Source organism: Centruroides sculpturatus, unplaced genomic scaffold, assembly GCF_000671375.1.
Source record: "Centruroides sculpturatus isolate CEXI.00-Female unplaced genomic scaffold, Cexi_2.0 scaffold874, whole genome shotgun sequence".
Lineage (NCBI taxonomy): Eukaryota > Metazoa > Arthropoda > Arachnida > Scorpiones > Buthidae > Centruroides > Centruroides sculpturatus.
In genome coordinates, this window is record NW_019385253.1 from 179,665 (window position 1) to 309,730 (window position 130,066).

The 130,066-nt window shown below is 30.8% G+C and overlaps 11 protein-coding genes, 2 long non-coding RNA genes and 2 pseudogenes across 22 annotated transcripts in view; 10 read left to right on the top strand and 5 right to left on the bottom strand.

Moving 5' to 3' along the window:
* Positions 1-20,114: 20,114 nt before the first annotated feature.
* Positions 20,115-25,485, bottom strand: LOC111636744 (glutamate receptor ionotropic, delta-1-like). Its single transcript, XM_023382064.1, has 8 exons — positions 25,456-25,485; positions 25,292-25,389; positions 22,552-22,624; positions 21,873-22,031; positions 21,652-21,799; positions 20,980-21,209; positions 20,245-20,491; positions 20,115-20,164 (listed from the first exon to the last, which is right to left on the bottom strand). The coding sequence occupies exons 1-8, from the start codon at positions 25,483-25,485 to the stop codon at positions 20,115-20,117; spliced, it is 1,035 nt and encodes a 344-aa protein (XP_023237832.1).
* A 3,933-nt stretch (positions 25,486-29,418) lies between these two features.
* LOC111636755 (cytochrome P450 3A8-like) lies at positions 29,419-35,695 on the bottom strand. Of its 2 annotated transcripts, none has more exons than XM_023382079.1 (14): positions 35,614-35,695; positions 33,623-33,769; positions 32,879-32,975; positions 32,753-32,802; positions 32,511-32,607; positions 32,303-32,431; positions 32,002-32,233; positions 31,792-31,931; positions 31,601-31,719; positions 31,409-31,517; positions 30,194-30,282; positions 29,974-30,114; positions 29,742-29,901; positions 29,419-29,560 (listed from the first exon to the last, which is right to left on the bottom strand). In XM_023382079.1, exons 2-14 carry the CDS (start codon positions 33,682-33,684, stop codon positions 29,480-29,482), a joined length of 1,506 nt encoding a protein of 501 aa, XP_023237847.1. In that variant the 5' UTR covers positions 33,685-33,769; positions 35,614-35,695; the 3' UTR covers positions 29,419-29,479. The 2 variants fall into 2 exon arrangements, with proteins under 2 accessions (XP_023237847.1, XP_023237846.1); XM_023382078.1 differs by lacking the exon at positions 35,614-35,695 and adding an exon at positions 34,919-35,227.
* A 5,195-nt stretch (positions 35,696-40,890) lies between these two features.
* LOC111636745 (cytochrome P450 3A21-like) lies at positions 40,891-47,063 on the top strand. The gene is made up of 10 exons (XM_023382066.1): positions 40,891-40,946; positions 41,650-41,746; positions 42,724-42,955; positions 43,029-43,168; positions 43,239-43,357; positions 43,435-43,543; positions 45,624-45,712; positions 45,777-45,917; positions 45,999-46,158; positions 46,977-47,063. The coding sequence occupies exons 1-10, from the start codon at positions 40,891-40,893 to the stop codon at positions 47,061-47,063; spliced, it is 1,230 nt and encodes a 409-aa protein (XP_023237834.1).
* A 5,484-nt stretch (positions 47,064-52,547) lies between these two features.
* LOC111636764 (cytochrome P450 3A8-like) lies at positions 52,548-57,300 on the top strand. Of its 6 annotated transcripts, none has more exons than XR_002758583.1 (16): positions 52,548-52,652; positions 53,917-54,076; positions 54,263-54,359; positions 54,438-54,487; positions 54,602-54,698; positions 54,775-54,903; positions 54,970-55,201; positions 55,291-55,430; positions 55,494-55,612; positions 55,679-55,787; positions 55,973-56,061; positions 56,128-56,268; positions 56,360-56,519; positions 56,608-56,838; positions 56,978-57,008; positions 57,167-57,300. XR_002758583.1 is itself a non-coding variant. In XM_023382094.1 (14 exons), exons 2-14 carry the CDS (start codon positions 54,015-54,017, stop codon positions 56,683-56,685), a joined length of 1,503 nt encoding a protein of 500 aa, XP_023237862.1. In that variant the 5' UTR covers positions 52,548-52,652; positions 53,917-54,014; the 3' UTR covers positions 56,686-56,848. The 6 variants fall into 6 exon arrangements, 1 of the variants encoding a protein (XP_023237862.1); XR_002758582.1 differs by having other exon boundaries at positions 56,978-57,085; positions 57,167-57,289; XR_002758581.1 differs by having other exon boundaries at positions 56,978-57,204.
* Positions 56,993-59,669, bottom strand: LOC111636765. Its single transcript, XR_002758586.1, has 3 exons — positions 59,255-59,669; positions 57,194-57,402; positions 56,993-57,069 (listed from the first exon to the last, which is right to left on the bottom strand). It is a non-coding gene; the product is annotated as an uncharacterized LOC111636765 (long non-coding RNA).
* Positions 59,670-59,779: 110 nt separating this feature from the next.
* LOC111636759 lies at positions 59,780-61,249 on the top strand. Its single transcript, XR_002758580.1, has 3 exons — positions 59,780-60,119; positions 60,307-60,338; positions 60,886-61,249. It is a non-coding gene; the product is annotated as an uncharacterized LOC111636759 (long non-coding RNA).
* Positions 61,250-61,279: 30 nt separating this feature from the next.
* LOC111636757 (cytochrome P450 3A18-like) lies at positions 61,280-67,562 on the bottom strand. 3 transcript variants are annotated; one of them, XM_023382082.1, is made up of 14 exons: positions 67,397-67,562; positions 65,965-66,067; positions 64,762-64,858; positions 64,638-64,687; positions 64,108-64,204; positions 63,915-64,043; positions 63,618-63,846; positions 63,404-63,543; positions 63,215-63,333; positions 63,027-63,135; positions 62,694-62,782; positions 62,489-62,644; positions 62,268-62,427; positions 61,280-61,720 (listed from the first exon to the last, which is right to left on the bottom strand). In XM_023382082.1, exons 2-14 carry the CDS (start codon positions 66,024-66,026, stop codon positions 61,640-61,642), a joined length of 1,518 nt encoding a protein of 505 aa, XP_023237850.1. In that variant the 5' UTR covers positions 66,027-66,067; positions 67,397-67,562; the 3' UTR covers positions 61,280-61,639. The 3 variants fall into 3 exon arrangements, with proteins under 3 accessions (XP_023237850.1, XP_023237851.1, XP_023237852.1); XM_023382083.1 differs by having other exon boundaries at positions 61,281-61,720; positions 62,489-62,629; XM_023382084.1 differs by lacking the exons at positions 64,638-64,687; positions 64,762-64,858; positions 65,965-66,067; positions 67,397-67,562 and having other exon boundaries at positions 61,281-61,720; positions 64,108-64,591.
* Positions 66,485-77,291, top strand: LOC111636746. The gene is made up of 6 exons (XM_023382067.1): positions 66,485-67,300; positions 75,517-75,644; positions 75,917-76,040; positions 76,626-76,771; positions 76,846-76,975; positions 77,045-77,291. Exons 2-6 carry the CDS (start codon positions 75,608-75,610, stop codon positions 77,289-77,291), a joined length of 684 nt encoding a protein of 227 aa, XP_023237835.1. The 5' UTR covers positions 66,485-67,300; positions 75,517-75,607.
* A 737-nt stretch (positions 77,292-78,028) lies between these two features.
* Positions 78,029-79,346, top strand: LOC111636758. Its single transcript, XM_023382086.1, has 5 exons — positions 78,029-78,118; positions 78,391-78,514; positions 78,582-78,727; positions 78,805-78,934; positions 79,006-79,346. The coding sequence occupies exons 1-5, from the start codon at positions 78,082-78,084 to the stop codon at positions 79,259-79,261; spliced, it is 693 nt and encodes a 230-aa protein (XP_023237854.1). The 5' UTR covers positions 78,029-78,081; the 3' UTR covers positions 79,262-79,346.
* A 2,289-nt stretch (positions 79,347-81,635) lies between these two features.
* Positions 81,636-82,714, top strand: LOC111636747. The gene is made up of 5 exons (XM_023382068.1): positions 81,636-81,672; positions 81,838-81,964; positions 82,047-82,192; positions 82,267-82,396; positions 82,468-82,714. The coding sequence occupies exons 1-5, from the start codon at positions 81,636-81,638 to the stop codon at positions 82,712-82,714; spliced, it is 687 nt and encodes a 228-aa protein (XP_023237836.1).
* A 2,388-nt stretch (positions 82,715-85,102) lies between these two features.
* LOC111636767 lies at positions 85,103-87,101 on the top strand. The gene is made up of 6 exons (XM_023382095.1): positions 85,103-85,119; positions 85,601-85,672; positions 86,207-86,333; positions 86,416-86,561; positions 86,636-86,765; positions 86,835-87,101. The coding sequence occupies exons 2-6, from the start codon at positions 85,636-85,638 to the stop codon at positions 87,079-87,081; spliced, it is 687 nt and encodes a 228-aa protein (XP_023237863.1). The 5' UTR covers positions 85,103-85,119; positions 85,601-85,635; the 3' UTR covers positions 87,082-87,101.
* Positions 87,102-90,061: 2,960 nt separating this feature from the next.
* Positions 90,062-91,205, top strand: LOC111636748 (annotated as a pseudogene).
* A 7,144-nt stretch (positions 91,206-98,349) lies between these two features.
* On the top strand, positions 98,350-101,770 carry LOC111636749 (annotated as a pseudogene).
* An 884-nt stretch (positions 101,771-102,654) lies between these two features.
* LOC111636750 lies at positions 102,655-103,895 on the top strand. Its single transcript, XM_023382069.1, has 5 exons — positions 102,655-102,730; positions 102,849-102,975; positions 103,068-103,213; positions 103,305-103,434; positions 103,509-103,895. Exons 1-5 carry the CDS (start codon positions 102,655-102,657, stop codon positions 103,753-103,755), a joined length of 726 nt encoding a protein of 241 aa, XP_023237837.1. The 3' UTR covers positions 103,756-103,895.
* A 13,320-nt stretch (positions 103,896-117,215) lies between these two features.
* LOC111636761 (disintegrin and metalloproteinase domain-containing protein 10-like) overlaps positions 117,216-130,066 on the bottom strand; it is a 27,414-nt gene continuing 14,563 nt past the window's right edge. Inside the window, exons 1-5 of one of the 2 annotated variants that reach the window (XM_023382088.1) lie at positions 123,135-123,759; positions 122,683-123,035; positions 120,028-120,345; positions 117,579-118,134; positions 117,216-117,512 (exon numbers count right to left, since the gene is read on the bottom strand). In XM_023382088.1, coding sequence (XP_023237856.1) covers positions 117,362-117,512; positions 117,579-118,134; positions 120,028-120,345; positions 122,683-123,035; positions 123,135-123,757 — 2,001 coding nt within the window. In that variant the 5' untranslated portion in view covers positions 123,758-123,759 and the 3' untranslated portion in view covers positions 117,216-117,361. Of the gene's footprint in view, positions 117,513-117,578; positions 118,135-120,027; positions 120,346-122,682; positions 123,036-123,134; positions 123,760-130,066 lie in introns of those variants that run through there. The other variant, XM_023382089.1, reaches the window with a different exon arrangement.

Below are 130,066 nucleotides of genomic sequence, written 5' to 3' on the forward strand. Positions count from 1 at the left end.
TTAAGTAATTATAAATGAAATCGCTGCGTTTAATCGCGTTACGACTTTGTTGTCGCGCAATACGCAACGCGCGACAGAAAAAAACAAAAATAAATTATGACAATACAAATTGTGAAAATTACAAAATTTTTGATAATTGCATTTTTATAACATTCAGGTATTGACATGGATGTATTTTTTAAGTATTATTTTGTAAAGATTTTATATTATGAAGAAAACAAATTACAGAATCGAGAACATGTCGTAAATTGCCGAATTTTTGATGGTCCACCCATTACTTTTTCGATCGCTTCATTTAATGCAAAGAAAACGTTTATAACTAAACTATCAACAAATAATTTTGATGGATTCTATAATATTTTGAACGATGTCAATTTTTGAATATAGGTGATCGAGTTAAGCCTAACCCACGACTATATCAGATAAAAAATTAAAAATAAAATTTATGTCTAAAAATCATACGAAACTATCTATTAAATCATAAAGACAATATTCTTATGAGTAATCTTATGAAGTAAAATCTTTGTCAATTAGTCGATTTACAACTCAGAAGAGAAGTGTTGAAAATAGAGTCATAAAACAATTAACGTTTATTGACATTCGCGGTAGGAGGTAAGGTGGGGTCTGTTCACAAATTTTCTCACAGTAGTGCAAAAGTTCTACTCACTTCGCTTGAAAGTGTCATATTTCTTCCCCACTTACAAACAAACCAGATGGCAATCCCTGTTTGTTTGTAAGTACAGGACATAAATTACAGCGAGTTGAAATTTGATATGTTTATTTTTTGCGTTTTTCGTATCGAATTACATAAAAATAAATATTAAAAAATTAGTATTGTCAATACACAAGTAATTTATATCACTAGATAGAAAACAAAGCGCAGAATCTAACAAAGAAATTGTAGTTTGTTTACGCGATAGATAAAATTGAATTATTTTATATTAAAAATACTGGGTCTAAAAGACCCATGCGACTCAAGTAAGGGCACCATTCCTAGCGACTCGCTCAGGGTTAAAAATGGAACTGGTTTTTCGTAGAAAGTCTCTCTTGATAGCAACAAATAGGTAATGTGCCAAGGGTGTACAGATTGTCTAGGTGTTACGTCGCGTTACTAAACAACCAAATCTATCATAAAAGTTATTTAAAGAACAACACATTACTTATAACAATTATGACAGTATATTATTCACAGTCAAACATTTATATTTATTGCTTTCATTTAAAAAAATATTTTTTAGGGTATCAATTTTAGACTATTTTATTTCAAATTCATATTATTACTGTAATGATAAGCATTAAATGATTAAAATCAATGCTAAGATAATTATATTTCTGATTGTCTGATTAATCTCTGACAGTCCTCTATTATTATTTTTTGTATCACTTTAAAAGTAATCACCCAAAAAAGTTTCTAAATTAGGTTATTCTCTATCGAATAACCTAATGAGGAACTTCCAATAAAATATGAGGAATACGTACGACTGAAAACAACGTGTTGTATGAGAGTGAGCCGAAAATATAGGCTTGTAGACATTGTATCTCACCTAGAGAAAAGCAACCCAAAAACTTTCCAAGGGTGACGGTTCTAAATATGTCATCATACTTATACACTACTCCGTTGTTCCCGTAGCTGGCCTGATCAAAGCCATTTTGGACATGATTATAAAGGTCCTCTTAGGGCTCTAGAAACGAAGAGATAAATTTTACACATTTATCTCCGATATAAGATTAATATAAATATGATTTATATACATATCACTCTGTTATGATAACATAAATACAGTAGAGCGTCGTTTATCCGAAAGTCGGTTATCCGAAACGTCAGTTATCCGAAAGAATTCCAGTTCGCAAATTTAAATTTTCGCTAGTGCTGTAGCGCTGCAATCTTTCGCCATGTCTCGGGCTACTCAAATATTTTACGTTTTTGATACTAAATTAACTTCTGAGGTATAATTTTTTATTGTTTTTATATTTTTCAATATACAGTGGTGCATGGTATAACTTATGCCTCGAATAACGCAGCAAATAACGGACTTTCTGTTTGGCCGTTAGGTGACTCGAGCGAAGGACTGGCTGAAAACAATGGACTTTCCATTCGGCAGTTATGCGAGGCGAACAACAGACTTTCTGCGAACAAGTGCAAATGATGTTTCCACTCTTTTGTTCTTGCCAATGACAATCTGCTATTTCTATAATACATTAGTATTATTAGAATATATTATTAGTATATCTGAAATACAGAGCTCACGTTTGGATTCGACTTGCTCCATTGTTTATTACATACATCACTTCAGTGCAGAGTATTTACATTTATTCAAGTGTTGTGCAAATCATGGCTTCTAAAAAAACAGAAAGGCGATTTCAATTGAAACAAAACAAGAAATCATTAGAAAAAGTGAAAGTTGACAAAAACTTCCTTGTCAAATAGGGAAAGGTTCAGGAGTTTACCAACATTCATTATTCAAACAGAGCTGAGGCCAACAGGATCAATGATCTCTAAAATTACACCCTTGCCTGTCATTTCTGACAGGTGTTGAAGAAGAGAGAGAAACAGACCATCTTGGACATGTTTTTTAGGAAGCCAGCTGCCAAAAAAACAAAGGATGGAAAAAGAGGAGTTTACCCTGCAAGTTCTGATACTTCTCCTGACTCTGACTCCGATTAAAAAAACGATAAAAAGAGACCTGATGCAAATGTAAAAAGTCTGTATCTCTATGAATGAGTAAATAAAGTGTTTCTGCACCTTCTCCTCACAACATCTGACTACCCGGCATAATTGGTGGCTGCTCCATTTTCATTTTTTAATGGTACAGTACGATTATTTTATGCCGTGGAACGAATTATATGTTTTAACATGTATTTCTATGGGAAAATGCGTTTCGTATAACGGACTTTTCACTTAACGGACGTAAAATGGCTTCGATCAGGCCAGCTACGGACGGATTAAGCACGTTATACGAGGCACCACTGTATTTATTTTGTTTGTACAAGATGAAGAAAAAATTTTTAACAATACAATAGTCACGATTATTATTTTAAAAAGTTTACGTTAGGCTCAACATCGATGAAAATTCAACGGAAAGCGACACGCAACGAATAAAAATTTCAGGATGAAATAGATTAATATATTTTTTCGTACATAATCGGTTATCCGAAAAATAAGTTAACCGAACAACCCCAGTCCCCAATTGATTCGGATAAACGACGCTCTACTGTATTAATAATTTTTTCAGGTAATGTTGTAAATGTGAACCGAACTGTTATAAAAATATCTGCGCTTCCGGTAATATTTTTATTGTATTTTAAATACGTACCATACTTTCAACAATTTATTAATCGTATTTATACAATACTTCTATACAGGTTCCTCTATACGTTATAGGAAATGAAGAAAACGATAAAATTATTGGTGGAGTCGACTTCAATTTTTTAAAATTGGTGCTTGAAAAATTAAAAATCAAGTAAGTTGAAAGTTTTTCAGCTTATCTTACACTTGTAGTTTTATATATTTTTAATACTTTTATATACTAGTTATGAAATTGTGCTACCTTTTCAAACAATGATTGGAGAAAAACTACAAAATGGATCGTGCAATAGATTGAATGGAAAACTACAGAGAGAAGTAAAGTATTTTAGTAATAATGTAGGGTGGGCTAACATAGCTTGGGTTAATACTAAAAATATATTTACTTTAAGGAAATAGATTTTGGATTAATCTCCGCTTTCATAAACTTTCAAAGTTTTCAAGTTCTGGATTATACAGTTCCTTTTGATTCGGATGAAATTATCTTCGTTGTTTCTGCTCCTAAACAAGTTTCCAAAATAACTACCATAATTAGACCATTTGCAAAAGAGGTAAGGTATAATAAAAATTACTAAATTATAGTTACAATATTTTTGTTGTTGCTCAAGTTTATGTATAAAGAAACTAATGCCATTTCATATTCTTTAATTTAATGAATTATAATACCTTGAATACAACTTATAATAGAGTTTGTTGTGTTTTGAAAATAACAATTACAGTGAACCAATGTTATTTTAACATTAATCACGATAAAAATATAAAAGAATGTATGATTAACTCATAACTGTAAACACAGTTTATTTTGTAAATTTGCAATTTCATTCGATTGAAAAATAATACACGATATTTTCCTATTAGCGTATTAGAATTCTTTAAATAATCTTCCGAACAGCTTGAACCACATAAACGTTTCTGTGCTTATTTAACAGTTGTACAGCTAAACACAATTGTAAAAAGACCCATCAGTAGCGGAGTGAATAAAAATCACTAAACACTACTAATTTGTGGTATTTTCGCTCTTAACGAGCATCCTGAAGATGTGGAGGTTTCTACGCTTTTCTTCATACCTAACAGTTAAATAAAGCATTGTTTCTCATAACTCCAGCCAACACCCTATGGAAAGGACAATGTGATTCTTTTTATTATCAAATAAACCCTATCAACTTCATATGTATAATTTCAGATAGCATTTATCTATTGTATAATTAATTCGCTTAAGATTGCATAATTATAAGTAGTAATACAATTTATGGTTAATGGAAATAAATACGATAATTATACAAATAAATTGTACGTTAACAATTTTCATGATTACAGGTTTGGTTAATGATATCATTTATAACAATAGTGACTGGTGTGTTACTTTATCTAATAATACAGAAAAGAAATAAGATTGTTCAAGGTAATCAGAAAGTATGGTCCATAAAAGAAACTTTTTTGTTTCTATTACAAACTTTGATATCACAAGGTGAGCATTTGTATAGTTATTTATATAACGTTAGCAATAAAATTTGTACAAATTTTGATAATATAATTTAAGTATTAAAACATGCAATTACTTATTGTGACATCTTCACAATGCTGGCCTGAAATTTTTACTCATATTTTTAGAATTTATTTCATTTAAATCATGCGCTCTCCAATTCAAATTAGTAGTGGATATTTCCTGTACATCAATCCCGGTACACCATTAACAATAGAGTGGTTCGTGCACTTATATAACACTTTCTGGTGAAAATTTTGTAATCAATGGACTTTCAACTTACTTAAACAGGGCCTCCTGCCTGATTTCTAAATCTAATCTGGACTTTCATCTTCCTAACTCAGTTTTCGAGATGCATGTAACACAGGCGGAAAACAGTAGGTCTACAATTTTTTTTAAGTTGCAGCCCAATAAACAGAGTATCGGTAATAACTTATTTTAATTTATACCATTTACTTTNTAGTTTGAAATGTTTTGTGATGTCCTATATATTTATATTCCTTTTAAATCTATAAAATGAAATTAGCTTCAAAAATGCATTACGTAGATTAATGTGCGTGATTTAAGGTAAACTTCTAAAAATCAATGATTGAAAATGTACGAGACGGATAAGCTGTTTAACTAGCTGAAGGTTCAACGAACAAATCTCAATGAAGTCGTTTTAGGGGATGATTGTGTTAGAATCCGTCTCTCATCCCCAATTTTTCCCATTGTAATACTAAAGAGGATATTCGGAAGACGTGTCTTAAGTACGTTGCTGTAAATAATTACCATCGATGTAATCTTCCAAAAAAATCTATGGAAGTAGTATGATACATTTTATGCTAGAACTCTCAAAGCAACTTACCAAAAATTGACAACCAAAATTGTAATTTAATAATTTGTAGTCAATAATGATAAAACATGGTTACGCAACTTCTTCTCAATTGGCAAATAGGTGAGTACATTTTGGAAATCAACATTATTTTTCTGTACAAAAAACATTCTTTGTCAGTTGAAAAGCTGAAAATAATAGGGGCCTCAGCTATGATTGTAAAGTTCATCAAGATGTACTGTCAACGCAGCAACCTATTAGAATCCTTGATTCATTACTTAAGAGATATCTGAATGTTAATGCCAATGGATTGCAGCTAAATTCTGTTTTAATATGACTAATTGGAGCATTCCGTACAGTCTTATATTTTTATTCGGCAATATTTGGCATGCTGCAGTATATAAATTTGGTTTATTGATCTTCTAATTCAAACTAAAAATATGATAATCAATTGTTCTATTAGTGAAAGTAAATGAATATTTAATACGTGAGTAATTATTTGCACTTAACAATAAAAACACAATGAGTTGATTTAATGTGCAGAGAATGTATCCATAAAAAATCCGGATTCACAAAAGAGTACTATTACTTTTTTATCACTTTTCGCAGTTATGACACCACTGTTGTCCGAATGAGTAAAACCACTGAACACTGGTTTATTGTTTTCTTTTTTCGAATAGTTTGATAACGTGGAGTTTATCGGATATATTTTACCAATATATCAGCTTGTTCTTTATAGAAAGTCCTCCTGGAAGCACTCCTTCTTTGGTGGAATACACTTGTAGTTGGTTTAATTCATTAAACCATACGCAAAACGATATATATCAATTCATTATCGATTATGATTTATAGAAAAATCATTAATTATTTCATTGATCAGAAGTGTTCTTTCAGGGTAACTTCTACTGTAAATTTATATTTTGTCTATCAAGAATAAATCAAATTTTCAGTTATTCTTAATGCACTAAGGAACCAAATTCGAATACCGGAAAGAAACTACGGATGAGTTATCCAAGAACAAAATGTTTTAGATATGCCAAAGCTTTTTCATTCACCGCTGGTATATTGATGCCACATTAAAAACATAACGAGGCCTTAAAATGGCCTTTTAAGTCCTACAATACAAAATAACTAAAAATATAAAAAGCAATTATTATAATTACTTGGAATAAAAGCTGACTAACGTATAATGGATTTTTTATTATATCTCTACTCAGCAAATAAAAGTGAAATTTAACAATTTTAAAAATAAATAAATAATGCTACGCTGAATATTAAAAAGTTGATTTTCTGAATGTCACGATATATTCCGATTAGTTTCCTGTTTAATTTAGCAAACGTTTTGAGATTGAATTCATCTTGAATATGCTCTGAAGGTGCTCAAGTACGTTTCACTTGTCTTAGAAATAACATTGTGAATAGATTAAGTGTAGAAATACACAATGTATGCCTGGATATATCATACTAAATACATTTTATCTGTATTATTTTTTAGTACAAATGGAGAAGGTAAGGCTATTGTTAACTTAATTTTACTCTGTTTACTGTACTAATTAATAGATATGAGTAGTAGCGGTTTGGGCCATACTGATCACAAAATAAAATTTACATTAACATTTTAAAAATTGCAAATGAAGATTTGTCGAATAGAATTATTTCAAATCACAAAATTAATTTTATTTTTACAATAAGACAAAGTTTAATATATTCTTTCTAATTATTATAAAATTAATTTGCAATAATAATTTTTGCAATTTGTTCTAATATCCAAGTAAATGAAAACACGACAACTTAAAGTAAAATAGGGAAATAGTTCAATATAATAATTATTTAAATTATATTTGTTACTTATTTATTAAATATCGTAAACAGAACAATGCTTTTTAAAATATTTGTAATAATAATAGATTTTTTATTATTATTCAATCTTATACACTAAAACAAGTTCGATGTCTAAATAATGGTAGTTCTAATTTTTAAAAATATTTTTTTTTCTATTTGTCCACCTTTAAATAAAAATAATTCATTATACATTATGAAATAATTTAATAACTTTTGTAAATTACTATGTTCAATCCAACCGGTTATATTGAATGTTTTTCATCTATAAAATTTAATCCATGAATTTAGTTTTGGTAGTAAAATCGACTTANTTTCATCTTCCTAACTCAGTTTTCGAGATGCATGTAACACAGGCGGAAAACAGTAGGTCTACAATTTTTTTTAAGTTGCAGCCCAATAAACAGAGTATCGGTAATAACTTATTTTAATTTATACCATTTACTTTATTTTTTATATTTAGTAACTTTAACCTCTTAACGCCCACCTGTTTTTAATTATAATGTAATTAAGCATAAAAAAAATACTTAAAACTGAAAAAAAAAACGAAAGAAATGCGTTACTTTTTAAGAAAAAGCTTCAAATTTTATTTTCCTTTGTCTCGCCTTTCTGTGAAATTTAACAATGATGAGTCATTGTTTACACAGCTGGATGACCTTGAACACAGCTGGAGTCGATTTCCGGGGACATTCTCATAGACATCTCGGGAGGCGATGGGTTTATAGTAGGATGACTACAATTTGGCTGTATATTTTTTAATATTTTTAAAAAATTAAAAATTTTATTGAGATTCTCGAACCCCCTAATTAATTAATTTTATATAAAATAAAATATATTAATTTTAAAAAATTAAAAACTATTGGAGGTCGTTTTTGGCATCAGAAAGCAGCTTTAAATAACTTTACCGAAGTCAAATCCGTGCACTACAACTTTAGAACGATTAATTAATTTTGATAAAAAAATCCCATTAAAAACAATTAAGGACCGCATTTTTGTAACGCTATGTCACATGCCCGAGTTAACTCGGGACTGGACGTTAAGTTGTGGTCTGTTTTTAAGATAATATCATTACATGATTAAAAAGATTTGATAAAACGATTGACTTTACAATTTTTCACAATTAATTTTATCATTATCATATATGTAATATTTCATATATATATAATTCATGTCTCAAATATGTAATTTAACAGGAGGTATGATAAGCAGTGTTGCCACAATAAAATTTCAAAACCTACTGAAGCGCCTTCAAAAAATGTACTATTTTCCTTCAAAATGTACTAGTTCTATGAATACTTTGTTTACGTGCCTATATATATATGTATATATATATATATACAGGCACGTAATTTATATATATATATAGCCTATATATATAGTTTATTGTCAAATAATTTAATTTTAAATCTTATTTTTGGAATTTTTTGAAAGCTATTTAAAATTAAAAATATATCTACACATCTATTACTTATTATAAAATGAGCATTACATTGACAACATTTATTAATAATACTATTGAATTTCATCTTAATTTTATAACCAATCGTGCTTTAAAAAAATAATTATAAATTTGTTATATTATATTATTTTATTCTTTATTATACTTTAAATTTTTTTGATGTTATTGCATCACTTTACGAAGTGGTATATACGTAATTGCATCAGTTTTAGTACCTATTTAATTAATTTCAATCATGACAGCAAAAGATAAGGATGCTTGTTTCTTTTAAACTATTTGATGAAAACGTTACATAAAATTGGGGTTGCATAATCATCCGAAATTATTATTATATTTTTGACTGGAAATTACAGGATTTATGCAATTTTAGTTTAATTAATGTCATATAAAACTGACTGCTCGTACAAGTTTGCTTAAAACATGCAACTCAAAAAACCCCAAAATGGCAGCTCAAGAAGTAGATCACGCGTGTCCTGACCTTCTTATATAGACCTTGGAACAGTCGGAAGCGCGGCCATTTTGGAACCATACGTAACATTAACCCTTATTTCTTTTACTACGATTACTAAAATTGAAGTTCATAATTTAAGAATTAAATTATAGTGGTAGAAAATAATATAAAAGTATTTATATTATTTATACTCGTACAATTTCAAAACTATTTTCTGTAATAATTTGTTTCTGACTTAACGGATATTTTGATATTATTGACGACAAAAGTTTAAAATCATTGATTTCCTTACCTGTCCATTATTTTTGTTTGACGGAGTTGAATTGTTTGGACCACGTGGCATGAAAAATTTTGTCAAGGTCCTGATGAGAATGTGCAGACAACTGAACGTGCGAAAGAAGACCACTGAGTCAAGACCGTTTACACCTGCAACTATCTATGTTGCTGATGTCAACAGACACACATCATTTGTATGTTGTGATTGGATAATTTAAATTAGCAAGCAGTGACACTAGTGAGACTTTATTAAACTAATTTTTTTTCAATTTTTTATTAAGGCGTGAAATATTTTTTTGTACCGTAAATGGTACTTGAAATATTATAATGTACTGAAAATGTACTAAAAATCTAAATGTACTTTCAATTTACTGGAAAAGGCAAAATGTACCAGAAAAGTACAAATGTACTAGGAACGGCAACACTGATGATAAGCCATATTCGAGATACTACCACAAGAATTATTATTGGAATTTGGCTATTGGCAACAGTAGTGATTACTTCAGGTTATTGCGGTGTATTATTTTCTTATTTGAATCACCCAGTCTATGAAAAAGTACCAAATACTATAGCAGAATTAATAAATGAGGTAATGACAAAAGAGTATTCTTGTGGAAGCATGTGTTTGTCAACAGAGGAAAACTTTTTAATGGTAAAATTATTACTGACATCAATCAGTTTGTTTACAATTTTTACTTTTTAGAAAAGTTACAAATTACTAACAGCATTATAAATAATCTTTCGTATAGATACTACGAAGCAATTTTAAAAATATATTTCTCTTCCCATCTATATTTCCAGAAGGTTGAAAATGGTCCATTTAAAATTTTAGGAGATCACATAAAAAATCATCCAGAAAATTGTTTTCTTACTTATGAAGAAGGAATAAAACATGCTTTAAATAAGAAATTTTCATTTTTTGGATCAAGAAGTGTAAAAGACGCAGTTACAAAACAGATAGGAGAGAATTTGTTTGTACATTCAAAAGATTCCATTATTAATTACAATATTGCATTTTCTGTCAAAAAGAATTTTGTTTTGAAAGCAGAATTTGATAAAATGTAAGTTTACTTTCTCTGGATGATTTAAACTGATAACTACTTTAAGTATTTTTATACTAATTCAACTGTATGGAATTTTGGTATGCTAGTAAATATACACGAAAAAGACGTCTTATTTCAAATGATACAGTATGTTTCATAGGTCGGGAACAGTCGGAGTAATGTTGATATTTGATTATCCTGATAAAGTACAAAACTAAGTAATAAATAAAAACAACTCTATTGGTTCTAGACCTGTGGCACCAAAAAATTGTACGTGTAAAGTTCTTCAAACATATGAAACTGTTAATATTCTCACTCAAAATTAATGTAGGATAAAGAAATGAAATTTCCATGTTTATCTGTTAATGTTTTATGCCATCAAACTTCTATATTTGCTTCGAATTTGAAGATTTTTATACCTTTTAATAAGTTTTCAATTAGAAACCAAAAAAAACATTCTGGTTTTTCTACTATATTAAATATGCAGTTTGGACAGTTATGTTCTTTTGCAGTTTTAATTAAAAGCGTTATAAGTTCTTATATAATTACATTACATATGTTTTTATTGATTCCTTCTATCAGACTTTTTCTAAATACGTCTTCAATAGTCTGAAAGAAAGAGCTCTCATTTTAGAAGTTTGATAACATATATTACAACACTAGATAATTATATAATGAATGTAACTGAAAGTTGTTTAAAATAAAGAATTGAATAACTTTTAAATACATTTTACATAGGTAAATGTCCGTTTAAGTTATGTAAAATCTAAATAAATAATACATAATAAGTAAATAATTCTATTTATTTAATTATAGAATTGGAAACTTACGAGATTCTGGAATTTACAACAAATTAACCGATGATCTGATGCCACCAACAAAAACTGTTGAAGAATCGTCATTTAATCCTTTATAATTAAAAGATGTAATGAGTACTTTTATTCTTCTCTTCGTCGGTTATGCCATTTCCATTCTTTGTTTTATCTGCGAATATTTAAAAAACTGTAATTTTCAACACTGAAGATTTAAGATATTTTTCTGTAAACTGTATAAATACACTTGAAATTTAGGTTACTGTATAAATAAACAGAGTTAAAACACTAATCATAAAATAAGGAAGAAAAGTTTAGTACCCAGTGAACACTGAAAGCGTGATAAATTAGTACATTTGGCTTGAGCCTTATTTTATGCGAATAATGAATTACATACCTCGCATATTCACATCACATATATGGCATGCTGCAATTTTAATATCAACCTGCCAAAAGGTCTACACGTCTACTCGAACTTACGAATAATTCCACAATAGCAGTAACCAAATAATGATAATAAAAAAAACATTTGAAGTACGGGTTACTCTTTTAACCACGAAAATTATACAATATCTATTCCTCAAATACACAAATCACCCAACAAAGTTTCAGAAAGTTCGACAAAAGACACAGTAGTTATTTATCTTCAAATTGGGTGGACAAATCACATCTCTACGTAAAAAACACTCTTCGAATTGATTCCGCATTTTTCGAATTATGAAGTACCACACTTCAAAATATAAAATTATAAACATAATATGGTTAACTTACTTATGAACTATCTTGTACATTATTTATAAAGTTAACGTGCCAAGCTTTGAAGTCGAAATAACTAAGATAAACCTTTACGACTTCATTGCTAAGTAGAAAGTTTGATAGCAATTATAGTACATTATTGCGTCGGCTCTCTTAAATATAAATTCAGTTTATCGATCTTCTAATTCAAACTAAAAATATAATAATCAATTGTTCCATTAGTGAAAGTAACTGAATATTTAATATACGCGAGTAATTATTTGCACTTAACAATAAAAAAAAATAGTTGATTTAATTAATGTGCAGAAAACGTATCCATAAAAAATCGGTTTCACAGAAGAGTATTATTACTTTTTTATCAATTTACGCAGTTACTACACCACTATTGCCCGAATGAGTAAAACCACTAAACACTAGTTTATTGTTTTTTTTTCCAATGGTTTGATAACGTGGAGTTTATCGGGTATATTTTACCAATATATCAGCTTGTTCTTTATAGAAAGTCCTTCTGGAAGCACTCCTACTTTGGTAGAATACACTTGTAGTTGGTTTAATTCATTAAACCATACGCAAAACGATATATATCAATTCATTATCGATTATGATTTATAGAGAAATCATTAATTATTTCATAAATCAGAAGTGTTCTTTCAGGGTAATTTCTACTGTAAATTTATATTTTGTCTGCACTAAGGAACTGGATTGGAATTCCGGAAAGAAACTACTGATGAAACTACTGATGATTTAAGAACAAAATGTTTTAGATATGCCAAGGATTGTTCCTTCATCGCTGGTATATTGATGCCACATTAAAAACATAAGGCCTTGAAAGGCCATTTTTAAGGCCTTTACAATACAAAATAACTAAAAATATAAAAGCAATTATTATAATTACTTGGAATAAAAGCTGACTAATATATAATCGATTTTTTATTACATCTCTACTCAGCAAATGAAAGTCAAATATAAAAATTTTAAAAATAAATAAATAATGCTATTCTGAATATTACAAAATTTGATTTTCTAAACGTTACGTTATATTCCAATTAGTTTCGTGTTTAATTCAGCAAACGTTTTAAGATTAAATTTTTTTTGAAAATGCTCTGAACTACATTAAATGTACTCAAGTACGTTTCACTTATCTTAGAAATAACACTGTGGATAGATTATGCGCATAATTACACAATGTATGCCTTGATATATCATACTACATACCTTCTATCTGTATTATTTTTTAGTATAAATGGAAAAGGCAAGGCTATTGTTAACTTAATTTTACTGTGTTTACGGTACTAATTAATAGATATGAGAACAAATGATGTACGAAATAAGAATGCAATTTCTAGAAAATTTGTATTAATAATATATAAATAAAATATAATTATTGAAATATCGATAGGTAATATAACAAATGCAGAAATGCCAGTTTGGAAAATTGCTGGAATTCAGGTAATATCGATTTTATAAGAAAATAAATTTGACTATAACATTTAATGATTAGTTGCTATTTTATAAAACAAATACATCATGTAATTTGATAAAAACGAAGAAATAATTCTGTCTGGTGTTTACTTTAAGTCTTTTAATATTATTCAAGAACAATTGAAAGTTAAATAAGCATCTTAACTAAAATCATTTATTTTATGTATTGTCAGTTGCATTAGTAGTTTCATATAAATAATATAGATTTTATTTTATATAGTTATACAATAATATAAATTTTCTATGGGAATTTCTTATAGAACAAATTATGTTACTGATAAGTCTTAGAAATTTTGATATGACTCGCTATAAAGAACACAATGTGTTTATGCCAAGATTCTTGTTATAAATGAATGAAAACGTTTAGATTTGATTATATTTACGTAAAAGCAGTATCTTCTCTTTCTCCTTCATTTTTCTCTTCTTATCTCTATTCGTTTTCTTCATTTCTATTTCCATTTTTACCATATCAACAAAAGTTCGTCTCTGTTCTCTGTCTTCTCAACCTGCTTTCTTCAGTTAGCCAGGCCCGAGATTTTGAAAATAAACAGTAAATTCCTAGGAAATATGCTTTGATATCAACTCATATACAGTTTATTTTCAAAAAATAGTTTTTCAAGACACTACCTTTGTCGATTGTCACACTAGTAATCAAGGAAAGGATGAAATAATCGGAGATCAGATGTCTGGAATAATTTACATACCGTGGACACACTCTGTCTGCACTCCGTCCGATCGTCCGATCTCAGTTCTAACCTGTACCTTGAGGAGTATACCTTCTCTTCCTATTGTCAGCGGGATTGCCGAATTTTCAGATCCAAGTGCAGTCAGCTCTGAGCCTTATGCTCCACGCGTAAACAAGTAAACAGTTCTGACAAAACTGATTGTTAAATATCTAGAACAACATTCTGCTTAATACAATTGAACAGTAACTTTGACATCTGACTCACTTCTGACAGGAAAGGGAGTTTTTGTTTACAGAGTAATACCACACTACGCGCGTTGTTGTCATTAACAGCGGGGAGTGGGTGCAGCTCACTTGAGACCCTGTTGTGAAAGCAATAAACTTTAACTAACCTTGACAGAAGTGTCTAGTTAGTAAGAATAACAAGGGGAGCAGTTGTTTAAACGGTAATAAAACACTTGGCGGTTTATTAAGTAAGTTCCCCTGCTCTACTCACATTACGGCAAAAACAATAAACACAATCTATTCCTCTCCAATTACAAAGGAACCGATGACAATGGGTGAAAGTTGAGATAATCTAGTGGCAAGTCAGACCTGATCTGTTTATTTTACAGCTGTATCGTCTTTAATTACAGAGAAATAAACGTAAATAAAACGAAATAAAGAAAGAAAAGTATGACAATAACAAATTCAATCATAATTCCTTATCAGTTTCAAGCACATTTACGATTTTAAAATAAAAACAGTCGATGCTAAGCAATTAGTATTATCGGCATACAATGCTATAATGCGTCTCTCTGATCGATTTCCGCGCCCCTATTGCGCGAAATCGGAGCGTCATTGATGACATGTAGCACGCTATGACGTCAAAGATGAGCAATTTCCTGGACAGCGCAATCGTTTCACGCATACTCAATCTATTTGTACTGAGCTGTACATTAAAATTGCGATAGAATTTTTTCGCGCAAAATTTTTTTTTTTTAAATTTGGAGACTTAAAAAACATCCGAAAAAAAATTTATCAAAAAGATCTAAAAAACTCGATTTTTCTGTAACGCTATGTATCCTGCCCGAGTTAACTTGGGTTAAGAACGAAGAATAAAAAATGTGATTATAAAAAATGATTGTTTTTATCGAACATTTAAAAAGTGATGATCTTATTTGAAATACTTATGCTCAAAGAACTACAGTCGACCCCCCTATAAGACGGTAGATACGTTCCGTCCTTTATGAATCGATTTCTTACGAGTCCTTGCCAATCACAGCCCGACACATATGCACATTACGGACTACGGCTGTTTGAAAAGTTTTCTTCCATAAAATTAATCGATTTTAGATTAATCCGACTCAACATTTCCAAAATACGTATATTTTTTTGGAAATAATCTGTATAAACTACGCTATAAAGAAAAATTGTAGGATTACTTACCGAGTGTGCACCATTCGACATCGCCGTTGCTCAAGCTTGTTTTCATCGCGGAACAGCTCAGCAAACCACGACCGCGATTTCAGATGTTATTTTTCTGCGAAAACTTTGTTGAACTTTGGAGACATCATTAATATAAATAATTTTAATCGCCATTGAATAAGGAATGTTTCTTTCACACAAAATGTATATAATTACAGTACTGTATTAGACTTACGGTACCTAATTTACATACTGTACAGACGATAGTTCGCCTAAACTCTCCATAGCGTAGCGCTAGACGGCGGAAAGCATATATATATAATTATAATAAAGTTACAATAAATTAAATTAATATATAATTATATATACAGTACCTAATTTATATATAATTTATATATAATTATATGTACAGACGAAACTAAACTCAATTTACCCGCTTAAACTGTCCGTAGCGTGGCGCTGGCCAGCGGGAAAGTAGTTCGGCTGCCCGATGACGTTTTACGTAATTTTAGGAGTTTTTTACCGTTGTGTACGGATACCGCCATAATTTTTTCGCCGTCTTATAGGAATCGTAATTATAGGAACCCGTCTTATAGGGGGTCTACTGTAATGAAAATAAAATGCAAAGTGGCTCTCCTTTTTTCTAGAAAATATTTGTTCATAAAACTGCTGCTTTCATCATCAGCAAGTTATTCCACTTATGTCAGACAAATTTACTATGAAATTTTGTGTTTTTCCTGACATCAAGTGAAAAAAACATGGTTAATGCTTGTCCTTGCACATCATACTTTTCTTATAACATCGAAATGTTGACGGTTATCTATGTAACACCTAACAGAGTGTATATTTTGAATTAAAATAACGTGACTTCTCTTTTTTATCGGAAATTTCTGAGTTGTTAATCGTGACTTTCATTTACGTAACTCCTTCCTTGAGATTAAAAAGAAACAGATAGAATTTTTTTTCAAATTCCAGCCAAATTATTAATTATCATGATAAACTGAAAATAACAATTTATGGGTACTTTTTAGTAATATTTTATTACAGGGATTAAACTGTTAATTTAATATTTAGTTGTAAAAATAAATAAAAATTAACGTATTTAGCATCTGTGCTCGTATTTTACATATTAAATTGACGCGTCAAAATCGAACTGTATGGCGGTTCAAGTAGTGAAAAAAATCTTGAAGGTTCTAGTGTGAATGAGGCTAGCTGTTTCTTTGTCAATGTAGACTGGAATTGATTTCATTCCATATCGCGTCACACTTGCATTAATAAAGATCCACAATGCATTATGCCATTTTCACATTCGCAGATCGCGTCTTAGTTGATTAATAAAGAAATCTCGACAGGAATTTCGCTTATTCAATATGCCAGAACGCATTATGCCGTATGTCCAGGCAATTTTTGGAAAGTGCCACTACAAGAAATACGTGTTGTGGATTGATCTGAGACGTCAGAATGTGTTGGGGTCAACTTTTTCTACAATGAGAGTTTTCAGTCTTTTAGTGTAATGAATACATAAATCACAATATACATCTGTTTTACTTTCAAGAAGCCAATTATCGTGTCATCTTACCATTCCAAGAAACCCTGAATCCTATATGGTAGTCAAACAATCTCTCAATTTTCTTTATGTATGTGTTTTATCGAAGATCTGGCGTACCCTGTGAATTGCTACAATGTCGTCCACTGTGGACTGGCCGAATTCTCGATAAAATAGGAAAATGCCTCTTAGATTGAGAAAGACATTGGATTAAGAGCGAAAATTGAAGATACCTATTTTATCCATTAAAAATGTTAAATATAGAATAACATGCCACTTCGTCAGGTACACCTCTGCTTTCACACAAATTGGATGTTTCATGGAGCTGCAAATAACATAAGCACATCTTTGATATAAATGCAGCAGAATATCAGCTGTGTGCTTGCCTAGTTTTAGAAACATTCTTCAAGCAAACAACTTTGTGAAGAATGGGAAAAAAAAGATCCTAAAAACTTTGAATATCACATGATATGAGCGAAAATCGATAGATATAGCATTTCTAAAACGTTAGCATTGTTGAATTTTAGATGCAACACAGTGTATCGAAAACAGCACAACACAGAAAAACATTCAGCCATCGCACTTCTGTGGAAGAATATTGCTTGTTGATGAGAATAGTCAGTGGAGAATGACTGAAATCATGGACGCAAACAGACATGCACCTTAACGCCCATTGACGAGATAACTCGTCAAGGTTACATAGCGTTACGAAAAAAATGGTCCTTAAGGGTAGTTTTGAAAAAAATTTTTTTTTTTTCGAATTTTTGGAATGTTTTTTAGGTCCCGAAATTTTTTCAAAATTTTTTTCCCGCGCAAAAAAATTTTATCGCGATTTTAATGAGCCTATGTGAAGGCTCGATTAAGGCTTAATTGTTTTTTAATGGGAGTTTTTTATCAAAATTATTTCATGGTTTTTAAGTTGTAGCGCACGGATTTTCATTCAGTAAAGTTATTTAAAGTTAGTTTCTGATGTCAAAAACGACCTCCGATGGTTTTTTAATTTTTTTAATTAATATATTTTTATAAATATATAATTAATTAATTAGGGGGGGTCGGAAATCGCAATAAAATTTTGAATTTTTTAAAAATATTTAAAAATTTCTGTGTCGCTTATAGTCACCCTACTTTAAACCCTTGTCCTCCCGAGACGTCTATGAGAATGTCCCGGGAAATCGGACTCCAGCTGTGTTCAAGGTCACCCAGCTGTGTAAACAATGACTCATCGGTGTTACATTTCACAGACAGGCGAAACAAAGGAAAATAAAATTTAAAGCTTTTTCTTCAAAATAAACGCATTTCTTTCGTTTTTTTTCTGNTTATCAACTAATAATAATAGACAATGCTATCTGTTGACACATCAACACCAGCATTGTATCATCAATTATCTTCCTGCGCTATACTGATTTGCTCAGAATTTGGTAAAAATTTTATAAATTCATAATAAAAATTTCCTGTGTGATGTGCAGACTCTGCAGGTGGAGTAATGTTATAGAAAATGTTTTCCTGACAGAGGTTGAATTCCTTCATACTAACAGATTTATATCCGTATGATACGTCATACCTAAACATCGTTGCGGGCCAAATCCATGCTTTCATACTGGCAATTTATTATGTCAGATTGCTACATTTAGCTAGTTAACCAGCACACAAAGCCTAAATGACAACGGAATGGTTACAAGTATCTGACAATGTCAGTGTCTTGCTAGAGTTGCCTGCTGAATCCTCATACCTAAATCTTCTTGAATGTCTTTGGAAAGATGAGTTGGAAAGAACTGTTCAGTTCAAGCCTCTACCTCTATCAAGTTTTCTATAATTGCATGATATACTTATGATTGCATAGTACTCTATTCCTGTATATTTCCGGAACCATGCTGAATCCACGCCTACATGAATTCGTGCAGTTTTGAAGGCTACAGAATGCTCAACAATACAAAATACATGTATCTGAAAAATTAGATATACCTAAAATAAAAATAAATTTATATAATATATCTAGTTTAACTAAATTTGAACAAACTGCTATTTATTTATTATTTTATTATTTTAATTTATATATTTTTACAGACTTCCAATTATTCAAGTGTAAAAATTTTGGGTAGTTTTGAATACTTTTAACTATTGAAAGTCACACTTGAAGCTATAATATCTAGGTCTTGCCTTGATCAACAATTTCTTTTTCGTGTTTAACTCTTGCTGTTTTACAATACCAACAACATTTTTTGAAAATATATGCTATGCAAATCCTTCACATTTTTTTAAACTCGATTTAATCCAGCAAGCCTCAAGATTGGATAAAAGAGTGTTGGAGTCAACATGTGCATCCACTTTATCTGAAATGATCACTTAAATAATAATTAGCATAATTTACTGCAGAAATGGAGAAGACTTCTGATCATGCTGTTGATTATGTGGTAACAAGGTGTTTTCTTTCCATCAGGACCCGGGTTGAATGTCGTGTCCTCATCAAAAATGGATGCTTCGGTTTTTGCTTTTTAATGCAAACTCGAGTAGGAAGTTGAAACTTTAATAAACTTATTCCCAGTTTAGACCCCAATTGTGGACTTAATTTTTCTGTTAAATTTATCTTTTTCAACTTAAATCTGCGGTAATTGAGAATAAACGATGTTTTTCCGATTATGCACTCAGCAAACAGACAAGAAATAGAAAGGACATAACCAAGAAGGAGTAAGTAAAATGGACCAAGCAAATTTTCTATACTTAATGGGTAAAATTCAGATTTCATTCTGATATTGCTATTTAAATCATCGACAGTTGTAGTAATTCCTGCTTCCAGTAATCGTAACATGCTAGAATTTAAAAAAATAACTTCTGTTATAATAGAATATATTATTTAAAATGATAATTATTCAATAAGATTACATTTTACTTATATTTTCTCTGTATTGATAGTCTTTCTTCATTAGATAAGCTGTAGGTAAAGTAACAAAGGAATCTTTCGAAATTAAGAAGTTTTCAGGACCATGTTCATCTACGAACTTAGAAAGAATGTAGTCCTTAGTAATTAAAGCAAAATCTTCCTTTACAACTTTGTTGAATGCTCTCCCAAGAGTGTTTACGTTATTATTTTCCTTAACGTTATCTGCCAAAATTTTAGCATCACCTGACTGTGAACCCTATGAAAAGAAATAAATAAACGATTTAAACAAAATAATAATGTACGTGAACAAGGAGAGTTGTCACGTAAAGTTGTCTTAGTTTCCTTCACTCGTCAGACACCTAAACAAATATACATTAGGAACAATACAAATTCCTTTGACATTTCGCCCATGCTTTGCATTGACATGTCTTATGAAACCATTTCATGCTAGTTTATTTATTTCATTTTGTTTTCATTGTTAACCTATTTATTCATACAGAATTTTTTTAAATAATTAAACGAAATGAAATGTGCTCATATATAAAATAAGTCTATCTGTTTTACTTACGGGTAAACTAATAAATGGCTTTACACTATAGGAATTGTAAATGGTAGACATGGTAGTATCTCTTGTCAACAATACTTCCTTTTAGTTTTGAGCATAAGACTAAATTGTGAGTAACTAAAGACACTACTGCAATCTTCTGCTTCGATTTTCTAATTAATATCTTATTCTTAACTTACCAAAACAAGTTTTGTTACCGCACTCCCAAATTCTGTACCACACGTATATTCCCCATTACTAACTTCAGACGCCAATTCGTGAATCGTTCTTGGTACATATTGTGGTATTTGGGTAGTCAAAAATGATATGAGAGTTCCACCATAGCTGGTTGCAATTGTCAGAACGGCGAGTAACCAAATTGACATCAATAATCTGGATCGACTTCCACTGATATAATGAAGATTCCCACCTAAAATAAATACAATAGAAAAGTTCATAAATACAATAAAAATATGAAATTCACTGCAGTTCTGTAAACGTTTCTGCCAGTTAGTAAAGACATGGAATGTAAAATAAACGAATTTACCGGTAACATTATGTATTGAAATTGAAATTGAAGATTTAGGAAAATGTATATATAACGTATCATTAGAAGAAAATTATCCAAGATAATTACTATTTAAGAATACAGTAGACCCTCCCTATAACACTGTAGATAATTCCGTGTTATATGAATTCCATGTTGTACGAGTCACTTAGATTTTAGATACGTGTGCCAGTCTGTGAACGGCTCATGTATTTGTAAAATCTAAGTGACTTGTACAACATGGAATTCATATAACACGGAATTATCTACAGTGTTATAGGGGGGTCTACTGTAGAATTAATATTTTCACTATTAAATAATTTACCTTGATCTGTAAAACTACCGAACATGAACCAAAATATTTTATTCTTTGTCCAAGTGTAAGTCATTCTGCTCAATTGACATTCTTCTCGAATCACTTTGTCAAGAGTAAATCCGAAGAGGACAAAAGTAATAAATATCATAAACCAGACCTAACAACAATAACATAAAATTGCTTGTTTTTTAAAAATATTTTATAAAGATTTCTTTTAAAAATAACCTTACTTGAATTGAAAACGGTTTAGTAAGTGTATTCCAACTATTCTTGTCTGGTGGTGCACGAATTACAAATTTGATCTCAGACACGGTTGTACTTGTTGAATACGAAAGAATTTCGGAGCGATCTTTTCTAACAAGTAGAGGAAAAAAGGCAATATCCGCTTCCTGTAATTATAAAATGATACTGACTTACAATTTGTTACAATTTTGGCAAGAGAAGGCCAAGAAAGTATTGTTTGATACAAGTGGGTGAGTATATAAAACAAGCAAAGTTTTATGTTAGAGAGAGAATGAGAGGAATTGTGCTAGGAAAGGATTGAGTGTGTTTAAAAATCAGCAAGAAAATGTGAGAAAGTGTGCTCTAAGACTGTAGCCGAAGCAAAAAAAATGTGTCTGCACAGGACAGTGTGTAGAAGGATGCCGAATGAATATTTGCAATCTATTTTGCCTTCTGCCTACTCGTTTCAATCACAAACACGAGATATATGTATTGATATGTTTGTGCTATTTCATTGCACAACTGGCATTGTACAGTACAATGCGATATTATAATACCATTCTATTATTTTCATATAGTTTGTATTGAAACACAGTTTCATTAATATGACAAGATAAACAGATGCACAAAAAGTATGGATTATAAATAAATAAAATTCAAAATAAATTACAGGTAAATTTGCCTTACATTATTAAGAAGTTGGCCAATTATTCCACTTTTTCCTGAAATTTTTCTTGCAATTGGTTTAACAATTCTGTAGCTAAAAGAAAATAATTATGTCAATATTTTTATTTTTCCTTAAATAAGAGGTAAATAAATTAATATCTGAAATTATTTATTTAAAATTTAGAATTGATGTGCAATATTTTAGTAAATTTAGGAATTTCCATATATTAATTTTTTGTTGTAAACGATTATCCTGACTTCAAAATTTTACAAAAATTTTTCTATTATAGTTACAAGAGAACAAGCATACAAGAAAATATTAATTTAAAAACTGTAAATTAAGATTTAGTGTAAAAATCAATAAAATCACAATCACGATCATTTCTTAAAACATATATCGATTATTTTGCATAAGTTAATTATTATAAAAATGATTTGTTTTATACGTAAATCGGAGCAAACACTACTCGATCAATCTAACATGACGTTATAGACGATTTTCACATCATGAAATGTGTTGCTTCGGAAGAAAGTTGGTCCTTATTGCTTTTCAACTTATTTTCTTTATAAACTCAACTTATTTTCCCTATCAGCAAATTAGTAAACGACTCGTAATATATAGCGCTTATCTTAGTAGAAAGAGACTTTTTTGGTTTATTTTGTTGATTATTTACAATACCGCACAAGAGGACGATCTGCCGACTTGGGGTAGATATCTTTTTATAAACTTGGTCCTATTTCAGTAAAAATATGAAGGAAGCCTATAAATTCCACATGGTTAACCTGTTGGCAGGATGCAAATCCACTGCTAGTGTTTAATAGTTTTAGTCACTCGGCCAGCGGTAGGCTATTTTGGTATTATTGTGCATCTCTTCCATTTATAGTTAGTAAAATTAAACAGCACGCTTTTCTTTTAATACTTTGAAAAACTCGTACAGGGTGGAAAAGAAGTCACTTAACCCTCTTGTTACAGATTATAGAATGTACCCAAAGAATGTACTTTACATTGAGCATAGCATGTAATGTGCATCACTCTGTAATTGTTGGAGGGAGGCCAATAAAATCTTTTAGCAATTAATTTCTTGTGAAACTCTGATCCTGAATGATGTTACACACGACTTAGTGTTTCGGTGTTGCATTCAATATAGCCGTCATAACATGGAGGTCGTGCGTGTAAAACACATCAATCTTTTTCACCCTTGGTCTAATGTATTCCTGACATGATACGATTAACTTTGGCACATTCTATATTCTATAGCAGAGGTGTTAAATGACTTTCTTTTTGAGAAAACGGCGTGGAGCGCAAGGCTCAGAGCTTACAGCACTAGGATCTGAGAATTTGGCAAGCCGCTGACAATAGGAAGAGAGATTATACTTCTCAAGGTACAGGTGAAAACTGAGATCAGACGAGTGCAGACAGAGTCCGTCCATAGTATGTAAATTAATCCAAACATCCGGTCTCCGATTATTTCATCCTTTCCTTGATTACTAGTGTGTGGATTGACAAAGGTGGTATCGTCAAAAACTTTTTTTTGTAAATAAACTGTATATAACGAATGACTTGATATGGAAGTATATTTACTACAAATTTAGCGTTCATTTGCAACATCTCGGCCCTTCCTAACTGAAGAAAACTGGTTGAGAAGACAGAGAACAGATACGAACTTTTACTAATATGGTAAAAAAAATTAATTGGAAATAAAACGAAATGTGATAAGAAGAGGAAAATGAAGGAGAAATAGAAGATACTACCTTTACTTAAATATAATCAAATCTAAACGTATTCATTCATTTATAACAAGAATCTTGGCATAAGCACATTGTGTTCTTTATTGCCAGTCAAATCAAACTTTGTAAAATTTATCAGTAACATAAATTGATCTATAAGAAATTCACATAGAAAATTTATACAGTAGAACTTCGATTATCTAGACTAATTGGGGATGAAGGTAGTCCAAATAAGGAAAAATCCGGATAATCGAAACAAAGACTTTAATTTGTCTTTTAATGATAATACAACACGTTTTCTTTTCGATGACATATCGGTAATATTAAAAGTAAATACTGTAATTAAATCGTGATCAAATTTTCAAGAAACAAACGTTCGTATTGAATTTGGACTACTACTGACCAACGCTAACAGAATACCTATTGTTTAAAAGGCCCTCTGGTGGCGCGAGAAGACGGATTTTATAAAATAAAAAGCAATTGAAACTGCATTTTTATGAATAAAAATTTGACAAACTATTTATCGTTTTATGACAAGTAAAATTTTTTCGTCGCGTTCGCGGTTTTTAAGTAATGCATAAACCTTCGAGGCGCGAGGCCCTTCGGACCTCGAGGCATAGGCGGTGGCCCACGTCGTCCATGCCTTACGCCGCCCTTGGTCATAGAAATGATGTAATTTGAATATAAATTATAAATACTTATGTCAAGTTATATTTTTATTACTACGTAAAATATATTTAAGAGTTTACGACTACTGTGCTGGGTGAGACGTTGTTGAAACAAAAAAAGTTATGCATTCCATCACGTACATAAACAGTGTCGTAATTCGCCAAGTGCAAATCAGCAAATTCGTAAAATTTTTGTTTATTTTGAGCAATCCGGATAATCGAAAATCCGGATAATAGAGGTCCGGATAATGGAGGTTCTACTGTATTATGGTATAACTATATAAAATAAAATCTATATTATTTATATGAAACTACTAATGCAACTGACAATACATAAAATAAATGATTTAAGTTGAGATGCTTACTTAACTTTCAATTGTTCTTGAATAATTTTAAAAGACTTAAAGTGAACACCAGACAGAATTATTTCTTCGTTTTTATCAAATTCCATGATGTACTTGTTCTATAAAATAGCAACTACTCATTAAAAGTTATAGTCAAATTTATTTTCTTATAAAATCGATATTACCTGAATTCCAGCAATTCTCCAAACTGGCATTTCTGTATTTGTTATATTACCTATCGATATTTCAATAATTATATTATATTTATTTATTATTAATACAAATTTTCTAGAAATTGCATTCTTATTTCGTACATCATTTGATCGCATATCTATTAATTAGTACAGTAAACACAGTAAAATCAAGTTAACAATAGCCTTACCTTCTCCATTTATACTAAAAAATAATACAGGTAAAAGGTATGTAGTATGATATATCAAGGCATACATTGGTTATTTTTTCGCTTAATGTATCCGCAGTGTTATTTATAAGACAAATGAAACGTACTCGAGTACGTTTGATTTAGCTCAGAACATTTTCAAAACAAAATTTAATCTGAAAACGTTTTGCTGAATTAAACACGAAACTAATCGGAATATAACGTGACATCTAGAAAATCAACTTTTGTAATATTCAGCGTAGCAATATTTATTTATTTCTTTTGAACATTTTTATATTTCACTTTTATTTGCTGAGTAGAGATATAATAAAAAAATCGATTATACATTAGTCAGCTTTTATTCTAAGTAATTATAATAATTGCTTTTTATATTTTTAGTTATTTTGTATTGTAAAGGCCTTACAAACCCATTTTAAGGCCTTGTTATGTTTTTAATATTGCACCAATATACCAGCAGTGAAGGAACAAGCCTTGGCATTTTGTTCTTGAATAACTCATCAGTAGTTTCTTTCCGGAAATCCAATCCAGTTCCTTAGTGCAGACAAAATATAAATTTACAGTAGAAATTACCCTGAAAGAACACTTTAATACTTCTGATTTATGAAGTAGTTAATGATTTCTCTATAAATCATAATCGATAATGAGTTGATGTATATCGTTTCGCGTATGGTTTAATGAATTAAACCAACTACGTGTGTATTCTACCAAAGAAGTGCTTCCAGGAGGACTTTCTATAAAGAACAAGGTGATATATTGGTAAAATATACCCGATAAACTCCACGATATCAAACCACTGGAAAAAAAACAACAAACCAGTGTTCAGTGGTTTTACTCATTCGGGCAATAGTGGTGTCATAACTGCATAAAGTGATAAAAAATAATAATATACTTCTGTGAAACCGGATTTTTTATATTCTCTGCATATTAAATCAACTAATTTTTTTTTATTGTTAATTGCAAACAATTACTGACGTATTAAATATTCAGTTACTTTCACTAATGGAACAATTGATTATCATACTTTTAGTTTGAATTATAAGATCAATAAAACAAATTTATTTATAAAAGAGCCAACACGATACTGTACTATAATTTCTATCAAACTTTCTACTTAGCAATTAAATCGTAAAGGTTTATCTTAGTTATTTATCGACTTCAAAACTTGGTATGTCAACTTTATAAATAATGTAGAAGATAGTTCATAAGTAAGTTAACCATATGTTTATAATTTTATATTTTGAACTTTGTTCCTTCATAATTCGGGAACAATTCGGGGAATTTTTTCCTACGTAGGGATGTGATTTGTCTACCCAATTTGAAGATAAATAACTACTGTGTCTTTTGTCGAACTTTCTGAAATTTTGTTGGGTGGTTTGTATATTTGAAGAATAGATATTGTATAATTTTCGTGGTTAAAAGAGTAACCCGTACTTCAAATGTTTATTATTATTATTATTTGGTTACTGATATTGTGGAGTTACTCGTAAGTTCGAGTAGGCGTGTAGACCTTTTGGCACATTGATATTAAAGCTGCAGCATTCCAAATATTGGCCGAATAAAAATATGAGACTTTACGGAATGCTCCAATTAGTCATAATAAAACATAATGTAACAGCTATTCATTGGCATTAACGTTCAGATAGATCTTAAAGTTATGATCAAACGGTTCTGAGAAGTTCAGAGATTGCTGCGTTGACAAAACATCTTGATGTACTTTACAATCAAAGATGAAGCGCCTTCATCTTTCAGCTATTCAACTAACAAGGAAACTTTTTTCTGCCGAAAGATAATGTTGATTTCCAAAATGTACTCACGTATTTGCCAATTGAAGAGAAGATGTAACCATGTTTTATCATCATTGACCACCAATTATTAAATTATAATCAGTCGTCAATTTTTGGTAAGTTGCTTTGAGAGTTCTAGCATTAAATGCATCATCCTACTTTCGTAGATTTTTTTGGAAGGTTGCATCAATGGTAATTATTTACAGCAACGTACTTAAGAAATGTCTTCCGAACCCACTCTTTATTATTACAATGGGTAAAATTGGAGATTAGAGACAGAGCCTAACACAATTTTCCCCTAAAACGACCCCATTGAGATTTGTTCGTTAATCTTTCAGCTAGTTAAACAGCTTATCTGTTTCGTATATCCAGCCTTCAAAATAACTACTGCATACAGGCCTATATAATATTTTAAATTTAAATGAATAAGCATACATTAGCAATACGTACAATAATATATTTTTCTCACAATTTAGATCGACATGCATTTTAATAAGTAGAAAATAAAACACGCAATAAATATACATTTTTAATCATTGATTTTTAAAAGTTTACCTTAAATCACGCACATTAATCTACATAATGCATTTTTGATGCTAATTTAAGTTTATAGATTCAAAAGGAATATTAAAATATAGGACATCACGGAACATTTCAAACAATTTAATTTAAAATGTTATTTATAAACAATTTTAAATTCTTAAAAAAAAAACAAAGTGGATTACTTTAATATAACACGAGACTTTTCTTAGAATTAATTTAGTGTTATGGAAAGTAATTTATTGTTTACTGTTATTAATTTAAAAAAAAAAAATGTTGTATAAAATTAATATTAGATGATATAATATCGAACATTAGTCGAAACGTTATGAAGAAGTAAATTAATGAATTTTTTTTCAATGGTAGAATTTTTCAATGGTTAGTGATGTGGAACGTAATTTATGTGCAATCTGTTAAGGTGAGATGCTTCCAGATAAGACATTCTGTGGCAAATTATCCTTATTTGGGTGTTAACCATGTGAAGAAAGACAGCAAAACTATTGGTGAGGAGCGAACAAGGGTTTAACGATAAATTCCATTCTTTACTAATTGACATTATTCACACATTAGCTGTGCAACTGTATGGCAACAGATTACATTTTATTCCCAAAATACATGTCGACCATTAGCTTTCGTAAGGTTTCTTTGGTTACTAAGATTTGCTGGCATGCTTTATCTGATAAGGCACTCAAGAAATTATACGTATGATCAAACATTAAAAAGAAATTGAGATTGTTTCATAGTTTAAGTTAACGCTATTCAACTATAAAATGGTTTATGAAACTGTAGCTGAGAGTAGAGAACATTATATTTAACTAATAATAGAACTAAAGTTATGGAGTTTTTAATACAATATTTGTTATGAATAAAGATTACCTTTTATTCACCATACTACACTAGAATTATCACTCTTCTAACTCTTTATCTATTTGATTTGTAGAAGGTTCACTTGAACTGAATCGAAATGTTAGATTAAAATACAGGTAAACAAATAAGACATTTATACCTTTAATTCAACAAAAGATAATAAATTATTCATAAAAATTGCAGACATACTTATGGGTTAATTTTGTGTATCAAGAGTGGAATTTGACAGTGGAACTGGAAAAATTCTTCATGGAAAGCACGTCACTGAGCTACGACTGTTCTCAGGGTGGGACAGGACAAAACCTTAATGATCAAAGTAAAACTGATTTCTAAATGTTCAAAAAACCGAAAAATTTAATTAAATATGTTTGTCAGAGTTGAAAAAACATACTTTAACGATTCGATATTTCTTGCAAGTGGAAAGGTGAAGATTCGTTGAATTCGAACGTTAAAATATTCAAATGAAGTAGATATTTTTATGTTAACATTTTTAAAAATTGTAATATTATAAAAAGAAATACATATATAGTTTCATTACAATCACTCAGAGATGTAAAGAGATTTTGCAAAATTTATTATTATTCATTATTCGAGTAAATTCGTAAACAATAGCAATCATCAAGTAGTTAATGGGGTTGCTTTCACTGTAACTCCATTCTTCGGATATATTACAAACAACGAATAGACCTTTTCCACGTCCTGTAAAACGTAACACCTTACTATAATGAATAAAACTTATCGTGAATTGCAGAGTATCACAACTGAATTTTTCGAAAACATTTATTACTTTTATGAATAATTGAAAAAATTCGAAAAGTTCACTCGTTATACCAGCATTATAGTTACAAAAAAAAAGAAAAAAACACTAATCAAATCTTACATCATCTCCGTAATTTTCTAATTTGAATGATCGAAGAAGATTTGCCAGAACAAGTCTTGTTATAGTTTTTGCTAACCTCTGTCCTATACATATTCTGTGTCCTACTCCGAACGGTTGGTAAATTATGGAATCGATCTTTTGCTGTTCCCCAGAAGAAAATCTGAAAAAAAATGTAAAATTTCGAATATTATTTCCAGGTGTATACATGTTTTAAACGCAATTAACTTAATACCTGTAAGGATTAAACTTGTCAGGTTCACTCCAATAAGCTGGATCATTTTGTAGCTCATGTAGTGGAACAATTATAATACTACCTTTAGGAATGATTATGTTCTTATAACGATAATCTACTGAACAGACTCTATTTACAGTACTGTATAAATAAATTGTATGAATAATAACAAATAATACGTAATGCAATAAAATTGTATAAAAGAAATAAGACAACTTACAATGCAGTTAATGGATGAAGGCGATGTGTTTCTGAGATAACTTGATCTAACAGTTGAAAATTGCTTAAATCTGAATATTGAATATCCACCTAAAAAATTAAGAAATATACTCTAAATTTGGTATTTTTAGTACTTATTATAACTTATGGCATGTAAAAACATTCACTGTGTTATAGTGGTGTGATTTGACACTTGTATGTGAAGTATGCTTCGTATAGTGTATGCACTAATGTCAGTGTATATAATATTTAGACGGAGTAACATTACCCGTATTTACGGCTGTGTATAGATGTATTTAGCACTGCAAAGGTAATTAAATTTGAGTTGACATTTCTGTAAAACTTAATAATGTTTTTAATTACAACTTTTACCATTTAACTATTTGAGTGATGTAATATTATACATGGAATGTTTAATTGTAAAATATTTAAATACTATAATTTGTTTTGGAAAAGTGTCAAATTTGGCCCTTGTAACATTATATTTCAACGATAAATTACATTTGATTGAAGGTACTGTTTAAAGTCATCAGCTTTAACACCTGCAGAATGAGTGCCATATTTGGCAGTATCTTTTGCATCTTTTTATAGCACAAGATGACTTAGAAAATACAGTGTTTGTTGCTTTTAGAGCTTAAAGTTCCGTAGTAGTGAGTCTCTGTAGTGTTTTTTGATCTGTCTTAAAATGACACCATACGAAAATTTAGTTACATTTCAATGACTAAATATTTCTGTAGGAAATGTTTAAAACAGTTTATTTTTTTTACCTTCACTCATTACTTTTTATTAATTCAGTTGTAATATACATTTCTCAATGAATACACTTTCGCTTATTTAAATTGCCTTAATGTCCTTTTTTTCTTATTAATATGTAAATTTTCGACTATAAATTCGTATCTTCTATTATCAGGACTTATTATACTGGTTTTACAGATAATATTACAAAATTAACAGAAAACAATTTTTATTTTACCTGTACAGGTTTTGTATACCTGTACAGGTATACGAAATAAAATAAAAATTGTTTTCTGTTAATTTTGTAATATTATCTGTAAAACCAGTATAATAAGTCCTAATAATAGAAGATACGAATTTATAATCAAAAATTTACACTTTCGCTTAGTTCGTAGGTGTGTTTCACGATGATATCAGTACACTTCTATTGTACTTTCCTTATTAATTAAATTCAAATGTTAAAGTAAAACAAATACTTTACATCATCAGAGACGTTATTTTTAATTTCTTCACGGACTTTTTCTTGTATTTCAGGATTACGAGCAAGATGATAAATACACCATTGTATAAGAACACTCGTCGTGTCGTATCTGAAAAAATAATTAAAATACTTTACATACAACTTAAATTAATGTTTGTATTATTAATAAAATTTATAAACGTAATTAATTACCCGGCTGCCATAAATAACAGAGTATTTGAAATCACAAACTCGTCGGAAAGTCTCTTCATTTCTGAAAGGGAATCATCTTCGGCATCAATTAGTGTCTGTAGCAAATCTCGTGGACGTTCCTGCAACAAAAAATACAATCATGTTATACGAGATTTTTCGATTTGTTCAACGTTTTCTATCAACGTTCACACCTCTAATTTCTTTCTACAGGTGATAATTTTCTTACACGTTTCATAAATCATCGTTAAAGATGGCAGATTCATCATATACTTTAAACTGTCGATTTTATGTCGAAGGAATCTACAAATTGGCTCTACTTCCGGAAAGCAAACTAATATATAAAATTTAAGTTTTATAACGATACATTTTACTTTATTTGTACAATGTTTTACATAATATACCTGATATTCCAGCTAAAATATCTGTATGATCAGATGAAAGTGTGACATGAGCCGACTCTATAAACGTATTACTTTCGTTGTTTTGGACATTTGTGTTTACACCAAATGATGATAAACAATGTATTTCGAACACTAAGTTTTTACACATTTTGCCAATGTTAAATGGTTGATCACCGTGATTTTTGATGTTATTTAGAAAGATTTTTATCGGACGAGGCATTAGAGTACTCATCTGAAATAGAAAAAAAAACATTACAGTGTTATGTGACGAATCTTGCATAAATGCGTAAAAACTGCATACCGTTTTAAGCTTCGCTGTACTGAAACAAGTATTTAGAATACTTCTTATGTTTTTCCACTTTTGATCGGTTAAAACGCCAAGTACATTTCTGTACGAATGATGAGGAATTCCTCCATCAGCTAGCACCCACTTGAAACATAAATAGAAAAATAAATTTCAATTGAAAAAATCGACAAGTTAATAAATACGGATTTCTGCGGCTACATACATCTTTGTTGTAAAAGTAGTAATTATCCTTTATTTGACACAGTTTTAAGAACTCAATATCAGCGCATACTAAGTAAGGTTTTGCACCTAGATAAAAGCTAAAGATATGTTGAATAAATTGACATTTATATAAATTTTATATTAAATTTCATAGTTTATTTCTTATCTTTTATATAAACGTATGCAACTCTAACAATTAATGAACTTTAAGTATACTTTTTAAACGAATAAATTGAAACTTACCCGAATATTTTTCCATATTGTTGTAACCATTCTTGCATACACCTGTCTCTCTGTAAGAATGGCTCTAAATTTAATTTTGTTCTAACTTTGTATGAATTTCAAGTTTTTGTTTAAAAAATTACTCACGTTTCGATTAAATTCGGTAAAATTTCCGATGAAGAAATTCGGTTTTGGTCCTGGTATTAAATACCGTTGAAAGAGACTCATTTTTCGTTTCCTCCATCTGTAAAAATTGCGTAAAAAGTAAGAAAGTTGCTGAATTTTTATGGAATTTTATGCTTAATGATTAAAGAAGTACATGTTTAAAAGTCACCTACAATTAATTTTTATCTGTAGAATCAATATGGAAAAAGCACACAAAAAATATTCTGAATCATGAATACTCATACAGTTTTTCATGTTCACAATAAATGCAAGTTTACTGGCTAGCAGAGAAGACTAACAGGTTATATTAATGATATATATAAATGATAGTGACATGATGAATTCACTATTAAATTTTTGTCGATTATTTGCCATCAGTAAGCAGAGGATATCAATCATTGAAGAATAGTAGTTAGTGGCAGATTTGCACCCCATAAAGTCGAGATTTTCGAATTGTCATTACGTGTCTAACACATTTTCTCATAGTAAATTCCCCTCACAGAGACCCAGTATAGTCAGTTTCCCCTTGTTGTCACCATGCTTTACTGCTTTAAACAAAGCCAATTAAAAACGTGTGAATTCATTCACACAGGAAAATAACAGTGAAAAACATAAATTTAACATGTAGACAATTTTTGGGCTTTAAACAAAACATTCTTATGTCAATTATCTAATTATCAAACATCTAATTATAGTATAATTATAAATAATAATGATGTCACTTACCTTATCCACAATAAAATGACACAAACGATAAGAGAATAAAGTATTGTTGTAACTATATTCATCCTAATTAAACGTATTTCTGATATGATATACCTTATCTTATTATCTCAGTCTGGATCCTTTGTTAAACATTACAGGTTTGAACTCCTTATGGAAAACAATATGATAAATATTAGATATGTAAATATAGTTTAAAATATATCATTAAATACATAAGATATTTATAGGACAATATGTGGCTTGCCGCACCTTCACTATACCCTACCAACTATACAGATCAATTGCCGATTTCTACATTAGTAGAGTGTAGAGTATTGTGCGCTCGCTCCTAAAAGGACAAACCATAGGCCATTTTTTTGCCAATGGCGAATTTATAACTATTTTTTAACGCCTTGTTAATTTCCACCCTCCCTGTTTATAAATGTCAAAATATGTATGTTTGTATGAAACACTACCAAAATTAATATGGATAATCTTTCATATCTTAGTAAAAGTACAATGGGGTTCATCACCATAGTACTTTTTGTAGATAACTTAAGTCGCATAAATTTTTTAGCACATTTTACAAACTAAGACCACTGTTTATATCTTCCAATTCGAATCCAATTTCACCATTTTATACTTGTTAAAAATTCGTGCAACACCGGAAACACGCATATACTTGGGCTATAATTGTGAAACTATAAATTCTCATTGTCATCCTTATTATACCCTTCCTGTACTGTAAACAAAAAGGGTATAATTCATAGGAGCAATTCTCTACCGATTTGAGGTAGGAAGTACATATTTTAAATTAAATAAATTGAAAAAGTATGATTAAGAACTGCAGCCTGGCATCATGACCATGTCACAATAAATAGTTATTCATTCAAACTGAATTATTTTTTCGGATTTATAATGGCAAATTATATTCTGTGTGTTTGAAAACAACAACTGTATTGTAGCGTATAATTTTATTGTTTAGGTAATTGGGCATGGGTTCTTCCCAGATCAAAAGAATGGCCGTTGTATTCTGAGTTTTCTTCGCGTGTCTAACTGGTAAATAGGGCATAGCAGTCTTCCTATAGTTCACGGTTGTGTTGAGTTGCTTTATTTTATGAACCTTTCGTATATTTTTATTCATTTATTTAAATCTTACGAAATTAATGCCAAACACAAGTTTAAATACATAATTTCTGTATATATAAACACTATGAAATTTCCTTCTGCGAACTAATTTATAAAATAAAATAAATCTAGTCAATAATATTTTTAATAAATATTAAAATTACCGTATAATATGGAAAATATACTTACTTTGTGTTGACATCAGATTTGCACGTTTAAAAGTGGTTTAAATAATGAAATTAATCCAAAATTAGCTTGAATGTTATTCCTGTTATTACTGGTGACTCGAAGGGAAAAAAACGAAATAATATTGTGTAAGACTTTTCAAGATAAGCTTATCTTTCAGTCTGTAGGTCAAATTGTTATATTTTTTATCGCTATTTCTGCTTAAACGTAAGACTTGTTTTTCTGTTTTGTATTACTTCCCTGGATGTTTATATATAGTGAAACCTGCTAATGTGATCGCATGTGTGAGGTGACCACTCTGAGCTGCTCCCTTCAGTAGTCAAATTACCTGGTTTCACTGTGTAACAAGAAAAATACAATCGGATAAAAAATCACACTCCAAAATTTTCATATTTTTAGACTCATTCGTTCAGATATACAAAGTAATTTGGAGAGTTTACCTGTATGTACGGATGTTAGTGTGTGGGGTTAGGGCCCTGTTCAACGAATTTAAAGCTTAATAATTCTAATACCTATTGTCAAAATTTTCTGAAATTGAAGTTCTTCTGTCGTCATATCAGTTTCAGTGTTTTTGAGAGAAACACTACTTACTCGTAGTGTTTTTCCTAGGAACAGTTAGTTTTCAAAAAATTCAGTTTACCCTAAACACCATGCACAGATATAAGAAACTATTAATTGGGAAACTTAAAATCACTCACCTGTAATTAAATTTGATTACTCTTCAACCCAATATTAAGACAAGTACAAACTATTCCTTTCAGGGCAATAAGAAAGTAGTGCAATATAACTAAATGTTTTATAATTTAGACTTGCGTAATGTTACATTTACTTGTGCAGCTTGTGATAAAAATTAACTTCTATAATGTTCATCGATAGCAACCAGTTCAAAATACCTACGATAATTTAAATGTGTTTGACCTGAAATGAATGACGAATTACAAACATTGATATCCGTTTTTAAAAAAAATTAGTACAGAAGATAGCAAAAGTCCAAATTCTGCTAAAAATTTCCTTTAATTTACAGAGAATTCTCTGCTCTTATTTTACTATGTACATAGTACAATGCACGAAAATACGTTTTTATGTATTTATAATGAAAACAAAAAAGTGTTACATTTTAGGAATTTTTAGGAAAAAAATTTTCAACTTTATAAGCGTTTTTTACGAACTGTAAACAAGTCTGTTGCTATGTAAGCACTGATTCGCTTTGTCGTATGTGCTTTTTAACTGTCCCTACCATCAAATTCTTTCTCTCAAACACCGGGCCAAAAGTATTTTAGTATGTCCAAAAATACAATCTGTAATATTCTACAGCAACTAGAGGTAAAAATGCAGATTATTGGCAGATAACTTCGATAGTAAACAATTTTTAAACCGTAGTTGGTCAATTTCTTTGTCTGTTATTAGATCCACCGGTAAAAACAATTGCCGGAAAAATTCCCGCGAAATGCACGCCCCCTCAGACTGCCACTTTGAATTATGTAAACAATCGCAATAAAATCGCGTGTTTTCATCGTTTTCTCACTTTTAATTTGCCAATGAAAAGTTGTTTGACAGTCTTCAGACGAATAAACATGGTTTAAAAAACCGTTTATCAAAAAATATTCCCGGGAAAATCCACCTTTCAAACTTTCAATGCTAAGTCTATGGGAGACCTTTTTGCCGTTAATAAACTTTGAAAATTCTGTTTTTATGCCTTTTATGCTTTAATTAGTCATTTCTATCATGACTGACCCGATATCAAGCAATGAGCGTTCTTGCAGAATCCTAACTCGGTTCCACCCCGTCGCTTTGTCGCGCTAATTAAACTCACTGCAGTATTGTAATTGTAGAGATCCCCAACCCCATTAACCTTATTCTAATTTGGATGCCACTTGGATGACCGTTGTTCTGACATTCTTCCACTTTAAAAGATCTTTAGTAGCAGACATTGGACCACCTGGTATCCTACCACCCCGTATCCAAGTTGATCTCTAGCCCGATAGAAAACGGTGATCGATTACCGCTACAAGTCAACGATTGTTACGTTGTTTGGACTTATTTTATAGACTTAGTCAAAACAGTCAAGTATTAATGAGGAGAAAGTGTCAATTCAATAAAATTATGTTGTAAGGAGAGTCGTAACAGCGAGAGAAAATATCAACAATCCGACCAAATTGCTCAGTTCGCGACGTCCCGTATCAGCTGAACCCGGATACAGCTCGAACAACGAACTTTTAAATCTAGCATCACTTGATAATTTTCCCACGATAAAAACGTATAAAAAGAGGTCACACCTTGTCATCGAGAGACATAAGCGGAAGACATATTACCAATCGACCAATGATGGTGTCGTGTGTCATATTACCAATGGATTACGGAACGGACTGATTGACTGGCCGTACAGGAGTTGATTTAAGAGACATGAGCGAAGGGACATAGAAAGAAGACGAAAAAGAAAAAAGGAGAGAAAGTGAGGAAAAAAAAGTAAACAACTCTTTTCCTGGTATGTTGTGAGTCGTGCCCTCTTTAAGTACTCTCTTGATTTATAGATAGTAATCAGCCAATTTCCTATCTCGGATTTTATAATTTTGTTTAGAACTCTGTTTTTTGATAAAAACTTTTGTTTTGACTCTTGTACTTGACTCTGCATTCATCCTCCTGAGAAGCTCATTCCTGGACTTCAAAGTGACTCTTACACTCACGCCTTAACAATTTGTTCTCTTTTTATTTTATTTTTCATTTTTTGGTCTAAATCAGAGATGTGTCCAAAAAAACACGACTGGTTGTGGGACCTCACCCTAAGCTTGAGTAATCTAATTTTTGACGCCCCGACCCCGAAAGTAAGAAGAGTAGACTGTGAAGAACCGTGTCACATTTCGGCTATTATCTCCTTTTCCTAACGTAGATTTGACGGAAGTGGACTTTCCTGGCAAATATGTCATTTTAACATGTCCAGTTCGTTCTTGATGGGGATGAGATCTGGGCTTTGCTGTGGTCAGGTTGGGTGTCAAAAGTCGTTTTCATGCTCACTGAACCACTGTTCAACAATTCTTACGCGATAAACAGTAGCATTGTCACCAAAAAAAGCCGTAATCAAAGAAAGGCAAAAAATGCAACATTGCAGGATGAACTTAATCCACAACATTATTTAGGTACTTGTTGGAGTCACCCGATTTTCCAGTTATATTAGGTGATCAGTTCTGTCTAAACAGAACACGCCCCATATCATAACACCCCCACTATAACCTTGAGTCGTGTTAATGAGGTTTGGAAAGAGGTCTGGAAAGAGGTTTGGAGAGAGCCCCATTTGTTTATGGGGCTCTCTCCAAACCTCTTTCCAGACTCTCGGTACAGAATAAGGTGTACCGTGGTTCGTCCGACCACATTACTTTTTTCTATCCTCAGATGTCTAATCATGGCGCTCTTTGCGCCACTGTAGACGAAATATCTGGCTTTTCGCAGATAACATTATTGTCTCGTATTGTCTCTCATAGAAAATAGAAGTTTCCTCGTAAATTTTTATTTGTATAAAAGCTAATTTCGTTATCACAATACACAAGTGCGAAAATGAGATGATAAGCTATTTATAAAAAAAAATGAAGGTTATTTATATTGTATGAAAATATCTTGTTTATATCAATATATAAATATAATAAATTGTATAAAATGGACTTATTTTGTTAAAATATGAAGTAGAAGGTATAAAAATTTAATAAAATACAGCTAAACTTCTAAGAAAGGCAATTTTTTAGGAACCCTTTTTTCTGAAATAATTAAAAAGTACACTTAAAAAATACGATTTCCTGCATAAAACAACCGTATTTTATATTCTCTTGTCACTGTCCGTTGTGCACAGGTTTGACCGTATTCTTAAATTTATGCTAATTATTCTGTAAATAAAATCTACATTAAGTACATACGTGTTGCTTTCAAGGTTTAATTGTTACACATGCTTTAATGACAAAACATTATAAAATTTCATTACTTTTACGCTTGAAAGGAATGGTAATTTGTTTAGAAATTTCTATTTTTTCGAACAATATTTCTATAACATGTAAATTAGAAAGACAACTGAATGACCTAATTAGGTGTTAGTAAATGATATAAACGTGGAAAACTCCACTTGTCTATTTTGTTAGTGAGGTTCGAACCCGCAACCAAGGGGTTTCTGTTAAACTACAATGATTACGTTGAAATTGCTGATTAATTTTACTGTATATAAAGATTAGTTTTATTTATTTATTCTATATAACAGTTTCTACGTAATTTTAATTACATATAATTACATAGAAGCATATTCGTTCTGTATTTAAAGGATTTTAGTTTATAATGATAATCTCCAAGTTATATTGGAATGTGACTTAAAAACATTTTAAAGAAATAAATAAATATTTATTCATATAGCGTGACAGACAGACCACATTTTAATTATATTAAATATCTTATGGGAAACGCAATGACTATCGCTCCAGAGAGGGCATTCGTATTTATGTGTTTGCATGTAAAAAAACCAGAGAAACTACATGACAATTTATTGTTAGGCTCAAACCCACGACCACGGCATCAGTACTAAACATTAAACGGGCAAAAACACAATGACAAAACACGTTCCTTCTGTTTATTAAAAAATAAAACAAATCAATCAATAAGTTATAACTCGAAGAAAGTAAACACGTAAATCTTAATATTTGGTTTTGAAATTAAAGGTGAATGTAACAGTTCCACGTGTTGACAAATTAAGATTTCTTTTATTAGATAAGTTAAGAATAGTAATTTATGATACAACAAGTAAGTTGCGATTGAAAATTAGAAAGCATCCAGTTTTTAGGTGTATTATAACCATATGGCAAGTATTAGTTAAGTTTCCTAAACTTTGACGTCATTTCTCCATGAGAGGAAAAACCCTTTTAGAGAAATGAAACCAAAGTTCTAAAACTGACCTATGAGAGATACGTCACACGAAGATTAATTTAATTACAGATTAAAAAATAAGCCAGGAGTCTGAGTCTGGAAATTATAATAGCCGTAGGATTATGCCTAGAAATTCAACAATGTTCACAATGAAACTAAATTAACACGTTATTCCATTAAGACATTACGCCTTAAATTACCTGTATTTTTATATATGTTAATTGAATTAAAATAACTCATTTATATTTGCATTCTCAATTCGAAAAGTCAAAAGATTTGTTCAGAAGACACAATAAACTAAAGAAAAACTCTCTTCACAATTTGTTTTATTTCCTATTATAGGATTCGATACGAAGTCTGGGGAGCGTTAATACAAGGTCAATACATCAAATCAATTTACTGTAAACTCAGATGTATATAAGTACAGCTGTACTTCTGTCTGTGTTCCTGTGTATTGTTTCATTATGGATAAGGTGAGTGACTCTATTGTTGTTTATAATTACTACTTCTTATAGTTTATATTGTATTACACAACGTTATAAATGCAACTAAAGTAAATCAAGTCTGGGTTTCACGCTGGTTTCGGTCGTTAAAGTGATATTTTTGTATAAGTGCTAACAAAAATCGTTCAATAATATAAATCTAATTGTATGGTTACATGATGGTCTAACTAATTAGAAACGGACGATAATTTCCCTATAAGATCTTATTTTAGATAAACTTTTTTTAGTTTATTAATATTGAGGTGATAGGATTAATTTCTGTGCTACGTAATACCTTTCTAACAATGAACCTTCTCTCTACCCCCTCAGCGAGATGGTAGAGGAACGTTCATTGGTTCTTTAAATCAACCTCTTGAGTGATATCAATTGCCACGAGACAGTCGACAAATAGTAGAATAAAATGTAGAACTCTCGAATTATGTCAAGTGCATACATTATAGCTTATTATTAAAATAAATAAAGTTCGCCGAGCATCACACGTTAGGAGTCCTTTTCTTACCTCATTTTATACAATGTCTCTCAATTTTCTTTGCCGATTCTTCGAGAACTTAGCAAAATCAAATCCAGAAATTATTAGAGATGGTTGCAGAGAGAAAAGAACATCGTATACCTTACAAAACTTTTTACTACGTGAGGTATCGTACCTAGATTAACTTGGGAAGAGTTCCTGAAAGTAATACAGATGCGCCTTGTTTATCCTGCTAAACTTTTTTTGAAACTCAGAGTTTACGACCATATAATTAACATAATTAGTCCCTTCTTCCTTAAACGTATTCTACAATTGTTTCGCTTTTTATCCTTTCTTCTTCTCCAATCTACCGTTCAATTCGATTTTCATTGCAACAATTTTTTACGATAAAACTCAGGTTGTCACAATACGCACCGCGTAAGATTTTCCCTTAACGTAACGCGTATTTTGTAGAAAGAATTAAATCCCTTAGCGTAAATAGAACCGATATTGAGAAACCCCCAAATTTTAATGTGAAAATCTACATTCATGCGTGTGCCACTGTCGATGTACCCACATGCACTGCGGATGAAGAGTAAACTCTTAGGTATTTCATACACATGCATTTGTAAAAATTAATGTTTATTTCCTGTACGTATTTAATTTATTAATTTTCAAAATTATGTGCACTCTGTCTCCTGAGTGACCCTGCCTATATATTCCGACTTATTGTAAATCGATGAAATGATGCCAATAATAGGTAAAATAACGATTAAAATAAGGCAACGAACACATGGGTCATATGCAAAAAAGTATTATTTTCACAAAAAAATAAACTTTCTATAATGGAAAATAAGCATTTATTTAAAGCTATTGTGTAATTTTTACAGATGGAGGAAACGAAGGATGACTTTGTTTCAACGTTACGGGATTCCGGGTCCTAAACCGAATTTTCTCTTCGGAAATATAAAAGAATTTAACAAAGGAGTAAGTGGTTGTAAATAAAAAATTCTAAAGAAGTTTTTCTACGTAAAAGATTAAGTTTATTCCATTTTTGTAGAGAGACAAATGTATTGAAAACTGGTTGGAAGAGTATGGAAAAATATTTGGGTAATATTTAATTTTTTGTTGAAAAAATTCACATTTCGTGTACAATATTGTCTATACAGATTTCCTATAAGTCTAGAACTACACAAATTACATTCATGTTTCTTTATTCTTTTAGAAGTAAAGTGTGGTACTCAGTAAGGAGGAACGAGTTCAAGTTAATTTAATAGTGCAGACTCACAGTTAGTGTGAACTTGCTGAAGAATTAAACATGGTTCATCCAGACTACGATGTGTCATTGATGGAAAATTTGATTGCAGAATAAAAAGGTTTTCAGCAACGTCTCACTGGCTGGTGGCCTCATCATTAAAATAACTTAAATCCATTCCTTCTTACTCGTTCCTCCTTACTCATCCCTCTGGTGAACTTGTAAAACTATGCTTATGAAATACCCTAAATAAAATTATCATATTAACTTAATTAAGGATATGTCGAAAATCTTGTGTAAATAATTATTTTTTTCACATATATTTAGATTTTTTTTAGGTGCAAAACCTTATTTTGTATGCACTGATGTTGACGTTTTAAAACTTTGTCAGATAAAAGAAAATTACAAGTTTTACAAGAAAGACGTAAGTATTTTGCAATGTTCATAAAAATTTCTAATTTTTCATTATATTAAGTGTTTCGTTTCATCTTTCTTATTCCAAGTGGGTGTTACCTGATGCTGGGTTTCCTCATCATGTTTGTAGAAATATGATTGGCCTACTCTCTGAGGTAGAATGGAAAAAAATACGAACTATTCTTACTAATTGTTTCACTTCAGGAAAAATCAAAATGGTATGCAATGTGGTATATATTTCTTACATAAACTATTGCGAAATGTTCGTCCTTTTCATGACATTGCTATCTTTTAGATGAGTTCGTTAATGTCTCGCCCAATAAAAATCTTTCTAAGTAACGTAGACAAGCAAGGAAATCATCCGTTCAATACTGTCAGCCTTTGTAAAAAGTTGGTATTTGATATAATCTGTACAACAGCATTTGGTATAACCACAAATGTTCAAAATGACGAGACTAATAAATTTATTGAGTCGGTTCATGCTGCATTCTCAGTCGATTCTACTGACATTTTAGCTGGAATAACAAGTGATTTGTTAATTAATTTTTATTATTTATGTTATTATACGTTTACTAATTTGTAGTCATATACTTCATTTAGTTTGCTTTCCGGAAGTGGAGCCTGTCTGTAGCTTTATTCGCTACAAAATAGATACATTAAAATACGTGTTAAATCTTCCGTGTTTTACGGTGATTTATGAAACCTGTAAAGAAATGGTCATCTCCAGAAAAAAATCAGACGTAAGGTTACTTACATGTGATTATTTAAATTGAAATATACAGATTATATTTATAATATTTTGTATTTCAGCAACATCCGCATGATCTGCTGCAGGCGATCATAGATGCTGAAGATGAAAATGGTGGAGGAATGAAAAAACTTCCAGACAATTTAGTAATTGGAATCGCGATAATGTTTATGGCAGTCGGGTAATTGCATTCAAGTGCTGAATATAGTACTAAACTCATAGGGTTTTCATAAACAATTGTTTTAACACGCTTTGCAGATACGACACGACAAGCACCACGTTGGAGTGGAGTATTTATCATTTAGCTCGTAATCCTGATCTACAACAAAAAGTCCGTGAAGAGATTAAAATGAACGTTTCTGACGATGTAAATTGTTATTTTTAATTTAATATAGAAATATGTTTTACTAAAATACATGTTGTGAAATAAATAAAATTTCTTTATTTTTATGAAAGTTCTATTAGTTAACATATAGTATTTTCTGTACCTCTACAGAAAATATTATATGGTAAGTAATTAAAAGAGTTTGCTATAAATTCTTTTAATATAGAACAAACTACTTCAAAATTTGTGTTCAAACAAAATTTTTTTGTTCTCTGTTCAACCTAAAAATTTCCATTTTATGTTCACTCTGAAGATGAATATAGAAATTATCAAAAAACATATCATTAAAATATTCAAATTGGCCTCTAAAATGGTAATATAACAAGGTTTTCAACTATATTAGCTAATGCAAGAGAAGAAACTAAATGGTATTTTATTGAAGGAGAAGCTATGTTTGATGAAAAACATTTATTTTTGTGTTATCTTTGACACATTACAAAATAGAAGGTTTATGTTTACAATGTTCTAATATAATGTCAAATCCTCAAGAAATTGTAATGGACTTGTTAAAATACTATGTTCTTTTATTAATATTAAAAGAATAGCATTTTCAAGCATGAAAATATGTTCCAAAGTGAAAAATTGATTTGAACGAAAAGAAAGCCTTTGTAAAACCCTTGGTAAAAGATTAAAAGAACATGATACCGCTATACATACTATACATCTTAAACATAACCAATCACTATGGTATCATCACACAGAACAGACAGGTTGCACAATACACAAAAATCAGATTAAAATTTTACATCTTGAAAAGGACATACACAAAAGGAAATTTAATTTGATAGCAGAAAACATCCATAATCTAATGTACTGTATGTATTAGATAAATATGTTCCAAGTCATGTTTGTGTCTTTTCATTTTTAAGAAGATGGTTGCTTCAATACAAAGTAAGACACTATTATATTCACTTTTATTGTCATTATTATGTTTAATTAATTTTGTACTTATACCTAGCTCTTAATTTAAGTTACAGATGAGGGGCTGTAAAATGTAAGTTGGCCCAAAATGCATATAGTTATGTACGTAATCAAACAAAATAAACATAATTAAACTGTAGTTTTGGATCAGTGAATTACTGTTGGCATTCCTATACAACTGCAGATGCAGGATTATGGAATTCCCAAGAATTTTTTAATTGGAATATAGCTGGTATCCCAACAAGAAAGCAGTGTTTATTTTTAAAATGTTTAAATTTTTTAGTTTAACATTTAAAGTTTAAATTTATATTATAAATGGCTAAAGACAAAAAAACAAACCAAGTTATGAGATTAAACAACCTATTATTTATCTTTATGAAATACTTTTTGAAATAATCATAGAGACAATTAGCACAAATGGTGGGGTTACACAATATTTGGTTCAAATCAAGTACCACGCCTGGACTTAATGGGAAGCAAAATACAATGATCCAAAATAACACTTATATAAGTAAAAATTCACAATAATGTTTATTAGATTGAACAGTATTGTATATATAAACAACATTGATTATAACANGCCAGTTTTAAACGATGTATAATACAAGCTTACATCTTTCATATTTAAAAATATATATTTGTATGGGGAAATCACCTCGAAATGAGACTTAAGAAGACTATTAAAATGGGGTCTGAGAGATGGAAAATGATCTGTCTCGTAACCATTGCCTAATTGAAATCTAGTTCTCTATACGACGAAAAATTTTTAGGGTGCAGCAGCGTGAAATCTCTTGTTAAAGTCGCAGAGATGTCCAGAACTTGAAGAATTTCCTGGATTTCCCAGAGCAGAAGTCAAAGCTTAGCCTACGTGATGTAGATACACGTGTAAAAAAATTTCTTAACTAGCAGTTGACTTAAGAAAGGAAAAGCTCGTTTATCCTGTTGATGAGGATAGAACACGCAACCGTCACTCAGAGGATTTTCTTCTTAGCTCATTCGTCGACATTTAATGAAAATAAACGGCAATTCTGCTACATACACATTTTTCTACTTAATTAATGTGTGAATTAAACAATTGATATAACGTGCCGAATAAATTTATTGAGTGGAAGCTTAAATTCTATTATTTAAATCATTTTAGATGGAAATCCAATATTCCGACTTATGCAAATTTCAATTGCTAAATCAAGTTATTGCAGAAACTCTTCGATTCTGGCCATTTTCTTTCTTGTAAGTACTCTTATCTTTTTTATTTAATTTCATTAATAATACGTTAAAAACTTTTTATACGTAGAGTATTGAACAGAGTATGTGCCGACGATTACCATTGTAAAGATTTCACAATTCCTAAAGGTGCTATTTTAGCAGTGCCAGTACAAGTTTTGCAAAAAGATCCAGCTTATTGGAGTGAACCTGATAAGTTCAATCCCTACAGGTACACTATTAATTACATTTAAAATTGGTTCATTAATTAGTTCTTATAAAGATTTTATTTAACAATAAATTACACTTTCAGATTTTCATCTGAAGAACGAAAGCCAATTGACTCCATCGTTTACCAACCATTCGGAGCGGGGCAAAGAATATGTATGGGACAGAGATTAGCAAAAACTATTTTAATTTTAACATTGTCGAATCTCCTGCGATCGTTTAAATTAGAATTCCGTGGAGACGACGTAAGCTATAGTTTATTCTCTTTGTTAAATTGATACAGAATATGGCAACTGAAATTCTAATCATCGCACGAACAATCGGATTTACTTGCTCAGGTATTAAGGCTAAAATATTACCAAGACTTTAGCAAAAGACTAACAGCCAGGACGTAATATATTGTTAAATATAATAACTTAACAATATATTACGATTATAAAAGACTGGAATAACTTAAAGAAAGACTGGAGATATTTGACAACGAGGATACAGGCTACCCCATTAACCAGGCGTTGTTAAATAGTTTCATCTACTTTATTAGTAAGAAAAGCCCCCACCAGTGGGCGAGTGGTCTCCGTTGCCGCTCATCGTAGTGGTGACTAGACCCTAAAGACTGGGAGGTTCGTCGTGGGTTTGCGCCACGGTCGGACAGGCTGGCTGCTTGGAGTTTTCCGGGTTTTCTCCTTGCCTATAACGACTGAATAGGAGGCCAGTTCCCCATAAAAGTCCTCCCGGAAGGCATTTATTTCCCGCGCGTACGTATGGCTGTTCGATAGGAGGCCAGTTCCCCATAAAAGTCCTCCCGGAAGGCATTTATTTCCCGCGCGTACGTATGGCTGTTCGATACAGCCGGCTAATCGGTCGGCTAGCGATCATACATATACACAAGTCTACTCGGAGAAAGAGCCTACATTGCGCTAAAATCTCCATATAAACACCATCGAAGAAGAAGAATTAGTAAGAAAAACATTAAATTTAATATTATTGAGTATTCAGTCGCTATATTCTGTAACTGTATACTGTATTTTTACCATGGCATTATAATACAGAGTATTTTTTACAGAAGATGGAAATATTGCATACACTCTTCTTCACCTATCCTAAGAATGGAATTATTATCAAGGCAATCACGTTAAACTCGAGTAATTAATAATAATAACAAATAAACAATAATACAATTTAAAATAATTGTATGACATTTATAAATGTAAGCAATAACTGATAAAATCCGACTGTAAAACCAACCATTTAATGTCTGGCATGTTTTTTTTAAAGTAAACAAACATTAATTAATTATTAATTAATTGTCCAACAGATCGAAAATCTGTAGCTTGTTCGGCAATCGAGTATTTGTTCGAAATTCAGTTCGTAAACTGAGTTGTTCGAAAACCGAGACTGTACTGTACTTTATTTATAACACAGCAAAATAGTGAATAGAAAGGTTAAAACATTATTTCAATTTCCATGTCGTTTTTATTTGTATTTTAGTTAAACAATAAAGCAATATACAACATAATTTCGTTGTATTAATTGTCTTTATGATGTATTAATGATTTATCATAAGTTTACGAAGGGAATATCTCTTAAGAATAATTTCTAAACTTTATTATATTTAGACGTTAAAAACGTAAATCATTTGTTGGGCGCGAACCCATAATTATTATATAGTGGCAGCAGTTTTATCGTACATTTAAGATGTCAGCCAGTTCTGGTAGATCTGGAATGAAAGAAAACAGGCCGAAAAATCAGGCAGATTTTCTGAAGTGGCCTATTCAAGAAATATTCCGAAGTGTTCTTCACCATTCGGCTACTCCATTGTAAGCCGAATTAATAACGGGTTTATTAAGAAAAAAGTTGTTAGTGACAGAGTGTAAAGCGTTTCAAAAACACTAAAAATTCTGAAGCAGGAATATTACGAGATTCCATTCTTCATTTTTGTTTAGATCGATCTCCACAATACAAAATATATCGCGTCATGTTAATTCGATTATAACAAAGTTGTATATTTTGTTCCAGAGGACGGTGAAGTAATTTGTAAAATGTATGATTGGTCCTCTCCTTTCTTGTCAATGAAGAGCGCTGTGTGCCCATAGCATACAGTTGGTCATATAACACCATCGAAAATGGGGGAAACGATGGACATCTCCTCCTCTTTTCTTTCGCATGTTGTAAGACGGTTAATTGAAATTTTTTTTATTCTAATTTGTTTCTCTCAATTATTTTAAATTAATATTATTGAAAATTTGGAAATAGAGAGTCAGTAAAATCGGAAAAATAGGCGAAATTCTTTTACAACATTGGCTGATAGATAAACAATATCGGTGTAAAGTTTACATACGCATCTTCGAGATGTGGGTCTAAAGGGCGTCCTATCTGATAGCTAACAGTTGTTCTTTACATAACCAGACAAAACAAAAAAAAAGATATAAAATAAACACATAGTTTGAAATACTGTACAAAAAAAAATTCGAATTGATTAATTAAAGCGAATACATTATTAGCAAAAAGATGAAAATAAAGAGATTAAAACTAAAACATGCGTACAGATTATGTAAATAACAATTAACAAATCTATATATATAATCTAGACCGGTTGATAATAATAATAAGCGCAGAGCCCAAACGGTTAAAAGTTAAAAGTTGAAATTTGGTACACAATAAGTCACGAGAATGCACACCAAGAAGGGATTTTTCTAAATTCCCCCGGAAGAGAAGGGACAAAATTAAGTCTTTAACAATGTAAGTGTTAAGTAAGAATGAAAGTGACAATAATGGAAGTGTTAACAATGGAAGTGTTAAGAATGGAAGTGATAGTAATAGAAGTGTTAACAATGGAAGTGACAATAATGGAAGTGTTAAGTAACAATGAAAACGACAATAATGAAAGTGTTAAGAGAAAGCGACGTGCGAGATTTATAGGTGCAGATGCGGTTTTTTGGCGTTTTAGAGGATAATCAAACATATTTTTAGACCCATCTGAAAATTCTGTAATTAGTCTAAAAACAGGGAGATTTAATTCTTGCATTCTGTGAAAATGGGTAAGATTGGCTGTAATGTAATAATCTTAATCTTCGCTATCGTTACTTTTTGCGCAAGCAACGGCTTATCTGCTAATACATATATAGGGGAAGGTGGGACAAGATGAAAACGTTAAGGTTTGAAAAGTCATAACATGACAACCACTTTAATGAGAACAATAATTTTTTTATTCTCGGCAACTACAACATTTGATAATATATAATACAAAATTTAATTTTTGAAAAACGTGTTTAAAAAACAAGAAAATTTAATATTTTAAAATTATATTTAAATGCACAATCTTGCCCCACCCATAGGGTAAGATAGGGATATTATTTTTATATACAAGAAGGACAAATTAAAATAGTTAAACTGTCGTTTTTTTCAATATTGGCACAAGAACAGTGTGCCCATTTATCACAACGGCAACATTTAGCCCACTCTCTGTAGTCCACTCACACTGACTGCAAACACGGGTTAACTTTATTTCAAAACTAAACAATTACAGTCTTAAAGGGTACTTCGAATACCATAATATCTTCATCTAAAAGGTAATGTAAAAGTTCACAATGGTACTTACTTTGAAGAAACTTTGTAGCGGGCGTAAGATTAAATGAATTATTGCTGAATCATAGAAAACTGTCTTACTTCCGAACAAAGAGAGCGATCGGACGTTCTCTCGTCCCGTGATCCCTTTTGAGGTTGACATTTAGTTCCCCAAATAACAGCTAGATGAAAGCGCGTTAACCACGAATAAACAGACATCCCCGTCTTACCCCATGGCTTCATCTTGCACCACTTTCCGCTATATGTATTCGTGAATTGTTATTGTATCTGTATATATAGATAGATAAAATATAAAAAACTTTTTGGGAGAGGGGGAGGAAATGGTGAAATTCACACAATAGTCTATGATCACTGCGGTCCTTTATGTATCTGAATAAGAAAGTTCTGAAAGTTATCCAATGATAAACCTGAGTCATTTTAACATTTCCTTGTCATTTAGTTTTATATAAATTTTCATTTTACTTCATTTGAAACCGTATCGGTGATTATTTTTGTCGTTTTTGAACACTATATACTTCATACACACAACACAAGGCAATCTTTATTGTAAATTTATTCAATTTTTAGTTGAAATAAAAATTGTCAACTAGTCAACTACTATTAGTATATCTACTATTAGTTTGGCTTTTGAGTACGAGAGACACATATAAAAGTAATAAAAACAGGCATATCAACGCTATAAAGTGTTTCGAGTGCTTGTAATAATAACGTATAACAGTAGTCTGCATCACGCAAAAGTAGTAGGAAGTTATAACATGTTATTATATATTTATTCTGTTAATTTTTCAAATTTTATTACTTTTCGTACTTTTTTTATTCGTGGCATCAGTGTAACACCTGCAGTGCCATCTCCGTTTACACTGCAAATCTGGAAGTAATTTTTAGTGTTTCAGAAAGTCATACTGTAAATGGTATTTTTTATGTTTATGACATATACTAGTTTTAAATAGAATAGCAAAGAAGTTGTGATATTTCTTGCAGGTTAACGTAATGTGGGAACCAGGAGCCGTCAAAAGTTAGTTTACGTTAGATTAGGGTAGGGTCCTGCAACCAGGTGTGTTTTGTCGGACACACCGCCGATTTAGTCAAAACCCGATAGTTAAGGCACGAGGGTAAGAGTCACTCTGAAGTCCGGAAATGAGTCTCTCAGGAAGATGAATGCAAAGTCAAATACAAATAACATGAGTTTATTATCAAAAATTAAGTTCATAACATTCTTAAAATCTGATTTAAGAAATCTGCCTATTTCTATCTATAAAACGAGGGGGCTGCCTAACAGGGAGGTATCCGAACTACAACATACCAAGAAAAAGAGAGCCGTCTTCTCTTGTAAGTCCAGTCAGTCTTTTGATCTAGTTCTGTCTTCCCTTTTGCTTGGTCCTTCACTGATGTCTGCAGGTAAATAGTGTTCGCTTCTAGACGAAATTTCCTTGCGATTATGGCAGGATGAGTCCACTCAAGTCTACTGTTGATATCCGCCGTTGATGCCTTCCTAATATAGGATGGTTCGTTGAGAATCTAGAGAGGCCGGTATTTTCTACCGTTGTCTACCGAGGAGCTGTGTCTGTGTCTGGATTTGTGCATCTTTTATACGCTTTTCAGCGCAGGAGTGTTTGGATATGGCTTACTATCTTATTGGTTTCACTTTTGAGCTGAGTCATTACATAAGCAAAACTGTTTTCACTGACAAATCTCATCATTATTCATCGATTGTTTTGGTTACTATTGTGCCTTGAAACGATGTTCGATCTCTGCTATGATCAGGGGGAGGCGTTAAGTGGTGTTTTTCCACTTTCTTTAAGTTTTATTTTCTTACAAATTTATTTAATTATTTAATTGTCCTCTTATCCTTTTCCTCGCATGTTGTGAGATTTACTGCCGTTAATTAATATTCTAAATTGTTTCTATAAATCATTAGGGAAGTCCCTAGTATCGGAAAAATAAGCAAATTTCTCTTACACTTTGATCCATGTATAAACAATCTCGGTATCTTTAAGATGTGGGTCCAAAAGAAAAAGGATATAAAATAAATACAATATTTAAATACAATAAAATCCCTAACTAATTAATTAAAGTGACAACAAAGTGGCTAAACTAAGATTATCTATACTAATATTATAAAGAGGTAATGTTTGTATGTATGTATGTTAGTTTGTATGCAGCAGGTAATCTCCGAAACTACTCATCCGATTTCAAAAATTCTTTCACAAATATTTAGAATAGAACTTCAGGGTGGACATAGGCTATATATTATTCCGTTAAACATGGGGGATGGACAGTTCTTTACGGTAAGCCTTACGGAAAAGGTTACCGTAAAGAACTCTGCTTCTATTTATACCATTTTAGATGCAGTTTTTTCCGTTTTTGATTGCGTTTTAATAGAGTACGTCAACAGAATGTACACTAAGAAGGGATTTTTCGAAAAGTTTTCCCCCACTGGGGAAGTTTTATATATTTATAATAGATACATTTTGAGCCACAACAAGGTGTGGCGGAATCTGCTAGTTACAGATAATGTAAATATGTAAATAACAAGTTCACAAATACATACACATATATATATATAGTAACAACAATTTGATGGGGGGAAATGGTGGTCACAGTAACATTAACAGACTGTCTCTGGTTTATTGTAATTGAGAAATCCGTTACAATAATTTCAGAAAATTATGGAGAAAAAAAACCATGACAGTCAAATTAATTTAAACATTTAAATTAATAACATTTTATATAATCATGTCGAAATATACATTTTTTTTCATGTATTACTTTGACCAGTAATTTATACACTGGCTTAAAGTAAATAAATCGTTTTGGTTGGTACAATACGTAATAAGTAAATATTTAAATTGTTTATAATTAATTAACGTCGATTAGTTTTTTATGGTAAATTTAAAAGAAAACCGGAAAATAAATCAAAATTTCTATGAAAGTAAATATATAAATCGAACGACTAATCGTTCAAAAATGAAAGACAAACACTTGAATTAACATTAGTCTACAGTATACCAGATAAGTAATATGTTTATAATTCATTTATTTCTTACAGATAAATTCTAATTAATGACGTAAAATCGTTTATATAAATTGATTTTCTACTCATTTTTTTTCCGAAAATTTGTTATCGAACAGAGTAAAACGACTTCAAAGTGTGGTAAGTGTACATTTTTGTAATACTGTATTAGTACAACTGTAAAAGAATGAACAAAACTGTCATTAATGCCATTAACACTTATATTAAGTTACTTACGTATTAAAAATCTTTGATATCAGATGATTTTTAGTTTTGTAGATTATTTTGTATATTACGAAATTAATTGCATACGATGTTTGTATACAGCAGAAGTGTATAAGGCGCGAGTAACTCTAAATACTCGTACGATCGTAGAGGCATAATTGATAAGAATGATTTTTTAAACTACAGTCGTCCATTGTGTACTTTGTACAGTGATAACAGGTACTAGACTGATTACAGAGCTTGTCACAAAACGTTAGCGGATCGAGCTGTATACGAAGTTGGAAGCGATGAATTTTAAGTTCAAATCACAAATTATAACGAATTTTGTGATAATCGGCATTAGTGTATTCTCTTAACATAATTTTTACATTAGATTTATCTGAAAAAAAATGAAAAATATAATTATTTATGTGTTCTAATCAATTGTATATGCATTTGATAAGTTATAGTGACCTTTTGAACGTTTAAAGCAACGGTTAATCTGTTGTTTATTCGTTACACCACAATATAGAGTCAGTAATCTTCAATCACCATTTTGCTGCATTCCTACGTATCTACACTATACTTTGACCAGCTTTCACAATATTACTCGTGACAATTTTGTACTTTTCTGGCTGTTAAGAAAAATATGGCGATCTTTTAAAAGATTACTCAAGAGATATTTACATTTTTAAAAATTTATTGACATTCAAACGTCAAGAAATGCAGAAAAACTTAACTATGAAAACTATAATAATGTCTGAAAAACAACCTGTACTTATGAATCAATAGAAAAAGCGAAATTATAACTCGATATTTCGTTTCTGTTTGTTTTATTCAATGCGTTTTCTCTAATACTACAATGATACAATAGCGACAATGTGGCATTTATTTATGACATTTCATTAAAAGAATAGCAACAGTTTATATAATTTGAATAACAAATAGAAAGATTATATCAATATAAGGTTCAGAGAAACGTTGTAAAAGAAGGTGCAGAAAAAATCTGAGGAGCGTTCTGACACAGAATTTCTCCATAAGGTGTTCTATTGTATATTAATATAATTATATATAATATTGTTTGCAAAGTTTTATGATTGAGATGATGTATCGCTGTATATTCTTAAGAAAATATTGGATTATTCATTATAAAATCTTACAATTTACTTTATAATAATGATTTCTAATATATATTTTTCAGTAATAGGATTCGCCTTATATTGCTTTTATTAAGATGTCAGGTTTCTTTGTTTGACAGAAAACTGGAATAGAATATGAAATAAACAATAGAAAACGACAATGAATCTAATTTTAACAATACTTTTATCTGTTTTAATCTGCATCATTTTGTTATGGATAAGGTGAGTGACGTTAGTTTTATTTGTACTCAGTTATTTAAATTAACATTAACTTAATACATATAAATATTTTTGTAAGTGAATTAGCATATATTAAATTATATTATATCGTATTATTTTCCAATAATCAACAATGAAAAACAAATTAAAAATAAGCTTCTAGTATACAATTACTTGTAATTTCTATAGATGGAGAATACAAAGGATGTCATTGTTTCAACGATACGGAATTCCAGGCCCGAAACCAAACTTCATTTTTGGAAATTTAATTGAATTCGTTAAAGAGGTAAATATTTTAACTATTGAAATAAAGTTAAAAAGCAGAATTTCAAATGTAAAACATGATTTTTAACTATTCACGTAGGGAGACACATGCGTAGATAAGTGGCGAAAACAATACGGAAAAATGTTTGGGTAATCAGTTTATTTTCATTTACAAATGATTACATTCAATAAATGGTACTTTACATTTAAAAAATCTATATTTTAAATTTAATACAATTTATAATTAATTTAATATACGTTTAGGTTTTATCTAGGAGCGAAGCCATTTATAATATGCACTGACGTTGAATTTTTCAAACTGATTCAAATAAAGGACAGTTATAATTTTTTGAATAAAGATGTACGTATTGCTGTCATTTTCAGTTATCAAATATCTTAAAAAGCTTAAAATATATTTGTTATTTTTTCGGCAAAAGCCGCTGCTGCCAGGTGGTATATTTCCACACGATGAGTCTAAAAACATGCTTTTAGTGTTAACCGATCAGAAATGGAAAAACCTAAGAAGTATTATCAATACTTGTTTCATTACAGGAAAAATTAAAATGGTATACTGATATTTATTAATTTAAAAAAATATTCCTCTTAAAATAACATAACAATTTATATTTTAGATGAGTGCTCTAATGTCTTCACCAATAAAAGCCTTTCTAGCAAACGTCGAGAAGCAAAGAGATCAACCTCTTGATATCACAAACCTGTGTAAAAAATTGGTGTTCGATATCATTTGTACATCAGCATTTGGCATAACAACAAATGTTCAAAATAATCAAAGTAGTAAATTTATTGAATCGACTCACGCTATATTTTCAGCAGATTCTACTGTTATTTTAGTTGGAATAACAAGTAACAATTGAACAATTCTTTATTATATATATTATTATTAGATAATAAAAATTTTAAGATAGTTGCGTTTAATTTTTTAAAACATTTAGTTATCTTCCCGGAAGTAGAGCCAATATGTACGTTTCTTCGACATAAAATAGAGATTTTAAGGTATATTTTGAATCTACCGTCTTTCACCTTCGTTTATGAAACCTGTCGGAAAATAGTCACTTCCCGGAAGAAATTAGAAGTGAGTCCATTGTCAATAGTTTAACATAAAATGTTTCAATATTTATATAATTTTGTATTTTAGTCTCCTCCACTTGATCTACTGCAGACGATGATAGATGCGGAAGATGAGACTATTGTAGAAATGAAGAAACTTCCAGATAATTTCGTTATTGCAAATGCCATGTTGTTCATGGCAGCTGGGTAATATAACATATAAATAACCTGTATATTATAAAAATTTAATGTGGAATTTTTACACATTTCTAGATACGAAACAACAAGTTTGGCATTAAGAATGTGTATTAAACATCTCGCTAGTAATCCTGAAATACAAGAGAAACTCCGTGAAGAAATAAAGAACTACGTTTCGGAAGACGTAAAATATTATTTTTTTCAATTAGAATGTGCATAAATCTTAGAAAGATAAAATACTAATTTATCTGTTACTGTTTTATGTATAAAAATTTAAATAGGAATTTCAAATTTTTTTAAAATAATAAATTAGTAATCTCAATGATAATATGACGAATTATAATTAGAGAATTTTTAATTAATTTTTAGGTAGATATTCAGTATTCTGACTTGACCAATTTCCAGCTGTTAGATCAAGTTATCTGTGAAACTCTTCGCTTTTTTCCATTTCCCTCAATGTAAAATTCATAATAAATTCAATAAATTAAATATATAATATAATAAATATTTTTTTATATACGTAGATCTGTAAATCGCGTATGTAAAGAAGATTATCGTTATAAAGACATCACCATTCCTAAAGGTAGTATTATATCGATTCCAATAAACTTTTTGCAAAATGATCCAGCTTATTGGAGTGAACCGGATAAGTTTAATCCCTACAGGTAAAATGATATTCATCACTTAAATATCTGAATGATTGCTTTATTGACATGTTTTAAGAGAGTAATTATTAAAAATTTTGCATGGTTTTAGATTTTCTTCTGATGAACGGCAGAAAATTGATTCCATCATTTACCAATCATTCGGAGCAGGGCAAAGAATATGTATAGGAAAAAAGTTAGCTTTAACTATCATGAAGCTAGTACTAGCAAATCTTATACGATCATTTAAATTAGAATACTGTATTGACGATGTAAGTAATACTAACTTTTCTATTGTATATATATTGTGTGAATTACATTACATTTGAGTATAACGTTTTAATTTTTCATTAAATACAGGAAAACCGAAGAGCATACTTTTTATTTTTGAATTATCCTAACAAAGGAAAGGTGAAAGCAACTCTATTAGCTTCGTGATTTGTGACATTGGTTTATGTTTTGAATTTTAAACATAAATAACCATTAACGTATTATACGAATTCGATTGTATTCATGCAAATTTCGCGTTTGTTTCGTTCCGTCTTTACGGTGTAGAAATTGTAATGGCCAGCAGCATATATTGCTTAAAAGGTTATTTGTATTTAGTGATGCTTTAATTTGAATAATAAAAATTAATGTTATGATGAATTGAACGATTCATTGTGTTCAATTGTAAATTATGATTTCAAAATTATTTTTAATTTACAAATTTACAATTTATAATTTACAGAAAAATACACTTAAGAAAAGACAAAAGAACGGTATGGCCTCAACTGAAACGTGCTAACCTGGCATCATGTCCATGGCGTGGCACTCTGCTTCCTATTAAATATATAAAGTTCGATAAGTGATTGCGATATGTTTAGTTTCTAGTCATATGCTTGTAATAATTAAATTTTGTTTTCTGATTACTATTTAGAAATAAATACAGGAGATCGCTACTTACGAACATTTACAATTACGAACGATTAGACGGTTCTGGTGAGAATCCGCAACCAGTGAAAGGTACCTGAAAACGTTTTTATTCTGAAATCAAACTTACACATCGTGGTCTCTATGAAGCATGTTAAATTCTTCAGCAAATTCACACTGACTGTAGGACTGAACTATTAAATTAACTTGAATTCGTTCCACCTTACTGAGTTCCGTGCTTTACTTGTAAAAGGAATAAAGAAATAAGAATGTAATTCGTATACTTATAGACTTATAGGAGACATTTATGTTTATATAGGAATATACAATATAGGTTTTATACAATATAAACAATATTGTACACGGAACGTGAATTTTTAAACATAAAATTAAATGTTACCCAAATACATTTTCAAACTGTTCCAATCATTTCTCAATACATTTGTCTCTGTACAAAAATGAGATAGACTTAAATAAATGCTTATTTTCTATTAATGAAAGTTTATTTTTTATTCAAAAAAATGGAATCTTCGAAAATAATAGTTTATACTACTGTAGTGAACAATATCACTGGACACTGGTCGGGGGTTGTCACTTCACCAATGGTTAGTCAACTGGGGTGTTCTGGATAATTTTCTGCATCTCACGCTTATACAGGTGTGAGTATAGCACGGAAAGTTCTCGTGACAGGCCCCTACTCTTTGGCATATGACCCATGTGTTGTGTTGGCTTATTCCAGGCTATACTTATTAATCTCATCATTTCATCCATTTACAAGAAGTACGAATATATTGACCGATCCACTCATACATACAATAAAGACATCGGCCGTACACGAGGTGTTTAGCCGGCGAAAAAGAGGGTAAGAAAAAGGGGAGGGAGAGGAGATAGACAGTAGAGAAAGGTAGAATCCTTCTGAATGGCGTACATATGGCCACAGTAACCTCTATGATTGATGCTGGCGTGCAGTTTTCATGCTGCAAAGCTGTAGTCTCCCCAAAGGGTCTAAAAATAAACCTGAGTGTAGCGAACACTGATATTTGAGTGCCGCCACGAATAGGGAGGTGTGAAAGTTAGTGCCAAGTGAATGTTTGTAGAAAGACTTCTTATAGGAAAAAAGCATCAATAATTAACTTTATCTTAGTGGAATGCGATGCAATTAGCCATGCAATGACTTTTCTCACATTCATCACGTGGCCGTCTAGATCCATAATGGGCTAAACTAAGAAGAGCAAGATCGTCATCCTTTACTATTTAGGTAGTTTATTATATTTTTTTTTCTTAATCGTCAAGTAAATTAAATCAATAATAACGACAAGTAACGTGTTTTTCATTGTGTTTCTGTGTTTAATGTTTAGTACCCATAAGTTAATAAATATAAATAAAATTATATCTGTCTGTCACGGTATATGAATAAATATTTATTTATTTCGTTAAAATGTTTTTAAGTGACATTCCGACACAACTTGGAGATTAACATCTATATCTATATCTATATATATATATATATAAATGGACGTGTGAGTCCCTATATTTCACTTTTCCGCCAAAACTACACATCGCACGTGAATGGTGTTTGTATGTGTTGGTAGCCCCAAGTCTCCATTCGTGCATAGTGGTGATTGCGTCTCGATAGCTATAAGGGTGCGTGAGATATGAGGCTGAAAGTGGTTGAAAGGGACTTTCTATTTCGAATGTTTTGTTCGAATTCAATTCGAACATAAAATTCGAATATTGGTTCGATTATAGAACGATTGTAAACGTTCCAGAAACGTTGAAAATAGTTCGTTTGACAGGACGTAAAAATTCTCTAATTAGTCTGGAAATGGGGGACTTAATTCTTTCGTTATGTGAAAACGAGTAAGATTGGCTATAATGTAATTATCTTAATATTCACTATCGTTACTTTTTGCCCACAAATAAAAACACAGCGAATCGGGTCCTTGCAGCTAGTTATAAACTAAAATCATTTAAATACAGAACGAAAATGCGTCTACATATTATGTGTTAGTCATTGGAAAACACGTATTAATATTACGTAAGTACTGTTTAGGAAATATTTATATTTTATATAGAATAAATAAATAAAACTAACCTTTATGTACAGTAAAATTATTCAGCCATTTCCACGTAATTATTGTAGTTTAACAGAAGCACCTTCGTCGCGGGTTCGAACCTCACTAACAAAATAGACAGGTGGAGTTTTCATCGTTTATATTATATATCTAGCACCTAAATAGGGGTAGTTTCCCATAAAAGTCCATCAGTTCAGTTGTTATTCGGTTTATACAGGTTATTTGTCGTTTCATTACTACACAGTTAAACTGCCGTCTTATATAAACACTTTACATATAATGTTTAATCAGAATGACATTTTAATCTGTTAAGCACACGCGCACTTTCACTCGTTTGATATGACACGGTTAATTCAATTTTGGGCCACCCTATATACGTATATCTGCTACATATTAAACTCGACTATTTAGAAAATAGCTACATTAATAAATAAAAAGATGACTGCATTGTTTTCTACTAAAGAATAAGTAACAAAGAAATAAATTTTGGTACAAAACAATAAATATATTTATTTATTTATTTATTAATAATTACTGTATTTAAAACAATTAAATAGCTATTCTTATCCTCTGACCTGAAAATAGAAGACACGATGTCCTCAAAACACGTCCAATTATTAATTTTAGAATATATTTATTTATTCATTTTATACAGTTTGTTTCACCGAAGTCATCTGAAGTTAGGATTCGATTAACGGCAGCATATAACAAGCAGAGAAGAACAAGTGTACAGAAATAAATGACTCTTCCTCACTATTGTATAAAATGATGTATTTTTATTTAGAGGTTATTTTCTAAACATTTACAAAACAGACGTCGGTTAAAGAATGACCATTGTCTACAGGTGATCGTAGTTAGCAGGTGGCCGTGTGTATTATTGAACAGGTACTTAAACAGGTGTATTTAAAGAAATTATTTCATATAAAAAAGTGCAAAAATTAGGTCATTCAGTTCTTTCAAATTTACGTATTATAGAAATAATTGTCCGATAAAATAGAAATTTGTAAGCTTATTATTATTCCTTTCACGAGTAAAAGTAATAATAAAATTTTATAATGTTTTCTCATTATAGCACGTGTAACAACTAAACCTTGAAAGCAACACGTATATACTTAATGTAGATATTTATATACAGAATAATTAGCATAAATTTGAAAATACGGTCAAATCTGTGTACAACGGACAGTGACGAAAATATAAAATACGGTCGTTTTATGCAAGAAATCGTTTTTTTAAAGTTTCCTTTTTAATCATAAATTTTTTTAAAATGGCCGTTGTCTGAGTTTCAGCTGTATTTTATTAAATTTTTATACTTTCTACCTTACATTTAAACAAAATAATACCATTGTATTAGTCAATAAATTTCGAGTGTATATTCACGTTATCCAAATACACGTTATCTTTATCATCGAAATGTTTAAATGTGCCTGTTGAGAAAGTAGAAGAATATTGAGAAAGAAATCTTTCTTGTTATTTCCTCTTAGCCTCGTTTCTTAATAACCTCCTTAATATATATCAATATAATTGTTAAATATAGATTTGTAAGCTAAATCTGGACATCAATGAACACAGAAGTGAATTATTTAGGTGATATTGGAATTTTTAGTCAGAATAGCCCACATTATGAAATATGTAATGTTTCATTAAACAGATATCACTAGGGATATTCCGATACTCTATCTGGTTAACCATCTCGCTGGAAAAGGAAACCCTTCCCAACACATTCTGGCATCATATCCTTTCAGAATAAAATCCAGCAGATTGTGCTTCACGTGGAATTCTTCCTAATCAATTACTTTGTGGTTTCTTTATGGTGGACTGGACCAGGTGGTTTCAAGATCCAATAAACAAATGGTAAAATTTTCAGATGAAGATGAAGTTGCAAAGAGAAAAAGGAAAAGAACTCATGCTATTTATGACAAGATTAATGATAAATTTTTACACAGATATTCATTTTTTTCTACCCTTCAATGTGTTACTAAATACTACTATCTTAGATTCATCAATATTACAATGAATGGTATGAACCAATCTGCTTCGTTTTCCACAGTTAAACGCCAATAATCAACAAAGGCTTTAACTTAGAATTGGTGAATGACTAAATAGCCTTTGTTGGTTATTGGAAATAGATCTTTTAAGGGCTGCAATAACTGCAATTAAAGAGATGTTCTAGAATTTAGAATCTATTTAAATTTTTGAGGATTTTCAACCTGTCTGCTATTTAATTAATGTTGTTTAGTTTAAAAAGTACATAAATAAATAATAATATAATACATACCAAACATTAAAAGCTATACTTTTATTGTTGCATTTAATTCAGTTATTGCTTACATTTATATATTTAATGAAATTCTTTTTATTTGTATGTTTGTTCACTTGTTATAATTATTGAAAATTTGAGTAAATTAAGAATTTAATGGGTGTGCTTTAATGATAATTCCATTCTTAGGATAGTTCATGAAGAGCGTATGCAATATTTCCATCTTCTGTAAAAATGCACACTGATATAACAATACGGTAAAAAAAAATTTATTGTTACAGAATACTGCAACTGAATTTTCGGTATAATTACGATTTTGTATGAAGAATCGTTTTTACCTGAATTTATTATTTTCATTTTAACTTGGATACATAAAATCACTGTAAACTGGTACACTGGTCTCAGGTTTATGCTTGATTAACATGCTATTTGCGTAATGTTTTTCGAGTTTAATTCTAGTGTTTAACAACTAAAATAAAAGCCACATTTTTATAGAAAAGCAATATGATTCCTTATCTCATCAACCCAATTCAATATTCCCTCTAAACAACCCACAAATTATCTAACGGGTGAAAACCAGCGGTAGTAATCACACGGGTTCATACGTGACTAACACGTAAACAACGTTTCCATAGAAAGTTCGCCTGCAGGCACCTCTCCTGGCAGATTGCTCCACCAAAGAGCCTACTAAATTATAATAAATGTGAGATATTCGAACAATTTCAGTTGCCATATTCTGTGTCAGTTTAACAAGGAAATGAACTATAGCTTACGTCGTCTCCACAGAATTCTAATTTAAACGATCGCAGGAGATTCGACAATGTTAATATTAATATAGTTTTTGCTAATCTCTGTCCGATACATATTCTGTGCCCCGCTCCGAATGGTTGGTAAACGATGGAGTCAATTGGCTTTTGTTTTTCGGAAGAAAATCTGAAAGAGTCTTTATAAGAACTAATTAATAAATCAATATTAAATGTAATTAATACTGTACCTGTAGGGATTGAACTTATCAGGTTCACTCCAGTAAGCTGGATCTTTTTGCAAAACTTGTACTGGTACTGCTAGAATAGAACCTTTAGGAATGATGAAATCTTTACAATGGTAATCGTCGGCACATACTCTGTTCGATACTCTATGTATAATGAAGCTTTTAATGATAATTATTTTAATTAAATGAGAAAAATAAGAGTACTTACAAAAAAGATAATGGCCATAGACGAAGAGTTTCTGAAATAACTTGATTTAACAACTGAAATTTGCATAAGTCCGAATATTGGATTTCCACCTAGAATAATTTAGATGAATTATTTTTAAGGTTTTATTCAATAAATTTATACAATACGCTATTTTACTTAGATAATTTAATGTTCCTAGATAGTATTTAGGCGAGAAAACCTTATTTTAGAACCGTCAACCCCTCTCCAGGAATGTAGAGTCGTATTGTAAATAATGGCCATAATTTACCCGCTCTAAATCTGGCGCGATTATCAAGAGAGATGTCACAATTTAAATTAATAATAACAATTTACATCGTCACAAACGTTCATTTTAATTTCTTCACGGATTTTCTCTTGTATATGTGGATTACGAGCTAAATGATAAATACTCCACTCCAACGTGGTACTTGTCGTGTCGTATCTGCAAAGTGTGTTAAAACAATCCTTTATGAAAACCCAACGAGTTTAAAACCCATTCAACAGTTTATTAATGTAATTACCCAACTGCCATAAACATCATCGCATTTCCAATTACTAAATTATCTGAAAGTTTCTTCACTTCTCCACCATTTTCATCTTCAGCATCTATGATCGCCTGCAGCAGATCATGCGGATGTTGCTGAAATACAAAATATTATATATATATTCTTTATATTTCAATTTAAATAATCACGTGTATGTAACCTTACGTCAGACTTTTTCCTGGAGATGGCCATTTTTTTACAGGTTTCATAAATCACCGTAAAACACGGAAGATTCAACACGTATTTTAATGTATCTATTTTGTAGCGAATAAAGCTACAGACAGGCTCCACTTCCGGAAAGCAAACTAAATGAGGTATATGACTACAAATTAGTAAACGTATAATAACATAAATAATGAAAAATAATCAAAAAAATTACTTGTTATTCCAGCTAAAATGTCAGTAGAATCGACTAAAAATGCAGCGTGAGCTGACTCGACGAATTTACTACTTTGATTATTTTGAACATTTGTAGTTATACCAAATGCTGTTGTGCAAATTATATCAAACACCAGCTTTTTACAAAGGTTGACGACATTAAATGGTGCTTCCTGCTTGTCTAATTTACTTAGAAAGATTTTTATTGGTCGACACATTAATGCACTCATCTGAAATGCAAATAGTAACGCTGAGTAAGGACGTAGATTACGTTATAGTTTATGTTAGATTTGTATACCAATTTAATTTTTCCTGTAGTAAAACAAGTAGTAAGTGTACTTCTTAAGTTTCTCCATTTCTGATCAGTGAGTAGGGGTAACATTTTCCTAGAAACATCGTGAGGGAATCCAGCATCCGGTAACACCCACTTACAAGTAGAAAAAGAAAAAGTTATCCTTCGAATCTGATGAAAAATGACGCAAAATACGTACATCTTTATTGTAAAAATTGTACTTGTCTTTTATCTGACAGCACTTTAAAACTTCAACATCAGCGCATACCAAGTAAGGTTTTGCACCTAAAAAAAATCTAAACATGCGATAAAGAAGTTATATTTTAAAACAAGTTTTAAATGTAAAACGTATTTTATTTAATAATTTTACACAGGGTATCATAAAAGTATGAAGTTACAGTAGTTATTTTCATAGGTGTTTATTCTTATACAAGTAAAGCAAGGTACTGAGTAAGATGGAACAAATTCAATAGTTTTTTTCATGCTGTTGCATCCAAACCTTACACCAATTACACACAGAAGTCTGGATGAAGCATGTTAAATTTATTAGCAACTTCACACTGACTGTCTGTCGTCACTAACAAAATAACTTGAATAAGTTGCATGCATTACTTCTAAAATAATAAAGAAACACGAATGTCACTCCTATGGTTCTAGACTTGTAAGACACCCTGTATAAATAATATCGTGCACGGAATGTAAATTTTCAAACAAAAAATCAAATATTACCCAAATATTTTTCCATACTGTTGCAACCATTTTTCAATACATTTGTCTCTCTACAAAGATGGGATAAATTTAATAGTCTACGTAAGTAAAACTTTTGTAAAAATTTTTATTTAAGTCCACTTACCCCTTTGTTAAATTCTTTTAAATTTCCGTAGAAAAAATTCGGCTCAGGACCCGGAATTCCGTAACGTTGAAACAATGTCATCTTTCGTTTCCTCCTTCTGAAAAATTATACAAGAGCTTTTTCAGCTGAGTTAAGTAAACAACTGAACAGTGGTTCTTTGCTGCGAAGTTTGCGCTTCGTCTACGTGGAGTTTTCGGGTATTTTTCATATTTATAACATTTAAATAGGGGCCAGTTTCCCTTAGACAGTTATTCTCTCGGCAAATTCCCATTGCTGTATACAAAGAAACATTGAAGGAAAAGTTTCTTCTGGAGTTATTATGCAAGTAAAGAATAGAAAAACAAGAAATAATTTACGTTTTTGTTCTTTGTATAATAGTCTCTTAAATCCAATATTTATACTATTGCTGAACACAAAAATAACACATAACACGGATGCTAATTAATATTTTTAGACGGTATCTTGAATAACAGAAAGTTCATAGATTAAATTTTATAAATAAAAAAAAACATTGGATATAACTGGTTGGATTAAACATAGTAATTTACAAAAGTTATTAAATTATTTCACAATGTATAACGAGTTATTTTTATTTAAAGGCGAATAAATAGATAGTAAAAACAAATCTATTTAAAAACCGGAGCTACAGTTATTTGAACATCGAACTTCTTCGGTGTCAAACATCAGATAATCTTTCAAAAATTGTTATTGCCACAAATATTATAAAAAAAAGCATTGTTCTCTTTGCGATATTTAATAAATAAGTAACAAATATAATTTAAATAATTATTATATTGAACTATTTCCCTGTTCTACTTTGTCTTACTGTTAAAATATTATTTTAAGTTCTCGTGTTTTAATTTACTCGGATATTAGAACAAATTATAAAAATTATTATTACAAATTAGTACAACTTAATTTTATAATAAATTTAATAATTAAACGGAATATGTTAAACTTATTGTTAAAATAAAAATTAATTTAATTAAGATTTATGTTCAGAAAATTAATTTAATTAAAATTTGTTATCAGTATGTCTCATTTTAGTAATTAGAAAATTAATTTTGTAATCAGTATGGCCCAAACCACTACTACTGATATAATATAATATAATACATGCTAATTCACTTACAAAAATATTCATATGTATTAAGTTAATAATAATTTAAATAACTGAGTACAATTGAAACGAACGTCACTCACCTTACCCATAACAAAATGATGCAGATTAAAACAGATAAAAGTATTGTTAAAATTAGATTCATCGTCGTCCTCTATTGTTTATTTTATATTCTATTCCATGTTTCTGTCAAACAAAGAAACCTGACACGTTAATAAAAGCAATGTTATAAATGCGACTCCTATTACTGAAAAAATATATATTAAAAATCATTATTATAAAGTAAATTGTAAGACTTTATAATAAATAATCTAATATTTTCGTAAGAATATACAACGATACATCATCTGAATCATAAATCTTTGCAAACAATAATATATAATTATATTAATATACAATAGAACACCTTATGGCAAAATTGTGTGTTGCAACACTCCTCAGTTTTTTTTTTGCACTTTCTTTTACAATGTTTGTATGAAGCTTATATTAATAGAATCTTTCTATTTTTATTCTAATTATATAAACTGTTGCTATTCTTTTTATCAAATGTCATAAATAAATGCCACATTGTCGCTATTGTATCATTGTAGTATTAGAAAAAATGCATTGAACAAAACAAATAGAGACAAAATATTGAGTTATAATTTTGCTTTTTGCATTAATTAATAAATACAGGTTGTTTCTCAGACATTATCATAGTTTTCATAGTTAAGTTTTTCTGCACTTCTAGACGTTTGAATGTCAATAAATTTAAATATGTAAATATCTCTTGGGTTATCTTTTGAACAATCGCCATATTTATCCTAACAGTCGGAAAAGTACAAAATTGTCACGAGTAATATTGTGAAAGCTGATCAAAGTATAGTGTAGATACGTAGGAATGCAGCAAAATGGTGATTGAAGACTACTGACTCTATATTGTGGTGTAACGAATAAACAACAGATTAACCGATGCTTTAAACGTTCAAAAGGTCACTATAAGTTATCGAATGCATATATAATTAATTAGGATACATAAATAATTATATTTTTCATTTACTTTCAGATAAATCTAATGTAAAAATTAAGTTAAGAGAATATACTGATTCCTATTATTACAAAATGGAATATCATTTATTATTTGAACTTAGAATTCATCGCTGCCAACTTCGTATACAGCTTGATTTGCTAACGTTTTGTGACATGTTCTATAATCTGTCTAAAACCTGTTATCACTGTAGAAAGTAACACTAGAGACGACTGTAGTTTCAAACATTACCGTTGTCAACTATGCCTCTACGATCGTTTGATATTCGCGTGTTATACACTTCTGCTGTATAAAAACATTAAATGTACTTTTCGAAACAATGGAAATAATTTCGTAATATAGAAAATAATCTAGAAAACTAAAAATCATCTGATATGAAAGATTTTTAATACGTAAGTAACTTAATATAAGTGTTAATGGCATTAATGACAGTTTTGTTCATTCTTTTACAGTTGTACTAATACAGTATTACAAAAATGTACACTTACCACACTTTGAAGTCGTTTTACTCTGTTCAATAACAAATTTTCGAGAAAAATTGTATAGAAAATCAATTTATATAAACTTTTTTACGTTACTAATTAGAATTTATCTGTTAGAGAGTAAGTTATAAACATATTACTTATCTGGTATACGATAGATTAATGCAAATTAAAATGTTTGTCCTTCACTTTTGAACGACAGTCGTTCGATTTACATATTTACTTTCGTATAAATTTTCATTTATTTTCTGGTTTTGTATTTATTTTCTGGTAAGAAACTAATTACCGTTAATTAATTATAAACAATTTAAATATTTACTTATTATGCACTGTGCCTAACTAAACGATTCACTTACTTCATGTTAGTGTATAAATTACTGGTCAAAGTAATACATAAAAGAAACCAGTATATTTCGACATGATTATATAATATGTTATTAATTTAAATGTTTATAATAATTTGACTGTCATGGTTTTTTTTTCCTCCATAATTTTCTGAAATTCTTGTAAAGAATTTCTCAAGTACAATAAACCAGAGACCCCCCCTGTTAATGTTATGTCAACCTGAAAGAAATATCACAACATTCTTTGCTATTCTATTAAAAACTAGTATATGTCATAAACATAAAACAATACCATTTACAGTATGACTTCGTAAAAAGAGTACAAAAAGCAATAAATTTAAAAAAAAAATTAATAAAATAAAAATATGATGCCTTAGTTTTATAATATGTTATAACTTCCGACTAATTTGCGTGATGCAGACTATTGTTATACGTTAATATTAGAAGCATTCGAAACACTTTATTGCATACGCTCTTCATGAAGTATCCGAAGAACGGATGATTTCCTTGCTTCTCTACTTGCTTCGCTATTTAGAAAGATTTTTATTGAGCAAGACATTAATGCACGCATCTGAAAGATAGAAATGTCGTGAAAAGAACTAACTTTACGCAATAGTTTATGTAAGAAATCTATACCACATTGCATACCTAGAAACTCCATCTTTCAAACTTTCAATGCTAAGTCTCTAAGAGACCTTTTTGCCGTTAATAAGCCATGAAGATTTTGTTTTTACGTCTTCTATGCTCTAATTGATCATTTCTATCATGACTGACTTGATATCAATCAATGAGCGTTCCTTCAGAACCCTTACTCGGTTTCACCCCTTTGATTTGTCGCGCTAATTAAACTTCCTCCAATATTGTAATTGTAGAGATCCTTAGCCCTTTTAACCTTATTCTGGTTTGAGTGCTACTTGGATGAGCGTCGTTCTAACATTTTTCAAGATCTTTAGTAGCAGACGTCGACATTGCACCTCTTTTGTCATCCTCCTTTTCAAAAGAAAATACATCTCGCTGAGTTTCTTGGTATTGTTCATTTAAGAATTCTTCGAGTTCTTCTGTCGTCAGATCAGTTTCAGGTTCCATTATGAGCTCTAAAATGCTCTTTATTTTTCACATGTGATGTTCTTTACTCCATTAGCAGTCTGGTTGTTTAAAGAACAACTGTTAGCTATCAGACAAGACGCTCTTTGTACCCACATTTTGAAGATGCGTATGTAAACGTGACACGGAGATTGTTTATCTATCAGCCAATGTTGTAAACGAATTTCGCCTATTTTTTGATTTTACGGACTGTCTTTTTCCAAATTTTCAGTTATCTATTTAAAATAATTTAGAGAAACAAATTAGGATAAACATTTTATCAATTATATGTTATAAATTTCACAACGTACGAAGAAATAAAACTTTTTTTTCCCACTAACCAGTCTCTATGTTGATCTCTAGACCGATAGAAAACGGCGATTGAACACCGCTACAAGTCAACGATTTTTACGATGTTTGGACTTATTTTATAGGCTTAGTGAAAACAGTCAAGTGTTAATGAGGAGAAAGTGTCAATTGAATAAAATTATGTGGTAAGGAAAGTCGTAACATCTAGGGAAAGTATCAACAATCCGACTTAATTGCCCAGTTCGCGACGTCCCTTATCAGCTGAACGTGGACACAGCTCGAACAACAAACTAGTAAATTTAGCATCACTTGATAATTTTGATCTTGGTAATTGTGTGGTGGTAAATCTTGAGTTCCAAAAGAGTTAAAGGGATGAATTTTTTGGGAACTTTTTTGAAGTTAAACTGGGTACCTCACGAAGTAAAAGATTTTGTAAGGTATTTACTGAAACCTTTCTAAACATTTCTTAATTCGATATTGCTAAGTTTTTCTAAAAGACCGAAGAATCGACAAAGGAAATTGGGAGACACGTAAGAAAATGACTTTTATAATACGCTTCTTTTCTAGTTTTGATATATACAGTAGATCCTCCTATAACGCTTAGATACGTTCCACGTTATTCAAATTTTACGTTGTAGGAATCCTTAAATACATGAGCCAATCGCAGCCCGACACGTGTGAAGTTTACGGACTAAGGCTGTTTGAAAGGTTTTCTTCTATAAAATTAACTGATTCTAGACTAATTCCACTCAACATTTCCAAAACACGTATAATTTTTTGGGAATAATCCGTATAAACTATGCTATAAACAAAAAGTTGCAGGATTACTTACCGAGTGTGCACCGTTCGACTACGTCGTTGGTCAAGCATGTTTTCGTCGCGGAACAGCGCACGAAACAGCGGCCGCGATTTCTGATAACGAATTTTTCGCAGAAAAATAACTTGACCTTTGGAGACATCATTAATATAAATAATTTTTATGGCCGTTGAATAAGAAATGTTTCTTTCACAAGAAATGTATAAAATTAGTGCTGTATTAGACTTACGGTACCTAATTTACATACTGTGCAGACGATAATAAACTCAACTTACTAGCCTAAACTCTCCGTAACGTAGCGCTAGACGGCGGAAATTATATATATAATTATAATAAAGTTACAATAAATTGAGTTAATATATAATTATATGTACAGTACCTAATTTATATATAATTTATATATAATGCTGTTCAGACGATAGCAAACTCAATTTAGCCGCCTAAACTCTCCGTAGCGTGGCGCTGCGTGGCGGAAAGTAGTTCGGCTGCTCGTCCACTATTGGTCCAGATTCGACCAATCATGTCGCGACAGGAGTCGGCAACGACGTTTTACGAGTCACTTTATACGAATACTGCTAAAAATTTTCTGCTATGTTATAGGAATTTCCGTTATAGGAACCCACATTATAGGGGGGACGACTGTACTTGTGAACACTATGTTGGCATCTTTATTCCTAAACTTTTTACACCGTCACTAAACACAAATCAGTCATAAATATTTGTAATAAAAGCTGATGAAAGACATAATTTTTCCAGAATGTATGCATTTCAGACCTTAAGTGATTTTCTACGGTTGATCTTGTGTCCAGTGACGGTGTAATAAGTCTAGGAATAAAGAGATTAACATAGTGTTCACAAGTATGTATAAAAGACTCTGAACGTTGAACATTAGCCCTTATAAATAAATATATCGTTAAACAATACAAATGATTACGATAAATAGATTTAATTAACTTACTATAACGTTGTGTAATACAATATAATCTAGGAGAATCAGTGATTATAAACAACAATAGTAACACTCACCTTATCAATAACGAAATAATACACACGAAAACAGACAAAAGTATGGCTGTACTTAGATACATTTGTGTTAACTGTAATACCAATTCGATATTTTTGTCAAAATTCTTATGAAGAAGACACAAGTCTGAAAGTTTACGAAAAACTATAGATTAATTTTACACTTATAATTTAAAAAAAAAAAAAAATTGTAAAAATAATCTGTTGCTATTCTATTATTATCAATACAGAATATTTTTGTTTAGCTCTTCCTGTCTAATGGTTAATAAGAGGGCCTTTTCTTCAACCTATATTTATTCCAAATCCTTAATTAATAATATGGACGTTAGTGTGGTGTATAGGGTGCACCCTGTTTGAAGCTTAATAACTCCTGTGCTTTATGTCGAAAATTTCTGAAATTTTTCAAGGAGGATTGATTATTCGGTGGCTTGTTGCGATTAAATTTTGGTAGTTAAAGGTGGAGATGGGAGGGAGATAAAATAGGTTGTGTATATCTCCAGTAGGTTCGAATTTAATGACCATTTTACTCTATGTTATCATCTACAATTATTATAAAACCTATCAATACCTTAAAATTTATCTTCTTACCATTTTATAATAATTAAAAATATAAAATTTTTTAATATAAAATACGATAACAGATGGCGCCACCAATACTTTAAAAGTTGCCGGGAAAGTTGTGCAACTCGTTGACGGTTTATTATACTTCATTTAATAAATCTTGTGTAATTAGTAAATAATCACGTAGTTGAACATTATCGACAGATGAACACATATTTTAATACGATGAAATATATAGTCATTTGTCAACAATTATTGATTTTTGTACAGTCGACCCCCCTATAATTACGGTCCCTATAATTACGATTCCTATAAAACTACGAAAAAATATACGTATTTTGGAAATGTTGAGTTGGATTAGTGTAGAATCGATGAATTTTATGGAAGAAAACCTTTCAATCAGCCGTAGTCCGTAAACTTGACACGTGTCGGGCTGTGATTGGAACGACTTGTAAGAAATCGGATTCCTAATAAATTGGAACGCATCTATGATCTTATAGGGGGGGTCGACTGTATTGTTTAAGAGATAAGAGTTAAAATTATATTCGCAAAAATTGTCGATAATGTTGAGGACCATCAGGAAACTCGCTTGAAATTGCTCTATTCTTGGATAACTCAAGGGAGCACTGACGATTCTTCTAGTTTTATCATCAACTGCTTCTGTTTCTCTATTCTTATGAAAGAAAATTCGGTTCAGAATACCCCATACAAACACATAGAATACTTGAGTTTAATTGCTAAACAATGGCGTTATTTTAAAACTGTACACTATTAAAGTTACGTAAGAAGTTTTAATTAATATGAACATGTACAGTAGTAAACATATATTACATATTTTGTTGATACAGAATAGAAAAATTATGGTAATGGGCATAATAAAAACGCCCTGTCATAGTCTACAGAAGTGAAAGAGTAAAAAAACAACTCTACTTACTCGACCCTTCTACTTTTCACTTTCACACGTTTCCATGTAAAAACAATTGAAATCCTCTAAGTAATTCTAGGATATAATAAACAAGGAAAAATTGATTTACAATATACTTGTGTATATACTGTATAAATTACACATTATTATACATACCTCGTATTAATTTAAATCCCAGGAAACAATTATAACTAAAGCTAACAAATTCAGGAGACACTAAATCAAGATAACGTTACAATAAATATATACTTTAATTGGAAATTGTCCTTATATAAGTAATTAAGGACAAGAAGCAGGTATTACAGTGTCAGTAGGTCTCGACCTTATTTATTGATTTATTTTTAAATTTCACAAGTTATTATATATAATTGAAAATATGTCTGTCTTTTACGCTGTATATCTATAAGTTTATTTATTAATTTAACATAACTTGGAGATTACTGTTTAAAGCTAAGATCGTTTCAATACACAATGAAAGTGTTTTTATAACATATTATCTGTTATTCGTTACAAAACATGTATTAATATTACGTAAGGAAAGGTATTATATAAAAATCCAATAGATAAAACTAACCTTTCGTATGTAAAGTTAAAGTATTTAGTCATTCCCACGCTCACTGGTTGTGGGTTCGAACCTCACCTAAGTGGGAATCTCCACGTATTATCACTTATCTAACACCTGAATAGGGGTTAGTTTCGCTTAAAAGTCCATAAATCCATTTGTTATTGTTTAATTAACCATTCGATTAATCAAAATACATGCTAATTTCCTGTCTTATTCGAATACTTTACTTAAAAATTACACAAAATATAATCAACACGACATCTTTACCTGTTCAATGCACGCTTACTCTTACAAATTACCTACTCGCTTGACAAGACACGGTTAATTGAATTTTGGACCCACGTGGAAAGACATTAAATGACGTCAATAAACGAATAGATAACCGCATTGTTTTCTAGTGAATAATAAATAAATAAATATACTTATAACATTTTATAACGTAAATTTAGTATAAAAAACAATAAAAATATTTATTTATTTATTAAAATTTACTGTATTTATCGTAATTAAATGACTATTCTTATCGTCTGACCTAAAAATAGAAGACAAGGTGACCCGAAAACACGTTAAAATGTTTATTTTATAATACTTTTATTTATTAATTTATTTATATACACATTAAAATATTATAATAATTTAATATAAAACACTATATAAGAACATCCCGCTTTAATGTTGATCATTTTATAAACCCCAGAATAATATTAGATGGGGTATTTCCAGGAACATAACTAAAGTTTATGTGATCGAACACGTGTTAAATTAGTATTCGATTTACGACGGACTCGCTTAACGACGGAGTAAAACAAACAAGAAGTGAGGGAAAAAAGTGTACTTTCCTTCACTTATTCGAAGTAAACCGTTATTCAGAGGTTATTCTGTACGCTGTTAGAAAAATTAGGTCATTTAATTTTGTTATAATGAGAATAATTGTCGGAAACAATAGAATTTGTAACCTTATTATTATTACTTTCACGTGTAAATAAATGATAAAAATTCTATAATTTTCTGATATTGAAACACGTGTAACAACTAAACCTTGGAAGTAATGCGTGTAGATTTTTAATTTAGATTCTATTTACAGAATAATTAACATAAATTTTACGATCAAACCTGTATACAACGGACAGTGACGAAAACGTAAGATATGGCTGTTTTAGGCAGGAAATTGTGGTTTAAAAGTGACTTTGTAATCATTTTTAAAAAAGTACTTTAAATCTGGCCTTCATTTACAGGTTTCCAATGTTTGGAATTCTATAATTTATTAAAAGTACCTTAAATGTAGCCGCCGCCATATACAGGTTTCCACTGTGAGGTTCTGCTTTATTATATTATGTTAGACGTATTGTATATATGGCCGCCATATACAGGTTTCCACTGTTAGAGCTTCTACCGTATTGTATTAAACGTACCTTAAGTGTGGCCGCCATATACAGGTTTCCACTGTTAGAGCTTCTACCGTATTGTATTAAACGTACCTTAAGACGTATTGTACATATGGCCGCCATATACAGGCTTCCACTGTCAGAGCATCTACCGTATTGTATTAAACGTACCTTAAGTGTGGCCGCCATATACAGGTTTCCACTGTTAGAGCTTCTACCGTATTGTATTAAACGTACCTTAAATGTGGCCGCCATATACAGGTTTCCACTGTGAGGTTCTGCTTTATAATGTTAGACGTATTGAACATATGGATTCCATATACAGGTTTACACTGTTAGATCTTCTATTGTATTGTGTTAAACGTACCTTAAATGTGGCCATCATATACAGGTTTACACTGTGAGGTTCTGCTTTATTATTTTAGACGTATTGTACATATGGCCGCCATATACAGGTTTCCACTGTCAGAGCATCTACTGTATTGTTAAACGTACATTAAAGATGGCCACCATATACAGGTTTTCACTGTTTGAGGCTCTACTTTGTTAGACGTATTGTACATATGGACGCCTTATACAGGTTTCCACTGTTAGAGCTTCTACCGTATTATGTTAAACGTACCTTAAATGTGGTCGCCATATACAGGTTTCCATTGTTTGAGGCTCTACTTTTATGTCAGACGTATTTTAGATATGTTCGCCATATACAGGTCGCCGTTGTTACCGGTTCAGCTATATTTTAGTAAATTTTAAAATTTTCTACTCTACATCAAAAACACTGACATTTTTATATTTATTTCATTTATAAATAAACGAAACAAATATTTCTAAACAATAAAATAACCTAAATTTTATATAAATAAATATATTATTATCTTATTAGTCGTATTTTTGTACTGTGATAATAAAATTGGACCTTATACAAATAAAAATTTATGTGGAAACTTGTATTTTCTATGAGAAACAATAGAAGAATTTCACAGGAAGTAACTAATTTGAAGACGTCACGAGTTATTTTCGAAAATCTCCTGTTATTTCATAAGTTATTTATTATCAAATACTTCAATTCTTCTAAATGTTAATAAATAATTACGAATTTCGAAATTGTTTCCAGAAAATTGCTCTTTCGACGACTATAAATAAGTAAAATGGCTTCAAAGTTGTACAGTTTTCACCTGTAAGTTGCAAGCATCTTCACTTCTATCATGAAGAATATCGTCTACTTTGTTTTATTTACTCTTGGTAAGTGTAAAAAAACTTTATAAATATTTACAATACACCTAGTTTTTTTCTATATTAGTAGGAGAAATATATATATGGGGTGCTTTATTCAGAAAACCAGTATTTATTTAGGTATTAAGCACGTGAAGAAAATAAGAGACTGCACTTCTTAGATCTGTCTATTCAGCTAATATTAGGGGATTTTAGAAATGATAGTTGTTTATAATAAATACTATAAGCAGAAATTATTGTAGATCATTATTTATAATATAAGTTTTTCTCCCTTATACTAGTGTCACTGTCAAAACAGGATTCGTGTCACTGGAGAGAATTAGAAGCGTGTGCAATTCGAAGCTCATTAATTTTTCAGAGTAATCCAATACCACAAAATGAAGCAGAAATTGATAGTCGATGCGAGTAAGTACTGTATTTAACGTTTATAAACAATAATTAAAGAAATATTAAATACATTTGAATATTTCAGATACCTTAAAGACACTACTGCATGTGTANTGGTATACATTAAAACCTTTCAAACACTATAATATAAATATTCTTTGCTGAAAAAATAAATTAATTTAGTGTGCAGTATAAACAAGTGTAATGTCTTTATCTATAACTGACGTAAATTTGGTTTATTTTAGTATCGAAATTACACGAAAATTCATAAAAAACAGTAATTAATGAATTCGGTAATTATTACTGTATACATTGAAGAAGTACAAATAATTTTCACAGATGTAATGTTATTTAAGTTTTCATTTTAAAACTTGCATAATTGTTTTTTTCACAGTAATTAATCTTTCAAAGCAAGACTCGTGTCATTGGAAAGAATTAGAAGTCTGCGCCATTAGAAGATCTCAGATTTTTCAGAGTGATCCCATTCCAAAAAACGAACAAGAAATAGAAAGTCGATGCCAGTAAGATGCAGTCAGCGTTATTTAAATAATTCTTATTGGAAAATAAATTTAAAATGACATATTCTATATTGTAATATTTCAGATACCTTAGAGAAATTGCAGCTTGTTTCAATAAATACACAGACAGATGTGCAACCCCTTTGTATCAGCAATTAATTTCTTTCGTCAATTCTGAATCTGAAGAAAATTTCAATCAATTCTGCACACCAGGAAACGAATTAAGAACGAGTAAAAATATATTTTTTATTGCTGGATTTAGTTGTATTGTTGCAATATTTTATTTACTTATTTTCATTTTACAGCATTACTAAAACACTCGGCATGTCTTTCTAAAGTATGGAAGGATCAGCAATCGTGTGCAAATGACGCTTTCGCTGCTATATCGAAGCTTCCTTCGACTCCTTCAAGTGATAGAGTAAATCTGGCTTGCTGGTACGTTTGAATTACTCAATACACATTATTAAATATTAGTTAAATAGCTAGTAACAATTGTTTTTTTAGTTCTTATGGTCGATTCCGAAAGTGTGGAGCCGATTTAATAGAGAAAGAATGTGGAGTCGAAGCAAAAGAATTTGTGGAGAAATTTATAGCATTTTCAGTGTCAAACTTACCTGATGTCGTGTGCCAAAATTACACACCGGAGGATGCCACGTGCAAGGCATTGTTACCTGCAGTGGGAACTGTGTCCAGTGGAAGTGATGATACTCCGTTTAATCGCTTTATTAAAATATTTACAAGTTCACTTTAACGCATGAACGTAGTAGATGACACGTAGTGATGAATGATTTATAAGTAAAATGTCAAAAATATCTTTAAATTCATGTAACAGAAAAGAATAAAGATATTTTGCCTAAAAGAAAAATTGTTTGCATTGTTAAAATTATTTTGGACGTTAACATTTTAGTTTATTCGTACGAAAACGGTTTTACATGAACTGCAGCACGAGATGGATGGGCGTTTTTCTTCGGATAGTTATTTTTAGTAAATTTATTTAGTTATTTCTGAAAGAAATTTTATCTCATAGAAGTATACGATACTACATTCTTTATATAACACATTGTTACTTCTTTATATAAACATATGAAACACGTATTATANTACATCAAAAACACTGACATTTTTATATTTATTTCATTTATAAATAAACGAAACAAATATTTCTAAACAATAAAATAACCTAAATTTTATATAAATAAATATATTATTATCTTATTAGTCGTATTTTTGTACTGTGATAATAAAATTGGACCTTATACAAATAAAAATTTATGTGGAAACTTGTATTTTCTATGAGAAACAATAGAAGAATTTCACAGGAAGTAACTAATTTGAAGACGTCACGAGTTATTTTCGAAAATCTCCTGTTATTTCATAAGTTATTTATTATCAAATACTTCAATTCTTCTAAATGTTAATAAATAATTACGAATTTCGAAATTGTTTCCAGAAAATTGCTCTTTCGACGACTATAAATAAGTAAAATGGCTTCAAAGTTGTACAGTTTTCACCTGTAAGTTGCAAGCATCTTCACTTCTATCATGAAGAATATCGTCTACTTTGTTTTATTTACTCTTGGTAAGTGTAAAAAAACTTTATAAATATTTACAATACACCTAGTTTTTTTCTATATTAGTAGGAGAAATATATATATGGGGTGCTTTATTCAGAAAACCAGTATTTATTTAGGTATTAAGCACGTGAAGAAAATAAGAGACTGCACTTCTTAGATCTGTCTATTCAGCTAATATTAGGGGATTTTAGAGATGATAGTTGTTTATAATAAATACTATAAGCAGAAATTATTGTAGATCATTATTTATAATATAAGTTTTTCTCCCTTATACTAGTGTCACTGTCAAAACAGGATTCGTGTCACTGGAGAGAATTAGAAGCGTGTGCAATTCGAAGCTCATTAATTTTTCAGAGTAATCCAATACCACAAAATGAAGCAGAAATTGATAGTCGATGCGAGTAAGTACTGTATTTAACGTTTATAAACAATAATTAAAGAAATATTAAATACATTTGAATATTTCAGATACCTTAAAGACACTACTGCATGTGTAAATAAATACACAGACAGATGCGCAACCCCTTTGTACCAGCAATTAATTTCTTTCGTCAATTCTGAATCTCAAGAAAATCTAAATAAATTCTGCACACCAGGAAATGAAATGAGAACGAGTAAAAAAAATTTATTTATTATTGATGGATTTAGTTGTATTGTTACAATATTTTATTTACTTATTTTAATTTTGTAGCATTACTAAAACACGCGGCATGCCTTTCTAAAGTATGGAAGGATCAGCAATCTTGTGCGAATGACGCTTTCGCTGCTATATCGAAACTTCCTTCGACTCCTTCAAGTGATAGAGTAAATCTGGCTTGCTGGTACGTTCGAATTACCCAATATGCACCATTTAATATTACTTAAATAGAGAGTAACAATTGTTTCTTTGTAGTTCTTATCGAAGATTCAGAAACTGTGGAGCCGATTTAATAGAAAAGCAATGTGGATCCGAAGCCAACGAATTCGTTGTGAAATTTATAGCATTTTCTGTGTCAAACTTACCTGACGTCGTGTGCCAAAATTTCAAACCGGAAGATGATACGTGCAAGGCATTGTTACCTGAAGCAGGAACAACACCCAGTGGAAGTAATAATTCACCGTTTAATCGTTTCATTAAAATATTCACAAGTTTATCCATAACAAAGTGAATAATAATGTAATTATTCATAAAAATCTTCAGTGTATTGTTGAAAAATATAAGAAATGTATTCTCTGTTTACAACATGTATTCATGAAAAGGAATTGAATAAAGAAACATTTGTTGTTTTTAATTTAGGTATTCATTTATAGTGATCTCAATACACAATAGAAAAACACTTGATTAAATGTAGGCTTACTAATAAATACGAGTAGTATCCATTACGAATTTCTTTGATGGATCCTTATTTGAATTTACACTTTAATTACACTGAAATTTCGTGTACAATTAAATTAGTCAATGCAAATTTTATTAACCTTGTGAAGGTTTCGCAGCCTTCATGTATTTCGCCTTTAATAAGTAAATGAATTTAATAACTCAAAACCTGTAAATAATATGTTATTTTGTAAAATAAGGTTACCATTTTACTTGAATAGTTTAGTTTGTTTGTTTTATTGAAAAAAAACAAGAAAACTTGGGCGATCTTTTAATAAGGAAGTGGCTTGTATTTAAATGTTAAACACTTATAGAAGGCTTGGAAAACCGTTCGTAAGACGTAAAACCCCAACTAATTGGGCACTTGCTTTATCCACTCGACTACGGATGGGTGTTTTGCTCTTTGAGCAAGGGTATGATTATGGTATTGTGTCTAATCGTTGATACCAAAACAATCACTTCTGTTAATTTAAACACTTCTAAATGAGAGGCAGACTACCATAAAAAGTTTTCCCGGTAGCACTTCCTCGGTACATCGCCCGTATGTCGTATTGTTGCATATCAGTGTATTTAAACGGGTGTGCCACGCGAGGATCGTAGGTGTGCCGCGAAAACTTTAGAAGCTTATTAAATAAATCATTTTCAAAGAACAATAAGTTTACAAGTCAAAAACAAAACCTTTTTGAATTGATTACACGAGTTTTATTTAATCTGTTAAAATGTATCTTTTGTGAATTAAATAAACAACATTGTTTTATTTAATTTACAGAACAATAGACAAAATTAAGTTAAGTGGCGTGTCATATGAATATAAAATGCTTACAAACACTACTAAAAATCACTGATTTTTAGTAGTGTTCGTTACTGATTTATTCTCGCTTCCGGTCGAACTGGAAGTTATTATGAAGGTACTCGGGACCTCCGACTCCTAATCATACCCGTATCTGTTCTCGATTTTCATCTATCTAACTCTATTCTCGAAAGTAAGGAAGGGTGGATAAATAGATTGATAACACTGATAATCTATAGGTCTGCAATTTGACAATTGCAACTCATTTCTTATTACTTCAATTATGTAAGATTAAGCAAGTAAATTGTAAGGTAATTGAAATTACATTATCCAAAAACGACAAACGACACGTGTTTTAATCTGGAATCTGCCTCGACAGCACACATACTTTCAAGCTCAAACATAAGTACTGTTTTTGATGATAGAGTCAAAAGGAATTCACTAAATAACACTTGTATTTAACCTTAAAATAAATTTATTTAGTGATAAAATCATTTAGTTCAAACACTATTGTAATTTACAGGTAAAACTGCTCCAAATATAAATTTATCATACAATAAATGAAATGTATGGTTCGTACAGCCGTTTAGTGATCGAATGGATAAAATAATTCAGCGGATAAAATCACAATCGTGTGTTCATATCTACGGCCACGTGCAGTTTTACAGACTTTCAACACTTGTATAACACTTGAACAGAAACCAGCTTCCACTAGTAGAAGATATCTATTCCTTGGCAGATCGCACGAGTGTTGCTGTGTAATATCTCATCATTACAATCGTTGCTGTCTAAAAAGTATTAAAATATTTCGTGAAGGCACTAATACAGCCTTCTGAAGAAGAACCGCAAGGCTCAGCAAGCAATAGGGCTTCCGGAAGATGAAACACGTGGACATTATTAAGCACAAATCATCTATGAAAATCCTTCAGTTTCCAATTTTCCAGATTGGTTCTGAGATCCCATAAACAGTAGGATGATTCTAATCGCTGCAACCATTACGCATGACTGAACCTTACGGATTTTAAACATTAAAAATAGAAGACTAATTTACAAATTTTAATTCATATGTAACATTTCTAAAGACTAGTTTATTTCAACTATAAATAACGTAATTTCTATTTAAGTAATAAACTATTATATTATTATTATTATACACTTGAACTATAACAATGAAATGGGTCATTAAAATTACGGTATTTTATGAAGAAATATCCTTTCACTTGACAAAACAAATTTCAATCTTCAATGTTATCTTAAATAGTAAAAATATTTTGAAATTAAACTCAGGAAATAATTACCACAACGAGTATAAATACGCTGAATATTTGTATTTGTGTACAGTCTTCAGTTCTAACTTCAGCACACCTTCAGTTGTAATATGAAGAACATTATCTACTTCACTATATTGACTCTTGGTAAGTGTAGGAATTCATAAAAAATTATATAATTAACTAAATACTAGTAACATATACTATCTTATAAAATATCAGAACGATAGCCACTTTAAAATACAAACAATAACCGTTGTTTGCAGGTTAAGTTGTATTTTACAATTTAAAATAATTATTTTTATTGAACAGTAATTAAACTTTCAAAGCAAGACTCGTGTCATTGGAGAGAATTAGAAGCCTGCGCCATTAGACAATCTCAGATTTTTCAGAATTATCCCATTCCAAAGAACGAAGAAGAAATAGAAAGTCGATGCCAGTAAGATGCAGTCAGCGTTATTTAAATAATACTTGTTAAAAAATAAATTCAAAATGACATATTCTATATTGCAATATTTCAGATACCTTAGAGAAACTGCAGCTTGTTTCAATAAATACACAGACAGATGTGCAACCCCTTTGTACCAGCAATTAATTTCTTTCGTCAATTCTGAATCTGAAGAAAATTTTAATCAATTCTGCACACCAGGAAACGAATTGAGAACGAGTAAAAATATATTTATTATTGCTGGATTTAGTTGTATTGTTGCAATATTTTATTTACTTATTTTCATTTTACAGCATTACTAAAACACTCGGCATGTCTTTCTAAAGTATGGAAGGATCAGCAATCGTGTGCGAATGACGCTTTCGCTGCTATATCGAAACTTCCTTCGACTCCTTCAAGTGATAGAGTAAATCTGGCTTGCTGGTAGGTTCGAATTACCAAATACACACCATTAAATATTAGTTAAATAGCGAGTAACAATTGTTTCTTTGTAGTTCTTATGGTCGATTCCGAAAGTGTGGAGCCGATTTAATAGAGAAAGAATGTGGAGCCGAAGCTAAAGAATTCGTGGGGAAATTTATAGCGTTTTCTGTGTCAAACTTACCTGACGTCGTGTGCGAAAATTACACACCGGAAGATGCCACGTGCAAGGCATTGTTACCTGAAGTTGGAACTGTGTCCAGTGGAAGTGATGATACTCCGTTTAATCGCTTTATTAAAATATTTACAAGTTTGTCTTAATACTGGATTCAAAATGTTAATATATAAATACCAGATATAAGCATGGTCTTTAAAGTGTAAATCGTTTTGAAAAATGAGTATTTTTATAACAAAGAAATAAAGACAGATTTATCATGAACACTTTCGTTGTTGGAATATTAGATTACAGTAGACTTTTCTCCAATTCGGCCTTCGATAATCTGGAATACTTCCAGTGTTATTGCCTATGCGCTGTCGTTTCTCTGAAAATGTCAGTCACTTGTTCTGTTTTAATGGTTACTCGGTTTTCATTTGTGTTAATAGCATTGCATATTTGCGCACAGTATTATTTGCATTCCAGCATCTAAAAATCACTCTATAGTATAGAGTCTATACCATTGGGTAGCAGTTGTCATTCCTTGCTAATGGGCAGATTATTCTCAGTAATTCAGCAGTTCTTTGCAGTATAAGAAATGGCCATATTAGCGTGAAAAATTATTAGTAAACGTACAGTAGATCTACCATAGTGATGAGTTGGAACTTTAAAACACTCATTGTATAATTAACTATGGTGTTAAGGTCTTACCTGCATGTAATAGAGATAACTATAACAAACGACAATCCCTTTTTTTTTATACTCTTTCCGCTCCGTGGGCACTAATATAGCCTGTTATAGCAGGCCCATTATGGTTTCGGCCAGGCCACAATGGGGCGGCCGGGTGGTGAGGGACGGGGACCACTCCCCCGGAAAATTCCAGGGGTTTACTTGACCTGTCCGGATTCGATGCCGAGTCTCCCAGAGCAGTAGGTGTCACCTTAGCCTCTTGGCCATCCGGCCTGCGACAATACCTTTATAAACATTACTATTTATTACAAAATTAATAATTCATGAAGATATATTTATTAAAGACTATACGCAAATTTAACTATTTTCTCTTAATAACTTCGAAATCTAGTATTAATGTTTCAAAATGAACCTAATTTCTGATAATGTTAATTATTAAAAATTAATTTATTTAAATTACATAGGTATACATAAACATTATATTCATTTACAAAAAATCTCGTACAAGAAAGAATATATAACACAATACTATTGGTACTGTAAAATAAACATAAAAAAATTACCGGTGACAAGCATATATGCAGTAACACCTCGATATTTCGCTGACCAATATAGCACTATCTCTTTATAGCGAAAACTAATGTTGGTGAATAGATATCACTTTTCTTCATTATCTGGGAATTACCAAATATTACTCCTTAGATATTCGTGTGACTACTCACATGACTCCAGACTAGGCACACTGTCGGTGTTTGTGCTGTGATCTTATTCGAGGAATGGCTTTGGCACGCTACGATTACGAATCAGAAAGCCTTTTAAACGGGTAATGTGGGTAATCGTGTATAAAAAATCGACACCAGATAAGAAATGCTTAAAGTCGTTTATATGATTTCCATTTTAACTTATCTAACTCGAAGTTATAGAAGAACAGATAAACAGACGGACGACACTAAAAATCTATTGGTCTGTAATTTAAAAATTGCAACCCAACAATAACGAATGTCCCATGACTTGAATTATGTAAAATTAAGTAATTTTAAGGTAATCGAGTTACACATGAGAATGGAATTAAAAGTACTTCACTAATATAACACTTTAATTTATTGAAGCTGATTAATTGCTTTAAAATTTAATTAATAATAAAAAAATAGTTTAAAGCAGTGGTCCCCAACCTCAGGGCCTCGGACCGGTACCGGTTCGTAGATCAAATGGTACCGGGCCGCCCAAGGAACATCAAATTACTGGTATTTCCATTTTATTTACTATGGTGAATTTCTCTCTGTTTGTGCAACTTTTAATAGACGACGGGACAACGGAATAAACTGGACATAAGAAACACACTTCGGGTGTCATTGTCTCCTATTACCCCGAGATGGAACTGTCTTGTTGCATAAAAACAAGCTCAGGGTTCTCAGTGATTTAGCGTTCTAGTGAGTTAAAATGTTAAATCACATTATATTCATTTTTTGGTGTAACTGTATTTTATTTTGAAGGCATGTTGAAATACAATTAAATTAAATCAATCTAAAATATAAACAATCAACGTCCCCCCTCAGTGGGCCTCGGTAAAATATCAAACGTTGACAGGTCCGCGGCAATAAAAAGGTTGGGGACTGCTTGTATAAAGGATGTATAAAAATTTGCACTTTACACTTTTTCGTTGTAAACATTTCTTGATTGTATATATGACACGTGTAAACAGTATTCAGATAAAGAAAGTGATGAAGCTGAAGCAACGTGAAGCTGATTTTTATCATGTGTATGAAACGTAAACAGAGCGAACTTCGTATACAAAGTCCTCTCGAAACGTATTTTCCTCTTAGTAGAATGTCCATGTGTTGCACTGCGATATTCCATTAATTCAACCCTTCACACGTAAAAGGTACGTCTTGAGTTTATTTAAAGATGTTTTTCTGGGCGCTAACAGAGCTTGTTTTCAAATACATCCCGTGCCAAGACAGTTATATTAGTAACAAATCACACCCGAAAAATTCTCCAGGATTCCAATTACCTGGATTTGACGTCGGAATTCCGAAACACATAACAACACTTTAATTGTCTCGATCATCCGACACGCTAACAATTTGAGTATAAAATGTTACAAATAAATTCAAATATAATATTTCTAAAGAATACTTTACGTAAACTATAAATAACATAAATTTTATTTAAGTAATAAATTATTATACTATTAATATACACTTGAACTATAATAATGAAATGGGTCATTAAAATTACTGCATTTTATAAAGAAATTTCAATGTTTAATGTTGTGTTAAATAAACAAAATATTTTGAAATTAAACCCAAAAAATAATTGCTACAATGAGTATAAATACGCCGAATATTTGTACTTGTGTACAGTCTTCACTTGTAACTTCAGCACCTTCAGACCTAACATGAAGAACATAATCCACTTCACTATTTTCACTATTGGTAAGTGTGAGCAGTTATATAAATTTATATATTTGTTTTTACGCTGATATAGTAGTACAGTCGACCCCCCTATAACACTGTTGATTATTCCGTTTTATATGAATTCCATGTTGTACGAGTCACTTAGATTTTACAAATATGTGTGCCGGGCTGTGAACGGCTCACGTATTTGTAAAATCTAAGTGACTCGTATAACATGGAATTCATATAAAACGGAATAATCAACAGTGTTATAGGGGGGTCGACTGTATATATGGTATACATTAAAACCTTTCAAACACTATAATATAAATATTCTTTGCTGAAAAAATAAATTAATTTAGTGTGCAGTATAAACAAGTGTAATGTCTTTATCTATAACTGACGTAAATTTGGTTTATTTTAGTATCGAAATTACACGAAAATTCATAAAAAACAGTAATTAATGAATTCGGTAATTATTACTGTATACATTGAAGAAGTACAAATAATTTTCACAGATGTAATGTTATTTAAGTTTTCATTTTAAAACTTGCATAATTGTTTTTTTCACAGTAATTAATCTTTCAAAGCAAGACTCGTGTCATTGGAAAGAATTAGAAGTCTGCGCCATTAGAAGATCTCAGATTTTTCAGAGTGATCCCATTCCAAAAAACGAACAAGAAATAGAAAGTCGATGCCAGTAAGATGCAGTCAGCGTTATTTAAATAATTCTTATTGGAAAATAAATTTAAAATGACATATTCTATATTGTAATATTTCAGATACCTTAGAGAAATTGCAGCTTGTTTCAATAAATACACAGACAGATGTGCAACCCCTTTGTATCAGCAATTAATTTCTTTCGTCAATTCTGAATCTGAAGAAAATTTCAATCAATTCTGCACACCAGGAAACGAATTAAGAACGAGTAAAAATATATTTTTTATTGCTGGATTTAGTTGTATTGTTGCAATATTTTATTTACTTATTTTCATTTTACAGCATTACTAAAACACTCGGCATGTCTTTCTAAAGTATGGAAGGATCAGCAATCGTGTGCAAATGACGCTTTCGCTGCTATATCGAAGCTTCCTTCGACTCCTTCAAGTGATAGAGTAAATCTGGCTTGCTGGTACGTTTGAATTACTCAATACACATTATTAAATATTAGTTAAATAGCTAGTAACAATTGTTTTTTTAGTTCTTATGGTCGATTCCGAAAGTGTGGAGCCGATTTAATAGAGAAAGAATGTGGAGTCGAAGCAAAAGAATTTGTGGAGAAATTTATAGCATTTTCAGTGTCAAACTTACCTGACGTCGTGTGCCAAAATTACACACCGGAGGATGCCACGTGCAAGGCATTGTTACCTGCAGTGGGAACTGTGTCCAGTGGAAGTGATGATACTCCGTTTAATCGCTTTATTAAAATATTTACAAGTTCACTTTAACGCATGAACGTAGTAGATGACACGTAGTGATGAATGATTTATAAGTAAAATGTCAAAAATATCTTTAAATTCATGTAACAGAAAAGAATAAAGATATTTTGCCTAAAAGAAAAATTGTTTGCATTGTTAAAATTATTTTGGACGTTAACATTTTAGTTTATTCGTACGAAAACGGTTTTACATGAACTGCAGCACGAGATGGATGGGCGTTTTTCTTCGGATAGTTATTTTTAGTAAATTTATTTAGTTATTTCTGAAAGAAATTTTATCTCATAGAAGTATACGATACTACATTCTTTATATAACACATTGTTACTTCTTTATATAAACATATGAAACACGTATTATATAAGTAATTAAAAATATTAATCTTTATATTAACTTTTATCCGTTTCGTTCCCTTATTTCTAATTCTCAAAATACCTTTTTCGCAAAATGAATTGTCTTCAACCTTTGTGTTGTAAAAACTGGTCGTCATCATGAAAGAATTTATGTAAAAATTCGATGAAAATCTGAAAAATTAACATCCTGACGTACAAATTCCCGACTAATCGACATTCTGTTGTACAGAATACAGAATTCTGACACATGAACATCTTGACGTACGTAAAGTCCATAGGATCAAACCCTGAAAGTAGTTAATAATACTTTCATAATTATTTAATTTTCTAAACTATTAATACTATATTTTTTCTTCCGGAAAAGCACTACAGTATACGGAATTCTTGAAATACTAAATGAATTTATTTAATGAAACTATTTATTGTTATTTTGAACCCATTGATTAATACAGTACTTAATTGGAATAGAGTATTTTGTAAGAAAAAAATTGTATTTTATCTACTAATACATGAAACGTTTCTTCGTACCAGAGAATTGTCATTAGTTTATGAGATTTGCCTATTGATTGATGTTAACGAGTTAAAAGGGTCATAAAAAGGCGATAAAATTCACACAATTCTTCACAATAATGACAATTTTTATACCAAACTCTCTAACGATCCCCATGGGATTAAGACGTATTTAGAATTATAAACACTGGAAATGCACTCGTACTCAAAATTGCATTTTTATGTATGGTTGTTCTTTTATGGAAGCACTCACAAATTATATGAAACTGAAAAGGGGTGGGAATTTACATTAGCCCGAGATGAGTACGTAGAAGAGAATATTGAATAATAAATTATAAGTAGTTAATTAAACCATTTAATATTTGTTTGCTGTAGAAAATACTATACCTGATATAAAGGATTATCAGGATTAGAAACGTTTTGAATAAAAAGTGTCTGGAACACAACAAACTGATTCCTCGAATACTTTTAAACCAATTTTCCTTTTTCAGTGCCAATCTCGTCCTTCTTGCCTTCACATCCACCTGAAGAATGATCCCTGGAGTCACTCCTTACCTGAGACTTTAACATCATCTCTTTTTCTTTTAACATTGTTGAAGTTATTAATAAAGTGAGACATTATCTTTTAAATTGTCTTCCATAGCTCTGTATCGATCTTCTACTTCTATATCTTTCCCGTTGCATTTAACAAGATGCGGGAGCCGCCAAACGCAAGTTATTATGTATATTTACTAGATTTATCGATTTAACTGTAACGTATTTAAGACATGAAAGAATTAGAATGGTGATAAATTTCACTCTCGATACTTTCTGCAAATCTCCACGTCATGAGGCCTTCTGAATTTAAAACAGGAAATGATTCTTTGGAAGGAGCTTATATGTATGTACTATTGATGTGTTTGTGTGTTTTTTGGCTTCTGTTTCTTTTAATATCTTTGGATAGGGTAATGTATAAGAAACGAAATTTGGCAAAATCGTGTGTATAAGAAACATTCAAGTTATTAAATTTTGATAGTTAAAGGTCAAGGGAGTGGAAAAATGGAGTCATATCTCGAGTGAGATCGGACTTAATGACGCATTTACTCGTTATTACAATTTATAACGTTTTATAAAACTCTTCTATACCTTTAAAATGAAGCTTTCTGCCATTTTATAATAATTATTAATATATAAAGTTTTAAAAATTTATTTAAAAAATTACACCCAATTAATTTTACATTTTGTTTGCCGTGAAAGTTATGCAACTCGTTGCTAACTTTTTTTTGACAGGTAAAATTTTACACAACTTATATTGCATTAAAAATATCACAGAAAGAATGAAATGTTTTAACTTCATCGTAAATAACCTCATTTCTAAATAACAAACAAGTTAATTATTACTATTATATTAATCATACATTCGAACAGTAGAATTGATACGGGTCATTAAAATAATGTTATTTATGAAGAAAAATGTTTAAAATTATTGAGTTCAAGAAGTCACGAATGTAGAAAATAAGGTATTATTATCTAATAAACTAATTTTTATCTACATAATAGCTAAATCTTGAAATTTCTTTTAGAAAATTACTCATACTTCGACTATAAATACGCATAACACTTCTACAATTGTACACTTCTTACTGCAAGGTGTACGTATTCCAGCTATACAATGAAGGCTGCATGCTTTATTGTCTTTACTTTCTGTAAGTTAATGCAATGAAATAATTTAGTATATTAAATTACGTAATTCTCTACCTCTATGTCTGATTTAAATCGCTTAATATGTCGAAAACTTTTATAAAAATCCCAACAAAACAATATACGATAAGAAATATTTAGGAATATAGATTGATCTTTCATGGTTTAACGTTGATCGTTGATGATACAATCAAGATTTTTAATTCATTACTTTAATTGGTTACCAAAAACCGTAATCTTACAGCCAAAAACAAATACAACTATTAATTATAATTAATTGAAAAGAATTAACTGGTTAATTTATTGTATGACTAAAGCAATTTTTCTCAACTTTGTAATGTATTCCTTAAATAACTAAATGTTCGGGTGTCCAAATTTCTTTAGAAAAAAACATAGTTTTAAATTTTAAATTACATTGCGTGATTAAAGTCTTTAAAACTTAAATAATTTCCTTAGTAATTCAACTGTCAAAACAAGACTCGTGTCATTGGAGAGAATTAGAAGCATGCGCCATTAGAAGATCTCAGATTTTTCAAAGTCATCCCATTCCACAAAACGAAGAAGAAATCCAAACACGATGCGAGTAGGTATTTTCTACAAAAAGAAGATACGAAAATTTATCTAGATGTAGCGACACAATACAATTGCTTTTGAAATTAACATAGAATCAGAGTGTGACACTAAACCGAACAATTTCACATAAACTAAAAATGAGTTAAATTAATGAAATCTACAATGAAATTTGATATTTGAAACTTTAAATGCCAGATAATTTTCTAATAATAATATCCTTCGCAATGTAAATTTCTGTATTTAATAACTAAGAGGAATTATTAACAAAATATATATTCACGTATATTTATTGGGGCTTCTCGAGGTTAGCATTATTTCAAGTTTAACTATATATCACATTATAATATTTCAGGTACCTAAAGGAAACTGCAGCTTGTTTCAATAAATACACAGACAGATGTACAACTCCTCTGTACAAGCAATTAATTTCTTTTGTCAATTCTGAACATCAAGAAAATTTCGATCAATTCTGCACACCAGGAAACGAATTGAGAACGAGTAAAAATATATTTAATATTGCTGGATTTAGTTGCATTGTTGCAATATTTTATTTACTTATTTTCATTTTACAGCATTACTAAAACACGCGGCATGCCTTTCTAAAGTATGGAAAAATCAACAATAGTGTGCAAATGACGCTCTCGCTGCTATATCGAAACTTCCTTCGACTCCTTCAAGTGATAGAGTAAATCTGGCTTGCTGGTAGGTTCGAATTACCAAATACACACCATTAAATATTAGTTAAATAGCGAGTAACAATTGTTTCTTTGTAGTTCTTATGGTCGATTCCGAAAGTGTGGAGCCGATTTAATAGAGAAAGAATGTGGAGCCGAAGCTAAAGAATTCGTGGGGAAATTTATAGCGTTTTCTGTGTCAAACTTACCTGACGTCGTGTGCGAAAATTACACACCGGAAGATGCCACGTGCAAGGCATTGTTACCTGAAGTTGGAACTGTGTCCAGTGGAAGTGATGATACTCCGTTTAATCGCTTTATTAAAATATTTACAAGTTTGTCTTAATACTGGATTCAAAATGTTAATATATAAATACCAGATATAAGCATGGTCTTTAAAGTGTAAATCGTTTTGAAAAATGAGTATTTTTATAACAAAGAAATAAAGACAGATTTATCATGAACACTTTCGTTGTTGGAATATTAGATTACAGTAGACTTTTCTCCAATTCGGCCTTCGATAATCTGGAATACTTCCAGTGTTATTGCCTATGCGCTGTCGTTTCTCTGAAAATGTCAGTCACTTGTTCTGTTTTAATGGTTACTCGGTTTTCATTTGTGTTAATAGCATTGCATATTTGCGCACAGTATTATTTGCATTCCAGCATCTAAAAATCACTCTATAGTATAGAGTCTATACCATTGGGTAGCAGTTGTCATTCCTTGCTAATGGGCAGATTATTCTCAGTAATTCAGCAGTTCTTTGCAGTATAAGAAATGGCCATATTAGCGTGAAAAATTATTAGTAAACGTACAGTAGATCTACCATAGTGATGAGTTGGAACTTTAAAACACTCATTGTATAATTAACTATGGTGTTAAGGTCTTACCTGCATGTAATAGAGATAACTATAACAAACGACAATCCCTTTTTTTTTATACTCTTTCCGCTCCGTGGGCACTAATATAGCCTGTTATAGCAGGCCCATTATGGTTTCGGCCAGGCCACAATGGGGCGGCCGGGTGGTGAGGGACGGGGACCACTCCCCCGGAAAATTCCAGGGGTTTACTTGACCTGTCCGGATTCGATGCCGAGTCTCCCAGAGCAGTAGGTGTCACCTTAGCCTCTTGGCCATCCGGCCTGCGACAATACCTTTATAAACATTACTATTTATTACAAAATTAATAATTCATGAAGATATATTTATTAAAGACTATACGCAAATTTAACTATTTTCTCTTAATAACTTCGAAATCTAGTATTAATGTTTCAAAATGAACCTAATTTCTGATAATGTTAATTATTAAAAATTAATTTATTTAAATTACATAGGTATACATAAACATTATATTCATTTACAAAAAATCTCGTACAAGAAAGAATATATAACACAATACTATTGGTACTGTAAAATAAACATAAAAAAATTACCGGTGACAAGCATATATGCAGTAACACCTCGATATTTCGCTGACCAATATAGCACTATCTCTTTATAGCGAAAACTAATGTTGGTGAATAGATATCACTTTTCTTCATTATCTGGGAATTACCAAATATTACTCCTTAGATATTCGTGTGACTACTCACATGACTCCAGACTAGGCACACTGTCGGTGTTTGTGCTGTGATCTTATTCGAGGAATGGCTTTGGCACGCTACGATTACGAATCAGAAAGCCTTTTAAACGGGTAATGTGGGTAATCGTGTATAAAAAATCGACACCAGATAAGAAATGCTTAAAGTCGTTTATATGATTTCCATTTTAACTTATCTAACTCGAAGTTATAGAAGAACAGATAAACAGACGGACGACACTAAAAATCTATTGGTCTGTAATTTAAAAATTGCAACCCAACAATAACGAATGTCCCATGACTTGAATTATGTAAAATTAAGTAATTTTAAGGTAATCGAGTTACACATGAGAATGGAATTAAAAGTACTTCACTAATATAACACTTTAATTTATTGAAGCTGATTAATTGCTTTAAAATTTAATTAATAATAAAAAAATAGTTTAAAGCAGTGGTCCCCAACCTCAGGGCCTCGGACCGGTACCGGTTCGTAGATCAAATGGTACCGGGCCGCCCAAGGAACATCAAATTACTGGTATTTCCATTTTATTTACTATGGTGAATTTCTCTCTGTTTGTGCGACTTTTAATGGACGACGGGACAACGGAATAAACTGGACATAAGAAACACACTTCGGGTGTCATTGTCTCCTATTACCCCGAGATGGAACTGTCTTGTTGCATAAAAACAAGCTCAGGGTTCTCAGTGATTTAGCGTTCTAGTGAGTTAAAATGTTAAATCACATTATATTCATTTTTTGGTGTAACTGTATTTTATTTTGAAGGCATGTTTAAATACAATTAAATTAAATCAATCTAAAATATAAACAATCAACGTCCCCCCTCAGTGGGCCTCGGTAAAATATCAAACGTTGACCGGTCCGCGGCAATAAAAAGGTTGGGGACTGCTTGTATAAAGGATGTATAAAAATTTGCACTTTACACTTTTTCGTTGTAAACATTTCTTGATTGTATATATGACACGTGTAAACAGTATTCAGATAAAGAAAGTGATGAAGCTGAAGCAACGTGAAGCTGATTTTTATCATGTGTATGAAACGTAAACAGAGCGAACTTCGTATACAAAGTCCTCTCGAAACGTATTTTCCTCTTAGTAGAATGTCCATGTGTTGCACTGCGATATTCCATTAATTCAACCCTTCACACGTAAAAGGTACGTCTTGAGTTTATTTAAAGATGTTTTTCTGGGCGCTAACAGAGCTTGTTTTCAAATACATCCCGTGCCAAGACAGTTATATTAGTAACAAATCACACCCGAAAAATTCTCCAGGATTCCAATTACCTGGATTTGACGTCGGAATTCCGAAACACATAACAACACTTTAATTGTCTCGATCATCCGACACGCTAACAATTTGAGTATAAAATGTTACAAATAAATTCAAATATAATATTTCTAAAGAATACTTTACGTAAACTATAAATAACATAAATTTTATTTAAGTAATAAATTATTATACTATTAATATACACTTGAACTATAATAATGAAATGGGTCATTAAAATTACTGCATTTTATAAAGAAATTTCAATGTTTAATGTTGTGTTAAATAAACAAAATATTTTGAAATTAAACCCAAAAAATAATTGCTACAATGAGTATAAATACGCCGAATATTTGTACTTGTGTACAGTCTTCACTTGTAACTTCAGCACCTTCAGACCTAACATGAAGAACATAATCCACTTCACTATTTTCACTATTGGTAAGTGTGAGCAGTTATATAAATTTATATATTTGTTTTTACGTTGATATAGTAGTACAGTCGACCCCCCTATAACACTGTTGATTATTCCGTTTTATATGAATTCCATGTTGTACGAGTCACTTAGATTTTACAAATATGTGTGCCGGGCTGTGAACGGCTCACGTATTTGTAAAATCTAAGTGACTCGTATAACATGGAATTCATATAAAACGGAATAATCAACAGTGTTATAGGGGGGTCGACTGTACTACTATATCAGCGTAAAAACAAATATATAAATTTATATAACTGCTCACACTTACCAATAGTGAAAATAGTGAAGTGGATTATGTTCTTCATGTTAGGTCTGAAGGTGCTGAAGTTACAAGTGAAGACTGTACACAAGTACAAATATTCGGCGTATTTATACTCATTGTAGCAATTATTTTTTGGGTTTAATTTCAAAATATTTTGTTTATTTAACACAACATTAAACATTGAAATTTCTTTATAAAATGCAGTAATTTTAATGACCCATTTCATTATTATAGTTCAAGTGTATATTAATAGTATAATAATTTATTACTTAAATAAAATTTATGTTATTTATAGTTTACGTAAAGTATTCTTTAGAAATATTATATTTGAATTTATTTGTAACATTTTATACTCAAATTGTTAGCGTGTCGGATGATCGAGACAATTAAAGTGTTGTTATGTGTTTCGGAATTCCGACGTCAAATCCAGGTAATTGGAATCCTGGAGAATTTTTCGGGTGTGATTTGTTACTAATATAACTGTCTTGGCACGGGATGTATTTGAAAACAAGCTCTGTTAGCGCCCAGAAAAACATCTTTAAATAAACTCAAGACGTACCTTTTACGTGTGAAGGGTTGAATTAATGGAATATCGCAGTGCAACACATGGACATTCTACTAAGAGGAAAATACGTTTCGAGAGGACTTTGTATACGAAGTTCGCTCTGTTTACGTTTCATACACATGATAAAAATCAGCTTCACGTTGCTTCAGCTTCATCACTTTCTTTATCTGAATACTGTTTACACGTGTCATATATACAATCAAGAAATGTTTACAACGAAAAAGTGTAAAGTGCAAATTTTTATACATCCTTTATACAAGCAGTCCCCAACCTTTTTATTGCCGCGGACCGGTCAACGTTTGATATTTTACCGAGGCCCACTGAGGGGGGACGTTGATTGTTTATATTTTAGATTGATTTAATTTAATTGTATTTAAACATGCCTTCAAAATAAAATACAGTTACACCAAAAAATGAATATAATGTGATTTAACATTTTAACTCACTAGAACGCTAAATCACTGAGAACCCTGAGCTTGTTTTTATGCAACAAGACAGTTCCATCTCGGGGTAATAGGAGACAATGACACCCGAAGTGTGTTTCTTATGTCCAGTTTATTTCGTTGTCCCGTCGTCCATTAAAAGTCGCACAAACAGAGAGAAATTCACCATAGTAAATAAAATGGAAATACCAGTAATTTGATGTTCCTTGGGCGGCCCGGTACCATTTGATCTACGAACCGGTACCGGTCCGAGGCCCTGAGGTTGGGGACCACTGCTTTAAACTATTTTTTTATTATTAATTAAATTTTAAAGCAATTAATCAGCTTCAATAAATTAAAGTGTTATATTAGTGAAGTACTTTTAATTCCATTCTCATGTGTAACTCGATTACCTTAAAATTACTTAATTTTACATAATTCAAGTCATGGGACATTCGTTATTGTTGGGTTGCAATTTTTAAATTACAGACCAATAGATTTTTAGTGTCGTCCGTCTGTTTATCTGTTCTTCTATAACTTCGAGTTAGATAAGTTAAAATGNTAATACTTTCATAATTATTTAATTTTCTAAACTATTAATACTATATTTTTTCTTCCGGAAAAGCACTACAGTATACGGAATTCTTGAAATAATAAATGAATTTATTTAATGAAACTATTTATTGTTATTTTGAACCCATTGATTAATACAGTACTTAATTGGAATAGAGTATTTTGTAAGAAAAAAATTGTATTTTATCTACTAATACATGAAACGTTTCTTCGTACCAGAGAATTGTCATTAGTTTATGAGATTTGCCTATTGATTGATGTTAACGAGTTAAAAGGGTCATAAAAAGGCGATAAAATTCACACAATTCTTCACAATAATGACAATTTTTATACCAAACTCTCTAACGATCCCCATGGGATTAAGACGTATTTAGAATTATAAACACTGGAAATGCACTCGTACTCAAAATTGCATTTTTATGTATGGTTGTTCTTTTATGGAAGCACTCACAAATTATATGAAACTGAAAAGGGGTGGGAATTTACATTAGCCCGAGATGAGTACGTAGAAGAGAATATTGAATAATAAATTATAAGTAGTTAATTAAACCATTTAATATTTGTTTGCTGTAGAAAATACTATACCTGATATAAAGGATTATCAGGATTAGAAACGTTTTGAATAAAAAGTGTCTGGAACACAACAAACTGATTCCTCGAATACTTTTAAACCAATTTTCCTTTTTCAGTGCCAATCTCGTCCTTCTTGCCTTCACATCCACCTGAACAATGATCCCTGGAGTCACTCCTTACCTGAGACTTTAACATCATCTCTTTTTCTTTTAACATTGTTGAAGTTATTAATAAAGTGAGACATTATCTTTTAAATTGTCTTCCATAGCTCTGTATCGATCTTCTACTTCTATATCTTTCCCGTCGCATTTAACAAGATGCGGGAGCCGCCAAACGCGAGTTATTATGTATATTTACTAGATTTATCGATTTAACTGTAACGTATTTAAGACATGAAAGAATTAGAATGGTGATAAATTTCACTCTCGATACTTTCTGCAAATCTCCACGTCATGAGGCCTTCTGAATTTAAAACAGGAAATGATTCTTTGGAAGGAGCTTATATGTATGTACTATTGATGTGTTTGTGTGTTTTTTGGCTTCTGTTTCTTTTAATATCTTTGGATAGGGTAATGTATAAGAAACGAAATTTGGCAAAATCGTGTGTATAAGAAACATTCAAGTTATTAAATTTTGATAGTTAAAGGTCAAGGGAGTGGAAAAATGGAGTCATATCTCGAGTGAGATCGGACTTAATGACGCATTTACTCGTTATTACAATTTATAACGTTTTATAAAACTCTTCTATACCTTTAAAATGAAGCTTTCTGCCATTTTATAATAATTATTAATATATAAAGTTTTAAAAATTTATTTAAAAAATTACACCCAATTAATTTTACATTTTGTTTGCCGTGAAAGTTATGCAACTCGTTGCTAACTTTTTTTTGACAGGTAAAATTTTACACAACTTATATTGCATTAAAAATATCACAGAAAGAATGAAATGTTTTAACTTCATCGTAAATAACCTCATTTCTAAATAACAAACAAGTTAATTATTACTATTATATTAATCATACATTCGAACAGTAGAATTCATACGGGTCATTAAAATAATGTTATTTATGAAGAAAAATGTTTAAAATTATTGAGTTCAAGAAGTCACGAATGTAGAAAATAAGGTATTATTATCTAATAAACTAATTTTTATCTACATAATAGCTAAATCTTGAAATTTCTTTTAGAAAATTACTCATACTTCGACTATAAATACGCATAACACTTCTACAATTGTACACTTCTTACTGCAAGGTGTACGTATTCCAGCTATACAATGAAGGCTGCATGCTTTATTGTCTTTACTTTCTGTAAGTTAATGCAATGAAATAATTTAGTATATTAAATTACGTAATTCTCTACCTCTATGTCTGATTTAAATCGCTTAATATGTCGAAAACTTTTATAAAAATCCCAACAAAACAATATACGATAAGAAATATTTAGGAATATAGATTGATCTTTCATGGTTTAACGTTGATCGTTGATGATACAATCAAGATTTTTAATTCATTACTTTAATTGGTTACCAAAAACCGTAATCTTACAGCCAAAAACAAATACAACTATTAATTATAATTAATTGAAAAGAATTAACTGGTTAATTTATTGTATGACTAAAGCAATTTTTCTCAACTTTGTAATGTATTCCTTAAATAACTAAATGTTCGGGTGTCCAAATTTCTTTAGAAAAAAACATAGTTTTAAATTTTAAATTACATTGCGTGATTAAAGTCTTTAAAACTTAAATAATTTCCTTAGTAATTCAACTGTCAAAACAAGACTCGTGTCATTGGAGAGAATTAGAAGCATGCGCCATTAGAAGATCTCAGATTTTTCAAAGTCATCCCATTCCACAAAACGAAGAAGAAATCCAAACACGATGCGAGTAGGTATTTTCTACAAAAAGAAGATACGAAAATTTATCTAGATGTAGCGACACAATACAATTGCTTTTGAAATTAACATAGAATCAGAGTGTGACACTAAACCGAACAATTTCACATAAACTAAAAATGAGTTAAATTCATGAAATCTACAATGAAATTTGATATTTGAAACTTTAAATGCCAGATAATTTTCTAATAATAATATCATTCGCAATGTTAATTTCTGTATTTAATAACTAAGAGGAATTATTAACAAAATATATATTCACGTATTGGGGCTTCTCGAGGATAGCATTATTTCAAGTTTAACTATATATCACATTATAATATTTCAGGTACCTAAAGGAAACTGCAGCTTGTTTCAATAAATACACAGACAGATGTGCAACTCCTCTGTACAAGCAATTAATTTCTTTTGTCAATTCTGAACCTCAAGGAAATTTCGATCAATTCTGCACACCAGTAAACGAATTGAGAACGAGTAAAAATATATTTATTATTGCTGGATTTAGTTGCATTGTTGCAATATTTTATTTACTTATTTTCATTTTACAGCATTACTAAAACACGCGGCATGCCTTTCTAAAGTATGGAAAAATCAACAATAGTGTGCAAATGACGCTCTCGCTGCTATATCGAAACTACCTTCGACTCCTTCAAGTGATAGAGTAAATCTGGCTTGCTGGTACGTTCGAATTACCCAATACACACCGCTAAATATTAGTTAAATAGCGAGTAACAATTGTTTCTTTATAGTTCTTATCGTCGATTCCGAAAGTGTGGAGCCGATTTAATAGAGAAAGAATGTGGAGCCGAAGCGAAAGAATTTGTGGGAAAAATTATAGCATTTTCTGTGTCAAACTTACCTGACGTCGTGTGCCAAATTTTCAAACCGGAAGATGCCACGTGCAAGGCATTGTTACCTGAAGTTGGAACTGCTGTCGGTGGAAGTAATGATTCTCCGTTAAATCGTTTCGTCAAAATATTTACAAGTTCGTTATAAGTAATGAATGACAATTGAAAATCAATTGTGGCAATTCAATATACGTATAACATTAAGAAGTGTAAATGTTTTTTATAGTAAAGTGTAAATTCTTTGATAGAAAAGTGTATGAATATATTAGTACATGGAGAAAAATAAATAAATACTAAAGTTTATGAAATTGAAACAGTTTTGATGTATGAAAATTTACTGTAGGGGGTGAGACCGATCATTTTATCGTTCGATATATATCCCCGTTTCTTCATTATAAACACATTACTTTAACTACTTAAAAGATCAATTTTTCCGAAAGAAATACATTTTTACTTAAATAAGTGAATAACCCATCAAGTTCACAGTAATAGATAAAACATTTCCAATATTTTACCAGTAAAGGAATCAAAAATGGCACGACACACAGACATGAAAGAAGTGATAGCTACCATAGTGTTGATTCCTGAAGGTTTCTACTTGAAATTAAGCTTTCTAAAAAGATAATAAAATCAGTTTTCTATAACTTTACACAAGCGCTATAATATAAATCTTTTAAATTAAAGATTTACTAATGTGAGGTAGATAAAAAAAATTTATCACACCAGTGATAATAAGCACAAACACTCAGATAACAATGGAGTACATTTAATAAAAACGAGAAGGGGTGTACATTAAAATCGATTACATTTGCAATTAACATGAAATAACCAAAATGCATTTCGGACGATATAAAGGTTCTAACAATCTTCGCTTCATTTTATTTGACCTCTGATCCATACTTACCAGTATCGTGCTGTTGAGTCTTTTATTAACATTCTCAACGTTCTTAAAAACAGCACATAACCCCAATCCACATATGCCTAGAATTTTCGCATTCGCGAAAACACAAAGAAGACAAAGAAGTCAGGCATATGGTAGAGAAGTGTAACGCACCAACGTATACACTGGAGAAACGTTTAAGGGAATACATAAATGAAAAATTGGAAAGTAATAGTTTAGTGACCCACGATCCAAGTAAACTAATAAAATAAATATAAAACTTAAATTCAATGAACGATGAAATTGGAACTGTGATGGACTTTGAAAATCTGTACCCCTCCGTAAATCTAACATCGTGCTTCAACGAATTAATTAAATTCTTGATACAACAAAATCAAGAAGAGGAAAAATTCATGGAAAACCAACAAGTTTTGGCATAACTGATTTGTTTTCATTCCTTTACAAGCAAAAGAAAGGAGTCCCCATGGGAAGTACTACGTCAGGAATCCTATGTGAACAAGTAATAAGGAAATTGGAAAAGAACATCCTCAAAAGTTTCTTTGATAGCATTGTAATATACAAACGCTACGTTGATGATGTAGGCCTATTAATAATTTGGAAGGATGACTAACGCATTAATGATTTTTCTTAAAGACAATCAAAGGCAATCAGCATGGGTTGAAGCTAAAGATAGAAAAAAAAGCCGAAAAAACTTCCATTTCTTAAATATTAACATGAAATTTAAACTAGGAAATATACAAACAAATGTATATTAGAAACCAACAGACGATCCTCCAACACATACCTTCATGGTCGAAGGACCTGTACAAATATAAACTATCTGCGTTTAATGCACTGATCAAAAGGGCAACACGTTTTGATATTATTATTAGCAAGTTATTTACTCTTGTATATACATAAATTGTTAAAAGTTCAAATTCAAATGAAATTCGAACAAATGGTTCTATTAGAACGACGAATGTAAAAACCTGAAGATGGCCTATCCAAATAGGCTGAAGACGTTCGGAATAAAGAAAAAAAAAACTCGGCAAATATAAATCAGGTGTGTTTATTAGTATAAGTAAGGGTTACTGTGATAAATAGTATTGAATTTAGCGGAATAATAAAGTAATTGTTTCACAAAATAAATTATATATAATTGTTTTTAAATGATACAGACATATCGAAACTTCCTTCGACTCCTTCAAGTGATAGAGTAAATCTGGCTTGCTGGTACGTTCGAATTACCCAATACACACCGCTAAATATTAGTTAAATAGCGAGTAACAATTGTTTCTTTATAGTTCTTATCGTCGATTCCGAAAGTGTGGAGCCGATTTAATAGAGAAAGAATGTGGAGCCGAAGCGAAAGAATTTGTGGGAAAAATTATAGCATTTTCTGTGTCAAACTTACCTGACGTCGTGTGCCAAATTTTCAAACCGGAAGATGCCACGTGCAAGGCATTGTTACCTGAAGTTGGAACTGCTGTCGGTGGAAGTAATGATTCTCCGTTAAATCGTTTCGTCAAAATATTTACAAGTTCGTTATAAGTAATGAATGACAATTGAAAATCAATTGTGGCAATTCAATATACGTATAACATTAAGAAGTGTAAATGTTTTTTATAGTAAAGTGTAAATTCTTTGATAGAAAAGTGTATGAATATATTAGTACATGGAGAAAAATAAATAAATACTAAAGTTTATGAAATTGAAACAGTTTTGATGTATGAAAATTTACTGTAGGGGGTGAGACCGATCATTTTATCGTTCGATATATATCCCCGTTTCTTCATTATAAACACATTACTTTAACTACTTAAAAGATCAATTTTTCCGAAAGAAATACATTTTTACTTAAATAAGTGAATAACCCATCAAGTTCACAGTAAGAGCTGAAACATTTTTAATATTTTACCTGTAAAGGAATTAAAAATGGCACGACACACAGACATGAAAGAAGTGATAGCTACCATAGTGTTGATTCCTGAAGGTTTCTACTTGAAATTAAGCTTTCTAAAAAGATAATAAAATCAGTTTTCTATAACTTTACACAAGCGCTATAATATAAATCTTTTAAATTAAAGATTTACTAATGTGAGGTAGATAAAAAAAATTTATCACACCAGTGATAATAAGCACAAACACTCAGATAACAATGGAGTACATTTAATAAAAACGAGAAGGGGTGTACATTAAAATCGATTACATTTGCAATTAACATGAAATAACCAAAATGCATTTCGGACGATATAAAGGTTCTAACAATCTTCGCTTCATTTTATTTGACCTCTGATCCATACTTACCAGTATCGTGCTGTTGAGTCTTTTATTAACATTCTCAACGTTCTTAAAAACAGCACATAACCCCAATCCACATATGCCTAGAATTTTCGCATTCGCGAAAACACAAAGAAGACAAAGAAGTCAGGCATATGGTAGAGAAGTGTAACGCACCAACGTATACACTGGAGAAACGTTTAAGGGAATACATAAATGAAAAATTGGAAAGTAATAGTTTANACATTCAAATTTAATTTACACGCTTCGAAAATAATAGGAATTTCGTTGAATTGAGATTACAGTAATTAATTACACTTAAATATTTTGTATAATTTTCATTATTTAGTATTACAACTTTCGAAACAAGACTCGTGTCATTGGAGAGAATTAGAAGCATGCGCCATTAGAAGATCGCAGATTTTTCAGAGTGATCCAATTCCACAAAACGAAGCAGAAATCGATAGTCGATGCCAGTAAGATGTTGCAGCAATGCTTTTCCAAATCCTATTTTTATATAAATTATAGTTTATTTGTAATGCAAAACAATCATTTTCTGATATTTTAGATACCTGAAAGAAGCAGTTGCTTGTGCCACTAATTACACTGATAGATGCGCAACCCCTTTGTACAGGCAATTAATTTCATTTATTAACTCGGAATCGGAAGAGAATTTGAATCTATTCTGCACACCAGGAAATGAAATGAGAACAAGTAAATATTAATAAATAGTTTTTTCGATATAAAATTAATATTCTTTGTTTATTGCAATTGTTTTTATGCTTAATTATCATTCATATTTTAGCATTACTGAAACATTCCGAATGCCTTTCTAAAGTGTGGAAGGATCAGCAATCTTGCGCGAATGACGCATTCGCTGCTATAACGAAACTTCCTTCGACTTCTTCAAGTGATAGAGTAAATCTGGCTTGTTGGTACGTGCGAATTACTCAGTATAAAGTATTAATTATTATTTAAATAGTAAGTAATAACTTTTTTTCGTCTGTAGCTCTTATCGTCGATTCAGAAGTTGTGGAGCCGATTTAATACAGAAAGAATGTGGTGCCAAAGCAAAAGAATTTGTGGGAAAATTTATAGCATTTTCTGTGTCAAACTTACCTGATATTGTGTGCCAAAATTTCAAACCGGAAGATGCCATCTGCAAAGCATTACTACCTGAAGCAGGTACTGTTTCCAGTGGAAATAACGATTCTCCATTTAATCGTTTCATTGAAATATTCACAAGTTCATCGTAAATAATGAATGTTTCAGTTAAATTGTGATCGTAACTTTTAAATACAAAGTTATTAATAATAAAACAATAAGAAAGTATTTTCTTTTATACGTGTTGTATATACGATGAAACTCATTGTTCGCAGGGATAAATGCAATGATACCGTAGAATAAAGCTTATTTACATAAATGTGTTTTTTTTTCTATTATTGTGCACGTTATCGGATGATTGAGCTATTGTAAATTTCTAATATATTTTTCTTAAGTAGTTTTTATTTATCTAAATTAACTTTTATCTGTGAATATTTTATAATTTATATACAGTCGACCCCCTATAACAGTGTTAATTATTCCGTTTTATATGAATTCCGTGTTGTACGAGTCACTTAGATTTTACAAATACGTGAGCCGTTCACAGCCCGGCACACATATTTGTAAAATCTAAGTGACTCGTACAACATGGAATTCATATAAAACGGATTAATCAACAGTGTTATAGGGAGTCGACTGTACAGTAAAAAGGAAGGTCCAGCTGCCTATAATTCGTTCTAGAACACTAAGTAAAAATGTTGATCGTCTGAAATATATTTTTAGAGCGACTTTGTCTTTAATTTGTGGAAAAATTATATTTAAATAATATTTTTTATTATCACCCACATAAGAATTCGCTTTTAGAATTATCGAACCTCTGTATTACGTGTGCGACCAATTGGAAACTGGCTCGTGCAAAATAAAAAGATCAATAATAAAATTTAAATTGCCAGTTTTCATGTAAAGTTTTCGAAGTATATTACAGAAAATTATGTCCGTGTTTATAAAATATAAGCTTATAAAAATGAAATACTTAATGATGCTAATTTTCATGGAAAATATCACACTCATCTCTGGCGTAAAGAGTAAGTAGTTTAATTTAACTTTTGTGAATAAAAATAATTAAAAATTCATAATACTAGTTGTAAGCATGATCTATTGTATCTGCTAACTTACTTTTTCTTAAAAGCTCTTTTTGTTCTGACGCACTAAAATAACTTTCTAATCATAAACAATGATTTCCACCAGTGGGCAAGTACCACTGATATAAAACCACTGAACACTTTGTCATGAGTTCGTAACTTGTCAATGGGCTAAAAACCACTGAACACTTGTCATGAGTTCGTAACTTGTCAATGGGCTAAAACTAATGCATAAATAGGAGCCAGTTTTTCAAAAAATCATCTCGCGATAGCTAACATGTGTCACGTTGCAGTATACAAATAAACTAAACCATACCAAGCTTTACCGGCCAATCTGATAGTGGTACCACATTATGGAATTAACTAGTAAGTAAGGTTAGACAAATCAGAGTCACACGGCCTATTTTATGTTGAATGCATTAAATTTTTACGGTATACTTTTATCGTTATATGAATCAGCAACGAGCGACACTGCAGATATATAAATTACTAAAATTTTATTTATCATACTTCATTCGCAAGGGAGTAAACTGTAAATGGATGCAAATGATTTAGATTTAGAGCTTTCGAATAACAATGATGTCCTAATGCATAACACCCATAAATAATTATGGAAGTTAGGTCGGATACTAATCAAGATCATTCACTGTAATAAAATGATGTTTAGAATGCCGTTGTTTAACTTACAGAACATTTTAATTAACATAAACAATATGTTTTAAAATTGCAACATTAGAAAGTGTGGTATGAAGACCATCCAGATTAGGAATTTCTTGTTCATTTTGGTATTGTGCCGTTCTTTCACAATACATCGAAACACAAAATGCCAATTATACTGTAGCAGAGGGCCTAGTTTGCAGTGTGATACGAAAAATGAGTGTTACTGACATCCAGAGAGATTTTGGCGAATTTATGTGCACCATCATACATAGGAAAATTGTGAAATTCAACACTATTTTAAGCGATTGCAAGTATTCTGGCAGCGCTGATACCCCTTTGCCATTGATAAACTGTGCATTGTGTTTTGTAACGGCCATATTAAGTTTCTTTTAAGCATAAATTCCAAACTCCAATAAAACGTAACATTTTGTAACTTCTAATTGTAATACTTTATTTTCTTTGCTTATTTCATTTTACTATGCAAATGCATCAAACTGTTCAAATATAAAGGACAAGTTATAAATTTCTTCTTTTCTAAAATTAAAATTTAATTCTAACTTTTGAACATAAACTTAGGCACAATTGAACAAATAATAATACTTTGAAGCTTTTTTTTTTAATTTTAAAATTTAGTATTTACAAGTTTTAAATTAACTTTCTGCACTTTATTCAAAGAACACGAATATTTTCTGTATATAATTACAATGTTTTCGACTAATCTATATTAAATTGAAGAATGTATAAAAGCTTTCAATGACTATTAATTTTTACTTCTATTATCATTGTGAATAGATTTAAATCTAATTTATATTCCTTTCATATTTTATAGTAAATATAAATCAATATTACTTTAAAAAAATATTTCTTTTGTTATAATATAAACGAAGTCTTTATTATTGACTTCTACAAATTGTATGGAAGACAATAATTGAATCTTTAAAATTATTTATAGAAAAATTCGCATTTTCAAGTTTTTATATTAAAATAAATTAGTAGAAAATTTATTACACTAAATAAAGATAAGTAGATTTAAAGATGATTGTTTCTTGTTTACTGAATTTTTATTAAACATATTCATATTTAACTTAATTTTATTATTATTATTTTAAATTTTTGTAAAAAAAGTAACACAATTTACGACTTTCGGGTAAGATCAAGTAAAAATATGTTAACACATTTCTACAATCCATAGAGATACTCAGACTAAAGGTTTGGATATACACACTGTATTTAGAAATGATGGCATACAAGTCATTCATTATATTTAAAGTTGATAGGCCACTATATGAAAATTTATGGAACATCAATCCAAAAATTATATTTGCCCTAATTCGGTACAAATTTAACAATATATTACAGAGAAACTGAGTTACTAAGTTTATGCCCCAAGATTTTCAATTTATGATAAGAATATCATTTTAATGTCCTAAATTAATTAATCATATTTAATTCTATAATTAAAAATACGCTTGAAAATTATTTTTTAAAATATATAAACATATAATTTAAATAATTTTTAAAAATTAATTTCAGAATTTAATAACTCAACAGACATGATAAGAGTTGCTGGAATTAAGGTAACATTTATAAAGTTTTTAAATGTATTATTTATATCAAAACAAAATAATAAATGGGTTCTATTTTTCTTCGGTTATTTTTATAGAATGATCTTTATATGAAATATGATAAAAATTACAGAATTATTGGAGGAATAAATTTCGATTTCTTCAACACCATTTTAAAGAAAGTAGGATTGAGGTAATTACCATCAATTAGTTTACATGTTTTCTTATTTTTGTGTTTTTAAATAAAACGTTTCAATTTATATGAAGAATACATGAAAGATTCGCTACAATTATGGCTGTTGTTTTTTCTGCACATATTTCTGAACATCTTTTGTATTATAAATTCTGTTTAAATTTAGAAACACGTAACACAAATATTTAGTTGAAAAATTAACAATTATGTTTTGAGAAATTCTCTATTATTTCAGCTAAAATCGTACATTAAAAATATAAATATAGAAGATAAAGGGAGAGAATAATTCTGAAATCAAAAATTTAAAGCTTTTTTTTTTTATTAGAAGTAAATGCACCACTCCTATGAAAGTATAAAACTAAGGATATATGAACCAAATTTGAATTATTCAAAATGGGTACCGCTGCTATTTTCTATGAAATCATGCCAATGTATGTTTCTGGCATTGGAGTCAACACCAATCAGCAGCCTATTCTTATCAATTGGTTCATCTAAGAAAGAGATGGCATCATTCAGAGGCAAGCTGGATAGCAATAAACTGAAGATAAGAACAGAACAGTATCCAGAGTAATAGTTATTACTCATTACATAGCTGGGTCAGCTGCAAGATGGGAATATTTAGGTCGCATATAAGAATGAAAGCTAGAGGATTGGAAACAGCTGCAGAGATAAGAAACTTTTAGGCTTTGTAATGTAATGTAATTGTTTTAGGATACATGAGATATTTGACACAAGTTTATTAATTTCTATCGAAAAAATATTAAAGGAATATGAAATCGTTGTAAACATTACTTTATATCATTTCAATTTTTAATTTATAATTAAAAGTATGTATAATATTTTATGTATTTGTAGTTATGAATTGATAAGACCGATTCAGCCAATAGTTGGATTGAAAATTAAGAATGGGAGTTGGTCTGGATTTATTGGGCAAATCGCTGATAATGTAAGTTGTAACTATAACATTTACTATTACTATTAATTTCTCATTTTTATACACACATTTCGTAGGTATCTATGTAAATTTATGTCTTATAATGTATTTGTAAATTTCTCAATTCTAAAAGATATACTAAAAAAGTAATGAAAAAATATTATTTGAAAAAAAAAACTGTCCACTAATTTTAGAATCCTCAAAATTTTTGGTGCACTGTATAGTTACAAGAATATGCTCGATATGCTGGCATCCTTTATCGACAACATGCTAAAATACCAAATCGAATGTTCAACCATAGCAGAGTGCATATATTCTTAACAGCCATATTAATTCTAATTAAATCAAATAAAATTTTAGTTTAGTAAGAATTGTCGTAATAAGTGAATGTATTATATCTTTAATGTGCCTGAAAATTTAACTTAAAAATTGCATAAAATCAACACGGGGTGGAAAATGGCTGAGGCAATTAAAAACGTAACTTATTCTTCTGAAATCCAAGGGTGGAATCAGTGAGAGGTATACTGTTCAGATGTGCTGTCTAGGATATGTGAACTGACTAGCGATGAAGGAGGCGAAACAAGTGAATTGTTTCTGATGTTTTAAAGTGTACAAAGTAGTTAAATGCTAAGCAGTATTCAGTAGTGTTATTAATATAGCGATAAATAAATTTCAAATAGAAAAATAAGTACAAAAAAAATTAGTTGTTTGCATATTTAATTTACAGATGAGAAAACTCCATTTCTTATTTTTTAAAAAATGCGATATATGTTTTTAAACAGGCTGTCCAAAATTCCATTTTACTTTACATGAACCACAATGCATATTATTAATAACAATATAACAACACTGTCTGTGTATTTACAAAAGAACAATTATAGAAACTCTTTTAAGATGGATGGATTGAAGCAATGCATTAGAGATTTGCCAAGCTGCTTACAAAGTATTATCTACAGCGTACAGGCCCCTATTTTCGAGAAGACATTGTACAGGAAACAGCATCCTTTAAGGCCCTTATAAGCAAGTATGAGAACACGTGGTAAACCCGTCGTGATGTGTTTTTTATTCATACGCGAACCCACGATCAGCTAATTCTTAATGTTTTATCCAATACGCCATGTTGCGACTAAAAAAATTGTACAGTACATCATTACAAAACTTGTGTAAATATTTCACAATTTTATATTTCTCTCTGCTGTTTAGTTTCATTATTATTTTGCTTAATTTCAACAATTTTTTCTGAATACTTTTCTGATGATTTCGTTTTAATTTAATGACGCAGAATCGGAATAAAATGCAATCAAAATTTTATTAAATGGTACTTATTTTGCATATCACTAATATAAAGTTCTTCGAATTAGAAAGCAGATATCAGTTTCTTGCCTGGTTTAATGTCATTCGAACGTTTAGAAGTCATCGACTATACCACTCAATTGAAATTTATCAACTATGGATTTGTAGTAAGAGCACCAGAAAAAAAATTCAATTGGGCTGCTCTAATAAGACCATTTTCGAAAGAAGTAAGAGTTGCTATTGTTTAAATCATTATTTCTTAATTTTCGTAAATATATTTCTTTGTAAATCGTTACATAGATCTGGATTGCATTGTATACTTCTCTGTTCATTTGTGCATTAATACTTTATAAAGTGATAAGTGTCGAAGAAAGAATGGACAACACAAGGCAAGTTAGAAAGAATTTTCTCTTCAAAGTGCTATGGCTTTTGTTTGGAACCATCGCATTAAAAGGTAATAATGATAATATCAATAGCGATAACAATACGGTAGATTATTTAATGTATTTATAAATTAAAGTGTAGAATTTATCAAACAGGAGGAAATTTGGAATTCGTCAAAAGATTTCCGTCGAAATTTATCATAGGAACTTGGTTATTATCAATTCTTGTTTTGATGTCGAGTTACAGTGGATGTCTTATGGCATTCATCACTTGTCCGGTATTTGAATCTCTACCACGAACAGCAGTGGAATTAGCAGATGTCGTAGAAAAAGGAGATTACCTTTGTGGAGTTCCTCCTGGTACTATTGTAACTAAATTTTTAACAGTAAGTACGTATGTTTTTGCATTTAGTAGTAAGAGGAGTTATCATTACCAGAATACTTAACTGTAATGCACACGTGAAAAAAAAAATTTTTATTTTCTTGTCCTCAAAGTTGTTTCTGTTCCACTGTTTTCCAGTATATTTGTAATTACTGTATGTCGTTTTTGCATAAATATAACGTAAACAACGAAGGAAACTCATAAACTGAATTTCATTCTATTATTTTAAACATATATCACAAATAAAGTGAATTGTTATTCCCTGTTCATTGCGTTGAAATTTTTCATTTGAACAATTGGGCACACATTTAGCAACATTTCTTACGTGTGTAAATAGTGTCTGTAGAAGGCATTCCAAATTGTTTCTCGTATCCAATGCACAGTCAGAATTCATATTTTATGGTAATCCGCTTATTGGTTATAGCTGCAGAATGATATAAATAGAAGAATTTTCAACATTGCAACTCTGTTTACTGCTGAATTTTTATAAATGTGACCGTAGGGTCGGTGTCTCTTTGACACCACGTCAGGAGACTTAAATCTGACACCACCGAGTCTCTGGGGGACTCGGAAATCGCGACGTTAAGTCACGCGAGCGGTAGCGTGTGAGCGCTTGGATTCAGAGTAGAGGTGAGGAGAGAGACGAGGAAGTGACTCACTCGGACTCCATATTTTCTAACAAATAACAATTTTAATAATAAACAAAGAAAATACAGATATATTCTATCCCTAATCATGCTATTCCGTTTGAGAGAGAGAGTTTACACACGAATCGCGGGTTGATAAATACCTTGATTCTGGGTCGAAACATTTGTGGTTACGCCGATTATGATACGCCGATGGAAAGTTCAATCTACTGGTTCTGGATCTTGTCCGTTCACTGGGGTGGAGGTGTGGAGATGTTATTCTTAAACAGGCACGATCTTTTCCTCTCGGTGTTAATCCTGGGTCACGGTGTTAATTCGGGAGTACGACTTTTGTTGAGCTGACTTTGTGAAGACGACTTTTGTAGAGGGACTTCGGATGACGACTGACCTCGGGGTCCTTTTTCCTTCTTATTCCTCTTGGGTTTTTTCCATGAGGTCAGGTGGTTGCCGTTAAGGGTTTCGCGTCCAATATGGATTCTCCATCAAAAGTTCCTGGTGACACATCCCTGACTAACTTGATCCGACTCAACAAGGAACAAACTCTGTGGGAAATAATTTTTATGGCTTTTAGCCTAACTCGATAAAACGCTCGGATTTAACCGAGTAAATTTTCCAATACTTAAAATTTAAAATAACACTTTATTATTATTATTATTATTATTATTATAAAATTATTATTTATTGTGGGTCTGTTGGTCCGTCACATAAAGGTTCAGTTTCAAGTCCTGAATGCAAACAATATAAATAACAAAATTTTATAATTTATTTCCACTTTCGGTTACAAAGTGATTAAGTACGATATAAATACATGAAAAATATTAAAATTCGAATCGCTCACAACTTATTAAAAATTGCTTTTTTCGAAAGACAATTTCTCAATCAATCAGAAATTGATTAAAATTCTTAATGTTTTATAAAATAAATTCTTTAAAGTTAAACGTTTTCGATTGTAATTTGCATGCCACGAAATCAGAATATTTAATAATTTTATTATTCGTTTTTTTTTCAGGACTCGAAAGTATATCCTACAAAGATTTTGGGAGAGAATATAAAAAATAATAACAATTACCTTTTTCAAACCGATGGTTTTCAAAAAGTTCTTAAAGGAAAATTTGCTTACATTGTTGATGAATACACAATGAAAGCAATGACAAAGCTTTATGGCTTCAAGAATTTTGTAATGTTTTCAGATTCGATTCGATCATATCCTATTGGCTTCGTGGTAAATAAAAAATTTAAATATAAATCAAGAATTAATAAAATGTAAGTATATTAATTCAATTTTTTTGTATTTAGCATTAAAATTTTTATTATTATTTATGACACTTGCAAAAAAAAAATAAATTGTTTCTAGAATATTAAGTTTGTTCGAAGGAGGAGTGCATCTCAGACAGAAGAATGAGCAGGAATTTCAACCCGAAAGAGAAGAAATCCGTCCACTTGAAATGGAAGCGATCTATAGCATTCTGGTTTTTCTCTGTTTCGGATATTCGCTTTCTGTTGTATGTTTAATAATAGAATTTTTTCTACGTAAATTACAGTCGAATCTCCAATAACGGTCACCGATCAGCGATGGTCAAGATCAATCAATGGACATTTTTCGTAGCGTTTTTGAACACATCCACACAAAACTAGTCATTTTTAACGTTACTGTCAATAACCGTTTTTAGAAAGACATTATTTTTTACTATAAATTGAATTGGAATGTACCATTAGTAGCACCTGGGAGCAATCGCATTATAAGTATGTAGCAAGAATATAGTCATGGAAGACAATGCCATATTCTAGCGAAACAATTCTTGGCGTTCATTGAACATTAATGGTCTATACAAAAACAGATTGATACTGTAGACACATTGATAAATACCAACTCTGTCACAGCTATACAATGAGAGGTTCGATAGATTTTATCACACGGCACGCTCACACAAGAAGCATTGTGTTGTTATTTGTTCTGAGGTGACGGAAAGAAAGTTCAGTGCGTGATTCATTACAGTTCATAGAATATTCTCCACCGAGTGTTGGTTCTCTTTAATTAACCGTAATAGAATAATGTATGAAAAATCGGGTTTTGACCATTTCTCGGACGATATTTATAAGACACTATTAAGACACTACCTTAAACTCTGTTCTATCGGGCTTATTTTTGTGGTAATAAAATTTTTCGTGATAAAACGTATGAGTGTAAAACTAAATAGGATTCGGCAATTTCATCTCATTAAGTAATTACATATGTCATTACTTTCGAATATTATGTACTTTTGTTTAGGTCTAATGTTAAGATTTCTTCAATGTAAGTTGTAATTTAATTAGATTAATTGTACCAACGTTAGGCATACCTAAATACTTCAATTGAGAAATATTCTTTGACAATTTTATAAGTTACCTTTTATTCAGATGTTTAAGTTGTGTGTATTTCTTTAAAATTAAATTGAGAATAACATAATGGTGGTTAAACATACGTTATATTATTGTTACAGTAACTCTGAATGTTATATATTGTATTTTAAGCAAAATAAAATTATAATTCTTCGGTGCAATTACTTGAAAATCTTAAAAATATAAACATCATTTTGCAACAAAAAAATAAATTACAGTAGAGCTTCGTTTATCCGAATTAATTGAGGACTGGGGTCGTTCGGATAACTTATTTTTCGGATAACCAATTATGTACGTAAAAATTAATTTATCCAGTGTCGAAATATTTCTCTGTTGCGTGTCACTTCGCGTTGAATTTTCGTCGATGTTANCTTATGATCTGGCCCAGGATTTTGTTGACAAAACTGCGTCAAACAGCTGGTTAGATCAGGGATGCCTCTTTGGGGAGACGGAAGGATTCATGATTGCTATACAGGATCAGGTCATAAATACTAAAAACTATAGAAAACACATACTCAAAGATACAACACTCACAAATGACACATGCAGAAATAGTCACATCATGCCAGAAACTATACAACACATCACTTCTGGTTGCAAGCTCTTGGCACAGACAGATTATTTACACAGACACAACCAAGTAGCAAATATAATACATCAAGATCTTGCAAATAAACACAAACTGGTAGACATTTACAAACCATACTACAAATACATTCCACAGACAGTATTGGAAAACATCACGCACAAAATGTACTACGACAAAGCCATAATCACAGATAAAACAAATTATCACAACAGACCAGACATCGCACTCGTTGACAAACACAATAAAATCACATACATTATAGATATAGCCATGCCAAACACTCACGATGTACAAAACACATGCACTGAAAAAATCAGCAAGTACACAGAACTCGCTCAGGAAAAAAGGCATTTGTGGAGGATGGAAAAAGTGCTTATTGTACCAGTTTTTCTCTCCTGTACAGGTGTGATACCACACACACTACTGAAAAGCCTGGGAATATTACAATTGAGTAGAAATACATACATCACATTACAGAAGTCCATTGTATTGAATACTTGCCACATTGTTAGGAAGTTCGTGAATACAGACACACACACTGACACACTTATTTAATTTTAGTTTTGTTTTGGTTGCTATGCCTTGACTCTGGTCCGGCATAGTACACAGCCACCGGTATGAACCGAGTATAACTCACAAAACCCAATAACAACAACATTCTGTTTAATTGGAAACTGTAATGGACAGTTTTAAACAAAGCAAGTTTTTATTACTTTGTCTTCGAAGCTGTTCTTGTTTCCACTGTTATCAAGTGTATTTGGAATTGTGGTGATTCGCATAGCTGTACCTGTACACTGTAAACTATAAACAACGAAGACAAATCATAAACTGAATTTTAATCTATTATTTTAAACGTCACAAATAAAGTCAATTGTTATACCCTGTTCATTGCCTTCGAATTTTTCATTTGAAAAATTGTACACACAAAATTTCTGGAATAGAATATCAAAAATAATAACAACTACCTTTTTTCAAACCACTGATTTTGAAAACTTTCGTACAGGAAAATTTGCTAATATTGCTGATGAATACACCATGAAAGCAATGAAAAAAAAATTATAACATAAGAAATTTCCAATTTTTTCAAACGCGATTCGATCGTATCCTGTTGGCTTCGTTGTAAATAAAAGATTTAACTATTATTCAAAGAATTAAAAAATGTAAGTATAATTTAATTTATATTTAGCATTGAAAGTTTTATTATTATTTATGACAGTTACACAAAAATTAATTGTTTATAGAATATTAAGTTTGTTTGAAAAACGAGTGCATCTCAGACAGAAGAATGAGCAGGAATTTCAACTGGAGACTGAAGAAATCTATTTTCTTGAGATGATACAATCTATAGCATTCTGTTTCCTTTGATTCAGATATTCAATTTCTGTTGTATGTTTAATAATAGAATTATCAGTACGAAAATTAGTTAAACCTCTATAGCGACCACTGCTCAAATTCAATTAATGTCCATTTTTCACTGCGTTTTTTGAACTCACATTCATACAAATAGTAGCCCTTTTAATTTTATTGTGAATAACCTTATTACAGGGGATTTAGTATATATCATTCCTATTACAATAGACTTTTAATAATACATATATTCATACTTAATTATACTATCAAAAATTACACGAACATTTTATGTTTTTCCTGTTTTCTGACTTATAGAGGACTAAAAATTTCTTAACTTTAAAATTATTTATTTAAAAATGAAATAGGATTTAAAAGGTTAAAAAAAAACCAAACCAGATTTTTGTAGAGAGAACACACTATTTAATTACATCATATTTATTCCTAAATGCATTTTGACAGTTTGTTGGCTTCTTCAGTAAATACACAATATACTTTTAAATACAAACTATGATGAATCCCCATTATAGTCTCTTATCCCGCGTTTATAACTTTTATACCCGACAAGGTTTGCCCGGCATTCGCCTGGCGGCACATTGTTATTTAAATTTACAGAGTTACTTTGCGTAACAATTGCAGAGTGTTCTTTAAATTTTCTTTTTACACAATTTGTTTGTTTGTATACAATATTTATGAATATTAATTCGATATCTATGAGCTTTACAGTGTAAAAATACTGGTGAAGTACTGCAGCGAGATGTTCTGATAGTCTGACCTATAACTTCCGTTAAGTTTCTTCAATGTAAAAAGTTGGAATTCCAAAATTGCATTGTAATATGTACATCACACCATCTTCTTCTAACGGATATTTTTTATTAATTAATTATTTATTAACGATTGGTCAATTTAAATTATAATACAAATTTAAGATAATAATTGAATTATAATTTACCGAATGAACCGAAAAAGTTTCGATTAATTTGCTATATATGTTATTAATGCTAGTGGGGAAGCTTCCAATATACATTTTATACACATGAGTGTGATTTCGGCGGAAGCAGGGGCGATTTCTTTTTCGAAATCCAGGCCAAGAAATTTACTGCTTTAGACATTGTATATTATTTCAACGATTATTTAAACGATCAACCATAATAATCGATTACTTATATATTTACAAACGTTATTTACATATTTTTCGCGAACTTAAATGCTTCCAGTTGTTAAACGAGACGAATTTTAGTTTTGCTGGTGATTTTACCCTTGAATGTTTCTGACAGAACAAACATTCATTTAAATAACGCAGGGCTGTGGAGTCGTAGTCGGAGNTAATATTCACCCTACTTTAAACCCTTGTCCTCTCGAGAAGTGTATGAGAATGTCCCGGGAAATCCAACTCCAGATATTCTCAAGGTTATCCAGCTGTGTAAACAATGACTCATCGGTGTCAAATTTCGCAGAAAGGCGGGACAAAGGAAGTTAAACATCGAAGCTTTTTCTTCAAAATAAACGTATTTCTTTCGTTTTTTCAGTTTTAAGTATTTTTTATGCTTAATTAAATATTCCATAATAAGTGGGAGGGTCAAAAGGTAATTAAATTAATGTATATATCGATTATATCCATAAAGACACTACGTTCTTGCTAATTCAGAGAATTATTTGTCTGAAATACTCTCTAATGTACACATTTCTTTTCATGAAAATGTTACAGTCATGTTTCTTATCCTGTTTTTCTGTTTACTTGGTTTTAGTTTGTGTACAGTATTGACTTTCAGAGCGCGAGTAATTGTATTTATTCGTTTGTTTGAAAAAAAACCGAAATTGTACCAAATGCCAATGAAGCCACACTATTCGCTGCCTAAACTCTTATACACTTCTAGTATTCCGGCCAATTAACAGATTCAATATCCTTTTGTAAGATGGATACATGCATTAGTAAAAGTTTACGGTAATGAAAACAACATTCTACACTAAAACGTTATCAGGTGTATAAGCCTACATGCGTACAAAAAACTAATTGTCAATGGTTAGCAAGATACTATATTAACAGCAAACTTCAACTATTTAATACATAAGAAGTAATTGAACTCGGTGTGTAAATTTGAACAATTTATGGGTGCAAAAGAAAATTTAAAACTTTTATATACATAAGTTTCTGTAAAAAATTTGAAAACAGTATTTAGAATTTTTGAAGTACTTAAAATCTAAACAATTTTGTATTTTGCGTTTATAAACACACTTATTTGAATTGTTTCAATGAATAACCGTAAAAATACTTTATTTAATTTTAGTTTTCGTTTTTAATGTTCAGGTTTGATATAAGATAATATTTTTTTCGCAATATCGATACAAAAGAACGAAAAGTCGGATGATCGTGTATATCGGAATCGGTAATAAAAATGGCCAGAAAGTATTCCACCAATTTCCACGAATGTGTATTACGTTGCATGTTCCATTCCTGAAAAAGTAAAAATTATATTGTATCACAAAAATACAAAATGTTCTGTAAATAAGATTTTCTTACATTAAACACTTTCCACTATTGTTGTTACAAGGTGTTCCTAGATAGGTTTCGAATATTTCTTTATCTGGTAGTCTAATCTTCCAGTCCGAAGCCGATTTGCAATTTCCCTTCTGATCTTTACAGCATATCTGACACTCTAGGTTGTCAGGACATTTACAAATTTCTAAATCATTTCTTTTACAAATATCGATGAGGCATCTGCCAGATTTACATTTATTAGGGCCTAAACACGGTGATCCGTCTGGTGAAATCACCTCCGGGCAGAATGGCGTCAATCCATTACACTGAAGAATTTTTTCTCTGCAAGGAGTGAACACGAAACATTGGCGTTGCTCTTCCTTTGCCAGAAATTCGCACTTCTCGTTGCAGCAATCTCCTTCTCGCGGACTACAAAAGTTTTTCGATCGTTTCCGGAGTGCACAAGGTGCACCTGAACCTGGAGGATTACAACAAGGATCCAGTTTCTCACAGGATTCTTTACTTCCGCAGTCGCATTCTTCTCCTTGTTCCGTTATTCCGTTACCGCATGTTGACTTTGGCTTCGTCATGCAATAGGCTATAAATTTTTTAAAAATTCTATATAATTTTTTATCTTTGAAATTAAAAAAAAGCGTTATTATAANATCAACCATAATAATCGATTACTTATATATTTACAAACGTTATTTACATATTTTTCGCGAACTTAAATGCTTCCAGTTGTTAAACGAGACGAATTTTAGTTTTGCTGGTGATTTTACCCTTGAATGTTTCTGACAGAACAAACATTCATTTAAATAACGCAGGGCTGTGGAGTCGTAGTCGGAGTCGGAGTCGTGGAGTTTAAGTGTTTTAGCCGAGTCGGAGTCGGAGTCAGATGTTAAGGTAAAGTCGGAGTCAGAGTTGGAGTCGGTAGATTTTTACGCGACTCCACATCCCTGAAATAACGTCAATACATATGGAAATTAGCTAAATTACAGCTGAAAAACGATGAAAATGGCGATCATCTAACGTTTGTTGGCATTTTATCACAATTTCCCGCCAGACAGTTCTTCTCAGAATAATCTTGTGGGAATCAAACGTAATTAAAAAAAATAGAAGTTAGCTAATTTTTCTCATTGTGAATATTAATGTGAAATATTCTTAAATATTAATTAATATCTTTAAATTTCGACGAAGTTTCTGCCATAAGTTTTAAATTTATTTATGAATGCAGCAGAAATGGTAACTGCGAACGCCATCGTTTACGAGAGTATAGAATTCGAAATCGGTTGGAAAGTTTAAAAACGTTCCATTCAACGATTTTCTGAAATAAAACTGATTCTTTTCAGCAAGATTGCAAATGAACGTTCGATTCCCTCGGTTGTCGACGATCTGAATCCGGGACAGCGCAAAGTGATGTATACTGCTCTGGAGGAGACTAAACCTTCACCCATGGTTCAGAGAGTGATTCCACGTATTAATCCAAATTTAGCAAAGAATGATATAGATTCAAAATCTAATGATAATTTCGTTCCAGAATCTGAGGATAGTGATGAAATTGTAAAACCAAAATCTAAAGCCAAGAAAGGCAGAAAATCTTCTAAGAGTATTGTAGTTGCAGATGACAACTCAGGTCTACCCTGTAATGAAAATATTTTACAAATGAAGGGAAATCAACAAAAAAAGGAATCAAAAGCCAAAAACGACCAAAGAAAAACATCTCGTCAGATGATTCTCAATCCGAATTCAAACTAAAACCCAAAAAATCTATTGCTGTTCCTAAAAAGGGAGGGACTAAAATAAGAAAAGTTGGTGATAGCGATGGTGCAGGATCAAAACCAAAATTACCTGCTAAATGTAAGAAGACTGTAAAAAAGAATTCAAGTGATGATGATGATAGTGATAACATCGACAACGATGCCTTGACAAAAGTTACTGTTACTGAACAGAGATCACGTTCTGCTAGATCGTGTGTGCCCATAAAATATGATTTCGGATCTTACTCAAGCGAAGAAAATTAAAAAAAATTCTTATGATTTATTATGTCATTTAAATCACATATATTTAAAATTTGTCTAGCATTATGATCTATTTCTCTATTTATATAAATCAGTTAAAATTATTTTTGCATTATGTTCATTAGATATAGAACTATATCATTTTTATAATAATTTTTCAAAATATAGTGCAAGTTTTATGGTTCACATATAANTACTTTTGTGGTCAATGAGATGTTCTTTTAAGGGTGATTTAACAATTCTGCATAAAAGATGCGTTATTCCGTTACCGCATGTTGACTTTGGCTTCGTCATGCAATAGGCTATAAATTTTTTAAAAATTCTATATAATTTTTTATCTTTGAAATTAAAAAAAAGCGTTATTATAAATTTGAATAAGTTAAATGTGAAAAATGTGAAAAATTATAAAAATATATGCTTTATAAAATATTCGTTCATACGAAATTTAACAATAACTGAAATTTAATTACCTCCCTTATTTACGAAAAGATGTTCGTATATTCGACTTTTGCTGCATGGAGAAAACTTCCAGTTGTTGTACAACGATTCATCTGAATGATCAAATGCTGACTGAATGTACATAATATAATTACCGAGAGTGTTATTTAAGTTTGCGGGTGAACACACGGGGTCATTTGGTGGATCGTGGGTACTCCCGAATAAATACCCCATTGTCTGAAGCAAAATTTTACTAATCAGCGTTCGTGGAACTCTTCTCTTATTAGCCACATTGGTTATGAATGCCACGTTCTCACTGACTCCTTGTATGTGTCCCAGACAAACACCTCCTAAAAGAAGACATTCATTTTGAATATACCTACTATTAGAAGTACTATTATATCTGAAAATAAGTTATGATACATTTATTAGTGATGAATATATGATCGCCTATGAAATTCGACTTCATAGGGACTCGAATTTCGGCAATCAAGTGAATCTCATAAATATTTGTTAATGGGCTTTTTAGGATAAGTCCCTCATTACGCGGTTTCCTCATTTTCGGCAGGGCAAAACCCAGAATGAGCTTATAACTAAGTGCCTCTGCAGATAGAGTGGAAAATGTAAAAACAAAAAAATTATCGTCGTTGTTTTTAAGAAACGGGATATTTCACGTAGTAGCTACAGATAATACTAATTTTAAACGTATGTGAAAATTGAAACGTATAGAAAGAGTATTAACACATCTGAAATACATATGATTCTCAGGCATACGTTCTATATGCTATTCAAATTTGAAAGAGTGACAAAGTATTTTTATACTATAGAAAACATAGAAGCTATAAAGCTGTAAAGATTGTATGAAAGATGAAAGCCAAAATAGAAGAGTAAACAGTATATATTATGAATGATATAAATAAGTATACAGGAAGAAAATCTAATACTGCAATTGGGTAACTGTTCTCAATTTGATATTAGATGAAAAAACCTCTTGTATACTCCATGTGATCAGCTCATGAAACATATTCGAACCAATGACAACCGCTGTTGTGAGTAATCGTATCCATTTGGTCACCAGTAATTCATATTTTTTAAAAGAACATATAATATTTATAGAGATTAACGAAGAATTTAACAATTATTTAATATTTTAACATTAAAAGTTGGTCGTTAGATCGTGCTTTTGTGATAGATTAGCTCAAAACAGTATTTCGTGTGTGCTTCATGTGTCTGACACCGAATTAAAGGCCAGTTTACTATGAAAAATTTTCCCGGAAAGCATATAACTCAGCAAATCGACCATCTGTTAAGTATCCAACTAAACAAAACAAATCCAATCAAGAAAACAGTAATAACTATATATTTATATGCATTCTAGCATGATTCAAAAATCTTTACCATGTTATATCTATATAATTAAAGAAATTTTTCTGCGATATTTCCTGTTACTGCATTTGAACTCGTTGTATCAAGAAATGGAATTGAAAATTTGAAGCAAAGTTAATTGACAATGAATTAACATATTAAATATATAATACTCTATGTTGATGTAATTCATAACAAGAATAATAAATCACACCAATAAATTAATGAGATCCGATATGAGATTCACAGAAAAATGTACATTATTAAATACACTATTTTATAAAATTTAAACGAATATTACACAACATTTTAGACTCACCACTAAACGATAATCCAATTGTGTCACTAAAATCTCTGTGGCAGAAACTTATAAACATGCACCAAGCTTGTTTTGAATAACCAGATAGAAGGAACGTGTATTCGAAAGAGTCATCTATAGATTCGTTTAAATAATAACCAGGATTATTTCGGTTTTCTACGAGAGTAATTTTCTCCACATTGAGTCTTATTCCTTTAGGTGCATCTACCATGCTAAAGTCTAAATTTCTGAAGACTTTGTCTGCAACTTTCATATGATATAACATCTCTGCGATAATTGTTCCACGATCTTTATTAAAATCGTCTACGAAAGTATGGTCTGCCATAATCTCTATACTGCACATTAACATGTTTCTAAAAAACAATGGGAATTTTTATTTTAGTACCATCTTAATTGTTAAAATTACAAACTAGTCCTTATTAATCCATGAAGATTAGATTAATAAAACTCACCGTTTTTTAAATGTAGAGTTTTTTTTCAAAATCAGATCTCCAAGTTTCTTTACGATTAGATAAATTTCTATACAATTTATATCTCCGCTTGAAATGAGATCGATATCCTTTCATTTTTTTGATTTGTACAGATGTGATATCAACGTCTTTATAAATTATCAATTTATCTTTAAAGGTTTCGTCTCTTAAATACGTAAACGCATTTTCTGTATAAAAAGTATTGTATTTTAATTGAATTTTGCCAATAAATCCATTTCTGTGCAGATAACCATTTGCAAAAGACTGTGGCTCTCCCGAAACGATTCCCTTGTATATGGAAGAGCCTTCGATGTTTTTAGGATATAATTTGATAATTTCGTCTCCAACTATAAAGACTTTGGCATTCGGAGATATTATTGAATTATCTTCTTGCAAAATCAATTCAAAATTCTTTCTGAATGCCCGAAACTTCAGAGTAAATGGCAACTTCCTCCTTATATGTTCTGCTATCTTACACTTATTGAATTTCGCTTTAAAGTCTATTATGTCGTAATCTCTGAACTGTNTCTTACCAGTATACGATAATCCAATTGTGTCATTAAAATCTCTGTGGCAGAAACTTATAAACATGCACCAAGCTTGTTTTGAATAAGCAGATAGAAGTACCGTGTATGAGAAAGAGTTATCTATAGATTCGTTTAAATAATAACTAGGATTATTTCGGTTTTCTATGAGAGTAATTTTCTCCACATTGAGCTTTATTCGTTCAGGTGCATCTACCATGCTAAAGTCTAAATTTCTGAGGACTTTGTCTGCAACTTTTATATGATATAACATTTCTGCGATAATTGTTCCCCGATCTTTATTAAAATAATCTACGAAGGTATGGTCTGCCATAATCTCTATACTGCACATTAACATGTTTCTGAAAGACAATGGAAATTTTCATTTTACTACCATTTTAATTGTACAAATTACAAACTAGTCCTTATTAATCCATAAAGATTAAATTAATAAAACTCACTGTTTGTTAAATATAGAGTTTCTTTCAAAATCAGATCTCCAAGTTTTTTCACGATTAGATAAATTTTTATATAATTTATTTCTTCGCTTGGAATGGGATTGATATTCTTTCATTTTTTTGTTTTGTGCAGTTGTGATATCAACGTCTTTATAAATTATCAATTTATCTTTAAAGATTTCGTCTTTGAAATACGTAAACGCATTTTCTGTATAAAAAGTTTCGTATTTTAATTGAATTTTGCCAATAAATCCATTTCTGTGCAGATAACCATTTGCAAAGGATTCTGGCTCTCTCGAAACGATTCCCTTGTATATTGACGAACCTTCGATATTTTTAGGATATAATTTGATAATTTCGTCACCAACTATAAAGACTTTGGCACTCGGAGATATTATTGAATTATCTTCTTTTAAAATCAATTCAAAATTCTTTTCGAATGCTCGAAACTTCAGAGTAAATGCTAACTTTCTTCTTATGTGTTCTGCTATCTTACACTTATTGAATTTCGGTTTAAAGTCTATTATGTCGTAATCTCTGAACTGTTCTAATTTTTGATAATTTAGTGAGATAGGAAATAAAAAAAAAGTAACAAAAATATTCAGCAAAATTGTCAGAGACTTCATTTTAATAAAATGTAGCATTATTAAATTTTATTTGTTTCGAAATAATTGATAAATCTACCGTTTATTTATTTATTGTTGAAATAATATATTTACGATTTGAAATTAAAATTTATTAGTAACGAAATATATTCAATGAAGAAATTAATTCTTAATTTACTTTCTTNAGGGGGCTTGTATACAAGAGTCGAAGTGTAGACAATCGAGAAAAAAACGCGGGACTAATGACCAAATGGACACCTGTTAGGTCATATGAGCCCTAAACCATCAGGGGTAAACGGACGTAAATAAGATAGCAAATCAATCAACATAAATGTCCGAGAAAGACTATAACGGTGTAGATTACGAATGCAGGTGTCCAGACCTTGTCAGCACTCCCTGTGCCTTTCCCAACCCGAATTGGTTCAGTTCGCTTAGAAACAGAAGAATGACCAATCGATAAAAAGGGAAAGAGACACAAAATCAATCAAGCAGAATAAATTCGAGGAAAAATCGTATAAAATCCCCGAATCAAGGCCGGAGAAAGAAGAAGACGACCGAGTTTTCCATCTGTCAAGAAGTATTTGTCAGCACGTCAACCAGCTGCCCACTCCGTACGCCAACGTCCCTCTACCGACTTTACGGACTCTTCTCCCCTAACGCCCCGTGGAACACAACTTCTGGCATCATTGCGTACGTTATCCGGAGCTCCGTCTAAGACGATCTAGATTGCATCTTGTGTTTCTATTATGTAAGTTACTTTGAATGTTATAATAAACGGTTCTTGTAAGACATTCATGAAAAAGATTAAATTAACAAAGGGGAAGGAACGTCATAGGGATAAAGGACTTTAAAAGATTTCACTTTTGACAAAATTGGAATTGAAAAGACGGCTATTCGTTCGCTCCCGTACATATTATTCTTTAATTTTGATTATAAATGATATTCTTTGGTTATATACACAAGACAGATATAAAGATTTAGTTTTAATTTTTGTTTTATTTGAAATAATTTTCATCTGTATATATGCAGTGTTAAAAACAAAGTGTACCATCACAGCTACACACAAATAACGTAAATTTATAAATTAATTTAACTTACAATTTGAAAATTTTTGCATTATAAATTTGATTACTTTTTAAAAATTTAATATTAAGTAAATTTACATTAATTCGGCATTAATTCGCATTTTCGGCACATCACTGGGAGGTCATTTCGTTCCCCAAATCCTTACATTGGGAGGTCGATCGTGGGTTCGCGCTTCACCAGAACGAGCTAATCACGTAAAGTTTACCGGGTTTTCTCTATGTCTGTACAGGGGCCAGTTACCTTTTAAAAGACCTCTAGGAAAGTATCTTCCCTAATCAGACTGCTTAAATGTTGCGTTGTCATTACTTACAAACAATTTATATGTTTTTCCTCTGAAGTACTTTACCTTGACACATTACTCACGTTTTACGTTGACTTATCTAATAAAACCTTTAATTTTTGTTTAGTACAAAATATTTTTTTACGGTGATTGAGAAGCTAAAATAAATAACGTTTCACAATAATTAATATTGATCAATAACAATGTTATATTAATCTGTCTTCCTATATTTTACGACTATTAAAATTACAAGTGTGAAAAATACAATACGTCAGAAACTCATAAAATCGTAATTATAATAAAATTGCTTCTACTTAGACTTAAAAACTTTAGTTTCTGTTCACTTTAAGATGATGAAATATTATACGTAGATGTGAATGATTTTTTTAATAAAAATTGAAGACTGTGAAATCTAACAACAATGAAGACAAAGAAGTTATACAGTAGAGGGTCGATTATCCGAAAGTCAATCATCCGAAAGAATTCCAGCTGGCAAATTTAAATTTTCGCCAGTGATGTGGCACTGCAATCTTTGGCTATGTCTTGGGCTATTCAAATATTTTACGTTTTCGATACTAAATTAACTTCTGAAGTATAGTATTTTATTGTTTTTATATTTTTCAATATATTTATTTTGTTTGTACAAAATAAAAAAATAATTTTTAACGATACAATAGTCTTCGTTAGGTTTAACATCGACGAAAATTCAGCGCGAAGCGACACCGCAACAGAGAAAAATGTCAAGATGGAAAAATTAATATATTTTTCGTGCATAATCGGTTATCCGAAACATCGATCTTCCGAACAACCCCAGTCCCCAATTGATTCGGATAATCGACGCTCTACTGTATTTAGTGAATGCAATTTTCGAATAGAAAACCGTAATATTATTTTAAAATTTAACTGTAGAAATAGGGTAACTGTGAAACTGGTATTTATCAACGTACTGTAGCAAGATGTCTTTGTATAGACCAGTGCTTTATGGTAAAAAAACTCGAAGACATTTTTATCTAAAATATTGCATTGCCTTGGTGACTATATACAAGCACACATTTAGTGCACACATGTAGTGCATATATGTAGTGCCACTGCTTCTAACTGCTACTAATACTAAATTTTGATCGAATTTGTAATGTAAAAAATAATGTCCGTGGGAGATTTATCCCTCACACTGAATAAACCTGCATAAATACACAGGGGTTAATTTTCAACCCTTAGAAAGATACTGTTTTAAATCAATGTTCAATTTTTTTTCTATACGAGTAACTAAACTCGGTCCAAAGAACACAGATAACTTTTTGTTAAAGAATTGAAGTAATAGTAATTAAACCCAAAGAATTGTTTATTTTGGGTTTATACGTAAACACATTCATTTGTATATTTTCATCACCGTACAAAAACTTTATATAATTTCACTTTTACACTCTACAACGTTCAGGTTTGATATAAAATAATATATTTTTCGCAATATCGATACAAACCCACGAAAAGTTGGACAATCGTGTGTATCGGAATCAGTAATAAATATGGCCAAAAAGTATTCCACCAATTTCCACGAATGTGTTTTACGTTGCATGTTCCATTCCTGAAAAAGTAAGAATTATATTGTATCAAAAAGATNGAATTCATATAAAACGGAATAATCAACAGTGTTATAGGGGGTCGACTGTATAATTCCGGTAATTAGGCCTTTGATACTTTCGATACATCCAGTAATTGTTGCCAAACCGTAAAATTTTATTAGAAAAAACAAATATTTTTGAAGTAAATTACTTGTATGTTTGAGGGACATGAAGTAAATTTGCATAAAAAGCACGTTTCAAGCTATAGGCTCTCTTAACATGTAATAAAATTTATTCTATCGTGAGTGATTTGTAAGTTACGGTGCGTAAGTTTAAGTCGCTTTCATCTTTGTGTTATTTCTGTGACATGAATGGCTGCTCAAAGCCGATGTTGACAAAGTGAAGCAAAAAGTCGACAGAAGAAACCAAGATAAATTATCTCAATGCAAGAATTTGTTGGGAAAAGACGTAGAAAGTCTGAAGAATAAAATAAAAACAGGAAAAAAGCTTTTATTTAACAATTGCAAGCAGTTAAAAAAGTTACACAAACGTAAAAAACTCTTGTATTTTTTTAGAATATTTTCTATATTACAGTATATTAAAGAGTTATTCATAATAATGTATCTATAAAGTAAGAATATGTGAATTATAATATATTAATGAACAGAGAACTGATAATAAATTGGAAATAATAAAATAAAGACTTATAAAACCAAAATATATAGATTTTGATAATCGTTAGCACACTTGGCTGCAACGTAACCATCCTCACTTTCTTTATATGTTTCAGATTGACAATTAAGGAAAACAATAACGAACATCGTTGATACACTTCATGTGAACTCATTTTTTTTACAAAGTATTAAAGTTTTCACTTTCCTTAGCTCCATACCGCTATTTTCTTCGTTTAAGATGGGTAGATTAAAGCAATGCATAGATAATTTGCTATAGTGTTTTCAAAATATTGTCTATGACGAACTGGCCCCTATTTTCGGAAAAACATTATACTTAAAATTGCGCCCTTTAAGGCCTTTTAAACAAGCGTAAAAACACATAGAAAAACCAACGCGATCTGTTTTTTACTCAGGCCCGAACCCGTGATCAACTAATTCTCAGTGTTTTTATCCAATACGCCATATGGCAGGGAAAGAACTTGCACAGTACATCATTGCAAAACTTCTGTAAATATTTCACAATTTTGTATTTACTTTCTTCTGTTTACTTTTAACATTATTTTGCTCGATGAAGTCTATTTTTCGAAAAAAGTAAGAGATACCAGTTTTAAAATTATTATTTCGTGATTTTTCGTAAATATAATTTTTTTTCTAAATTATAAAGTATATGCATTGCAATGTTTACTTCTCTGTTCATTTCTGGATTAATACTTTATAATAAGAAAAGTGGAAGCTCCAATGGGAAACATCAGAAAATTGTGAGGAATTTTTTTCTTTAAATTGCTATTGCTTTTTTATTATTAGAAAGTAATAATAATAATAACTCTTCCGTGGTCACCACCTGCTCGTGGTGGGAGATCCCAGTAATTTTANATTTCTGGATTAATACTTTATAATAAGAAAAGTGGAAGCTCCAATGGGAAACATCAGAAAATTGTGAGGAATTTTTTTCTTTAAATTGCTATTGCGTTTTTATTATTAGAAAGTAATAATAATAATAACTCTTCCGTGGTCACCACCTGCTCGTGGTGGGAGATCCCAGTAATTTTACTGAACCATACAGCAATGCAGGCTGGAGCACACGCTCCTGGTAGGGATACCCATGCCAATAAGTTCTATAGGGAGAAATGAAGCTGAGTGACCACACCCACATTCTGTGAAGATAATTATTATGGTAGTAACCAGATCAAAGTGTGATACCGGCTCGGACGTCGCCCGGGCTAACAAGGTCCGTGTTCGTGGGTTAGGCAGAGGCTCACGTTCGAAAAATAGGCGACATCTTTCTTGGTTACCGGTAATCTTTCTTGGTTACCGGTGGCGAAAGCAGCGCCGGCCCAAGCGTGGCTACTGCAATGCCCTCAACAGATGTGTGGAATCAACCTAGCCTTGGTGTTTCTGTGGCAATGCATTCACAGACCACAAAAGCTGGAAAACCAGGCCAACGGATGAAATGGACAACAGAAATGAACGAGTTTATCATCCGTACTTACTACACCATCACAAGACTCGAAACAAACGTGACAGCATACAGACAACAACTACACTATAGATTCACACAACAATATCCTCACCTCACTGTCACCGAACAAAGGGTTGTTGATAAAAAAAAACAACTATTATACACAACAACCTTATCCCACAAACAACACTTGAACTTATCAAACAACAGGTTGCAGATCAAATATATCAACAGGCAGAAACATTTAACATTAATGAAGATCACGTAACCTGTCAGGATAATCCATCAACAAGCATTGATAATAGTACACATACAACAAGTACCACTAATGATACTGCAGACACTTCCTCATCCATTACTGATAACATAGATATAGATTTAGTTAATACACTCTCACTTATATTTCAGGAAACACTCACTGAATATACAGGCACAGATCCCACACAAAGACCACGAATACCGAAAATCAACACGTCAAAGGTAGTAGGTAAAACACTAAATTACGTAAACACTCACTTACTACCAAACTACATTCATTCAATTTCTACACTCTCAGACATTCATACATTAGTTTATGCTGGGGCAGTCACAGTAGTAACACACCACGGACTGAAAATACAATCGCAGACAGATACACACAAAACACAATTCTGTCACAAGCCTGCCTGGCAGAGAAGAATAGAAACACAAATAAATGACATTAGACAGCAATTAGGCAGGCTGAAACAATACACTAAAAACAACATAACACCCAAATTAAATAAACAACTCAAAAATATTTTCAAGAAAATCAAAACACACACAAAACATGAACATCAGAACACACACATTACGGAATACAACGATACACTAAAACAGAAACTCGCAGCCAAAGCACGTAGACTCAAACGATACAAGACGTGTACACTACGAAAACAACAAAATAAATTATTCACAATGAAAAGTTTTCTACAGACAAATCAGTACCAAAACAAACACTGATACACAGCACACCAACAGAAGAAGAACTCACAACTTATTGGTCTTCTCTTTGGTCCAACAATACTGTTACACACAATGCTGATGCAGGCTGGATCGATGAGGAAAACGGAAACTTGCACAACATACCAAAAATGCCCTGTGCTAAAATAAACGTACACGACATCCGCTACGCTGTTAACAGAACACACAACTGGAAGACACCTGGTGTAGACAACATTCACAATTTCTGGTACAAAAAGTTTACATCACTGCACCAGGAACTAGCTAAACATCTAACACACATCATCA

What these genes read in the sequence shown, in the direction of transcription:
- LOC111636767 (XM_023382095.1), top strand. Translation starts at nt 85,636, where the DNA reads ATGAAGAACATAATCCACTTCACTATTTTCACTATTG. An exon ending in GAAATAGAAAGTCGATGCCA is followed by an intron (nt 86,334 to 86,415) that starts GTAAGATGCAGT and finishes GTAATATTTCAG; the next exon opens with ATACCTTAGAGAAATTGCAG. An exon ending in AGGAAACGAATTAAGAACGA is followed by an intron (nt 86,562 to 86,635) that starts GTAAAAATATAT and finishes TTCATTTTACAG; the next exon opens with CATTACTAAAACACTCGGCA.
- LOC111636764 (XM_023382094.1), top strand. Translation starts at nt 54,015, where the DNA reads ATGAATCTAATTTTAACAATACTTTTATCTGTTTTAATCTGCATCATT. An exon ending in ATAATTTTTTGAATAAAGAT is followed by an intron (nt 54,699 to 54,774) that starts GTACGTATTGCT and finishes TTTCGGCAAAAG; the next exon opens with CCGCTGCTGCCAGGTGGTAT. An exon ending in TTACAGGAAAAATTAAAATG is followed by an intron (nt 54,904 to 54,969) that starts GTATACTGATAT and finishes TTTATATTTTAG; the next exon opens with ATGAGTGCTCTAATGTCTTC.
- LOC111636755 (XM_023382079.1), bottom strand. Translation starts at nt 33,684, where the DNA reads ATGAATATAGTTACAACAATACTTTATTCTCTTATCGTTTGTGTCATT. An exon ending in CAATATGGAAAAATATTCGG is followed by an intron (nt 32,608 to 32,752) that starts GTAAGTTTCAAT and finishes ACATATCTTTAG; the next exon opens with CTTTTATCTAGGTGCAAAAC. An exon ending in TAGAAAATTACGGAGATGAT is followed by an intron (nt 29,561 to 29,741) that starts GTAAGATTTGAT and finishes TACGTTTTACAG; the next exon opens with GACGTGGAAAAGGTCTATTC.
- LOC111636745 (XM_023382066.1), top strand. Translation starts at nt 40,891, where the DNA reads ATGGTTGCAGAGAGAAAAGAACATCGTATACCTTACAAAACTTTTTAC. An exon ending in AAAACTTTTTACTACGTGAG is followed by an intron (nt 40,947 to 41,649) that starts GTATCGTACCTA and finishes TAATTTTTACAG; the next exon opens with ATGGAGGAAACGAAGGATGA. An exon ending in TCTCCAGAAAAAAATCAGAC is followed by an intron (nt 43,169 to 43,238) that starts GTAAGGTTACTT and finishes TTTGTATTTCAG; the next exon opens with CAACATCCGCATGATCTGCT.
- LOC111636758 (XM_023382086.1), top strand. Translation starts at nt 78,082, where the DNA reads ATGAAGAATATCGTCTACTTTGTTTTATTTACTCTTG. An exon ending in AGGAAATGAAATGAGAACGA is followed by an intron (nt 78,728 to 78,804) that starts GTAAAAAAAATT and finishes TTAATTTTGTAG; the next exon opens with CATTACTAAAACACGCGGCA. An exon ending in AGAGTAAATCTGGCTTGCTG is followed by an intron (nt 78,935 to 79,005) that starts GTACGTTCGAAT and finishes GTTTCTTTGTAG; the next exon opens with TTCTTATCGAAGATTCAGAA.
- LOC111636744 (XM_023382064.1), bottom strand. Translation starts at nt 25,485, where the DNA reads ATGCCAGTTTGGAGAATTGCTGGAATTCAG. An exon ending in CAAGAACAATTGAAAGTTAA is followed by an intron (nt 22,625 to 25,291) that starts GTAAGCATCTCA and finishes ATTTTCTTTTAG; the next exon opens with CTACAGAATTGTTAAACCAA. An exon ending in TCAATACAGAGAAAATATAA is followed by an intron (nt 20,165 to 20,244) that starts GTAAAATGTAAT and finishes TTTAAATTCTAG; the next exon opens with CATGTTACGATTACTGGAAG.
- LOC111636757 (XM_023382082.1), bottom strand. Translation starts at nt 66,026, where the DNA reads ATGAATCTAATTTTAACAATACTTTTATCTGTTTTAATCTGCATCATT. An exon ending in AAATGAACGTTTGTGACGAT is followed by an intron (nt 62,783 to 63,026) that starts GTAAATTGTTAT and finishes AAATTATTCTAG; the next exon opens with GTGGAAATCCAATATTCGGA. An exon ending in TAGAATTCTGTGGAGACGAC is followed by an intron (nt 61,721 to 62,267) that starts GTAAGCTATAGT and finishes GCATTTTTACAG; the next exon opens with AAGATGGAAATATTGCATAC.
- LOC111636747 (XM_023382068.1), top strand. Translation starts at nt 81,636, where the DNA reads ATGAAGAACATTATCTACTTCACTATATTGACTCTTG. An exon ending in GAAATAGAAAGTCGATGCCA is followed by an intron (nt 81,965 to 82,046) that starts GTAAGATGCAGT and finishes GCAATATTTCAG; the next exon opens with ATACCTTAGAGAAACTGCAG. An exon ending in AGAGTAAATCTGGCTTGCTG is followed by an intron (nt 82,397 to 82,467) that starts GTAGGTTCGAAT and finishes GTTTCTTTGTAG; the next exon opens with TTCTTATGGTCGATTCCGAA.
- LOC111636750 (XM_023382069.1), top strand. Translation starts at nt 102,655, where the DNA reads ATGGTAGAGAAGTGTAACGCACCAACGTATACACTGGAGAAACGTTTA. An exon ending in GAAATCGATAGTCGATGCCA is followed by an intron (nt 102,976 to 103,067) that starts GTAAGATGTTGC and finishes CTGATATTTTAG; the next exon opens with ATACCTGAAAGAAGCAGTTG. An exon ending in AGAGTAAATCTGGCTTGTTG is followed by an intron (nt 103,435 to 103,508) that starts GTACGTGCGAAT and finishes TTTCGTCTGTAG; the next exon opens with CTCTTATCGTCGATTCAGAA.
- LOC111636746 (XM_023382067.1), top strand. Translation starts at nt 75,608, where the DNA reads ATGAAGAATATCGTCTACTTTGTTTTATTTACTCTTG. An exon ending in CTTTGTTTTATTTACTCTTG is followed by an intron (nt 75,645 to 75,916) that starts GTAAGTGTAAAA and finishes CCCTTATACTAG; the next exon opens with TGTCACTGTCAAAACAGGAT. An exon ending in AGAGTAAATCTGGCTTGCTG is followed by an intron (nt 76,976 to 77,044) that starts GTACGTTTGAAT and finishes TTGTTTTTTTAG; the next exon opens with TTCTTATGGTCGATTCCGAA.